At 48.7% G+C, this 126,786-nt stretch overlaps 3 protein-coding genes across 4 annotated transcripts; 2 read left to right on the top strand and 1 right to left on the bottom strand.

Moving 5' to 3' along the window:
* Positions 1 to 18,654: 18,654 nt before the first annotated feature.
* Positions 18,655 to 36,025, top strand: NCF4 (neutrophil cytosolic factor 4). The gene is made up of 10 exons (XM_033116731.1): positions 18,655 to 18,826; positions 23,298 to 23,382; positions 23,774 to 23,927; positions 26,176 to 26,246; positions 29,266 to 29,393; positions 30,523 to 30,580; positions 31,277 to 31,375; positions 33,410 to 33,540; positions 33,815 to 33,880; positions 35,132 to 36,025. Exons 1-10 carry the CDS (start codon positions 18,795 to 18,797, stop codon positions 35,325 to 35,327), a joined length of 1,020 nt encoding a protein of 339 aa, XP_032972622.1. The 5' UTR covers positions 18,655 to 18,794; the 3' UTR covers positions 35,328 to 36,025.
* Positions 36,026 to 67,119: 31,094 nt separating this feature from the next.
* On the top strand, positions 67,120 to 90,831 carry LOC117029211 (cytokine receptor common subunit beta-like). 2 transcript variants are annotated; one of them, XM_033118313.1, is made up of 14 exons: positions 67,120 to 67,232; positions 73,899 to 74,141; positions 75,172 to 75,234; positions 77,726 to 77,916; positions 80,916 to 81,067; positions 81,153 to 81,321; positions 81,859 to 81,997; positions 82,162 to 82,319; positions 83,386 to 83,525; positions 84,503 to 84,662; positions 85,755 to 85,845; positions 86,027 to 86,084; positions 86,876 to 86,979; positions 87,611 to 90,831. In XM_033118313.1, exons 2-14 carry the CDS (start codon positions 74,080 to 74,082, stop codon positions 88,731 to 88,733), a joined length of 2,610 nt encoding a protein of 869 aa, XP_032974204.1. In that variant the 5' UTR covers positions 67,120 to 67,232; positions 73,899 to 74,079; the 3' UTR covers positions 88,734 to 90,831. The 2 variants fall into 2 exon arrangements, with proteins under 2 accessions (XP_032974204.1, XP_032974203.1); XM_033118312.1 differs by having other exon boundaries at positions 75,111 to 75,234.
* A 2,682-nt stretch (positions 90,832 to 93,513) lies between these two features.
* Positions 93,514 to 111,822, bottom strand: LOC117028020 (cytokine receptor common subunit beta-like). Its single transcript, XM_033116141.1, is given in 16 exon segments — positions 93,514 to 95,630; positions 95,633 to 95,719; positions 95,722 to 96,485; positions 97,118 to 97,221; positions 98,014 to 98,071; positions 98,253 to 98,343; positions 99,435 to 99,594; positions 100,572 to 100,711; positions 101,600 to 101,757; positions 101,922 to 102,060; positions 102,610 to 102,778; positions 102,864 to 103,015; positions 103,535 to 103,725; positions 105,549 to 105,672; positions 106,642 to 106,831; positions 111,728 to 111,822. Coding segments are annotated over 15 exon segments (2,547 nt in total). The 5' UTR covers positions 106,718 to 106,831; positions 111,728 to 111,822; the 3' UTR covers positions 93,514 to 95,496.
* Between the last annotated feature and the right edge of the window lie 14,964 nt (positions 111,823 to 126,786).

Here is a 126,786-nt window from a genome sequence, read left to right as displayed (position 1 = left end):
GCAGCACATACAATGGAAAAGGGGCCAGTTGCTGCTGGTTTACAAAGAGCTCAGAATCAATGAGAAAATGATGAAGAATCCAGCAGCATAAAAGGATCCAGGGCATACACCAAGGGTAGAAGGAAAAGAAATACAAAGGGCCAATGAACGTATAAAACTGCTGAGCCCCTTTCACCATCAAGGAAACACAAAGCAAAATGAAACGCGTTTTGTTTTTACCAATCAGATGGGTAAAGATTTTAAAGTATGAGCCCATCCAGCGATGGCAATGAAAAGAGAAAATGTAAACTTCCCTTTTATGAGGGAAATTTGGTGATTTCTATGCAAATGAAAAATGCACAAGCTCTTTGGCCCAGAAATCTCACCACTAGGTAGTTACCCTATGGATACTTACCACTGTTTCCCCAAAGGAATGTTTATTTCAGAAGATTTGACAGCAAAAGATTTGACAGCAAAAAAAGTCAAACGATAATTTAATTTGCCATTTTTTTACCGTGTACCATGTACTGATGAATTCATTGTATGGCCTATGAATTGACCATACAATGAAATATACTGTGGGGTTTGTTTTGTTTTACCATGTACATAATTCATTTTTATTACAAATGGTAATGGAGATAATCTGAGTCTCAGAGAAGTCACTTGCCCAAAGTCACAATAAAAAACAGGAAGTATTCATCCCATTTAAACAAATGAAAACATTGAGGTTCCAAGAAATGAGATAACTTACCCAAAGTCTTCACACCTGGCAAAGCCATCATCAGATGCCACCTCCCACCGCATGTCTGGAACTGAGCTTGCGGAAACCAGCTGCAGGTTTTTCTAGCTGCTTTTCTATTGCATGTAATTAGGTTTTTTTAAGTCAGCAAATAAAAATGGGTTAATCATCCTGTGACCCAGATTATCCCCATTACCATTTTTAATAAAAATAAATTATGTACATGGTAAAAAAACACAAACTCCACAGAATATTTCATTGTATGACTAACTCATAGGTGTCTCCCACTGATGGCAAATTAAATTGTTTATCGTTTATTTTTGCTGTTACCCAAATCTTCCGAAATAAACATTCCTTTGGAAGAACAGTGGTAAGTATCCATAGGGTAACTACCTAGTGGTGAGATTTCTGAGCCAAAGGGCTTGTGCGTTTTTCATTTGCATAGAAATCACCAAATTTCCCTCAGAAAAGGGAAGTTTACATTTCCTCTTTTCATTGCCATTGCTGGATGGGATCATACTTTAAAATCTTTGCCCATCTGACAGGTGAAAAAAAACCCGTTTCATTTTCCTTTGTGTTTCCTTGATGGTGAAAGGGGCTCAGCAGTTTTATAGGTTCATTGGCCGTTTGTATTTCTTTTCCTTCTACCCTCGGTGTATGCCCTGGATCCTTTTATGCTGCTGGATTCTTCATCATTTTCTCATTGATTCTGAGCTCTTTGTAAACCAGCAGCAACTGGCCCCTTTTCCACTGTATGCGCTGCAAATATTTTTCTTCCCATTTTATTGTTCAGTTTTGACTTTGTCAATGACATTTCTTGCCTCGCATAGAGAATAATATTACTTGCTTTTATAGGATTGTTGTGAAGAGTAAATAAAATAATGCATGTAAAGCATTTAACCCAGCATCTAAGTAGGAGGGGACCAATAAATGGTGACGACGACGATGATGATGATGATGATGGTAGAAGAAAAGGACAAAAAGGAAGACCAGGAGCAGAGGTCTTTGATGAGGTGAATGAAAAAGATGGGGAAAAAAGGAAGGGCCAACTGGAGGCTACTGTGTGCCCGACCCTTGACATTCCTTAGCTCATGCAATTGTGGTAATTATGTCATGAGGTCTACACATAAGGTGACCACCTCACCTGTATCTTATGATCGAGAAAATAGAGGTCAAAACTGTGACTCATTTGAGGTCACCCAGCAAGCTACAGTACAGCCAGCATTTGCCTTGTAATTTTTTTTCTTAATAAAGAGCCAGCATTTGAACACTCAACTCTGAAGACATTTCTGGTTCCAAGTCCCCCGCCAGGGCCCAGCACAGTGCTTGACATATAGCAGATGACCAATAAGTGTCAGCTAAATCTGAATTTCTTTCTTTCTTCTTTTTTTTTTTTTTTATTGGGGAGGGGGAACAGGGCTTTATTGGGGAACAGTGTGTACTTCCAGGATGTTTTCCAAGTCAAGTTGTTGTCCTTTCAGTCTTAGCTGTGGAGGGCGCAGCTCAGCTCCAGGTCCAGTTGCCGTTTTTAGTTGCAGGGGGCGCAGCCCACCATCTCTTGCAGGAGTCGAACCGGCAACCTTGTGGTTGAGAGGACGCACTCCAACCAACTGAGCCATCCGGGAGCTCAGCAGCAGCTCAGCTCAAGGTGCCGTGTTCAATCTTAGTTGCAGGGGGTGGAGCCCACCATCCCTTGCGGGAGTCGAAGAGTCGAACCAGCAACCTTGTGGTTGAGAGCCCACTGGCCCATGTGGGAATCGAACTGGCAGCCTTCGGTGTTAGGAGCACAGAGCTCCAACCACCTGAGCCACTGGCCAGCCCCAGAATTCTTTCTAAAAGAGTTTTTGTGCCTCTAAATTGTGCTTTGGGAGTTGCACCAAGGCCTGTGGTCTACTGCTTTGTGAGTCTCCAGTGGTAAAGACAGTTTTCCTTCCTGAATGTGCTGGTGATTAAGCTATTAGCTCAGCTACAAACTCACCCTTTTCTACCTTCCACTCTGTGGTGCTCGGGCAGAGACCCTGCAAACCCGTTTTCACACTGCCAGCTGCTTCCTGTTAGGCTCTGCACTCGTGGGTGCGGGAGGGAGACTGCAAGGCTGGAGGGTGGCGGAGAGCCTTGGCTCTCCTTTCTGCTTGCTGTTCTGCTGGGTGTCACCCAGCCCCACTTCTTCACCCTAGCAATGGCCCTGCATCTTAGTGGCAGCACTTGGTTATCATCTCCAGGCTTTTCCAGCACCCCAAAACCAGACCCGTTACACTCCCTCAAGACCCCAGAGTCAACTGGGTAATGTCCCTTCTCAGTGGTCCGAGTCCCAGCTCTATGTTGTCCCTTTGAGCTTCTACATTCTCAAGCCTGTCTAAACAATGCTCTATAGTAAATTCTCTGCGTTAAAATAACTGGTATGCTTTCTCCTTTTTGGCTGGACCCCGGCTGATGCACAAGGTAAATTTGATTTGGGGCAGTAACCGTTCTTCAGACCTTAGTCTTAGAAAGAAGAAGAAGTAGGAGAAGGAGAAGGAGGAGGAGGGGAGGAGAGGGACTGGATTGGGCCATCTAGCACCATTTTCCATCAGAAATAAAGCTTGACCATGAAGACATGAGATGGATCTTCTCATATGACGTTCTGAGCTCTCTCTCTCCTTTTGGTTTTGGTTTTTCACTCTGATAACCCCGACAGGCAAGGGCATGAGCGTAATGAAATAAAGGTGGAGCTCAGAGAGTCCAATGTCCCATAGTCAGTGGACGTGACCTTCCCTAAACTCTGGATTTGACGCCTTCCAACACCTCCACTCTGGCCTCAAGGTCTGGGAAGGGGACGCTGTTATCCTTTTAATGTTTCCAACCAGGGCCACAAACTCCTTCCTACGTTTATCCTTAGAATGGTGGACTCAGTCCGAAATTGTCAAAAGACTTTCCTAAACCCTAAAGGAGGATAGCTGAGAAGTAAACGCAAAGAAGGCCTGAATTTGGAGCCAGTCCCGCTCAGCTCGCCGCCCAGTCTAGAACCTGCTTGTGATCTGCCCCTCGACAGAAGGCAGAGAGATTGCTTTCTTGGATCCCTCACTAATTAGCTCTTGGCCCACTTCCCTGGGCCCAGTGCCGTTTGCCACCCACCCCCAGGGGTGTGATGGGGATGCAGATAATGCAGAGTAAATTCACTATTAACTCATTTAACCACCCTATGAGATACACACTATTCTTAGCCCCATTTTACAGGTGAAAAAACTGAGTCCCATGGGGCTAAGTGAAATTCCCAAAGTCACTCTGCTGATAACTAGTATGCTGGGATTTGAACCCAATTAGTCTGGATCCAGACTCTCCCTTCTATCCAAACCTCCTTCTCAGCGACGGCCCTCTCCTCCAGGTGGTTCACCCTGCAGGGGCATGACCTCACCCCGGCATACTGCTGTTGACCAGAAGCTTACTGCTTCACAAGGTAGCCTGGATTGTTCAAACATTCTTTATACTGAGCTGCATTTCCTTCTAGTTGCTACTACCCTGGTGCCCTAAAGACACACAGAACGAATTTAAGTTTCTTCAAAACCAGCATGAGTCTCTTTCTGAATTTTCTCCTCCTCCTGCATTGCCTGGGTTTGTCTGGATCCACTGCCTCCTAGCAACGTGACCTTTGACCACTTACACACTCTTTGCCTCGGTTTCTTCATCTGTAAAATGGGAATGATAGGCACGTACAGGCCATTGGGTACTTTACCTGTAAAGCCCCTGGAGCAATGCTGAGCATGCAGTAAGCACTCAGCAGAGGTGGGTTACCTTTCTTGTTCTGGTGCCCTAACATTCCCCGTCTTTCAAATGGGATGATATGGAACCTTGCTCAGTCCGCAGTGTGGCCCTGTGGAAGCAGCCAGGGATTCTGTGATCCTGCTTTCTAACTGTCCATCTCTACTGCCCCTCTCCTCAGACCCTATCAACCTTCCCCTGGGTACGCACTCAGCCCACTGTCCACTCAACCAGCTTCTAGTCTTGCCCTGTCCAAACCCATCTTCCCCTTGGCATCCATGGTGTTCTCCATAAAACACAAATCAGACCTGGCCCCTCCCCCATGCAGATTTCTCCCTGGCTGCTCCTGGGCTGCCAGATAAAGTTCAGACTCGTTAGTTTGACTTATAAGGCCCTCTGTCCCCTGTCCCCTGCTGATCTCTCTGCCTCTCCTCTCCTCTTTCTCCCCTCCTGCTCCATTTTTAGCCAAACGAACAAACTCCAGGTGTCTGGGTCTCGCCTGACTTTGGGCTATACCTGCCTTCTGCCAGATTCCCCAGGTCTAGCGCAGGTGTGCAGCAGGAGCTCTGTAAACCTTGGTCCATGTATGAGCTGGTGGGAGAATGCACGGACTGAATGCTCTAAGCCAGCGTGTGGCATCCAGGTCAGTTAATGTCATTCTTTTAATAGGGGTCATAGTCAAAATCTGTAACCACATTTGTCTGGTCGTCAGCCTCCCCACCTGCCAGGCATTATTAACCCTTCAGTTGCCAGGTTGTGAGGATTTTCTGGGGGTCCAGGGGAAAATTAGGCGGCACAGGGATCTTGGGGCAGTGCTTTTTTAAGGGGCTGGTGTAGAAGCATCTCAATATTTGAACAATGGATAGCTGTGCCTGCTACCCCAGAAAGCTCCTTTCCCATGCCTGGTTCTGCTCCTTTCCCTCCCCCAGTGTCCCCAGCCCTTGTCTGTGCCCTGCCAGCTACCTCCAGCCCATTACTATTTGGAGGCTTTTATTTTGAAGTCTGCACAGGGTTTGGGTGACCTGTTTTTCCTTCTGAGTTTGTCCACAGGGCTTGGAAAGCCTTCCTCCCCACATGGCACTGTGGACACCCATCTGGCCTGGTTCTTCAGCCTAAAGGTCCGTGTCCTCCCCCCACCCCCCACCCCCCAAACTCAGGATGAGGATGGGGAGCCCCCAGCCTGCACGTCTCATCTTTCTCCAGCAAACGCTAAATAAACAGCAGGGGCAGCATGCAAAATTAATAATTCACCACCTGAGACATTCATTCAAATAGGTTTGCAAATTGGGTTAGCCTTTGAGACAACAGTTTAGTAACCACATTAAAAATGAAGAGTATGGTCCCTCAGGTGGCAGGTGGTGAGAATTGAGAGTTCTTGGGCTGATGGAAGCCGGGTGACTGTCCCCCAGGTACTCAGCCTCTCCAGGCCACAGGGTCCCCACCAGTCATGGAGGACGATGGCTTTAAAGGGAAAACCCTCTCCTAAGCGTCTGTTGCTTCATGTTTTCAATGGCGTCTCATGGGTTAGCTTAATGGATGGCTGTGGGATCCATTGGGAAACCATCTTTGAATTTGTGACAAAGAAATGTCCATAAGGGAATAAGTAGGAAATGGCGAGGTCAGCTTTATGTGACGGGAGCTGTCCTATGAAGATGTGTACTGCGTCATTTGGCAGTTTAGAATCTCAGTTTCTTTGTGTAGAAATGGGGGCTGCTGTGGCCACCAATGCGGAATGAGCCAGGTAAAGCATCTGGCCAGCCCATGGCCCCCGCACCTGAGTTCTCCATAGAGTGGTGCTCTGGACCCCAGGCCATGTCGTGTAGGGAAAGCAGGCAGCACTCTGAAATAAGAAGAATGAAACTCAAGTTCCAGCTCTGTGACCGTGACCGGTTTATTCCTCTTTTCAGGCTGGTTTCCTCATCTATGAAATGAGAGCAATAGTGTAAAGAAAATCACATTGCCAATTTAAAAAATAAATAAAGAAAGAAATGCCTGTGTGCTTCATTCCTGGAGGATGATGACTTTTTAGCTCAGAAAAATGCCTAGATTAATTTTTGTGTTGTAAGAAAGGGAGACCTCCTAAGCACATTATTTTCACACACACACAAAATAATAAATCACTTTGTAGAAAAAAAGTAGTGCAGTTGGTTTCTCTCCCCCCGCCCCCAGCACTCGCTGCCATTACAGAAAAAAATATGTAAAATGGATAATCCCACAAGCACAAAGGGAATAGAAAGTGGCATCCACAGATGAGATATTGAACATATTTCGGAAGAGGAATTTGTGTGGAAAGCTGGTAACATATTTAGAAAGACGCAAGAAGCAAGAACATTCAAGGGGGATACATGTGAGAAGAAAACAAATGAGCCTTCAGAATCCCGACGAGGCCCATGGCTTCAGGGGACGATGGGGGATGTTGAAAGCCAAGGCCTTACCCTTGAGCCTCCTGCAGGAAGTTTACCTTCTCAGGACACCAGGGCCACCAACAGGACCGAGGACAGGGATGAGACACAGGTCTGAAAATGGTATGAATTAGAAGTCTGCCTTCTAAACGGTCCGAATAACCTCCTGAACTTCCCACTGCAACCACACTTGCCGTAACTACATTCCAAGCATAGAATGTCAGCTGCCAGACGAGTGACTGGAAATTTTACTAAAGAAAAAGCCTTATGCATGATGTCCTTTGTGGGGCTTCCCAACAACTCAGCTGCCGCCCTGCCCCGACCCCCAAATGGACACCTCTCAACCCACAGGCCCTCACCCACACTCGCAGAACTTCTGATCAGCGTTATTAGTACATTTGTCTTAAATAGAAATGAACAGTCAAAGAGGAAAGCCCTCAATATGAAAAAGAAACACCAAACTAAAAAGATAAAAGTGGAACCTGGAAGAAACACTGTCCCCCTCGAGTGGACTCAGGAATGAGTCACTTGGATTAGAAAGATTCCAGTCAAGCCACAGATCCACGAACAAAAATAAATGGCTTACCGTGGCATGCCACTGAGAATTTTATTGGTGTTATACAGAAAACGTTGAATGATACGATCCATAAAACAAGAACAGGGCATGGGCTTTTTGATACTCTTCTTCCTTCTTGTGAACTAAGTAAGTGCCTGTGTCTTTTATTCAAACATTGACAAGGCAATGAAAAGAAATGACGGGTACAAGCAGAGCCACTGGGTAGAGACCAGAGTTGGAAGGGTCGTACGTGGGAAAAGTGATTCCATGGGCCGTGCGTGGGAACACAGACAGTGAGGAGTTTCCTACAGCTGGAGTGTGTGGAGCCCCGCACCCCTCTGGTCGTGCCTATACCTTCCACCCTCCCATGTGAGCCTGTAAATGCGGTTTGGGGGGATGAGGAGCAAGGCCATTCCCATATGGGACATAAGGGGCCCAGGGAGGCCACGAGTGTGGGTGGAAGGGCGTGGCTGCTGAGACTACAAGGCCCGTCTTCCCCCTCTTACGAGAAGAAGGGGACTCTGGGAAAAAGTTGGGGTAGAGGGCTGGAGAAAGTCTAGATCCTATCGCTACACTGGTGACACCTTTCCAGTGGATGGTATGTAGTCTTTCAGGAGAAATCGAAGTTGTTCAAGCAGAGAAGGTGTGGGTGGGCATGACTGGGGACCAACCTGCCACGTGGGTTTGAGTTGGGTGAGAAGAGGAATGAGGCAAGAGGCAGGCTGGAGCCTGGCTTAACTGAGAAGAATCTGGACTCATCTCGGAATAGCCTGGAGACTTGGAAACCTGAGAGTTAGTTATATTTAGGGAAGGCCTCCCCGGAGACAGTGAGAATGACAGACAGCTCGGCTGAGACTGGACCAGAAGAGGAGTTAGACAGTTGCTGGTAGAGCTCAGGCAAGAGAAGAGGGAAGTCCGAATTGAGACCAGGCTGCAGAGATGGAGAGAGGGGGTTGTGTGGGGACCTTTGGAGGTAAAAGACATTTCTGATGGACTGGCTATAACAGCTAATGGAGGACGGGGAGGCCTGGGTAGCCCCCAGGTTTCCGGCTTCAGTGACTGCTGGAGACAGAATGCACAGGGAGGAGCTGCTAGGATGGGAGTGGGGCTGCCAGCTTTGAAGAGCTGGGGACATCCAGTGGAGGCAGCTGGTTACATGGGCCTGGTGCTCTGGGGAGAGACTGGGAAACCACTAGTGTGCAGACGGTGATGGAGGCATGGGAGTGGACGAAGCTCACAGGCACAGGTCATGTGGTGGTGAAAAGGGGCTGAGGAAGCAGATGAAGGAGTAGGAGGAGGTGGCAGAGCACGTGGTTCGGGGGACCCAGGGAGCATCGTGGGCAGTCAGCAGAGGGCAGGGCTGGAGAAGGGGCCCCCTGTGAGGGCTGGGGCAGGGTGGACTGAGGGCAGCATCAGGAGGCCGCTGGCGACCCGGGAAGGAGGTCTCATGGCCTTGGGGGTGGGAGCAGATTGCCAAAGGATGAGGTGATGGAACGGCAGTTACAGAATGTCCAGGACCTCCTATTGCAAAGCTGCCCGGTTCCTGGGTGTGCAATTTCGGGGTGGTGGGGCACCCCAGGCAGTTATTGCACTTTGTGGGCTGAGAGAGAGGAAGCTCCACCCTCATACGGAGGGCAAAGGCCATGGGAAGAGGAAACACATGATCTCAGTTACCAAGAGCCAGCCTGGCCAAGGGAGGTCGGAGTGCCTGGGACTGGAAGCCCCTCACCTCTGTGCCCCCTTTTTCACATTCTCCCTTCACCTCTACCTTCATCCTTCCCTCCCTCCCACAACCTCTTGTTGGTCTTGTTTTGGACACTGGAGATTCATAGATGAATGTAACACAGTGTTTGACCTAAATGTGCCTGTGGCACATAATCCTTAGAAGGAAGAAGTCGAAAATTCTAGAAGATGCTCTGATAGAGCCTGGAAGATACTCTGAGACTCCCAACTCATAAAAGCTAGAGAGAGAGGTCGAGGAAAGTCTTTACCTAGCTTTGAATCTTAGGTGATGCAGAGAATTAATCGGATGAGGAAAAGCCATTGAATCGGGGAGGAGGGAGGACAGTGAGAATGGTTGGAGAGAGGCCAAGTTGGTCTAAAGGATAAAGAACAGGCAGGGAGGGGAGGAAGACAGGCCCTGGGGGCTGGGGCTGGACTGTGAAGACAGAGGAGGAGGGGGGCTCACGGGAAGGGAAGGCTGGCCTTCCTTTTTAGTTACCATTTGCAGGTGGCACTGGATTTTGAATAGAGCCCAGTGCAGACACTGGACAGCCGGGAGCCACAGCTTTTCTGGTGGTTATATTTCCCCTCATTTAGCGCCTTTAAGAAAGTCAAGTTCCAACAGGTCCAGACTGCAAACTGCAGCTAGAGGACCCCTCCTTTCCAGGGGCAGAGTTTTCAAGGTGGTGGCATTGTAGTAGCACCAAGAAACGGAGGCAGACCCCCAGGGAGGAGGTGACACTTGGGTGCAGACACGGCCAAGCCCTTGGGCAGCTGCTCTGCCTCATCCCCAAGGATTCACTTTCCTGAGCTCTTCTTACCCAGAATCTCTGTGAACTATGACCAGGGAGATTCTTGGCTCTAAACGGTTGCAGGGGTCTGCAAACTATGGCCGAGGGCCACATCTGCTGCCTAGGTTTGTAAATAAAATTTTCTTGGGAGATGAGCACACCCATTCAATGATTTACTGCTTGTGGCTGCTTTCGTGCTCAGACAACAGAATCCAGTAATTGTGACAAAGAACAATACCTTGTAAAGCTTAAAATATTGACTCTCTGGCCCTTTACAGAAAATGTTAGCTAACCCCGGCTCTAGTGCATGAAATCGGACACAGTTTCAGCTGCTGTAACAAAGATCAAAATCTCAGTGTCTTGAACACAATCGAGATTTCTTTCTTTCTCATGAACAGTCTGAATGTAAGCCATCTGAGACCCAAGCTCTCTCTACTTTGTTACTCAAATGTCTTCCGTCTTTAGCATCTCCAGCCAGCAGAAAGGGGAGAAGGGACAGGGAGGACACATTTTCTGTCCCTTTGAGGGCACAGCTGGGAAATTGCGCCCAGAGCTTTCCCTCCCACCCCACTTGCCAGCACTTGGACACATTGGGAAATGTTACCTTTAGCTGGGTGGTCACGAGTCCAGCTACAACTCAGGGACTTTATCACCAAAGGAAGAAGGAGAACATGGATTCTATAGGATTTTAGCAGTCCCTAGTCAAGAACAAGAGCACAGAGTGTGTGTGTGGGGGGGAATCTTATAGAGCATCAGAGTAAAATTTGTAACATGCCCAACCAGATTGAGCAGGTTCAGTAACTAATATAAAATGCCTCCTGCTCCCACTTCCTTCCTCAAATATTTATTGAGCCCTCAATGATATCAGACTCTAGCTGGGTGCCCTTTACAAATAAAGAAACTGACGGTCAGAGTGTTTGGGTGAGTCATGCAAGGGCCCATCCTTCTGCTTCTAGCGCAAGGCTCCTCCTGTCTGGTCATCCTGATTCCCTCCCGACATTCTAGCTGGGAGCTAGACTTGGACTTGGGGCCTGGCTGGCTGAGGGTTGGGAAAACAGAAAGCACACAAATGATTTTTTAACACTGACATATATCCATACAATAGAGTACTACTTGACAATAAAAAGAACAAATTACTGATGTACACATCAACATTGATGAATTTCAACAGCCTTACCACTATGTGAAAAAAGCCGGTCACAAAAGATCACATGCGCCATGATTTCATTTGTGTGACATTTCAGGAATGACAGAACAGAATGCTAGAAGCACAGAAGTGGCTGCCAGAGCCTGGGGTAGGGACGGGAGGAGATTGAGTGCAAAAGGGCATGAAGGAACTTTTGGGAATAATGGAAATGTCCTATATTGTGATGTGGTGGTTACATAATTGTCAAAACCCATGGACTTTGTACGCTTTCAGTTGGTGAGTTTTATTGTATGTAAATGATGTCTCAATAAAGCTTATTTTAAAAATTGAGTTAGAATGCTGTTGGAATGGGACACTTAGTCTACTTATTTCCAGTGCCACCTCCTGTGAACCACCTTCTAAGCAGCCAAAGTATCTTTTAAAAACGTTAATCAGATTACATCTCTCTTTATTTAAACACGCTCATGGATTCTCTTTCCTCTTTGAATGACATCCAGAAGATTACTGTGGCTTACAAGTCCCTCTGCCCCGCTTACTGACCCCAACACTGGCAAGGACTGGGGCAATCATACAAATGGAGGCCTGTGTACATGTCTAAATATGCAAAGCTATAGATCAAGCCAACAAACTGCTAATAAGACAAGTCCTATCCTCCTTCCTCAGCAAGTATGACTTCATGACGAGCTGGAAGGCCAGGTTCAAATTTAGAATTCTTGGAGTCCTTGGTGTTCTTTGCCAGAAGGAGATGGCACAGACAGACAGACCCTAAGCCACAGCCTACCCGCCCTTGCCTTTCCACCTCAGCTCCATCTGAAAAGGTGAGGATACCTGCTAGGCCCTTGGAGACAACCCCCCCGGGGTTGAGACAGTACTGGGATGGAATCAGGGAAAGTGGATTGTTAATACATATCTCCTGCTTTCTCCCTGAGTTGTACTTTGTTCTGTATGTGTGCATGTGTGTATGTGTGCATGTGTACATGCATGCATGTATGTGCGTATGTGTGCATGTGTATGTGTGCATGTGTGTATGTGGGCATGTGTGTATGTGGGCATGTGTGTATGTGTGCACGTTCATGTGTATGCATACCTGTATGTATGCCTATGTAAGTATGTGCATGTATGCATGCATTCATGTGTATTTCTATGCATGTGTGCATGTATATATATGCACCATGTGGGTGCGTGTTTGTTTATATGCATGTGCACACATGCATTCATGTGCCTGCATACATGTGTGCACGCCCTGTGTATGCATGTCTGTGTATATGTATGGTGTATGCACACATACATTCATGTGCATGCATACATGTGTACACGCCATGTGTATGCATGTCTGTGTATATCTATGGTGTATGCACACATACATTCATGTGCATGCATACATGTGTGCACGCCATGTGTATGCATGTCTGTGTATATCTACGGTGTATGCACACATACATTCATGTGCATGCATACATGTGTGCACGCCCTGTGTATGCATGTCTGTGTATATGTATGGTGTATGCACACATACATTCATGTGCATGCATACATGTGTACACGCCATGTGTATGCATGTCTGTGTATATCTATGGTGTATGCACACATACATTCATGTGCATGCATACATGTGTGCACGCCATGTGTATGCATGTCTGTGTATATCTACGGTGTATGCACACATACATTCATGTGCATGCATACATGTGTGCACGCCCTGTGTATGCATGTCTGTGTATATGTATGGCATATGCACACACACAGGCATGTTTATATGTGTACTTCAACAGGAGCATGAGCACCTTGAGGGCAGCAACTGGGCCAGATTCATCTCTGTATCTTTTATACCTCTGCAGAGTGGGTGCTAAATGAATGCTTGTGGAATGAATAGATGCATGAAGGGGGCCAGTGTAGCAGTTATTAGCAGTGTGGGTTTTGGAGTCAGCCAAATTCGAAGTCAAAATCTTATTTTGCCGCTCATTCACTAAATCATCTTGGTTCAGTCTCCCAACCCCCTCCCCTTTCTTCATCTCCAGGGATAAAAATATGACTAGGGATAAAAAATATGACCTATTTTATAGGGGCTGGTGTGAGGGTTAAGTAGCAGTAATCAGAGTCAATATGTACTAAGAGCTTTGCAAATGCTAACTCATTTACTCTTGTAATTTTATGGTGGAGGAGTGCCTCAACCATAAACTCAATGCATCTTGGCTGTTACCATATTTATGATTAATGAAGAGGAGAGTCAGGATCCGTAGCATCTGGGAGCATCTTGCTCAGATTCTGTCTGATCAGATGCTGACTGATGGGGCCTATCTGGAGACGACAGTGCTATCCAGCAGGATGCACTCTGCCTGGCTCCCTTACGATTTGACCCTCTAGTTGGACTGGTCCTTCTGTTGATGCTATGACATTCGTTCTCTAGGTGGCGCTGCAGAGTGGAAACGGGCTGTTGAGTCGTGGCGCCCCCTGGTGGTTTGTTCCCGTCAGCATTTTGATTAAGGGCAGAGCTGTTTGCCACACAACTCAAGTGCCCTTAGAGTGGACGACAAATAAGGGGCGGGAATTAGAATTTAATGTGATAAGTTTTAAGACAGAGAGGAACCAGGTGTTCAGAGGGAGATAGACCAAGAAGGGCCCAAAGAAATTATCATCAATAATAATAACATTGACATCTATAATTTATTGACCGCCTTCTGTGTGCCACGCATTGTACTAAGCACTTGGCATTCATCATCTTACTTAACACACCTCCAGAAGGTGTGTATCACAAGAAAAACGACTTTCATTTGGAACCAGGCACACAGTAGGTGTTTGGCACATAGTAGGCGCTCAATATATTTTGAACAAATGAATAATGCAGTAATCCTATGAAGCAAATATTATCATTTCCATTTAGCAAACGAACAAAGAAACTGGTGGTCAGAGAGGATACACAGCTAGCACGTGCCAGAGCCAGAGGAACCTAATTCCAGACGAGCTCTGCTGGGTGCTGGGGTGTCACAGAGACGGGCAGGGCGCTCTGCCTTCAGGGAGCTTGCTGTCTAATTAGCCTCATCCACACCCTTCCTGTCTTCAAATACTTCTCCCCAGAGGCCTGCCAAGGGTGGCTATTTGTGGCTCAGGGAGGCAGTCCAGTGAAGTGCCCTTCATAAATTATGAAGGGAGACACATGTAGGTCAGGATTGGGGAATTCAGTGGGCGAGGGATCTTCTGGAATCTTGCTAGTCTAATCTGGGATTTTCCTTCTTTTCCCTAGGAGAGTCGCTGACTCAGGCAGCAGGCATTTGCTGAGCTTCCATAATGAGCTCCCGGGGGCGTCCCCTGTTCCTGCAGAAGACGCTCACCTGTTCCCGAATGTCACCAAGCGCCACTTCCCTGTCACCAAGCTCCACTTGCCGCAGCAGGGGCTCTTGGCCTGACCACTGGCTTCTTGGAGGTGGGTTTCCTCGTCTCTAAACTGAGGGCCGTGCTTCAGCATTTGGTGACTTAGATCCAGTCCTCATTCAGGCTCTAGGAACCCTTCAGGTATGGGCTAAGTGTCTTGAACTTCTTCCTGCAGAGGTGGTTGTGAATGGACGTTAGTGAACTTTCACAATGCAGCGATGCCCCTTTTCTGAATGGCCCCTGGTATTTGTTTTTGAGTTCTTGAGCCTATTTTTTTTCAGCCTTCCATCCTTTGTCATCGTCAGAATGTCACTTAACTGTCATTTGCTTCTGACTGCCTCTAGCAGTAGTCTTCTTCCTAAGTCACGGCTTAAAATCTCTGGGTTGATAGGTTTGGTGTTCTCTCAAATAACCTGGAAGGAAGGGAGGACCGGAGGTGCTTCTTCTATGAAAAAAAAAAATATATATATATACAAGCTTTCATGTCTGGACAGGGGCTATCCATTTGGACTGTTCAATGACTGTTTACTCACAAGCTGTGGAAACTGGAGGTTACGTTCTCCATATGCGAGAAGTCACTTCAGCCATTTCTTGTACCCACCGTGAAAACTCGATAAATACTTGCTTAATGGAATGAGCGAAGAGTTTGGCTCCTCTTCCAGGCTATTCCCCTGCCTCTGCTCCCCACTGCTCCCCTTCACCCCCACACCACAGTCGCAGGAGACCAATGGTGGGGGTGGGGGTCAAGATACCAGAGAGCAGCAGGATGGGAGCCCACTGCTGACAGAGTGTCTGGCCTCAAATTACACTGTATCAGAGCTCAGGCATAAAATTAGCAGCGCTGTTCTGTGTGTGAGGAGCTAGAGAAATACCCACATTCAGCAGAACCACAGCAGGGACAGAAGAAAGGGAGAGAGGGCGTTGGGAAGAGCTGGCCCTGGGCGCATCCCTGGAAACCCCACCCCCACACTGCGAAGAGGAGGAGGAAGAGGAGGAGGAGGAGGAGGAAGGGCAGCTGAGTTAGGGCCGTGGGAGGCTTCTTGGGGTTGAAGGGGCAGAGGATAGGAAGGCAAGACCTTGAGAAACCTGGGAAGTTGAACTATCCAAAATACACACACACACACACACACACACACACACTGAAGATTATAAAACAATAAGAAATTCTCAGGTATCTAGGCAGTTTTCATGCATTTTTCTCACTAATTTATACTATAACCCCATTCAGCAAGCCTGTTTTACAGATGAGTAAAGAAAGAACCAGAAAGGACGCGTGAACTTGCCCAAATTCACATGGTGGAAATGCTCAAGCTCACCATGCGCCCACTGAGATTCAAGCATCTAAATATATCCTCTCCTACTCACAGTGTCACAAGTATCCACGTTGCAGGCTCTTGTGTAAGACACAACAGAAACACACTCACACTTGCCTACGCAGTTCTTATGTTTATACACAACAATGTATTTTCGGCTGTAAACATATGACGATATACACAATCACGTGCCAGGGCTGGATCGTACTTATTTACAATTGTTTTCACTTCCTGTCTTCCTAACCAGCTCTCGGCCAGCGTCCTCCTGTCCCCAGCCATGGTAAGGTACTTACCTGCCACACCTGCCACACGTACGCCTATTCCTGCTCCCTGAATGGTTTCATCCTCCGACTGGAAGCCTCGAGACACCAGGGACTGGGTCGGAGCCATTGTTTGCATTATTTCTTGCTCTTCAGGTGTGAATTCTTCAGCGAGTTGAGTCAATAAACTGTCTTTCACAGCGTAGGGGTTCTTTAGATGATTTGTAATTTGGGGCTGTGAGCTCACAGGGCAGTTTTCTTGTTGCCCCTGCAGGTTCATGGACTCCAGACTACTTTGATGTAATGCCTCAGCTTGGGAGTTCTACACCGAGTGGGTAGCTTAGATCTGGGCCTCACCCCAGAGCATGTTTCAGGCTTAAGGCTCTGATCTGGTGTCCCTATTCCTTGAGTCACCCATGGCCTGGGAGCGTATCTCAATTCCTGCAGCGACCCATGCTGATAGCTGAGAAATTCTGTTCCTCTAATCAGTTCTGACACCCATTCACCGTGGGAGCTCCACTTGATTTCCTGCCAACAGCAGGACTGATAGCCAGATTAGCATTAAAATCTCAGCTCCAACAACCTATCTGCCCTTGGTTTTCCTATGGGGTATGGGACACCAGCCTCTCTCACTGGTATAGGTTCCTCTCTCGTAGAACCTGAAAATTCTTGCTTTTGAGCTGGGCTCTGTATGTTTAAAATACTTAAAAATATACTATCCAGCATTTTTTATGTGCCTGGAGGAGGATGGGAAATTTCAACTGGCATTCGCCTTGCCATCTTCATTTATCTCTGTATTCCAAATGCCTCGTTCAAAACATGGTTGTTGTTTGAGTATCTCTGTCCCTTTTTCTCCTTTCCGTCCTCTCCTCTGTCTTTCTCCAGCTCTGGCCCTGACTCCCGGAAGGTCCATAAGGCATCTTGGTTTCAGAAGAGCCCTTGGCCCTGGCCTGGATGGATGACGAGGGGGGCATCTTCCTGGCTCAGGGCTGCAGGGCTAGGCCTAGAGCATGTTCTCTTCTGGGGACTCTGCTTCACCCTGAACTCTATTTGGGGCAGAAGGTCCCTTGGGGCAGCTGGGAGAAGCAGAGACCAGGCTCAGAGGAAGGAATGCCAGTTGCTGGGCATTCTTGGAGCCAGACAGCCCTCGGGATCCTGAGGATGTCTCCTGTCCCCAGTCTTTTAGTCTGGGAAGTGACAAAGGGACTGCAGTGGGAGACCCTGCTCCAGGCTCCACCCAGCTGGCTCTGTCCTCACAGATACCTGTCCCAGTCTTGCGATTTCCTAAGATAGCATGGGTTTGGGGCAGAGGGAGTCAGAAGGGCCCATTCTATGATTCATGGACCCCAAGGCATGGCTGCATCCTCATCTATGTCCCTTCTCTGCTGTCTTTCTGCTTCGTGTCTGTAATGCACGAGTGGGTGCGAATGTGAGTGTATGAGTGTGTGAGTGTGACCAGCTGGGGTTACTGGCTGTGGCTGTAGACTTCTCAGAGAGCTCCCTTCAGAATCCAGTAGCCATACATGTCAGAGGAGCCACAGAATCACCAACAAGAAGCATTCCATTCACTCCCTGAATATGGATGGAGTACTGGCAATGTGCCAGGCACTGTGCTAGCTGGGAAGGCCGTCGTTAAACATATAAATACGCAGACAAAAACGAAATGACAGTAGTTCCAAATGCTCTGAAGTAAAAGCACAGGGATCTAGGAGAGAATATCATAGGGAGGGGCTTCATTCAGGGTGAGGGGTCAGGGCAGGCCTCACTAAAGAAGTGACTTCTCAGCCAAGCCCTAAAGGAGGCAGGAGAGAGCATCCCAACAGGGGAACAGCGTGCACGAAGGCCCTGAGGAGCAGACAGCTTGGAGCACTCCAGAAATGGCATGGAGGCCAGTGTGGGATGGAGAGAGCCTGGAAGAGGGGCCTGGGGACGCTAGTTTTTCCTTTAGAGCTTTGCAGGGAGGCAGGCAGACCTAGAAGTTTGGACTTTCTCCTAGGTGCAGGGTGAGCAGTTGAGTTTCAGCAGGGCCAAGTGTGGTTAGGTTTGTAATATGCAGCTAACTCTGGCTGGCAGCCCTGTAGAGAGGAAAGTATAATCTAGAGCTCCAGAGGAAGGGGAAGATGGAAGCAAAAACAAACCTTCACACTCTAATAGGAGGAGCCTGTGAGCAGTCACTCTGTTGGGGGAACCAGGGAGGCTTCTTGGAGGAGGTGCCATTTGAGCTGGGCTCCAGGGATAGCAGGCATGGTAGAGGCCAGCCCTCCAGGTCTAGGGAATCCCGTGGGCAAAGTCCCACTGAGGGTGTTCGGGTTGGGTTTGATGAGCTAGAGGACAAGGGGTGACTCCTCAAGGTCACAAGGCAGGCCCCTTGGTGGCTGAGCCAGCACTTGGGACACTGTCTTTGATGGAGTGGAGCTCTCTGATGCCCAGCTGAGGCCTGGCACCAAGAACTATCATCGAGGAAGTCCCCAAAGCCCCCAAATCAGTGGACTCTTGCAAACCCAGCGTCTGAGGGTAGGCACTTACTTCCCCAATTGCAGTGCAGCTGGGAGGTGGTTGGGAGGAAGTGCAGAGCACCAGCAAAATCTAGAGAACCTGGAGGAGGGGCCTCTTCTACAGTTGAGAGAAGCAGGGGTGGGGCCTCCCCATAGGCTGCTTTTGAGGCTCCTGGGACCACAGCCCAGACGCAGGGTGGCTGGAAGGAAGTGAGAGGAGAACTCAGCCTGGGCCAGTTGGGTGAGACCCTCCGTCATCCACTCCCCTGGACCACTGACGGCCATGGCCGTGGCCCAGCAACTGCGGGCTGAGAGGTGAGTGCACGGTGCAGCCCTCCTTGAGCCTCCTCGCTGTTCCCAGCAGGCCTTGGGGGATGGAGGTAGGCCCTCCTGCAGCCCCTTATCAATGTCAAAAGTTGAGAGGCTGGAATTGAGTCAGAGACTGAATACTCAGAAATGCAGACTCTTAGAACTGTTTTAAGGAAACTGCGTTGCGGTTCACCTCCCTCAGGCACAGATGAAGACACGAGGCTCAGAGAGTGGGAGTGACTTGCCCAGAGTCACACAGGAGTGGGTGGCAGAGTCTGGACAGGAACTCAGATGGTCTGGGTCCCAGGCTGGGTTCACTGCTCTGCATTGTGGTTAGTAATGGCCTTTCATCTTCTGTTCAACCATAATCACAGAACCTGGCTTGTTTTCCCTCTTTATTTAGGGTTTGGCTCAAATGTCACCTCCTCCGAGAAGCCTTCCATGACTGCCCCCTCAGTTCTCTATGACCTCCTTTTTTCTGTACAGTCCTTATATTACTGGCATAATATTCTAGACTCATTTATTTGTTTTCTTCATCACTGGCTTACCATTAGAAGAAAGTCTAATGAACGTACTGTATTTGTCTCTTTTGATCATGCTGTATCCCTAGGATGTAGCACAATGCTGGTACAGACTAAGTCCTCAGTAAATGCTGCTGACTGAATGAATGAGGGAGGATCTTTGAGCTGAAAAATGTCCTTAGATCCTTCTAGTCCAATCCTATCATTGTACAGGTGAGAAAACTGAGGCCCGAGGAAGGTAATGTACTTTCTTGGGGCAGAGGGAGTGAGTGGCAAGGCTGGGGCTTGGAGTAGTGCCTCACCAGGACCTAGCCTCATCTCTAGCAGCATTTTCTGAATGTTTCCTCGGTAGCTGGGCCTGTGCTCTAAGCTGTGGGGACCCTGAGAACACAAGGCTTGCTTCCTGCCTTCTGGAATTGGAACAGCAGGTGACATCAGAAAAAGCGTGTGCTAATCGTGTGTAGGTGACTCAGAGGATCATGGGAGATGGGTCAGACTGGTTTGGGCTGAAGTGGGCAACAAAGGGCCCACGGCGGAATTGGGCTAGAAATGGAACTTCTAGCCCAATCTGGGATTTCCAAAGTTTGGATGTAGGAAGGGAGGCTTGTCAGCGGCCATGTGGATTGAGAGGCTGCAGAAGCCGATGTTTACAGAGCGGATCAAGAACAGCCACAGAGGGTGGTGCCGGAGGCCTGTGTGGGGGTGGTCCCATCAGATTCCAGGACCTCATCCCTGCAAGTTCTCTGGGCCTGACTCGTGGACTCAAACATTCAGGAAACAGCTGCCGTTGGAGGCTTGTGGCACTTCCTGTTTCCCGGGGTACGTGGATCCGAGAGATGACGCCAGGAGCTGGCCAGCAGGACTCCATGCTGCCTCCCTCCCTCCCACTGCCTGTCCCTTATCAGCCCCCGTTGCCTCCCAAAGGAGGATGGCTGCCTCTTCCAGCCTTCGTGGGGCCGTGGATCCAGGCCCTGGGGTCACTGGCCTTCCCTGTGCCTCAGAGGCCTTATTTGAAAGTGGGCCTTACGCGTGTCCTGCTTGAGACCAAGGACCCAGTGGGAGGGCCACAGAGTCCCCACAGCAGGCCTTTCTAAGATCTAAGCTGCCTAAAGATGGAAAAGACTGTGTTTGGTTCCAACAAACATGTTTTGAGCACCTACTGTGGGCAGGAGCCACAAAACCTGAACCTGCTGCCCCCCAAGTGTCTTCCCCACCTTCGGTCTCTCTTGTCTGGGCTCTCAAGTGGACTTTTCATGAACAACATGAGTGTGTGTGAGCCTTGAGCAGTCGTGCCGAAGGGGCCCATGAGTTGACTTCAGTTCTGAGGGGTCCTGGCTGAGGTTTCTAGGGGAGCAGCTATTCTAGGGGGACATCCAGTCAGGGTTGCTGTACCCCTGCCCCCACCCCAGTGCAGCAGCTTCCTGGATTGGCTGCACAGGCAGCCAGGTCAGTCCCACGCTGCCCACCAGAGGACTTGCTAAAACACAGACACAGGGAGTAGCCCTTATTGAGCACCTACTGTGTGACCAGTGCTGTTCTGGGCACTAGGGATGCAGAGTGGGCAAGGTCCCTGCTCTCGTGGGGGTTCTCGGGCTGTGCTGGTTACACTGGGACTTCTTCACCCTCCCGGGATGTACATACTTCTTTGGTCCCCATTTTACAGAGGAGGCAGGAGTCAGAGCTCAGAGAAGAGTGTTCCCAAGGTCCCTTCTGGCAACAGCAGAGTGGGGTTTCAGATCTTCATCTTCCTCCTGTGCCCTCCCGACAACCCCTTCTTGCCACCCCCAGCCCAGGGCAAGGCACAAGGGCTGTCTTGCTGGCTCCGTCTCTCATTACCTTCTCCTTCTCTTTCTGTGCTCCAGACATACTCAGACACCCCACCACCACCCCACAGTTCCTAGAACCTGCCCCTCTTGCATGCCTAGGGCCTCTGGCACTGACTGTTTCCCTTGCCTGTCGTCCTGTGGCTGGCTCCGCATGGCTTCTCCCTGCTGACCCAGTGCTGCTGCTTCTGGGAAGCCCTCCCTGACCACCCTCGGTCTGAGCGAGCCTGGCCGTCATATAAGCACAACATCCCTGCTTTTCTCTCTGACGGACATAACCCCCATCTTAGCAGTGCCAAGCTCTCTTGCCTGTTGCATACTGATTCTCGGAGGGAGAATAGTAATGGCCAGACTCCTGCTGCAGCTCCAAACACCGTGTGCTTTCCTTCATAGCATCTATCACCATTGAAATTATGTAATTCTTTGTTTAGTGACCACTCAGCCATGAGACCCAGGCAGGTATAGACCAGGTCCTAATGTGCTCAGAACAAGTGTCTGAGCTACCGTGGGTGCTAACAACGGTTTGCTATTATTACGTCAGATGGGGGAAATGACGGCTAGGATTTATCTAAGTTCATGCTTCAAACTAGGAGCAGCCCACCCTCTCGACTTACGTGGGCAAGTTTGTTAACCTCTCTGTGCCTCAGTTTCCTTGTCTGTAACAAGGTGACCCTGTCTTAGAAGAGCATCTGGTGTACACTCAGGAAATAGTTAGCTGTAGCTATAATTACCCAACCTGCCCCGCGCCCTGTGCAAAGCCACTTCTACCCCTCTGGTTCCTTCCTGCCCCACCCCCGTCATATTACAGATGAAATACCTATGAAATGTGCAGCCTCAGGGGAGAAAGTGAATGAGGAAGCGTCCCAAGGCTGTCACCATAGAGGCATTCGTGGAAAGTGAGTGCGGACGTTGCCAGTGACCACTAAGTTGTGCTGGGAACGGTGGGGATTTCCTCTGCCCGCCCACAGCCCCCCTGAGTCACCCCCCGATGGCAGCCTCCTGCATCCCGAGGTAGCCTGAGGTCCCAAGCAGTCCGGGTCACGTGAGGACCAGCAGGGGCTGGGACTAGGAGTGTAGACCTGAAACGGCTTTCTCCTGAGGTCCTGGCCAGCTCCGAGGCCCCTGATGTGGCAACGCCGCCCCTCCCCCACCTCTCTCCCTGTTTCCCAACTGCTACAACCATAGAATCGTAATTGCTTCGTGTTTCCTCAACTGTTTGCAAATGGCTAGACTCGGTGACCTCTTCCGTTTTCTTGGCTGTGTGTCTTCCTCCATCTGCCCCTCTCAGCCCTCTCCTCTGCTCACTGCTCCTCTCTGGGTGTCTTACCCACAAGTCATAGACACATAGTTCTTACCTCTCCCTCTGCAGCCGAGATGCCCCCCGCCCCTTAGCTCCAGCGCCACCCACCAGCTCTTCCTGGACCTCCAGGTGAGCAAGAGGCCTCTCAAATTAGCGTGCCTGAAACCGCTTCCATCCTGGTCAGAATACGGGTGACATGCGGATGTCACTCTTGACACTGCCTTTTCTTTCACCTCCACGTCCAAACAGTCCCCAATCCCTGTTGGTCATGACTCAAGAATGACTGGCGAGTTGGTAGTGTGTCCACTGGAAATGCCTAAGGCTGCAGGGAACCGAGGACCTGACAGTGGCTTAAACAAACAGGGTGTTTTTCTTGTTTGTTTGTTCGTTTTCATATAACAACGAGTGCAGAGGTTCACAGCTGATTCCGCAGCTCAGTGACTTGAGGACGAGCGTTCCAGCCATTCCTTTGGTCTTCCTCATGTTTTTTCCTCAAGGATGCAATGTGGCAATTGCAGGTCCAGATGTCACATGTGCTTTCAAGACAGGCAGACGGGGGACGGGGCAGAGACCACGCTGGCCTTGTCCATCCCTCTGGATCAGGAATGCACTGGTCCTAGATGGATATTGCTAGACTATACCATGGCTGTTGCCGTCCGGTCCCATCTCCCGACGCCTGCACTCGGGAGGTCTGGCCTGGGTCCTGGCCTGGCTTGCAAAGGGGTGTGGAATGAGGAATGCCGAATGCACCTGGGTCCACTTTGCTCACACCCCGTGGGCCCACCGGACACGCCAGGGTGATGACCAGGCTCTTTTCCTCCGACTTCCCTCAGCGACTTTGAACAGCTTCCCGACGACGTCGCCATCTCAGCCAACATCGCCGACATCGAGGAGAAGAGGGGCTTCAGCAGCCACTTTGTAAGAGAGACCCCTGAACCTTCACCCTCTGACTCTGAAACTCTAACGATCTGACCTCTGAACCTTTACCCTCTGACCTCTGAACCTTCACCTCTCTCATCTCGTCACTTCTATCCCAGTGGTTCTCAGCAGGGTGATTTTGCCCTCCAGGGGACATCTGGCAGTTAATATCTCGAGGCATTTTTCATTATTACAACTTGGGGTGGGGCTGCTACTGGCATCTAGTGAGTGGAGCCCAGGGACGCTACCCAATACCCTACAGCAAAGGATTATCTGGGCCCAAATGTCATATCGAGGCTGAGCAACCCTGCTCTGACCTTAGGACCTCTGAACCTCCCCCTCTGTTGCCCCGGGCTTCTGAGGCCCTACCCCTGGCCTCTGTCTTCCCTAGGTTTTCGTCATCGAAGTGAAGACGAAAGGGGGATCCAAGTACCTCATCTATCGCCGCTACCGCCAGTTCTATGCCTTGCAGAGCAAGCTGGAGGAGCGGTACGGGCCAGAGAACAAGGCCAGCCCCTTCACCTGCATCCTTCCCACCCTCCCAGGTAGGCCGGCTGCTCTCAGTCCTGCTTCCCCCTGGGCCTCCTTCCCCTGGTGGGAGCTGCGTCCGTCGGCTAGCCTGCTATGCCGACGCTATTCGGTTATTCTATTTTTGCCCACGTTAAACTCATTCGTTGAGTCCATGGCCCCTTCCTGGCATCACAGGCTGCCACCTCTAGCTCTCTGGCCTCACAGCCTTTGACCTGCTGTGCTCCAATGACCTTCACGGCTCTAGCCATCCACCAGTGACAGAGGCCATGGTTTGGAGCATGTGAGCACCGAACTCTACCCGCCAAGTCAGGCGTTCTGTGTCTCCCTAGCCGAACACACAGACTCATTTTCCAGCACTCCTTCCGGCCCTTCCATAAGACCTGCCCTCTCCCCTTGCAGTCCCAGCTTCTGCCAATCCCTGCGACTCCCCCTCTTTCTCTGCTCTGCTGAGATGCTGTGGGCGTCACCCCTCTGCTTTTGGACAGACCCTTCACCCCTTGCCTCCTGGCCTTCCTCCCCGACTCGGTCCTCACTTGCACCTTGGACGGGCCCAAGGCTCCGACTTATTCGCGCCTGCCCTCCTGAGCCCTGCAGCAGAAATCCCCACCTGTGTGGTCTCCGAGTGCCCTCCATGCCCTGCAGGCAACATAGGAGCACCCTTCCCCCAGACAACAGCGACAGTTCCTGCCCTGTCCTTCTTAGAGATCAAACCCCACCTCCGCTGGCTCTTACTTTGTCTCAGCAAATGCCCTGGTTCCTTCGCTTCCTGCCCCACAAGGAACTGAAGCTGAAAAGGGAGCTCCTGGCTTCTCTTTTCCTCCTTTGAAGCTGGTTCTGCTTACATCTGCCCCTTCCCCTTCTCTGGGCTGCAGGGGAAGTGGGGGTCTCTCCTGCTCTCAGCTGACTTCTCCTCTCTTTTGGTGCTTTCCACTGGCAGCCAGTCCAATGTGTTTCCTATGCTCACCTCCTCCATTATGTCTTGACTCTGACAAGATTCTACCCAGTCTCAGCTCTCTTCTGTCTTTAAACAAACATGTGCCATCAGTAAGCACTCTTGCAACAAGCCTCCTTGAGCCCCAAGAACCCTCAAAAACCTCCTTTTCTTCCTTTTACAATAAATCTTCACTTACCGTCTCACCTTCTCACTCCCACCAGCTGCTCAGCCCACAGGCTTGGTTTCAGCTCTCACTGCTCCCCTGAATTCCCCTTGGGATGGCGGCCTGTGACCTGTGAACTCTGACTTCCATGGCCACATCTCCGGCCTCGTCTTCATTGTCCTGCTTCCTCCTCCAGGAAACTCTCTCCAACCTTCCATGGAGCCAGCATCTCCCAGTTTCCTTCCTACCTCACCGGTTGCTCCTCCAGTGTCTCCTTATAGAAGCGGCCTCTGCTGCTTCTTGGAAGGTGGCACTCTCTGTACCTTTGCCTTCTCACTCCCAAAACCCCTACCCTCACCCCCAGGCAATCTGAGCCCTTGCCAGTGACTTTAATTGTCCTGTTCTGGCTACTAACTCTCAACTGTCATCTCTACCGCAGACCTCAGACAATACCCTCCTGCCACTTGCCAGACACCAGCCCTGCCTGCCTCAAGGGCAGTACAGCCAGTCAGGGCTCACATTCTGTCAGGGTGGGTGGTTCCACTGGCGCTCCTGCTTATGGGTCCTGGAGAGGCCATTTGTCTCTGCTCAGCCATTGTCTGTTTCTGTCCCCCCAAACACTTGGGCCTTGCTTGAGCAATAATTCATTCATCCACTCAACAAATATTTATTGATGTGGGCAACATTCTAGACCCACGGTTCTTCACGTTAGCAGCGTATGGAAGTCACTTGAGACTTAAAGAACCCCAATGCCTAAGTCCCACACCTAGAAATTCTGATTTTATTGCTCTGGAGTGAGCACCACACAATATTTTTAATCCGCCTCGGGTGACTTGAATGTCCAGCCAGGATAAGGACCTAGGTGATGGGGACATAGCTGTGAGCGAAGCAGAGATCCGGTTCTCTTAGAGCTAAGAATCGTGTGAGTGTGTGTGTGTGTGTGTGTGTGTGTGGTGAGGGGTGGATAAGCAACACATAAACAATTAAAACGAGAAAAATATCAGCTCTCAATAGTGCAACTCACAGAATGCCAGTTGGATGGGATGGTCCACAGTGGCCACTTCAGTGCCATGGAAAGGTGAGGGGGAAGAGCCCCGACCAGAGGGGAAGACCCCAGACCATGTTCTTGGCTGGGCCCCCAGAACAGTTCTTTGCCTCTCCTCAGCCAAAGTCTACATGGGTGTGAAACAGGAGATCGCTGAGATGCGGATACCTGCCCTCAATGCCTACATGAAGGTAACGGCAGGGCCATGCCACCCTGGCACCTGGGAGGTCACAGGGTATTGGGAGGTGTGGATAGCCTAGGTACCATCTCTGGGCATGGCTTTGGGAACTGGGGCTGGTTCTCCCACTCCAATAGCCTGCAAATGCAGTCCTTGAAGGCCTGGCCTAGGGAGAGAAACAGGATGTGTCTCAGGGTTCCGGCGGTTGTGGAAGAGGTGGTGCAGGAGCTGTGAAGATACAAGGAGCCAAGCTTTGAATGGACAAATCTAATATCTGTGCTGGGCGTTCTGATACAGAGGTGAATGGGATCTGGTGCCTGCCCCCGAGGTACCCACTGCCCAGTGGAATACGGTCAGCTGGGTCATGAAGTCACAAAGAGGCTTGGCCTATAGAACGGGGCCGTGATGGACAGGGCGCCAGCTCTCTCACATAGCCCCTTTGTGCGAACTAGAGAAAGGGCCCCTTGCCAGGGCACAGGCTGGATGTCAGTTGCATTCATGAGCCATGGCTGGGTGCCCTTGTATATTCCCCAACCTATAAATTGTCTGCATCCCTAGGAGATGGGAGCATAGAGTTAGGAGCATCTTAAAGACAGAGACCAGGCTGGCCAGGACAGGCCTCCCACCAAACAGAGCTATGCAAGAAAGGGACACTGTTCCTCATGAGGTAGTGAGCACCCCATCACTAGAGGCATGCAAACCATGGCTTGATGGCAACTTCAGGAAACTGGAGGAGGAAGACCTCCTCTTAGCGCAGAGGCATCCTCACAGCCATGAGGTCTCCCCTTCCTCTTCTACTTTCACTGCTAAAGAACACTGAGCTAGGAGTCTCTTTCATTTTTGCTCTGATGTTAACTGTTTGGGTGACTTGGGGCGAGTTTTCCATGCGCTCTGTTTCTTGGTTCTCTTATGAAATGGGGCAGTGCCTCCAGCTCTCTGGTCTCACAGGAGTGACGCTGGGATCGATTGAGAAAAGGACAGGAAAGTGCTTTGTAAACTGTGAACCTGCTTCCTGAATTTGAGATCGTGATTCCTAGTGGAGATGGCCAGCCTGCCCTCTTTGGTGGCTGAGGGGATCCTGGGCTCTGAGCCAAAAGAGAGAGGAAGGGAAGCCCTGTGAGCTGCAGCACTGGAGGTGTCTCTCCTCAAGGGGGTGCTGTGATAGCTGCTCCTTCGGGGTGGCTGGAAGTTCCACCCTTCTCTCCAAGGTCTGGAGAGGAGAGTGCTCTGGTGGGAGGGAGAACAGGCTGCAGAGCTGGGATTCTTCATCCTACACTTGGTCTTAGTAACCGGCAGCCTAGAGGATCCCATTTCTGCCTATCTGTATCCGATTTGATTCCTTGAAGCCCAGAGGTCAACCAGTGCAGGAATCTCTGCTATGGCAACCCCAATCTGTGCTTGCACACCTACAGAGATGGGGAGCTCTCTACCACTCTCCCCTGCCCCAGTCTGCTTGTCCCACTGTTGGATAGCTGTTAGAAAAGCTTGAGTCCGTATAATTTCCACCCACTGGACTTACCTCTGTCCTCATGAAGAGTATGGGTCATGTGGTAACAATGGCCTGGATCTACTCGGTATGCATGTGGTGGATAAATGAATAGGTTTATTTCATTCCCTCAATAACTTACGAGTTAGATACTATTATCCCAATTGAAAATGAGGAAAGGAGGCACAGAGAAGTACAGTGTCAGTGTCACAGAGCAGTTAGGTAGGAAGAACGGGATTCGAACTCACATCTCTGAGACTCTAGGGTTGTGCTCTTCCCCACTGTGCTATGTAGTAATGAAAATAACGGCCACCATGGTAATACCTAACTTTGATGGGCCGCTTGCTAGGTGCCCGGTGCTCTTCTAAGTGTTGTGCATATACTCACTTATTCAATCCTTACACAGTCCCACGAGGGAGATGCTATTACCGTCCCCATATTACTAATGAACATCCAGAGGCACGCTGGTCCAAGGTCGCCCAGCTGGTGGATAGTGGAGCTGGGACTCGATACCGGGCATAGCCTGGCTCAGTGTCTGTGCCCTTAGACCCAACTCTGGGCTGCCTGCCAGTCTGCCCTATGGCAGCCGTGTCTTTCTTAGGCTTTGCGTTCCTAGTGCCTCTGGGATGGAGTCCCCAGCCCCTCCCATCCTGCTGCCTCTGTGGGATTCTCCAGGGGGTCTGGGTTCTGGGTGCCTGTAGGACTACAGCACCCGGAGCCAACCACGGGGTTCCTGGTGGCCTGTGCAGGATGTGGTTGAGGAGTGGGGACCTGTCCCGTGTGTGGCTTGGGGGTGACCTTGCCAGGTTCTGGGTCCTCACAGCCTCAGGGTCTTTGCATCGTGGTGATATAACCAGCCTCAGATCGAGTGAGAGTCCCGACCCCACCACTTCCTAGCTCTGCCAACTGGACCAGGCACTTTCCCTTTCCGAGCTTCAGTTTCCCTGTGATACGAGATAAAGTATCAGGAAGTGTTTGTTAGGTCATAATATCACCAACTGTTGTTAATTTGGATTATTTGGGGAATCCGCCTTTCCCCCTCCACCCCCACCCACCCCCGCCGACAGTTGTCCCATTTTGAGCTAAGGAATGGGCCATGATGGCAGATGGCTCTGGATGCCCCAGCTTTGTCACTTGCTAGGCTGTGTGGCCTTGGGCAGGTCTCCTCACGTCTCTGACTCTTTCAGGTTACAATGAATGGAGGGAGGGCACACGGTGTGGCATTCAGTGCACTGCCTGGACAGTCACCATTATGTCACATTACCTGGCATTGCCTTTATTGTTGTGTCTGGAGGCCTTTTGGTCTTTTCCAAATGACCTCTTGTCACGTCAGCCCCCTCCTCACCTTGAACCCAGGAACAAAGCTTGTGAAATGTTACCTCAGCCTGAAAATGTTAAAATAGATCCTGTTTCTGTTACCGGGCAGAGAACCAACTGGTAGAGAGAAGGGTCCAGTGTGGGGGCGGAGGATGGAGCCGCTGGGCTGGGATGTCCAGACCTTTCTGCTGACCACCTCACCCTGTCCTTCCCTCTCGCCCAAACTCAGAGCCTGCTCAGCCTGCCCATATGGGTGCTGATGGACGAGGATGTCCGGATCTTCTTCTACCAGTCGCCCTACGACTCAGAGCAGGTGCCCCAGGCGCTGCGCCGGCTCCGCCCACGCACCCGGAAAGTGTAAGCCACCGGTCCCTGCCCTCGGAGGGTCCGGGCCCCAGGCCTCTTCACCCTAACCAGGCACTCTGTCCCCGTCTTCCCTGGAGGAAGGGAAGGAACGGAGATCAGTTCTATTCCTGAGCACTCTAGGATGTTCGGCTTATTAGAGGAGCTTGGAAAATTAAGCACAGGGCTGGAGGGACAGAAAGTGTGCGCGTTTTGATGTGTGTGACAGTAAGGACAGGGGCTGGGCCATTGATGGGAAAGGTTTGGTGCCACAGCCACCACTGGGGATGGCCCGAGGACCCTGGGTGCTGGACAGAGTGGGGAGCCAGGAGAGGAAGGAGGAGCTGCGCCATCTGCAAACACTCTGAGCATTTGCGGGCTGTGGGGAGCCTTGTCTCTGGTTGCATTTAGTTCCCTGGGGCCAACTTTGGCCCCACGCTGACCTCCAGGGAGGCTGCCGCTTGCTTCCTTATTCCAAAGAGCCCACCACTCCCTTCCAGCCCCCTCCTAAGCAGGAAATGATCGTTGAAAATCCAAGCCACTGAAATAGTGCTGGGTTTCCAAAGGCAAGGGTGCTGCTTCTGTTCCAGGACAGTGCTCCCGAGTCCTGAGCCCCCACCCCAGCTCCTCCCTCCTTCCTGCAGCCGGTATCTCTGAGTGTCCTCCCGCTGGGTGGCCATTGCCCCTGTACACCCGTGCAGGCAAAGGCTGAATTCCAGCTACGCCACACAGCAGCCCTGGGCCCTGGAGCAGGGCATATCCCTTCTCCAAACCTGCATCCTCGGCTGAAACGTTAGAATAATAACATGACTTCAGAGGTTGGGTGTGGGGAGTAGAAGAAAACAAATGTGAAATGTTTGGCAAGTTACGGCACTAAACGGATGTGTCCTCCTTACCTCCTTTCTCATCCCCTGCTTCCTGGTGTACAAAGGGGGTACAGTCTCCCCTTCAGGGGCAGGCAGAACTGGGGGAGAGGGGGGAGTGTGATGGCCCATAGGAGCAACTGTAGCTGCATTTTTAACATCTGCTCCTCCCAATCCCCATAACTTTCCTGCCTCTGGTGAGGGTCTCCTCTGGTACAGGAGCAGGGAGCCTCTACCGGAGAGAACCCCAAGGGCTGACAGCCCCTCTTCTCTCTCCATAGCAAGAGCGAGTCCCCACGAGATGCTGGCTTAGACCGCATGGCAGCTCCACGAGCAGAGGTACCCCGCGGGCCAGGCCCCCACACCCCACCTCTCGGCAGCAACCTTGCTCCACCCTCAGCCTCTGAGCCTCTCCTGCTGGGTGTCCACTTGTGCCTAGGATGGGGTTGGGTGCTGCGGGGAGGCAGGGCCACAGCCTCAGCCTTGGACACTGTGGACCCCAGCCCAGCTGAGAGGAGGGAACGTGACACACACACAGAGGCAGAAGAATATTGTGCCTTCATCATTCACTCACCAAGCTTTTCTGGGACCGTCGGGGCCAGCCCCGCTGGGGGACTGAAGCCTCAGTGATGACTCACACAGACCCTGTCTTCAAGGAACTCACAACTCCCTGGGGACACACACATCAAAACGTGCATTTCAGAACCAGTGTGGTCAGTGCCTGGGGGCTTATGGGAGTGCTGGAGCCCACACTGAGGCGTGGGGGGCTGGGGAAGGTGCTGGATCCAGGGAGACTGGCTCCTGTCTCCATGCTCATCACACCAGGTCTGAAAGGAGCACCCACTCTGGGGTCAGGAAGACCTGGGTTCTAATCCTAGCTCCTCCACTAACTAGGGGAGTGGTTTCAGACAAGTCCCTCATCCTCCCTGAACCCCAGTCTCTTCACCTGTTAAATGGGACACCTAAGTATGTCAGCACGTAGTAGGAACTCGGCGAATGCTTCCTCCCTGCTCCTCACTCCTGTCGTCTCCCCAGGCGCTGTTTGACTTCACTGGGAACAGCAAACTGGAGCTGAACTTCAAAGCTGGAGATGTGATCTTCCTTCTCAGTCGGATAAACAAGGACTGGCTGGAGGTGAGGGTGGAGGCAAGGGTGGAGATGAAGATGGAGATGAGGGTGGATGTTGAGTGGAGGTTGGGTGGAGGTGAAGGTGGAGGTGAGAGTGGAATGAAAACTGAGGTGACAATGAAGATGAGATTTGATGCTTTGTGTCCGGTGGGGGCATCAGAGAATGAGGGGGGTCCGGGAAGGTCCCAGGGAGAAGACGCAGTCTGAGGATCATTCTGGAGACCTGGGCAGGTGAGTAGGAGGAGCCTGAGCGCACACAGCCACTGGGGAGACAGGTGTGTGGCTGGACAGAAGATTCTGGAGCCCACACTTGCCTTTAGTTCTGACCCCAAGAAACAGTTCCTTCAAGCAAGTCAGTTAACTGAGTTTAATTTCTTGGACTATCACAGGGTTTTTCAGCCTCGGCACTACTGACATTCGGGACCAGACAGTTCTTTGTTGTGAGGCTGTCCTGTGCATTGTAGGGTCTTTAGCTGCATCCTTGGTTTCTACCAACAAGTAGATGCCAGTCGCACCCTTCTAGATGCAACAATCAAATCTTCAGACATTTGGCCCTGGGGGCAAATCATCCCCCGTTGAAATCTGTACCCTGGGATAACATTACTGACCTTGCAGGCAGCATGAAAAGATAACTGTGAAAGGCTTGAGCTCTAGTGTCAGCCTGTCTGGTGTCACGTCCTAGCTCTGTTTTAAACTATCTTTGTGACCTTGGGAAACTTGCTCAACCATGTGGTTTCCTTTTCTGTAAATTGAGGCAACGCTGGCAATTTCTTCATAGGGTTCCTGAAAGGGTTAAAGGAGGTGTAGCTGTTCAGGGCTTGGCCCATAGAAAGCCTGGGTGCATGCGTGGTGTGTGGCCAGTGCCAGGGCTGTTGAGAGAGTTAAATGAGACTCTGGAGCCAGAGCCTGTCTTGGTCATTGCTTTGTCCCCACCTGCAGCCAGCGTGGCCTATGCAAGGGCTCGCGATGACTCGTTGAGTGGAGATGGGAGGTCACAGAGTGGGAGGGCCTGGCCTCACGCCTGCCTTTTGGGTTCGGTCCTATTGCTCTTAATCAAGATTCCCTTCTCTCGGAGCTCCTGGGAGGCAGTGTCTGAAGGAGGTTGTAGGACAGGTCCCAGGGGGGCCATTGAGGGTGGGGGAGGGTTCCTGGTGTCCAGAGCTGGAGAGGAGCCAGGCCCACCAGTCCTGCTGACTTGGCAGTTTTGATTTCACCCCAGTCCTGGAGCTCTGTCTTAGGTACTCATCAGCTCTGACAGCTGCGTGAGGGGTATCGCTGGGTCATTCTCCAGAAATAGGAAATATTTGTTGCCTTCCTGTTTTCTGGAAAGTTCTTTGTGATAGTGTCCTGGCCAACTTCTGGCCTCAGGTTGAGGGGAGGGTCAGGGGAGTACAACGTTGAGCCTCACTTTATATGTCTGTAAAATGGGACAGAAATGATAATGTCTTCCATAGGGTTGGGAAGACTGAGAATGTAGGTGCAAAGCACAGGCCGTGGCTGGGTCTTGGCCTGAAGTTTAGGACAGAGGCCTGGGCTGCAGAGAGAGATTTCTGGCTGTTTGGACTAAAGCAGGTGCTCAGTGTTATCTGTGGAATGAAGGAATGAGTGGGAACCGCCCTTCCCTCCCCCTCCCCAGTTCTATTTTCCTTTTTAGCACCTACTGCCATCTCACTCACCATGAGGTTCACCTATTTACCTGCACATTGTCACTCTCCATTATAGTGGAAGTTCCACGAGGGAGCGTGAGAACTTTCATCTATTCTGAGTGCCCAGGGCCGGCCACATAGCTGGTGCTCAAGAAGTCTTTGAATGACTCCATGATGGAGTGAATGAATGAAAGATCATAGCAGACCAGATAAATTCAGATCTTCCCCTATTCTAAAACAGAAATCTTTTGGGGATGAACAACTTGGTGACTTTGGTCACTTTTTCTCCTCCCTCTACGTGAGGGGACCCAGACCTCGTCTGCCTTTCCCCATCATCATATGGGGACTGGAGGCCCTGAGACGCAGACAGAGCGGCCCCCTTTTTCCTCCTCAGGGCACTGTTCGGGGAGCCACCGGCATCTTCCCACTGTCCTTCGTGAAGATCCTCAAGGACTTCCCCGAAGAGGACGACCCCACCAACTGGCTGCGCTGCTATTACTACGAGGACACCATCAGCACCATCAAGTTTGTGTCCTGATGGAGGGACCGTTCGCCCACCTTGCCCAGCCCCCTCCCCCCTCCATACCACACTCTGGGTTCTGAGACCTAAATCGGATCTCATGTGCCCCGCCCCATACACACACACTTAAAAATCTGCGGTGGCCCCCACTGTCCTCCAGATAAGCCTCCAGATAAGTGCCATAACAAGAGGCCAAGGTCCATTGTGGCTGAGCCAGCCTCATCCCCATGTCCCCCTTCTGGCCTGATGCCTCCTCACCAATGCCTGTTGTCCCCTTAGGGACATCGCGGTGGAGGAAGACCTCAGTAGCACTCCACTGTTCAAGGACCTGCTGGAGCTCATGAGGTGAGGGGTTGGGCTGGGAGGGCAGGAGGTGAGTGGGTCACATACCCTGGAGAAGAGATCCGGTGGAGAAATATAATGCAGGAAGGTATATAATGCATGAAATATCTGCGTCTAGTTTGCCTTCTTGTTTTACCCACAGCCCAGCCCTACAGGGTGACTATTAGCTCCCTATGTTGGGTGGCGGGAGAGGAGGGCTGCAGAGAGGTGAAGGGACTTGGATGAGGTCACAGTTTGTGAGTGTGGATTTGTAGCTGGAGCTAACATCTCTCGTTGGGTAAAAACGAACATGGATTCCCCACCATCAGGGATTTACCACCTCTCAAGATCCAGTTTAGTTATAGACAATTATTTTACAGGATGGAAATAGCATTGTTACCTTCCTGACTATAAAAGTAATACCTATTTATTATGAAAAAAAAAACAAGAATGTCAGAAATCCCAGAAAGGTATAAAGAACTGAAATCACCTCATGACTTTACTCCTCTCATTATCTGATGTACCTTCAGATTTCCTCAGTGCACACCCCCACCCCACCCCCACGTGACTATTACTTTAATTGGGCCACAGGGAGTCATTCTGGGCATGCACCAAAATTAATGTGGTCGTCCCATTTTGTTGGTTATTTAAGTTAACCTTCCATTTTCACTACTATAAGTAATGCTGTGATTTACGTGTTTGGTAACTTGCCTGATTATTTCTTTAGGATGATTTTCTAGAAGTGGAATTTGGGGATCAAAGTGTTTGCAAGTCTATTAGGCTTCTGAGCCATTTTGTCAGATTAGTCATGGAAAGATTGGATCACATTTTGTTGTTGTTGTTGGTTTTTTTTTTTTTTTTTTTGGCCAGCCAGATAGAAGAGTGTCCACCTACTTACACCTCACATTGGACAGTCCCAATCCTTAGAGAATTCTCAGTAGCTGCTCACAGGTCTTTCAGGGGCTTTATTCTGCTCCAGCCCGTGCACTCCTCTTCCCAGGACAGTTCTTACGTGTTCATTACATTTATACACAAGACTTTTTAGGCTGTGCCACTAATTTAGTATGAAAATCCCCCTGCTGCCCGCCGTAGGTCTCCGTTTCTCCACCTGCACAGTGGTAGGTTGGATCAGTCAGGTGATACGGCCTGTGTCAAGCTCTGACCTCCTCTGATTTTTAGGTCCAGACCCTAAAACTCTCTCTGCCCCACTCCCTCCCCCCATGCGTAGGCTTAAGGCTTCTGGAATTTTCATTCACCCTGAACTTTCCCACTTAGGCGGGAGTTCCAGAGGGAGGACATTGCCCTAAATTTCCGGGATGCTGATGGTGACCTGGTTCGGCTGCTCTCGGATGAAGACGTGCGGCTCATGGTGAGACAGGCCCAAGCTCTCCCCTCCCAGAAGCGCCTCTTCCCCTGGAAGCTGCACGTCACCCAGAAGGACGACTACAAGCTCTACAACACAGTCCCCTGAGCCACTGATGTTCCTGGGGCAGTGAAGGGACACCTGAAAAACATCCATTAAGAAAAATCAAACAGACCTTGCAACGTCTGTTTATAAAACATCCAATTGTTTGGCTTCTAACATGTAACCTGACCAGATATACCGAGGGGCTCGGCTGCCACAAAACGAATAGACCCCAGATAGGACACACTCTTCAAAGAATCATAAGACTCACAAAAGTGGTGGGGTTCTCCAGTGACCCTCCCACACCCCACACCATGATCAGAGCTGGGGCCGGAATCCATTTGGCCCCATTTTGGGGTTGTTCTGGAACGCAAAGGCAAACGTTGCTGTCAAAATGCTGAGCCCTGGGGAGGCCATGACGTGGGGGTTCTGGACCAGAGGCTCCAATGTTTAGTCAAAACCCTGAGGGTGAGGGGTGAGGTGGCTCTGGGAAAGTGGCATTCCTGGGTCCAAGCAGAAAAGTGTCCCTTTTAGAGTAGCATGTCCCCAGTTTTGGATGATGTGAGTCACTCAGATTAAGATGAAGCAAAGGGCTCATTGTCAAAAAGACCAAATCTCTGTGAGTGAGAATAGGCAGTGACAGCAAACAATAGCTTTAGAGCCCCAGGGATTGTTGATCTTTGAATTACATGACTGAAATGTTTAAAGAAATAAAGAATGAAATCATAACAATGAATGAGCTATAGGTAGGTTTGCAAAAGAATGATAGAATATATATATATATATATATATATATGTATATATGTATATATATATATATATAATATTTACATATACATATGTATAGGTGTGTGTGTGTGTGTGTGTGTAAATCTGTTGAAACAGAAAACTCGGTGGATAAGTTAGATAGTATATTACACAAAGGTGAAGAGAAAACTAGTGATTTGGAAGGTAAAACCAAAGAAATACCCAAAATATAGCACAGACAAGTAGTTGGAGAATATGAAAATGAAGTTAAGAGATATGAACAATAGAATGAGAGTTCTTTTAAAATAAAAATCTCAGAAAAAGAAAATATAGAGAACTGAAAAGAAGCAACATTAAAATAGATGGCAAAGACAAAAAACATTCCTCTTGCAATTGCAGCAAAAATAATAAAATACCTAGGAATAAACTTAATCAAGGATGTGAAGGACCTATGTGCTGAAAACTATAAGACATTTTTGAAAGAAATTGAAGAAGACACAAAGAAATGGAAAGATATTCCGTGCTCATGGATTGGAAGAATCAACATAGTTAAAATGGCCACATTACCCAAAGCATTATACAGATTTAATGCAATCCCCATCAAAATCCCAATGGCATTTTTTAAAGAAATAGAACAAAAAATCATCAGATTTGTTTGGAACCACAAAAGACCCTGAATAGCCAAAGCAATCTTAAGAAAAAAGAACAATATTGGAGGTATCACACTCCCTGACTTTAGCTTGTACTACAGGGCTACAATAATCGAAACAGCATGGTATTGGCAGAAAAACAGACACATAGACCAATGGAAGAGAATTGAGAACCCAGAAATAAAACCACATAAATATGGACAGATAATTTTTGACAAAGAAGCTAAAAACATACAGTGGAGAAAAGACAGCCTCTTCAATAAATGGTGCTGGGAGAATTGGATAGCCACGTGCAAAAGAATGAAACTGGACTGCTATCTGTCACCATGTACCAAAATTAATTCAAAATGGATCAAAGACTTAAGCATAAGACCTGACACAATAAACTGCATAGAAGAAAACATAGGTACTAAACTTATGGACCTTGGGTTCAAAGAGCATTTTATGAATTTGACTCCAAAGGCAAGGGAAGTAAAAGCTAAAATAAACGAATGGGACTATATGAAACTTAAAAGCTTCTGCACAGCAAAAGAAACCATCAACAAAATAAAGAGGCAACCAACTGAATGGGAGAAGATTTTTGCAAAACAGTGCCTCCGATAAGGGGCTAATATCCAAAATATACAAGGAACTCATGAAACTCAACAACAAAAAAACAAACAACCCAATTGAAAAATGGGCAGACGACCTGAAGAGACATTTCTCCAAAGAGGACATACAAATGGCAAATAGACATATGAAAAAATGCTCAACATCACTAATCATCAGAGAAATGCAAATAAAAACCACAATGAGATATCACCTCACCCCAGTCAGAATGGCTATCATCAACAAGACAAATAGTAACAAGTGTTGGAGAGGCTGTGGAGAAAAAGGAACCCTCATACACTGTAGGTGGGAATGCAGACTGGTGCAGCCACTATGGAAGGCAGTGTGGAGGTTCCTCTAAAAATTACCAATAGAGTTACCATATGACCCAGCAATCCCTCTCCTGGGTATCTACCCAAAAAATCTGAAAACATTTATACATAAAGACACGTGTGCTCCAATGTTCATTGCAGCTTTGTTTACGGTGGCCAAGACATGGAAACAGCCAAAATGTCCTTCGATAGATGAATGGATAAAGAAGTTGTGGTATATATACACAATGGAATACTATTCGGCGGTAAGAAAAGATGATATAGGAACGTTTGTGACAACATGGATGGATCTTGAGAGTATAATGCTAAACGAAATAAGTCAGACAGAAAAAGCAGAGAACCATATGATTTCACTGATATGTGGTATATAAACCAAAAACAACAAAAGAACAAGACAAACAAATGAGAAACAAAAACTCATAGACACAGACAATAGTTTACTAGTTACCTGACGGTAAGGGGGGTGGGGGTGGGAGATGAGGGTAAGGAGGATCAAATATATGGTGATGGAAGGAGAACTGACTCTGGGTGGTGAACACACAGTGGGATTTATAGATGATGTAATACAGAATTGTACACCTGAAATCTATGTAATTTTACTAACAATTGTCACCTCGATAAATTAAAAAAAAAAGAAATAGATGGCAGATGCCGTATTTCAAAAGTGGTGAAAAACTTATATCTATGGATACAAGAAGCATACCAGGGTAAGAAGGACAAATGAAAAGTGGTGCACAACTGGCTACAATAACCACAAAACACCAAAGTCAGAGAGAAAATCTTCAAAGCAGTCAGAGAGAGTTAAGATCCCTACAAAATAACAACAGTAAGAAAGGTAAGCAGATTTCTCAACAGCACCCATGGAAGCCAAAGTCAATATAATTATAGCTTCAATTTTTGAGACAAAATAACTTTCAATCAAGAATTATATACTCAGTAAAATCATCTTTCATTCGTGATAGTGAAATGAAGACATCTAAAGATAAAAACTGAGAATTTGCCACTAATGTACCTGAACTAAAAGTATCTTTAAAGTACATTCTTCAAGAAAGAGGAAAATGGTCCTTGAGGGATAGTCTCAGATGCAAGAACAAATGATAAACCAAGACGATGGTAAGCATTGTGGTGGATTTGCACTGTATTGACTTAGCTAAGCTGGAACTAGATTTCCAAGAACTTCCTTCCCTGTGTGGATTCACATTAGCATGGGTGCTTAGAGACATTTCATAACAGTTCTAGAAGGCAAATGTGAAGCAGCAACCACCTTCTTTTCAGTTCAGGTAAGATGTTATTCCAGCTCATGCACGTGGTTGCTTGTCTGCTGGTTCACATTCTGAAACTTCAGAACACAAAAGTTAAAGAGAAGACCTTCAGAGAAATCAGATAAAGTTTACATCACCACAAAAGAACAACACTTATATTGATAAGCAGACTTCTCAATAACACCCTCGATATCAGGTCCCAGCTCCTGTGGACTGTACTTCTCCTGGGCCAGGTGTGTGTTTAGCGCCACGACAAAGAACAGCAGTTTCTTCTGCAGGCCACCGTCATTGGAGTCTTGGAGGTGGTGAGGGACTGACTGGTTAGTCTGTCGTTGTGGTTCCAGCTCATACCTGCAGCTCCAGTTTGTCTGTGCTTCTCTCACTTCACATGCATCTTCTATTGGTGACTGCCTGCCTGGCCGACGTGACACAGATGCAACAGCATCCTGTAAATGGTTTAACCAGCTCCCACAATTGAGGAAAATTGAACCCTCACAACAAGTTTGTTGTTGTATGTTTCCTAGTGATTCTGCTTCTCTGAGGGAATCCTGACTGATACACATACATATGTATTCAAACAACCGTTCCGAATATAAAGCAATTATCGTGTCTAATTTGTCGGGTTAAAAAAGAACAGCACTAAAATACTGCATAATGAGAGTATTGCACTGGGAGAGATGGAATTAAAGTATTCCAAGCTGCTGATGCTATTCATAAACAGAATTAAAAATTGTTAACTGTTAGACTTTGCCAGATTAAATGAGCATGGGAAATTTTCAATGAAAATCATTCAAAGACTAGAGACAGAACATATGTTATTTCCCAATACATAGATCAAAATGGATAAGAAAAAAGGAAATCAAAAAGAGGCAAGAGAAAAGGAAAAAACAAGTAGTATTCAAAAGGCTAGCTGGTAGCAATAAGTCTAGATATATTAATAATTTTGATACTGTAAGCTTATGTGGACTCAATGCACCAATTAAAAGATTGTCGAGTTCCATTAAAAAAACAAGTCCGTGTAAGTGTCATACACATGAAAGACACATAAAAGCTAAAGACATAGAGACGTTGAAAGTAAAGGCATAGAAAAATATTCCTGGCAACTACTAAGCTAAAGACAGCTTGGTGCGGGTGGGGGAGAGTCTATACAGACTCCAAGTCTATTTTTGTGTAAACTTGGCACCAAAACACATTTAGTGGCAATTCTTGACCCTGAACTGAACAGTTATGCTTACCAGCCCCACTTGCCTGTCTGTTCTTCTGTATTTCGTTGCTTTGGGGGAACGATTTTTGACTTTATGTATAACCAAACAAAATGTCAACATTGGCGGTGAAAAAGCTTTAGCTGATAAGGAAACTGCTGAAAATTGCCTCTGTGGATTTGCTATGATATCATCTGATGAAAACTTTGATGTAATCAATTGACAGGAGGACTAAACCTGCTCTGCAGAATGGCTGATGAAGGCTCACCAGTTGGTTCCATCCTGTTGACTGTTCTTGGTGTGCCAAATGCTGCAGGTACATACAGGATGCATGTGCCGTCTTTAAAGGGTGTATGCAATTTCCTGTCCATTGTTATGCAAACAAGATGCATGAATAACCAGAGAAATGTTTTCTGACCCATTAATAACCACTTTCTATCACTGGTACAAACTTATCGCAGGTACTCAGGGCTGGAGAAAAAATTGTAAGATGTTATTATCATTCCTGGAAAACTGCTATGCACACCTCCTTCCGGAACTTTCTGTGAAAAACACTGTTTCAGCTTTTCTTTCTCCCCAGTGAGATATGTGTATTAAAGCCTGTATACAAAGAATTTTAGAGCAAGGGTATACACTTTTTTCAGACTGTGCATTTGCTTCTATCAGAGAGCCTACGATTCCGTGACTCTCCGAAAGAGTTCAGCCTTAAGAATGTCATTTACTCTGTTGCCAATGTTTGGAATGATGCTGATAAATCAACCTTCACAAGTGCTAGGCACACACTCTGTCTACAGTGATGTTTGAAAACTGCCCACAGGGCTTTGAAGAATTTTTTGTGACTGATGAAAAGATGATAATATAGAACTTCATTCTTGCACAAAAAGTTTATTAGCTGAAAGTGTAAATAAGTTAGAGGAGCTGATATCAAGGAAATGTTGATTCATCTATTGTTCATTCCTTGCATGACGGGAAAGTGCTGAAGTGGTTGTTAAATACAGATGAGAGTTGACTGGGAATCATGATAAGAGTTATGACCTAAGGAACACAGAGGAAAACATTCTCATTGATAAAATGGTGACTATTTGTGATCCGTTAATTAATGGCCTTGGACAATTTGCAATTAATAGTGACTGGAAGGTAATGGCAAATTACCTAATTGGAAATAGACTTTGTAAGTAGTAATCTAAGTTAATGGGATATACCCCTGGAAGAGGTCGTGAAAAAAAGAATCAATTGCAAAGCTGCTTCATTTGAGAACCCTGTTCCTGACCCATCATCCAATATAAAAACTGTGGCATTCTCGAATTAAGATAATTCAAGGAGGGTTTGATTTAATAAAGGAACTATTTATGAAGATGAAGGCGTGTAGGAAAACAACAAAGTATAATTCAATATCCCAGAGACAGGACTATGGACCTGTTACCTTCCTGGGTCCATAGGAATAAAGGGAGGAAGTGTTTACAAAATCTGGAAGGGGACAGTTGTATACAGAGGGCCACCTGGAGAGGACCAGTGACCTTTGCTTGATGGACATAGTTGACCCAAAGTAACCCTGCAAGGAGAGAACTAGAGAAATAAATATCCCATCCTCCTCCTCCTTCCTCCCTCTGACTCCCTAGGGAGCGGGAGAGTTTCCCCATTGCCAGACTTAAGCAGAAGCCAGAGACTGGTCTGCTGTAATCCACCCAGGTCGGCTTCCTAGGACAGAGAGCAGAGAGCAGAAGAATGTAGAGTAGATAGAATGGGCACATGACGACATCCGGCACAATCCTCCCCTTTTGCCCCTCACCATCCAGTTTTGTCCTTCATCCAAATGAAAATTCCATGTTCCCTAAACAGAGAACATGAGAAGTATACTCAGCTATAATATCGTTGTAAGGCACTATCAACCCAGACACACTCATAACTAAAACCTAAAATGTTAGCTGCCACGGGTATTCTTCCTACAAAATAGCAGGAGGGGCGATGGTTAAAATAATACACACACGTCTGGTACAGTCCCTGGATTGCCAGCTGGTCACAGGTCCTACATTGGGAGTTCAAATTATTTTCTCCCACAGCTCATTTCATGTTCTTGTACTCTCTGCCAGCATGGTGGCCAAATAGGGGTCCTTATTTGGTAGGATAACCCAAGACTTCATTTCTATGGGATCTGAATTCTTGGAAGTCTTATCTCGATTGGGTTGCCTCAGTATTCCACTGACCAGGACTAGTGGGTCAGGAAATAGTAAGAGGCACCCACATGACTCACTGTAGTTCCAGACACTGCTTCCTTTGTGCGGCAACAATTTAATCTTCCCCTTCCCTGACCTTCTGGTAACCAGCATCAACAGTCCCCCGAGTACAGTGACTCCTCTCTCTGCCTGCTGGCTCAGTGGCACAAGGAGCCCAAAATGGCTGCAATTTTTATAAATGTGACTGTGGGGACAGAGCCAGGAGTGCAGTTTCCAGGCTCTCGGCCTCCCGTGGAACGGTGCTCACTCAGGTAGTAAATGGCCATCAACTGTGATTGGATGGCCATCAGCTGGGGCTAGTTGGCCGTCAGCTGTAACCAGTGAGCCATTGGCCACTAATATAACTGCCTGTGGCTATGCTAACAGAAAATGGGGGCTAGCAAGAGGATGGTGGCTGAGCTAGCAAGAGCGGATTGCAGTTCGCACGGCGGGTTGCAGCTAGCAAGTGAGGTTGGTTGGCAGAGAAGTGGACGGCAGGTTGCGGATCGTGTGGCTCCTGCTTCCTGTGTCTCCAACCCAGCCGCCAGCGCGACTATAATGGTATGACTCCCGTATCTATGGCTCGTGCGTGTTCCTGTTTGGCCTCACCATCTCCTGCGTTCTTGTGTGGGGAGCGGGACCAGAGACCCCGCATGACGCCCTGCAGGACAGTGACTTTGCCATACCCCACAAGTTTTGATTGTCATTCAATCGTAAATGTCCTTTAAATTCAATTATGATCATATACATTGAACTATCAGTTACTTAGAAGCGTGTTTTTAAATTTCTAAATGTGTGAGGATTAAAAGAAAAACATTTTAATTGTCAAATATAACAATGCACAAAGTGCATAAAAAGAAAAATAGATGGAAATTAACAGATTGAGCTTCCAATAGCAGAAGTAAAGAAAAAAGGAACACTAGAATTACCTCAAGCAGAGTAGGAGGAAATAATAATAAAGATAAACACAGAACTCAATGTTAACAACAACAAATACAATAGAAAAAAGATGAACAAAGCCAAAAAATGGATTCTCCGGAAAGACTCTGGCAAGACTGATGAAGATAAAAAGAAGGAGGAGAAAAAATACAGAATCAGGAATGAAAAAGAAGCACAATTACAGATAAAACAGAGATTTAAAAGAAACTAAGAGAAAGCTATAAATGCTGTATGTTGTACAATATAAATTTTAGACAAAGGATTTAAAATGGTATAACTTAGTAAAACAAATCAAGAGAACTGGACACCTGAATATTTCTTTAACTGTTAAATAAATTAACGTAGAAGTATTGAGCCTCACCAGGCAAATTCTACCAAACATTCAAGGAACAGATCATGGTCACAAGACAAAAAAAACCTTCCAGAATGTAGAAGACAAAATGCTTCCCACCCATCTATGCAGCCAGAATAGTCCTGATGCCCAAACAAAGATAGTACAAACAATAAAAAATATAAGTCAATCACATGTATGGACATAGATAAACATTTTAGCAGATTCAATCTAGCAGGGTACAAAAAAGTCATACAAATGCCTACACTGTGTTTCAGCCAGGCATACAAGGGAGGTTTAGCATTTAAACATCTACAAGTATTCACCACTGCATCAGACATTAAAGGAGAAAAACTATATGGTCATCCCAATAGATGTGAGAAAAAAAGTTGATATAATTAGAGATCCATTCATGATTAAATCTCACACACACACACACACACACACACACACACACACCTCTTAGTATACTGGGAATAAGGAGACTTCCTCAACCTGACAAAGACTGTCTTCCAAAGAATCTACAGTGAACATCATTCTTAATAAGAAAATATTAGAATAGTAATAGCAAGAAGTAATAGTTTAAATCCTTTAAAAAAGCAGGAAGAAGTCAAGAATGCCCATTAGTGCCCATCTTTTCAAAACTGGAGGTCCTAGTGAGGCCGGTAAGGCAATAGAAAGACATTAAAGTATGAGGATTGGAAGGCAGAAGCACATCTGGTACTATTCACAGTTAATGTAATTATCTGCATGGACAACCCAATAGAAGGTACAGGCAAATTATTAGATGGGATAATAAAGTTTAGTTAGATAATGGAGTTTATATGACAGATTATATTAATACTAAAAGTTGATTGCCTTCCTATACACCAACAATAAACAATTTGAAACAATTTTACATCGATAAAATCTTTAAGATACTTGGAAATAAATCTACCTAAAAGTGTGCAAGAAGTGTATGTGTAAAATTATAAAATTCAACCGAAAGATTAAAAAAGACCAAAATAAATCGAAAAACAACCGATGTTTATGGATAGGAAGCTAATACATAAAGATGTCAGCTCTCTCCATTGACCCACAGATATCTATAGGTTTAATGCAATTAGAAAAAACACTCCAATAATTTTGGGGGTTTTTTGGCTTGTTTAGAGTTTCATAAACATATTCTAAAATGTATATAGAAGAGTAAAGGAATTGGACTAGCCAATGTACTCGTGAAGAAGAAAGAAGTGATGAAACACGCCCTCCAGATAGCAAGACTTATTATTATAAAGCTGTGAAAATGAAAACAGTGGGTTTTTGGCACAGGGATTGACAATTCTGCAACAGAGCAGAAGAGAGAGCCCAGAAATTCCATGAATATTTGATATGCATGGTATTTGTTATGATGGAGGTAGCTTTGCAGATCAGTGGGGAAAAGGAGGAACAAAATCAAAGAATGGTGTTTGGGCAAATTGCTTAACTGTATGGAACACAAAACAAATGAGACTAGATCCCTAATTCAAACCATTCCAAAAGGCAATTTAGATGTATTACGTCATAAGAAGGAAAAGCAATACTTTGAGAAGATATGTAGGCTACTATCTACCTAATACTGAGGTAGGGAAGGATTTCTTAAGACAAAAAATACACAAATATTAGTAAATTTGACTACATTAAACTTAAGAAGTTCTGTTCATGAAAAAATGCAAAGGAAAAGATGAGCCAAAAACTAGGAGATATTTGCAGGACATATAACTGACAAAAGACTAGTATCCAGAATATATAAAGAACTCCCACATATCAATAAGAAAAATACAGGCAATTATATTAAGCATGAGCAAAAAATATAAGCAAGTATCCCACTGAAGAGGAGAAAATAAATGGCCAATAAATATATGAAAAGATGCTCAATAATAATAAGAGGAAAGTAAATTAATTCAACCTTTTGGGAAAACCATTGGCCATTATTTTGTCAAGTTGAACACTCATGCACTTTATGATCCACCAAGGAACTCTTGCATGGGACCAGGGGACATAAGAGGGAATATTCATGGCAGCTCTTGTTGCAATAACCCCCCACTGATATAAACAATCCACTGTCCTCTTCAGGAGGACAGTGGGACTGCACGGGGAGGAAGACACTGGTAGATAGAAATGATTGGGAATATGTTCTAGTGGGTGTGAATGGTGGATTTATAGCTGGGTGTTACATTGTACTTTGTAGCTTACATATATGTTACACATATTCTTTTCTATGTTTTAAATATGACATTAAAGATATAATAAAGATTAAAAGTTTCAAAGTCCGTTTCCGTGGGAGATTCATATTTTCCAGTTTTCAGAACTTTGGCTTCATTTTGTGTGAATGAATTATTTTGACCTAGTATATAAAAGTGCATTCGCTCGCTCCCTGCCTTGGATCACTCTGCATGGTTTTGGATATGAAGTGACACCGATCAATTCTTTCTTTCCTGGCTCCAAAAGGGGCACAGCAGGAGCCAGGGGTGACATTGCCCTTCTCTGCAGATGATACTGGTATTTCTGAAAAGGAGTGACTTCTATTCTTTATGTGCCCAAGACTGCAACAGGCAGTCCGCGAATGTGACGGATGTGATGGAAGTGAGGCTTTCCTGAAATTAGGGCCGGATGAGGTTGTGGATCAGTAAGCCTGGCCTTGGAAAAGAAAGGCTGAAGCAGGAGTCTAGTCTGTCGTGAGGAAGGGACTTGGAGCTCTCTTCCCAGGCTGAAAACTTTGGGACTTTCCACTTTTGAAGTTCTGGTTAATGCTCCATTTCCCTGTACAAGCAAGTACAGTAAACCCTTAAAATAGCCTTGGTTTGGAAGCTTGTCATTAGGGCCCAGGGAGGAATGGGACTAAAGGAAGGAAAGGCGGGTATATGTAGCTGGGCTGGGCGTGGGAGGGTGGAGGGTGGAGAGGGGACTTCACGCTAAAAAGGAAAGGGAGGCAGCTGCCCATTTGGAAGCTGCTGTGAAGAGAGGGGAAGTCGGGGAGACTGTCTGGCCCTGTGGGTGAAAATCATCACTCCCTAGCTGGGTAACTGGGGTAAGAGACTCAGTTTCCTCATGTGTAAAATGGGCTAATAATACTACTACCTTCCTTTGTCATAGAGTTTTGTGAAAATGAAGAAATGCATCTTGCACATTGAGTGGCATACAGCACCCACTCAATAAATGCAGACTTATATGAAAAGAGGACCACTACAAAGAGGTCACTAAGCTTTCACAAGAAGCAGCATTTGAGCTGGGGAGCGTGGCATGGCAGGGGACCGGGGGCACAGGGAAGGTTGGCTGGAGTCTGGAGGGACGCAGACACCTGGATCATACTGTCCCACCACCTCCCTGCCCAACTTGTCCTGTAGCAATTCCTCGGGAGAAAGCTGCCTCCCTACCCCACCCCATGTACATTGAATCATCCAGGAACCGTGGTGTGTGATGCAGCCATTCCTGCTAAGTGGCCATTTGTAAGCTGTGTTCCTTTCCTCTCAAGCCTTACGAGAATTCATCAGGTTTCCTGTAAGGGCAGGATTGACTTCTTCACCCATTTGACATTTAAACAATGTACACTTGGACCCAAATAATACCAGTTGGGATGTTTGGTGATTTGGGTCCAGGGCTTATGTTCTTTCTGCCAAGAAAGTGAGGCCTTGGAATAACAACATTAGCTCTTACAGATCTGAAGGTCTTACAATCTCAGAAACCTGGGCAACCAGAGGTCTGCCCTCCACCTCTACGGGGTCCCTCCCTTCAAGTTCTAAATTGTTATAATTCCAAACTCTCCCCTCCTCCCCCAGCCCTAGGGCTGGCAGCTTCTTCCTACAGTTGCTTCCTCCATTACATCTTAACGTTCTCTTTCTCTCTCTCTCTTTAAATGTTTAGTTGCCTAGTTAGCATTATACTTAATTAGCAATTCTTTATGTAAAGTTCTCTCTGGACAAGTAACTGGTGTGATTTCTGTCTCTGGCTTAGACCGTGACTTGTACAATAAAGTATTATATGTATTCCATTGTCATTGTCTGGGACTGAAAAAGTCAGTGTTCCAGACCTGATTTCACCACCAGTTTATAAAGTAATCAAGTAAACGATTCCTTGGCTTGTCCTCTCCCCATGTGCCCATCCTCTTGGGTTATAAAGTTCCACCTGCTAGACTGCTCTTAGTTCCAGGATATGCTAATAGCAATGTTAGCACTAATACTAATAGATAAATACTGATCCTGATTTGTATATTAGTACAATATGCTAGTACTACTAGTGACACTAACGCTATCATTTGTTATAAATTTCTTACGTACGTCATAGTTCCTTATTTGTATTTTCTCATTTAGCCTTCAAAACAATTCCACAAAGTAGATACTAGTATTATCCTCACTTTATACACAAAAGACATTGATACCCAGAGAGGTTAGAAGACTTGCCCAAGGACTCAGAGCTCGAGGAGGCAGGACCAGAAATCAGCCCCAGGTAGGCTGACTCCAGGAGCTGTGTGCTTCACCTATTGGCTGTGGTGTTAGGGAAAGAAACAGGCTCTGGACCACAGCGTGGCCGCTAGTGCGATGAGTGACCAAGAGGCTGAGATATTGGATGTTCAATCGTGTGGAAGGACAGCCTAAGGAATGGAGGGAAGGAACCAGGGAGCCAGGTGTTCGAGCCATCGGGGAGTGATGGGGGTGGACTGTCGGTAGATGCCCCCAACACCGAAGGGAGTGGGGGTAGAGCCTGGCACTGTGGATTTCAAGAGCTGAGTTTTTTAAAAAGCAGGAATGGGAGAAAAGCATCGTCCACTGGCGAGAGATATGGAGGAAGCTGTGTCCTCCGGGGAGGGCAGGTGTGTGGGCAGAGCTAGAAAAGTGTCCCAGTTTCCTGGGGCTGCCTTAACCCAGTACCACCGACAGGCTGTTTAACCAGCCAAAATGTCCTGTCTCACTGCTGGATGGCAGAAGTCTAAAATCAAGGTGTTGGCAGGTTGGTTACTTCTGAGGGCTGTGAGCGAAGGGTCTGCAGGCCTCTGTCCTTGGCTTGTAGACAGTCATGCTCATGTTACATGGTGCTCTCTCCGTATGTGTGTCTGTCTCCAAATGTCCCCTGTTCATAAGGACACAGTTACATTGCCATAGGGGTCCATTTGGACCTCATTTGACCCATACTAACCTAATTTTCACTTGACTACCTCTGTAATGACTCTATCTCCAAATAAGAGCATATTCGAGGGAGTGAGGGTTAAGACTTAAACATGTGAATTTGGGGGTGGGGGTGCAATTCAACTCTTAACAATAATGACGGGAAGAGTCAGAGCAGAGACTAGAGAACGGGAAGGTCAGAAATCCCTTGAGTTCCCATGAGTACAGGGAAGGGTTTGGGCAGACGGAGGAATCGGACAAAGGGTCTGATTAAGAAACGTATAGGGTACTCTGGAATAAAGTTCGGGGTCATGGGGGAGGTGGCCCTTAGGAATTTGGACTCTGGCAGTGACTGGGGTGACCCAGGAAGTCAGTGTGCGAGACCTGGCCCTGATGGTCTCTTGGGGCAGGTGGTCACCAATTCCCGCTGGCCGGGAGCCGCTGGACAGCTGCCCTGTCTTGCCCTCTTGGGAGTTCAGTGCCTAGTGGGGAGTGAACAAAGGACTAAGGCCTCCTGCTCTCTCAGGCAGTGGTGAGGGTCACTCCTTTTAGAAATAAAAAGACAGGAGGCTCTCCGCTTCCACAGCCATCAGAGCGGAGTCAGCATCACTGAGCCCCGCTGAGCATCTGTGCAGAGTAAGGTGCACGGAGGTTCCAGAACCTTGGTGACTTCCCTCCCTTCACCAGATGGATTATTGCCGTCAAGTTTTATTTTGTAATAAGTAGGAAAAGAAAAATTCTAAGAGTGTCGAATGCCCTTAGGGCAATTTTGAGACCTTAACGGGTACTGAAGTATAAGAATCCCCGAGGCTGCAGAGGGAGTGGTCGCTGACGTGGAGAATTTGTGGAGCCTACAAGAGAATCCACTGCATCGAGGGCCACCCCGCTGGCCAAGCTGAAAGGAAGAAACAGTGCTGGGGGTCAAGTCTCTGGAGCAGAGCCCAGAGGGGAGAGGCCCTGATGGCCATGGACCCCAGGGCCGATGGGGACCCCAGGCACTCTGAATCTGCTTAGCTCTCCTCCCCAAAACCCAATCTCCCCCTGTGGCATCACCTGAGGCAGTATGGTGTGACAGACCCCATGTGTCCAGTCAACACCCCCACTCCCATCCTAATCACCCCAAGACACATGCTTACCACTTCCTCTGTGGTACTCAAACTATCAATTCAAAACAATCAAATTATGCAACAGAGAGACAGCAGTCTACAGATAGAGATCGGACTAAAACAACCGTCTAGAGAAGCAGGATCTGATGCAGTGCCTCAGGAAAGATAAGTTTGACGATAGGAACAGAGTCTGAGAGCTGCGTGAGTCCTGGACAGGTCTTGCCAATGGTGAGCGACTCCATATTGTCAAGATGTCAGTTCTTCCCAACTTGATCTATAGATTCAACACAATCCCGATCAAAATCCCGGGAAGTCATTTTATGGATATCAACAAACTGACTCTAAAGTTAACATGGAAAAGCAAAAGACCCAGAATAGCCAACACAATATTGAAGAACAAAGTTGGAAGACTGACACTGCCTGACGTGACTTACTATAAAGCTACAGCAATTAAGACAGTGTGGTAGTGGTCAAAGTATAGACAAACAGACCAATGGAACAGAATAGAGCCCAGAAATAGACTCACATAAGTCTGATCAACTGAACTGGGACAAAAGGGTAAAGACAATACAATGGAGTAAAGAAAGTGTTTTCAACAAATAGCGCTGGAACAACTGGACATCCACATGTGAAACAATCAATCTAGACACAGACCTTACGCTCCTCACAAAAATTAACTCAAAATAGATCATAGACCTAAATATAAAATGCACAACTATGAAACTCCTAGAAGATAACATAGGAGAAAACCTAGATGGCTTTGAGTATGACATGACTTTTTAGATACAACACCAAAGGCATAATCCATGAAAGAAACAATTGATAAGCTGGACTTCATTAAAATTAAAAACTTCTGCTCTATGAAAGATAATGCCAAGACACATCTGATAAAGGACTATCATCCAAAACATTCAGAAATACCACTACACACCTATTAGAATGGTCAAAATCCAGAACACTGAGAATACCTGGTGCTGGTGAGGACGTGAAGCAACAGGAACTCTCATTCATCGCTGGTGGGAATGAAAAATGGTGCAGCCACTGTGGAAGATAGTTTAGTGGTTTCTTCCAAAGAAGCCAAAAACTTAAGTCCACACGAAAAATCTTCACAGGGATGTTTATAGCAGCTTCATTTATGATTGGCAACTCTTGGAAGTCATCAAGATGTCCTTCAGTGGGCGAACAGATAAATAAACTGCCGTTCATCCAGACAATGGAATATTATGCAGTGCTAAAAAGAAATGAGCTATCAAGCTGTGAAAAGACACAGCAAAACCTTAACCACATGTTACTAAGTGAGAAAACCAGTCTGCAAAGGCTGCATACTGTATGATTTCAACTATATGACATTCTGGAAAGGGTAAAACTATGCAAACAGCAAACAGATCAGTGGTTGCCAGGGGTTAAGGGAGAGGGAGGGATGACTAGAGCACAGAAGATTTTTAGGGCAGTGAAACTATTCTGTATGACACTGTAATGGTGGACACACCTCATTCTACATTTGTCCAAACCAGAGAATGTACAACACTGAGAGTGAACCTTACTGTAATCTGTGGACCTTGGGTGATACTGAGGTGTCACTGTAGCTTCATCAGTTGTAACAAATGTACCCCTCTGGTGCCAGATGCCGACGGTGGGGGAGGGTACATGGGAAATCTCTGCACCTTCCTCTCGATTTTGTTGTGAACCTAGAATTTCTCTAAAAAAAAAAAAAAAATCAAGTCTTAAAAAATTTTTAAGCTCAAGAGGAAGGCCTGCCTTGTTCTGCTCCTCCCTAGCTGGCTTCCTCATCTTACATGTGGTGTTCCTGGGCCCCATCCAGCAGGAGTGTCACTAGCCTGACCCTCAGAACAAACCTGCTTTCCCTGTCACTGTAATCAGCCTGGGGAGGGGACACCCCTCTCCTTGAGCAATTGCTGCCTGACACTGAAGTCACTTGGCTCTGAACTCTCCTCCCTGGAGACCTGGTGAAACAGACCCAACTCTCAAGAGGGAGCGTTTTGTTGGGCAGGGATTTTCCTGTAACTCCTCACATGAGAACAGTTGCTTTATCTGTCTCTGCACAGATGAAATGCTGATAGGTTCTTATCTTCCTCATGACTCTAAACCACACACCGTTCGGTTCCTGGTATCGCCTTCACCACTTTGGCCCACCCTTGATAAACAACAGCAGGTAGTTTCGGGGCCTCCTTTATAGTTCTCCATTTTGGCTCAGGACACCCGTGCCAGTGAGAAGATGTGTGTTGGTCACTTTTCTGGCCTTGGAAGAGCTAGTGGTCCAGAGCAGAGCCACTGAGATGGTCCAGCGATGGCGGGGGTGTAGGGGGGTGGAATCCTGAGGGTTCAAAGCACAAATTCTCCAACTCCAGGAAGTCAGGCCAGCTCCCCAGGATCACAGGTTCCTTCCTGAAAGAACATTTTCAGTGTGCAGGGCAACTGCCCTTGAAGACCTCGTCTACCCCAGATCTGCTCTTGCCCTGAAGCACCTGGTGGCCACAAAGAAGCACCTGGTGGCCACCCCTCCCACCTCCATAGGGCGACATGATAATGTCATCGCCAGACCCTTTAAATATGTCTAGAATCTATTCGCTCTTTTCTACCTGCTGTCACAACCAAAGTCCCACCCAGCACCATCTTCCTTCTGGTGACTGCCCACTTAGCTGTGTCCCTGTCTTCAGTCTGTTCTCAGCATGGCAGCCTCAGCTGTCTGTTCAAAAAGCAAATCTGATCATATCACTCCTCTGCTTCAAATTCTCATAGCTTCTCCGAGGGAGAGAAAAGGCCAAGATGGAAGCCGCAGTGTCTTTTATGACCTAGTATCGGAAATGACATGCAATCTTCTGTCCGATTGGTCACACAGATCGACCCTGGCACAGCACAGCATGGGACAACATGGATGTGAATTCAGGAAATGGGACTCATTGGGGGTGATTTTGGAGACGGCTAACGAAACCCGTAGACAACAGACCTTGGCTGCCACATTGCGTGTCTGTTGAGTGGAACTGAGTTAAAATGAAGGACATGAGTTGACATTAAGTGTTCCTATTTTCAAGGTGAAGAGAAGGAACAGGATAAGAAAGCTTGCACTAATATCATGCTCACTATACACTAGCCATGTACATAGGCCATTTCATTGACTTTTCCCGACAGCACTATGAAAACGAGGTGGGGAAGTCTCCATTGTATAGATAAGAGCACCAGGGAGGCCAGACCTCGGCATGCAGTCCCGGCAGCCAACCCCTTCTAAAGCCGTCCTCATCTTTAGCTGGTTATCTGTCTGTGATACTTGGATTAGTTGAGTCTGCTTCTCGTCTGTGAACTTGAACAAAGGAGATTTGGTGAAAGAGTGAGGATTTGGTGGTGGGAACAGAAGCTGAGAACCACACTCTGGTGGACACTGATACATCACTGAGACTCCCCATCAATGAAAGACTTGTTACCCCAGGGGCTGGGCGTGCTGTTGGCTCAGCTGACAGCCTCTTCAGGGACAGCCTCAGCAACAGAGCTCCACCTTGCCCAAGGTCATGCCCTTTCCCGGGAGAGGTGCTGAGGGGGCATATGTAATCGCTAATGGATGCAGTATAAAGGCCTGGCCATCTTGGCCCAACTCAAGACAATTCTGAAGGGACATTCTGGCTATTGTGGGATCAGTCACGGCGGTTGTGAGTCTTAATCACAGTTTCACTTACCGCTCTTCTCCATCCTGCTCCCATCCCTTCCCTTCCAGTTTTTTATTCCAAGGGCTCTCCTTAGTGAAAACCCTACACACTAACCTGTCTCAGAGTCTACTTCCTGAGAAAGCTGACCTATGACAATTGGTAGCAGCAATGGTTCCAGAAAGCAAGATGAGGTTTTGGATCTGCCCAGTTGGCAGCGAGATCCAGCACTGGTGGTAGGCAGAGCATAAATCGCATGCAGCACAAAGTGTGAACACGTTCACCAGTAGCAAAGTGTGAACACTTTCACTAGTAGCAAATTGTGATGGCAGACATTAGTGTCACTCTTAAAGATCTAAAGGATGCAGGGGTGGCAGTCTCTATACATGGTATAGGGCCCTAGTAGAGACACATGATTGAGACACATGATTGTGACCACGTAGCCACAACCGGCCTGTGGTGATTTGGGTTCATCAAATACACCAAGTCATGATGTGGGACAGGCCCAGAGTATCATCAGGGGAAGTGGTGCCCCTGAGCTCAAGCATGAAAAGGCTCAGAGGGCATAAAATAAACAAGTTGCATGAACAGATTGTCCTGTCTGCATCTGTGTCTGTCCCTTAGCTCACAATTAGGCTGCATAGGGTCCCTTAGGACAAGCTGACAGAGGAGAAAAAGCTAAGCTTGATTCATATATGGGTCAGCTGGGTATGTGGGTCAGCAGGCAGGGCTTGGCAGCTGGACTGCAGCCCATCTAGGAGTGGTCTTGGAAGAGAGTGGCAAGGAAAAGTCCTCCCAGTGGGCAGAGCTTTGGGCAGGGCATCCGATCATTTACTTTCTGTGGAAAGAAAAGTGGACCAAGGTTAGAATAAATATAGACTTATGGGCCGAGGCTGTGGCTGGGCCTGCATCACAGCTCAGCTTCTGCTGCCTGTCCTGTTTCCTCTCCTTCTCTCTTATAGGTTTTGATCTCAAGGGCACATCTTAATAAACACCCTCAACACTCTAAACTCTATCTCAGAGTTTATCAAACAGGGATCCCCACCTGTGACATAGAGAGAGAAAGCAGGTGTCAGAGATCCTGAGATGGAAGAGCCCACCGGAACGATGAGTAGTGCCGGGATCAGGCTGAGGTGCTTAACAGCAGTGGCAGGAGGAACAGGGCAGAAATAGAGGGGAGTGGTCACCGTGGTGGCAGGTGCTGCTACGGAGCCCCTGACAATGTACTCAGTCCCCGGAGCTGGTTCAAATTCTCAGCCACCTGCAGCTCCCCAACTATTTTCTTGGTTCTGCAAAATTTGGCTCTGTTGTTTCCCAGGGATTTCTATTTTCCTGCATGGGGCAGACTGCCCATTGTCCCCCAGTTTCTGTGCTTCCCAACTTTCTAATAAAAGAATTTGTACTGGACACATAGTGTAGTGGGTTAATGGTGGTCCCCCCAAAATGTATGTCCACATCCTAACCTTCAAAACGTCTGGATGTGAGCTTATTTGGAAAAAGGGTCTTTGCAGATGTAATTAAGCTAAGGATCTTGAGATGAGATCATCTTGGATTGTCCAAGTTGGTCTTAAATCCAATGGCAAGTATCCTTGTAAGAAGAAGGCCACGGAGAGATGCAGGGAGAAGGTGGGAAGACTATGTGAAGACAGAGGCAGAGATTAGAGTTATGCAGCCACAAGCCACGGGACACAAGGAGCCACTAGAAGCTGGAAGATCTGAGAGGGTTTGTGGAGTGGACAGAGAAGGGCGTCATGAAGAAGAAAGAATATATAATACGGAAAAGGGTTCAACAGTGAGGGCCCTGTTCACTGCAAGCAACCAAAAACCACTGAAAGTGGCTGAGCAGTAAGACATGGAGCCTGGATGTGGGGCAGTACTGTCTGAGTCAGCCCAAGGTTTCAACCACATCGTGAACCCACATGCTTCCCTCCTTCTGCTCTGACAGTTAAAAATGCAGGTGATGATGGCTGAGGTGGCTCCAGGTGTCACAGGCAGAGGACAATGTCCAGAGGTAGGAAGGACATCTTTTCTCACAAGGAAAGGTTTCCCTTCAGATCTCATTGGCCAGATTGAATACACAAGTCCCTCCCCAAGCCAATGGCTGGAAAGAGGAGAATTACCATGGATAGTTCAGACTAATCATATTCTGCCTTCTTGGGACCGGGGACAGAGATATATCCACTATCTGAATATCTTTGGATCTTGGGGTCTATATCTATTGCTTATTGTTTCTGTTTACTCTCACCCATGGTGGTTTGTTTCCTTGTGCATTTAATGATTTTTAATTATGGGTTTTGTGGAAAGTCAACATGGTTTGGCCAAAAAAAAAAATATAGTGTCTTCTACAAACAGTTAACTAGAGCTTGGTGATTGAGAGGTATTTGGGGTCCAGCTGTCCTGCTGCTCCTCCTGGTGACTTTCTTCGTTTGTGTTTAAGGTAAGTCACATGGTTGCATGTCCACACTGTCACACATGCTCCCTCTATCATCACGGCTGCCTGGAGGGAAACCATAGAAAACAGGACTTCAAGACAGGCAGAGAAGGGTGCTCTCTCTCTTAACACCCTGTCCTGTTCAGGGCAAACTAGGCCTGCCCTTACCATGACTCCAGGATTGCGTGCACACAGAACAGGCTACCACCACCAAATAGGGCCAGTCCCGTTCCCAAGGAGTTCTCACTGGTGCTCTCTCTCTGTGGGCTTCACCTGTGGCCATATTTCCAGGGTCTTCACACCCCACCACTATGCCTTCTCCTATTCCTTCTCTTACCCCAGATCTCTGGCTGTAACCCAGAGTTTCCATTGTCTTCTTCCTGCTCTGCCCAGGGACTCTCCAGATTCCTGAAACTTAGTTAAGCAGAGAATGTTTCTGGCAGGAAAGCAGGGTCTTCACTTTTAATAAAATAAAATAAAATAAAAAGAAAAGCTTGCCGAACTCTCCGGAGGTCAGGGCTGAAATCGAGATTTGGGTTTCATAGCATGTGTGTGGATGGAACTCTCTAGGGGCAATGCAGCGTGAGACAAGCCGAGGGCATGGATGGGCCTTGGACACCCCATCACCACTTAAAGGATGGGCAGAAAAAGAAGAGATGACAAAGGAGAAATAGAAGAAAATCAGAACGTATGTTGTCCTGGAGGCCAAGGCACAAACATATGTCAAGCACTCAACGTTGAACAGCATGAAGTTCTAGCTTCCACGGTGCTGTAAGGTGATCCTGGCTTTGGCAAAATGGAGGGCCTTGTTGGACTTGTCAGAAGCAGCGTTCATGGATCAGATTTCCCTGGGCTGAGGAATAAGGGCTGAGGTGAGACGTGATGACAAGATGAATGTAGACAAGACTCTTTAGAAATGGCAAGGATCTCCTCTGCCTGAGGAGGTATCCCCTGACCGTTCCAGTTAATGCTGCAACCTGCTCTTCTCTCACCCACCCAGTCCCCTCAAATAGCTCTGCGTCTTTTATCTATAGCACATACCCCCTTCCCAAATACTCTATGCATCCCATTCTTTACTAAATTAGTATGCTCTTTGTAGACGTCATGTATCTCCTTTGTGGGACTTATAAGGGTCCCAAAGGCTCTTGTATCCCCAAAGGCTCCTGTATCCCCAAACAGATACTGTTTTGTTCACTGATAGATATATCCTCAGTGCCTAGAACAAGGGATTGGCAGCCAGTAAATGGTGAAACATATTGATTGGATGAATTAATGAATGAATGAGAAGGATGGGGCTTGAGAAGAATGTGGGGGAGGAGGGAAGGAGAGCTTTGTTTCTCAGGATGGCAGCAGCCTGTTTATGTTTATGGCTGAGGGAAACTCCTGGTTTAAAAACACAGGAGAGAGAAGTGGGACTTGATGACTCAAGGTCTTAGAAATTAGGAGTTTCAGAGCCTACTTGGAGAGAACAGCTTGGTTTGGGGAAGCTGGGAGAGGTAACACATAGGCAGCAGAGTAGGTTCATGGAGTCTTTTAAATAAAGTCTCTGACGGGCTCAGAGTTACTGGCCTGGGTAATGGAAATCCCAGGGTTGGTAGTCTCCTTGGAGCAAGGTAGTGACAGATCAATCTGGTGACTACCCGGGGTCATTGTGCTGCACAACTCAGGAGACACCATTCATAATCTGATAAAGCACCGTGTAAACGGCGCTCCCTGAAGTTGTGCAAATGGCAGCCCTGAGAGGAAGGGCTGGCGCCAACAGGGGTACAAGGCAGGACCATCCAATCAGAAGCTCGTGGGGACATAGCAAGACCTGACTAGGGGGCGGCAGAAGGAACAGGTAGAAAGGTACAGAAGCCTGAGTTTTTGCCAGGGGAAAATTAGCACAAATTCAGATCTAATAGCAGGTGGGAATGTAAGAGTGTCAGAAATACCGAATGTAAATTGCTCAGAGAAAGACCTTCAGCGCCGGGGTTGGCTGTGCTGCAGAGATAACGAACTGATGTTTTGGTCATTGCAGTTGCCCAAGAAAGAAAAAGGAAGTGCGCTTAGATACCATAACACTTAAAAAATATATATGGTTGTCGGTAAACGTAGTCAGGTAGACATGACTCACAAAATGAATTCATGACACATCCAAAAAAAGGACTATTAGAAGAGTCTGTGACTTTTAAGATCGATGGAGGGAGGCCACCTATGTCCTACTGAGGTCATCTTTGGTGCCTTTACATTCCTGTTTGATCCAATCCCATCCTGTCCGCTCTATTCAATTCAGTTACGTTCTAGTGCCTTCGACAGATGTTAACTGAGAATCCACAACTCCTTAGCATCAGAGATAAGAAATAAGTGGTGTGGTTTCTGCTCCTGACTGGTTGTCAGTCTAACAAGGGAGATAAAAATGCAAGAATCTACAACAGAACGTGGAAGACGCTAAAATGGAGGTTCTGCAGGTCACTGAGGGGGGCAGGAGAAGGCTGGGCGAATCAAGGCTCCCCCTCTTGCTGAGTTTCCTATGGAGATGAAGCAATGGTGAGCTTTCCTCAGTCGTCTTTCCACCCAAAGTCCCAGGCACCGGAGTGTGCCGAGGAAGGAAAAGGTACAGAAAGCTCAGGGTTTCATACTACTCCTGGGATCCCTTACTGTGCTCAAAGTCATAAGAAGTAGCGTTGGCCTCAAGTCAGCCACTAACTGGCAGTGACCGTAGGATGCTACTCACCGCCTGTGAGACGGGAAGTGGGGGTGTAGGCTGAGTCCTGTGTGGAGGCCCTTTTGACTGCCTGGTACCCTCCTTAGCTCGCCTGAGTAGATCTCAGGGGTGATGAGTCCAAGGGCAAAAGGCCTCTTTTCCAAGAAGGCTTTCCAGATAGCCCTTTTCCTCCGCTTGGCAAGAGCCTCCATAAACTCCAAGATCCAGCTCTGGGGGCGCCTCCTCAGGGGAGCCTCCCATGGCCTCCCAGGAGATGAGTCTCTGGCTTCCACCCCTTCCACTGCTAGTGGGGGCTTCTCACAGTGCCTTGGAGGGAGAGGCTTGCACATCACCCTCCCAGATTGTGAGTTCCATGTGATCAGGCACTGTTTACTCATCCTCGTGGTCCATTCCCTAGCACACAGCAGGTGCTCAATGCCTATTGGATGGACGAATACATGAATGAATGTCAAAATTTTATATCCTTTTTCACTACCCACAGCCAACGTCACTGCCCACAGCCAACGTCACTGCCCCTGGAAGCCTTGCCTTGCCTCCCTGGGTAGACATTATCGTCTCTCTTTTCCTCATACTCATCGGATGTTCTCTGAATATTGACTACAGAACGGGGTTGGCAAACATCCTCTGTAAAGGACCAGATAGTGAAAACGGCTTTGCAGGCCTTACGGTTTCAGTTCACTTTACTATTGTAGTGCAAAATCGTAGAGCAGCCATAGACCAAGCATGAATGAATGAACATGGCTGTGTTCCAATAAAAGTACTTATGGACATTGAAATTTCAATTTCATAGAATTTCCGTAGGTCACAAAATTTTCTTTTAATTTTTCCCAGCAATTTAAAAAATTTAAAACCAGTTTTAGTTCATAGGCTGAACAAAAACAAGCTATAATTCATATTTGGCCTGCAGGCCATTGTGTATCAACACTTGCTATAGGATTTATTAAGACCTGATTACTAATATGCTTATTTTGGTCTCTCCTATTATTCTATAAAAAGAGTATAATAATGAAGAACATGGAGAGAGATGGGTCTCTATTCAAATTCTGATTCCAGACTCCCTCCCCCATCCCTCCTTCCCTTCCCTTTCTGCCTTCCTTCCTCCCTCCCTTCCTTCTTCTTTCCCTCCCTCCCTCCCTCCCTCCTTCCTTCCCTCCCTCCCTCCCTTCTTTCCTTCCCAAAGTCCCAATGCAAGCCCCACCAGGCAGGACGGCAGCCAGGATTCGTGCAAGGAGGGTGTGTTCCTTTCCTGGGGCTGCCATAATAGACTATCAAAAACAGCGTGGCTCAAAACAAAAGAAGTTTATTTTCTCACAGTTCTGGACACTGAACGTCCAAAATCAAGGTGTCCGCAGGCCATGCTCTCTCGATGGATCCAGGGGGAAATTCTTCCTTGCCTCTTCTAGCTTCTGGTGTTTGCCAGTAATCCTTGATGTTTCTTGTCCTATAGATGCATCACTCAAGTCACATGGCTGTCTTCTCTCTCTGTGTCATCGCATCTTCCTCCCTCTTTGCATGTCTCTGTGTCCTCATTTCCCTTTAATAAAAGCACCAGTCATCTTGGATTAGGGCCCAGCCTCATGACCTCATTAAATTCAAATTCTGATTCCAGACTTCCTCCCCCATCCCTCCTTCACTTCCCTTTCTGCCTCCCTCCCTCCCTCCCTCCCTCCCTCCCTCCCTCCCTCCCTCCCTTCTTTCCTTCTCAAAGTCCCAATGCAAGCCCCACCAGGCAGGACGGCAGCCAGGATTCCTCATGACCTCACTTAAATCTCTGTAAAGACCCTATTTTCAAGTAAGGTCACATTCTGAAGTAGCGGGGGTTAGGACTTCAGCATATCTTTTGGGGGGGCACAATTCAACCCATAACATGTGTGTCCGAACAGGGTAGCAGCCCAGCAGGGAGGGGCCTACATGTGAGTGAATGGGTGAGCAATTAAGTAAACACCCTGAAGACAATATTCTGGTTTCTGTCAGCCAAGAGGAGAGGTACAGAGACATCTGGGAGAAAGCTGGAATGGACCTTGCACTGTTGAATTAGAATTGGGAGTATCACGTTCAAAATGATATAGAAATACATATAGCTGTAACTATGTGCGTTCATTCAATCATCATTCATTCATTCATTTCCTGGCTCTGTCCACTGAGAAGTTCTGAGGGCAGTGACACCCCAGCAGCAGTGAGCTCTGAGTGCCATTCTCTACTAAAAAGAAACAGAGTCCCTTGGAGAAATGCTCAAGTCCAAGGCTGGGGCAGGAGAAGTCCAAGATAAGATGAGAATATTTTATGACATTTGAACATCAGGAAAGCCTTAAGGAATGATGGGGTATGTCCAAAAAACACAGGAGCCAATTTGAAGGCGCTCTCACTGGCAAAACCTGGGATGATTAAAACATCTAAACAAATAATAATAGTAACTGATTGCAATCCATTTAATAAAATAGGAATCCATGAGTCCACATTGATTAAATAAGTGCATAAAGACCTGGGGAGGAAAGATCTTTCTTACAGCAGAATGCCAACTAATAAATGTAGAAGGAATGATGCCATTAAAAAAAATGGCAACCATCATGACAATATTTAATTTAGTTAAGGAACATCATTGAATACTAAATCAATGGGTGAAAGTGGGATGATGGATGGAATTTCACATCGTCTCAAAGTCTCTCTCAACCAAATACTTATTAATTACAAAACGGAGCAGAGTAACTTCACAATGGAGAAACTTGGTCGATGCACTCTTAATCAAATGGCCAGAGTGAACATCACCAATAATGGGACAAATTGAAAGTGAAACCTGAGAGGACACGTTGCAAAGAATCCAGCCTCAGCTCTATGTTATTCCGGCCAAAAATGCATAACCTGGGTCTCATCATGAGGAAACTTCAGACAAACCCCAATCTAGAGACGTTCCGCAAAATGGCTGTCCCACAGACTTCGAGATGTCAAGGAAACCTGATGCGACTCTTCCAGATTGAAGGAGACTGGAGAGGAGTGACAACTCAATGCAGTGGGTGGTCCTGCATTGGATCCTCTGCGATAAAAGACATTATTGAGACAGGTAATGAAGCTTGAATGGGGTTTTCACGTAAAGGGTATATTGGAGTTTTTTGGACAGCCCTTAACATTTTCTGTATTTTGAAATCATTTCAGAATAAAAGTAAAAAGAAAAAATGCGGTGTTACCACAGACTGGCTATGTTACTTTTGACAAATTATTTCACTTTTTATGCCTCAGTTTCTTCATCTGTAACATGAAAATTATAACAGGTACCTAAAGGGTACTGTGAGGAATAGAAGAAATCGTATGCATGAAGTATGGGGTCCAGTGTAAATGTTCAATCCGCGGTCATTATTAGTGTTATGTTTTTGTCAATATTTTACTATATTTCATAGAATCTAAGATATCATCCGTTGCAAGCTACATTATTATTTTATATGCCACTGGGAAAATAAAAACTGGGCCAACTAAGCCGACAGAGTGATTCTTCTCACTTAGAATTTTTAATGCTTATTGAGAGAGCTCTTTTAGACTTACTTAAATGTAGACTTTTTTTAATCCTATGTCACTCTAGTGATTACATAAAAAGGAAATTATAAGTAAAATGAATTGGTTGAAGTGTGCCTAAGTCCTCATTACGTTTGGAGCCTAGAGTTCCTGAATGGTTTGATTCAGACACTCCGTGTCTTTGCTTTTCCATCCGACAGCATTCCCTGAGCCATCGAGGGCATCTGCGATGCAGCATCTCTTACACGAATGCACCACTATTACCTCTGGAATTTTCTTTCCAGCCTCTAATACCCAGCACTCTGCATATAGTCAGAATTGTTATATGAGAAAAATGAAGGAAGGAAGAAAAGAGAGCAGGAAGGAGGTTAGGAGAGAGTGGCTACAAATTTTATCTGTCTTTCTTATGCATTTATTTTATAGCCAATATCTGATGATTCCAATATCTTTGTTTCTTGGGGTCTGTACCTATTGTTCATTGTTTCTGCTTCCTCTCTCCATGGTGGCTTGTTTTCTTGTGAGTTTGTGACTGGCTATTGTGAGCTTATAGATGGGAAATTGAGAATTCTTCCCCTAAAGAGATCTGCATTTGTTTCTACTGGAAGACGGGAACACCACTACCCTGGAATCGATTTTGGTCCCTCCAGGGCCCTGAGTTCAAGGTGAAAAATCTTAAGTTCAGCTGCCCGTTTTGTTAGGAGCCCAAGGCTTCCATTTCAGGTGGTCAGAACTGCTAATTCAGCATTTGCACTGAGAGCAAATTCAAGACCACATTTCCTGTTTGCTTAATACTCAAGTTTCAACTCATGATTTTGTTGATTTTAGTTTTTGTTTTTGTTTGAAAAGTGGGTGTGCCTTAGAGAAGTTCTTCACTTCTTGAGAGCCCAGCGAAATGCATTTGAAGATTAAGTTTATCCAGGATCTCAGGGTTTTGTAGTAAAGGATCCCTCGGCGTATCTAGGTCGTCACACCAATTGAAGTCATAGATCCTCCACTGTCTTAAGGCACTTGACTAACGGTGGAAAGTCACCATGGAGCAGCAGGAGCTGGACTAACTTTTTTTGATCCCATGCAGGTAGTATGCAGGGGACTTCCGGGCCTTTCCCCAGATTTTTGCTGGGTGTCTATTTCACCCCTTCAACCTGCTTTTGTCCACTTTGAGGGTATTCTGTCAGGATTTGATGACTCGCCCTCTTTCTCTGTACTCCTTCTGACTGAAGGGGCAGAAGATCAACCTGTGCTGGCCTGCCAGCTTCCTCTACGACTTTCACTTCCGCATCATAAAATTGAGAGCAGGTCACTGCCATGTCCTCGATTGGTTGCTTTGGTTGCTACTGGTACCTTTTTGTCTGAATTTCTTTACTAATTTTTTGTTCATTTTGATTAGTACCCAGGACATATAGTCTATGCTTTTGCTTTATTTCCTCATTTAATCTAGCAGTCTAAAATCTGCATTTTTAACAGCATCTCAGAAGTTGCAGGTGGTCTTGAACCATAATTTTGGTCAGATATGGGGTCACCTGTGCCGTAATAAAGTTGGAACGAATAAGCAGAACAGAGTAGGCTTGTGAATAATGTTGGTGTCAGAAAGTCTTTGCCTGTCAGTTTGTTTAATTGAAGCATTTAGGATGCAACCAAACATAAAGTGATTCCATACAAGTGAAGTTCAAAAACAGGCGCAGCAATTCAGTATAGGGTTTCCCAATATTACACAACCTAAGTACCATACGATCAGCACTCCCACTTTTGAGTATACACCCAAAAGAAGCAAAAGGAGGGACTTGAACAGATGTTTGCACACCTGTGTTCATACAGCATTATTCACAATAGACAAAAGGTGGAAACAACCCAAATGTCTATTGATAGATGAATGGATAAACAAATGTGGCATATCCATATAATGGCATATATGTCTTAAAAAATAGGAAATTCTGGCAAATGCAACAATGCGGATGAACCATGAAGACATCATGCTAAGTAAAATAAGCCAGACACAAAAAGTCAAATATTTATAATTCCACTTATATGAGGTACCAAGAAGAGTCAAATGCAGAGAGACAGAAAGGAGAATGGGGGGTGGCAGGGGGTTGAGGGAGGATAAATGGGAGTTAGCGCTTAATGGGGACAGAGTTTCAGTTGGAAATGATGACAAAATTCTGGAGATGGATAGTGGTGATGGTTGCACAGCACTGCGAATGTACTTAATGCCACTGAGCTGTACATTTACAAATGATGAAAATGGCAAATTTTATGTCAGGTATATTTTACCACAATTAAAAACAAAACAGGCACAACTAATTTTTAGAGAGAGAAATCAGAGTCGTGGTTACCTTTGAGAGAGAGTGACAGGGAGGGGGAGCAAAGAAGGCTTCTGAGGTCTGGAATGTTCTATGTTTGATCTAGAGGAGGTGACATGGGTGTTTATATAGATTAATAAATAGTCACTGTACTGTACACTTCAGATTTGTGCACTTTAGAATATAGGAATTTAAAAAAATTAAATGCAGATACAGTAGAGAACTATTTTTAAAAAACTTCTGTGAGCAAAACTGCCTAAGTCCCAGGCCGAGAGGAGCTGGGCTGCACACACTGAAGGCAGCTGTCCAGGAATCACGGAACTGAGAAAAGCGAGCCTCCTGTGAGCGAGGCGGGCCCACGCATTCCCCGCTCCTCTCAGCAGAACCACACTGAGTAAGCAGCACCCACCTCCCCAGGGGGATCTCGCACCCCTTCAAAGCCATCCCCATGAACACGATTAAGTTTTTCTTGTTTTATTTTTAGTTTTGCTTGACTTGTTTTTTACATCATTGGCCATTTTGTGTTTCAAAGTTGAACACTGTTAAATTCTGATATTTCATATTCAGGCCACCTCGCGGCTGTGCCCTCATCACGCAGGGAGCCCAGAAGCTGAGGTGCACCTCTGCCTACGGGGGAACGGTTTGACTCCTTGTCAGGAGCTGGGCCACGCTGGGAGAGGGAGCTGAGCTGCCAGGTGGGGGAGCGGCCCGTTAAAGCAACAAGCCCCGAACTGAAAGAGTTAAGCCTCGATCACTAACTGCAGTGGGATAAGCAAGAGTGGAAAGCCCAAGGGAGCCCTGACTCACCCTTCTTCCATTTTCCCCCATAGAACAGACGGAATGTCTGTGGAGGGTCAGAGGGATCCTCTCACTGTGGAAGGAGCCAGGACAAAAGGCTCCCTGGATGGAGTCAGAGGAGGGCGAGAGGAGAGGCTACAAGTGGAAAAGAGCTGGATGCTGAGAGTGGGGAAAACAGCTGTGTTTTCCCCAATAAGGCGGCCTCCTAGAGGTGCCTGAAGAAGACCTCTGCCCTTGGCCTCAGGTAAGAGGCCTGTGGATGAGCATGACTGACAGCCCTGCGCTGTGTGTGGGGAGCTGGTGTGGAGGGCAGATTCCCCAGGAGGCCTCCAGGGAAAGCTTTCGACTGCCTGTGGTCAGGCCTGGAAATCACACACAGGTGTGTAACTGGGAGCCGCACTCCTCACAGTGTGGGTCTCCTGCCCGCCCTTGAACTGCAGTGGGGGTTAGATCTTCCCTCTGGGCAACAAGGTGGAGCTCCCCAGCTGCAGAGATCCCTGGTAACCTGGCCAGCCCAGTGCCCCACTGATCTTCTCAGGCCCCAGTGCTCCGGGCCAGTGATGGGCCAAGGGGACAGTGGGAGAACACCACCCGCTTTGATCTCCAGAAGGGCCTTGCTCCCCTACACTGGGCTCCTGGTGACCAGGCCTGGTGTGGCCCCTTCTGGTGTCCCCAGCCCTCAGCACAGGGAGGACGAGCTGGGTCGGGGGCACCTAGGAGAGACGAAAGGCCCTGCACGTTACTTTAACTCCCTCCTCTATAGCCCTGGACACACCCCTGCATGACCTCTCCACGTCAGGAAGGGATTTCACACAAAAGTTCTGACAGGACTCAGGTCCTGCAGCCACCACTTGGCCCTCCGGCCTGGGCTTGCGCCCAGGCACACATTCTAAGCTATTCCTGGACAGGCCAACCCTTCCTGGCAGGAGGGAGGCTAGGGGTGCAGTGACTCTGTTACAAGTTCCCGGACCTCCTCACTCCTTAATCCCGCCCTGCCACTGAGCCCTGTTTCCTGGGAGGGCCTCGTCTTCACTCATTCTGTCTCTGCTCAGGAGAAGTGGCACTGCTTTTTCCTTCTGCCTCAGACTCCAATATGGCTCCGCAGGGCACTGTTCCAAGGCCTGTCTTTGTTTACAATTTCATGTTTTGTTCTTCGTGAATATCTTTGCATTAATTTTGAGTTTTTACAATATTACATTTAAATATTATTTCTCTTGATGAATAAGTGTTTGGGTGCCTGCTGAAATTTTGTAGCCAAGACGGTGCCTCATTCAGTTTGTCTTAACCCCAGCCCTGCTACGCTCAGGGAGTTATTCATTCATTCATTCATTCATTCATTCCACACACAGTCACTAAGGGGCCCCTCCGGGCCGGGGCATGTGCTGGGGAGAGAAATGTGAGCCACACACAAGTCAGTGTTGGGGACAGACAGACATGGACACCGAGGAGTGTGAGACAGTGTAAGAAAAATGGAGATGCAAGACAACAGGACATCAGGGGGAATCAAAATAATACCAGCTAACCCGGGGGTTATCGTGGCCGGTGTGAGCTAAGGTCTGGCCATGCAGCATCTCATTTCGTTCTCTCAATGAGCCTTTGGTGTTTTTAGATGCTTGTAAGTAACAGATGGGGGTCCTGAGACCTGGCGAAGTCAAACGCAGGTAATTTGCACAAGGTCACACTCTGAGCAGTAGAAGAGGTGGGGGTCCAGCCCAGGTCCACGTGGCTCCCGGCTCTCACCTGCTCTGGTTATTGCAGCCACCTCCCCCTGTACCCCCTGTAGCATCAGGGAAGGCTGCGTGGAGGAACTTTGCACTTGAGCTGACAGCGGATGTGTAGGAGTTTATAGGGAGACAAAGTGGGGTAGAAGTCCTTCTGGGAGAAGGAACATTTGCAAAATCATATCTTGGTGTCCACAGGTCTAAGAAGCTGGGTGATCTTGTGGAGTCACTTGTGCAGAAACAGGCCTGGGCATCACTTCCGCTTTCTGCTTCTCCATTTCCTAATGACATCAGCATACATAGGAAGCGCCAGAGGCTCACTGCTGCCTGGAGACTCCAGCAGAAGGTTCGTCTGTCCCACCACAAAGAGGTACGGCTTGGCTTTTGGGGGTAGGCTGACGGGTGGGGTGGGGAGCAGGAGAGTGTGGGGAGACTGGGACAGAAGGGACAGGGAAAGTCTGGGGGTGCTGAGTGGGCAGGTGTCCTCTGGGGACTTGGGGAGGTTAGGGCTTGGCCTCTTGGGAAGACCTGAGCCCAGACTCCTGGGGCAGCTGGTGGGTGAGGAGTCCATCAGGGGTGCCAACCTGCTTGGGTGCTATGTGAAGGGCTTGGGGGGAGGGCGGACCTCGCTGGTGGGATCCAACTGTCCTGGCAGCAGGAAGGCCACCCAGGGTGGTGGAGAGCTCAGGCCTGGGAGTCAGACTCCTGTGTACTGCCTGTCTTTGCTTTGTTTACTGAGGTGTCACTGACGTATTGGTGGCAGTGAGAACATTCTCCCCCTGCCCTGAGTTTCGTGTCCTCATCTTTGGAATGGGAAGAGCAATGATAGTCCCTGCCACCCTGAGGGGTTGGGGGGGGGGGAGAGTCCGAGAGACCAGAGGACGCAGGGATGTGGAGAGTCTGGGAGGCGGAGGGTGACTGAGACCTGGGACCCTGCTCTGCTCAGGCCTAGGGATGGGGTGGCTTGGGAAGATGAGAAAGGGCCAGTCCTTCGCCCACAGACATATTTTTCTTCCTCAGAGAATGTGTTCAGTGCCACACTCCACCCTAAACCACGTCACTTAGCTGGGTTTGGACCCAGGTGTGTGTGTTCTGCCCCTGAGTGTGTCGGTTGCTTGGATGGGCGTTTAGGGGTGTGTGCATGTGTGTGCAGGTACGTGCCGGTGTACGCATCGGTCTTGCGGGTGGAAGGAAAGATGTTTCAATGGGTTCGCACTAGGGTACGAGCCTGTGGAGCCTCCGGCAGACAGCCCCCAATGACCGGCCGTCTATGGGCAAGTTGCAGTCTTCAATGGCTATTACACTTTTGCATAACCAGATTCTAGTTCTTCCTCGCTTATTATCTTTCCTGTTTTCTAATAGTTTTATAACAAGTAACACATTTCCTAGTAGCTTTAGGTCACTTTTTTTTTATTCATCAGCGTTACTTATGTTGTACTGTATCTACACCAATACTACAGACTAGTTTGTGAGTCAATGGGTGTATTTAGCAGTCAACAAGTAAATGTATGGATACCGCTCTATGAAAAATTAGAATAATCCAGCTATGCAACATAAAAGGCCAAGTTCCAACCATCTCCATCCACTAGTCCCACGTCTCACCCTCTTCACTTTTTCAAAATATGCCTTCCAAAACATTTTCTAAGCATGCTGCCAGTACGTTGGTTTTCTTTGTACATAAATGGGATTATTATATACATACTGTTCTATGACTCATTTTTTCACCTCGTGTTATGTTTCAGCAACTTTGCACAATAATGCATATAGATGTCACTCATTTCTTAACCCTAAGAAGTATGTGGCATTTATTAGTATGGGCACACCACAATTTACGCAATCCCAGACACTTAGGTTATTTCCAATTTTTCCACACCTATGGAAGTGTTTCTATAACCCAGATTCCTAGAAGCAGAATTGCTCGGCAAGAGATTGTGTATTTAAAAATCGAATAGCTACTGTCAAAACATCCTCCAAATAGCAGAATTAACATATGTCTCCACAGTCGTGCATAAAAAGGCTGATTTCTTTTTAGGGAAAGGAACAATCTTTTAATTAATTGGGTCCAATATCACGGATGAAAATTATCTGGTATTTGCTTGGATTTTTCTTTCCCGGATTGTTGGTGAAGTGGTGCACCTTCCATAAGTTTATTAGCCATTTGGGTTCTTTTTATGTCGGCCATGGAAATGTCCTTTGTCCATTTTCTGATGGGTTCTGTCTTTCACATATTTCCTTTCCGAGTGAGTCATTCATTATATGTATTAATAACTTATTCAATATGTTGAAAATATACCTTTCCAGATTATCACTGGTCTTTTTTCTTCACCATGTTTAAGATATCTTGTTTCATGTAAAAAAAAAAAAAAAAGTGTTCATTGCTTCTAATTCAAATCTGTCATTATTTTTCACTTTATGCTTTCTGGATTTGGTGTCTTGTTCAACCCCTAAGATTAAAGAAATATTTGCGATGTTGTCATAATTTTTAGTTTTGACTTTTAGGTTTTTAATGTATCTAGTACTTTGAGGGATCAGTAATATAAAGTATGAATCTAGCTTTAAAAACCTATCAGCTAATTGTCTCAATATCATTTTTTGAGTATGCATTCCATCCTTGCCTCGGTGATTTGAGCGCCCAGTTTCCTACTGGGTTATTTTCCTTACTGTTTTCTGTCCCATCTGTCTACTCTGATATTCCTCATTATATGTATAGCTAAGAGAGCCATTCTCATCCTTGATTTGTTATAGTTTAGAATCAGTTTGTCAAGCCCATTGGAAATCCTTTTAAAAGATTTTTGGAATTTTGATTTAGCTTGCATTGAATTTAGAGTTTATCTGGGGGAGGACTGACAGCCGTGGGCAGCTCCTCCTATTTGTGCCTCTGAGGCGAAGGACACAAACATTTCCCCTTTGCCTCTGAGGTTGCTACAGGTTTCTAGTAGATGTCAGAAATGCCAACCTTCCCTTCAACTCTTCATTTGCTGAGATTTATTTGTTTAATCAGGAATGGCTTTTGTAACATGTAGGAGCGTGTGTCTAGATAAACATCCTTTTCTCCTTTAATCTGTTAATCTGTTTCTTTTTTTTTTTTTCATCTGTTTCTTTTGATCATGAATAGATTTCTTACTGGCTTTCTGTTCATTTCTGGAATAATCTCTACGTGGCCACGATACATTCTTCCTTTAAAAGCCTTTGTCAGATTGTTCTCTGAAATTGTTTTTGTCTGGAGTGAATTTGTGTTTTCCTTATTTTTTATTTTCATTTCCACTTTTTATTCCTACCATTGAATTGCTTCACGAGTTCGGGGATTTTCGTGTGCATGTTAAGTCTGAGTGAGAAGGTGTTGGATTGTCTCTTCTTCCTCTCCCTCTTCTCTCTATCATCCTCTTGCCCCTATGCTTATCCCTCACTCTTAGTGATTTTTAACGCTTGTGTTTTTAACATACATATTTAACTTCTATTTTCCATTAGCAAGTTGGTTTCATTAATGTATACATGCTCCTCCAAAACAAGACAAGATCTTGAGCAAACTTTCACGTGTCTGCTGTCCACGCTAACCTTACCACCAACTCCCACATTAAAATCACCTGAGCTTTACTTCAATATTGGTATCTTGTATTTATTTATCTTCACTCTGCACAGTAACAATTCTTCTTTACTTAATTGTAAGTCTGATTGGTTTATTTTCTCACCACTGATTCCAGTATCATATGCTTTCTTTCCTTCTTGGGCTTTTTTTTTTTTTTTTCTGAAATACATCTGGAGTCATTTTTTTTTCCAGAAAAGATCTGAAAAACTTTCTTTGTCCTTACATTTCCAAAATGTTGTGGGTTTTTTGCCCTTGAACTTCAAAGTAAGTTTGACTTTTTATGATGCTAGGTTTAAACATATTTTCTCTCCGTTATTTTCAAGACATCACTATTTGTTTAGAGTTCAGGGTCACTAACTTTTTGAGAAAATCTTGCCAACCTGACCCTTGCTGCACTGAAAATAACCTGTTTTTTTCTTTCCTTTGGGAAGTTTCTAGGCTTGCCCTTTTATTCATGGATGACTGAAAGTTCACCAACATGTGACTGAGTATAGCACTATTAAAAATTATTCTTGCTCTTCACTTAGTGAACTATTGCCTCCTTTAAAGCCCTGTGACATTTTCTTCTATTTCTAATTATATCTGTTTGGTTGTACATGGAAAATCCCCTGTGGCTTAACAATATAGTTTATTTTTTTTCCTTCACATAAAAGATGTCCAGAGTTAGGCAGTCACAAGCTGGTATGATTGCTCCACAGTGACAAGAGGGATCCAGGTTTCTTTCCTTTCTACTGCATATGGCTTTCATCCTCTAGATAAACTTTATGGTCCAAAATGGCTGCTGGAGCTCCAGCCATCACTTCCAAGTTGCAGGCTGGAAGAAGGAAAGGTAGGAGGGGAAAAAATCGACCCCTCCCACCTGAACCGCCTCCCTTTAAGCAGCCTTTTTTGGAAGGCACAGCTAACATTTCCATTCACATCTCCTTGGACAACGTTTAGTCACATGACCACACCTAGCTTAGAAAATATAATCTTTTATTCTGTGAAGCAAAAAGTACAGCTAAAATCTGAGCTTCTGTTACCAAGGAGGAAGGGGATAGCTAGTGGCTGACACTCTCTGCCATTGCTGCCCTCAATTCTTTCTGTCCTCTGCTTCTAGATGTTGGAACTCCTGGATTTCTTTTCTAGGTCTCAGTGTTTCTCTTAGACTTTCCATCTCTTTGCCCATTTGCCCTGTCTTCAATATGTACCTTTGTAACATGACTGTTGGTAGTGTTCACTCTGGAATTTGGCCCATGACTGAGGTTTTTGTGTGTGTTTTTTTTTAAATTATGGATCACATACCTAAGAAATGCTAAGATTTCTGTTTATTTGTTCTTTGCATAGCAATCTGTTCTTTTAAATGACTATTTCTCAAATCTCCCTGAGAATGCTAATTAAGACATTTTAAAGTTTTGTTTTGTTTTTGCTGTATTTGTGTGCGTGGGTAGACTCGTCTATTGGGTCAGTATACATCAGAATAGACACGTACAATACTGATGATTGGGAAATAACAACCACTATTGGCGTCGGGGTTAAAAGCATAAACTCTAGTTCCCACCTGCTGTGGCTTTCAGTCCCAGCAGGGCCCTTACTAGCTATGTGGCCGTGGACCCTCTATCTGTGTCCTCATCTACAAAGTGGGGACTTTAATAGAGAGAGGTAACCTTCACATGGATGTATTAACAGCTGTAAAGCCCTTTGAATAGTGCCTGGCTCACGGTCGGTATTTTATACTTAAAATTCACTAATATGAACTTTCTGTGTGTATGTGAATTTTATGCAGTGTTCTTTGATGACATTAATTTGTTTTAATGCTTTACGATGTAAAGATAGTAATCCTTTCTGCATAATTTTGCTGCAAACTTTTTTTGCACTTTGTCCTTTGCTATATGGTCTGGTTATTTTTATAAAATAGAGACATTTTTGCTTTTATGTACTTCTATGTTTCAGCCTTTGTCTTTCTAATTTCTTCCACTGCCTTTAAGCTTAAAAAGTTTAAAGGTGTTCACTTCTGTGGTTGGCAAGTTTAATATGATTTGACTTCTTACATTTAAATTTTAAATTGACCTGATTGATATTTGGGAACGGTGTGAGAGGAATTTAGGCTGATATGTTTTATGTTGTTATTTAATTATCTTAGCACTTTTTATTATTCAACCACTTCACGTTGATTCATGATTCCTTCTTCATCATATAGCACATTCTTGAGTAAAATAGCATTTGTCCAATGGTCAGTAGGTCCAGTTGATCTATTGCGAGCACGTGTGTGTGTGTGTGTGTGTGTGACAGCAACACACTGCGTTTTTGTTGAATCTTTCTACTAAATTTTGCTATTGGATAAAGCCTTCTTATCTTTAAATATCTCATGAACACCTCACATGTATTTTTTTCTCTTCTGAGTTCTTGGAAAAAAATCTTAGATTTTTGTGTTAAAGCTATAACTTATTTGGGGAAGTATTGCTCTCTTCACACATGTAGCATTTCTATCTGTAATAAGACCTCAAGAGAATCTCTGCGTTTTCAGGCTAGTCCCAGTAGGCAGACAAAGACGCACCAGCCCACACAGATGCCCACTTGCCCACCCTAGGGCATTGCTCTGTCTGCAGGAGCTTAAGTGGACAAACACTCCTTCAGCTCCAAACAAGCCTGCTCTTTTTGCTGAGCACTCTATAAGCATCATCGTGTTTGGTTCTCTTCGTGACACTTATGTGAGATATGTGTCCTTGTGCCCATTTTACAGATGTAGAGAGTGAGGTTCAGGGAACATGAGTGAGTTAGCCCAGGCCACCAGCAAGGGTGGGGCAGAGCCTGTGTTGAAGGTCAGGTCAGCTGTGTCCGGAGCCAGTGCTTTTCCCAGCAAGACAGCTGCCAATGTGTGTGTGTGCTGCTTGAGTGAAGTTTCAGACTATTTTACAGGGAGAAGAGGAGACACAGCTACTGTTCTACTCTTATGGGTACTTCCCAGGGACTGACTAAATGAAAAGAGGAAATCCCCAGCCTCCTGCTAAGAAAAGGGAACTGGCATTCAGAGAGTGGTGTGGGAGGAGTGCCAGTAAATGGGGCAGGGCAGGGAGAGCATCAGGCTCCAAGTGTGTGAGTGAGTGTGTGTGTGATTGCAGCCAGCATAGAGCCCTAGGACCCAACAACCAGTGACCCCCCAAAGCAGATGTCCATCACCAGCTCACAGGGAGCTCAGGGAAATACCAGGCCTCTCGCTCAGGTTTTCTGCACAGAGATCCGCGATGCATGACCCAGTGGGGACCCACTTCTTCAGACGTCATTTGTACATTTCCGTCATGAAGACACTGAGGCTAATGGGAAATGGGTGGTCCGGGTGTCAGGCTGAGGCCGCAGTGGGGGCTAGAGCCATGCATCAAGGCCATTGCTGGCTTTACCCCAAAGGTGGGCCAAGTCGCTGGGGCTGCAGGGTGAGGAGGGCGCAGATCCCAGGTGCCTTCTCCTCCACAGGCCTGGAGCAGGCAGAGTCCTGCAGGGGGGATGCACAAGAGCAGATGACATGGATGTGGCCTTGCCACCTGCTATGGAGGAACACGTGAGTCCAGGCCAGTAGAGACTGGGACGCTGGGCAGACCTGGACCTACTGTGCCAGCCCTGCTCATCCAGCTGACCTGGACATGGCGCTGCCCGCATGGCTGCCCCCCGTAGCCCTGCTGGCCCTGTGCTGGGGGCCCAGTGTGGCAGGGGCCCAAGGTGAGCCCGACTGCTCTCTCCCCTTTCCTCCCCTTCCCTACCCACTCCTTACTGCTGGGCCCCTTGGGCCAGGCCACCCCATCCCCAAAATACCCCCCAGGAAGCTCCCAGACCCCGGCAGCTCTGGCCTTGCCTCCCTCCCTTCCCTTCCCTCATTTCTTCTCTCTCCCTGCTCTTTCCTGGCACCCCCATCCCTCCTCCCACACTCCTGCTCATCTTCTCAGGCCTCCTATAAAGCCCTTGTCCTCTGTGTCCCTTCCTGTCCACATTTCTCAGTGTGGCATCCAAAGCCTTTGACCTCCAGGCCGGCCCTTCCAGCCTTTTCTCTGCCCCTCCTTCTCCCTCAGACGCTGCTCCTCTGACACTGGCCGTGACCAGTTCCCACCTCCCTGGGGCCCTTGGCCTGGGAGTCTCTCCCCGCTTCAGCCCCAGCAACACCTTCGTGCTTGGAGGCCCAGCTGGGATGGTCCTGAGGCCCACGAACCCCCTCCCCAAGCGCTCCTAGAGAACGTGACTTCTCTGATCACCATGGGAACCATGGTGATGGTTCCCTTTTCCAACCATCAGGCCTGGCAGCTGACCAAGGACCAGGGTGGGAAGGTCCCAGAGCACAGCTCTGCCCACCGACTCTTAGGGGTACATTGGTGCCTCTCCTCCCAGGCTGCACCTGGGGGTCCAGGGCAGGGCCTGTGCCTGGGGCACATCCCTGTCCTGGGGTGGCAGGGCCCTGTTCCAGGAGCGGGGCACGGCAGGGGCTCAGGGAACATACTGTGAATCAGCTAGAACAATGTGTGCCTCTCCAGACAGGAGGGTCCACAGCCAGCACCCTCACGCCCTCAGGCCCCTGGCCCGCCGGGAGCCTCTGAAGGATTCTGGGAGATTCCTCCCCAGTGCCAGGCACCCAGGGGTGGTGACAAGGGACACCTGGAGGGGAGAGGTGTGACCCCCTTCCTGCCTCTCCCGGGTCAGGGACTGTCCCGATGCAGACCCTGCGCTGCCACAACGACTACACCAGCCACATCACCTGTAGGTGGGCGGCCACCCAGGATGCCCAGCGGCTCATCAATGTGACCCTCCACCGCAGGCTCAATGAGTGAGTGACCCCGGGGCCGGGGCCGGGGGCGGGGGCTTTGCTGTGTGGGGCGGTGCCGGCTGGGGCTGCTTGGAGGGCGGAGGAGGGCGACCCTGCCAAGGGGCTCCTGCTCCGTCAGGTGACCTGCCAGGCCCGGGTGCTACTCTGTTTCCCTGAAAATGGGACCGAGCCGGAAAATCAGCTCTAATGCGTCTTTTGGAGCAAAAATTAATATAAGACCCGGTGTTATGTTGTTATGTTATGTTATGTTACGTTATGTTATATAAGACCCGGTCTTACATTATAGTAAAATAAGACCAAGTCTTATAGTAATTTTTGCTCCAAAAGACGCGTTAGAGCTGATGGTCCTCCCAGATCTGATTTTCGGGGAAACATAGCGGCGTCTGATGCCGGGGCTTCCGGGAAAGCATGTGGGTTAATGTTGATGATGGTCATAATCTCCCCTGACTTTGTCACAACTTCACAAATCGCCCCACACAAGTCCATCTCAGGTCATCCTCACGGAGAGGTGGGCAGGGAGGGGCTAAGATGCCCAGTTCACAGATGAGGAAACCGAGACCTTGGAGCTGAGCTCCTTCCCCGGCCACACGGTGGCTAGCGTCCTGGGTGTGGCCTGCAGGCCTGGGCTCCAGCCCTCCCCGAGGCCCTGCCACCTCCGGAGAGAGGGGTTTGTCTGTGCTCCCTGCATGGTCTCTGGGACATACGCCATTTGGGCAGGTGCCTCACACCATGCTGGCGTCTTGTGCGAATGTAACTCACAGTAATAGAAATAATTACACAGCTGGTGTCACCAGGTTTGGGGAGCCCTCTCAGGGGCTGCCCTAGGGAGGAGCCAGCTGTCACACCCACAGCACGGCCATTCAGTGCCGTCCTGCTCTCTGGGAGCCTCCGTCTGCCCTTCAGCCTCCTCACCACCAGCCCACCTCCTACCCTTGGCTGTGACCTGCTTTCTCCTGCACTGGGACCCCAGACTCCCCGGAAGAGAAGGCCCAGCCCCCTGCACGCTCTCCCTGCAGGCGCCCGAGTCTGCAGCCTCCCTGGATCTGCCTGCAGGGATTTCCTGTCCCGTCCTGTCTGAGGCCGCAGCCGGGATCCCATCTGGTCTTGCTGCTCAAGGACATCGCTGCCACCACGGTCCCCACTCACCCCTGTGCCATCGATGGGCCCTCTGCAGGATCATTCTCAGTCACTGAACCACGGGGCCCAACCCCCACTTACTTACAGAGGCCAAGCAGGGCTGCAGCTCGTGGTGCCTCCTGCCCTGTCTCCTCCTCCTGGGGCCCATCCTCTGCCTCCTTTTGTGGTGACACTCCTCTAAGGAGTTGTCTAGACCTGCTATCCAATGTCTTTCCGGTTATTCTCTCCTGAACCCACTCTCCCAAGATTCTGCTGCCCCCACCAGGCCGCCCGTAGTGCTCCTGCTGACGCCACAAAGCCCTCCTGGGTGCTAAATCTAAGTCTCAGCCTTCTCTCTCCTTGACCTGTGGGCACACTTGACTCTGACCGACCTCAGCGTCCTCCTGAAACCCCTCCGTCTCCTGACTTAGGCCACCACACTCCCCACTTCCCTTTGTGTCTTCCTGGCCCACATTTTTCTGACTCCTTGTCTGCTCCCTTCTTTTGTCTTGAACTTGAAGGGTGAAGTGCCCCAGGGCTCAGTTCTTGGACCTCCACTATTTTAGGTTGAGATCCAGCCTCAGGCTCTGGACTAATGACTCTCACTGCTCTCCCCAGCCCAGAGCCCCCCCTAAGCTCCAAACCAATAGGCACACTGGCCTCTCTATATTGTCCCTTAGAAAATAGATGTCTTCAATCCCTAATGTCCTAAACCAAATTCCTGCTTCGCTCTCAAATGACAGCTCCTGCTCCAGTCTTGACGTCTCACTTCACTAAATGGGGGCCCCTAATGGTTCAAGCCAAACAACTGTGGGGTCTTTATTGTTGTTTAAATATCTTTACCACTTTTCCTTCCCCATCAGAGCATCTCATCCATCAGCAAATGCTGTCAACTTTATCTTTAAATTGAAATGAATCTAGCTAATGCGAATACCACCATTCTGGTTCAAACAACTTCCTATTAGTTGGCATATTCTAGAAGCCTCCTAACTGGTCCTTATGCATCTACTATTGCCATTGCCCCTCACCCCAATCTACCCACAACCCTGCAACTAGAGGAATCCTTTCAAAGCATACGTCAGAACATGTCACTCCTTTCTTTGCTCGTAACTCTCTAAATTTTCTCCACTTGCGTGAAATCCAATTTCCTGAAATTCCTGTTAAGTGTTGGCCTCCTGTTACCTCTCTCAGTTATTTCCTAGACCTCCCATTCTCACATACTCCACTCAGTGCACAATGTTTAAGTGCCTAGGCATACAACACTATAAACCCGAGCCTGCCCCAGGGCCTTTGCACTTACTGTTCCATTTACTTGAAACCCCCTTTCCCCAGTATTCTTCTTCACTCTGGACTAACCCATATCCTCTCCTGGCAGGGACCCCCCGAAGCCAGTGTCCTGTGACCTCAATGACAACATGCCCTTGTCAGACTGCCCTTTTCCCCACTGTGTGCCTAGAAGATGTATCATTCCCTACAATCTTTTCGTCATTGCCGACAGCGACTACTTCTCATTCCAACCAGACAGGCCTCTGGACACCCAGCTCACCGTTATTCTGACCCAGCATGGTGAGACCTGGGGTCCCTGGCCAGGGGTGGTCCCCATTGTGGACAGTGGGTCCCAGTGGTGGCCAGACTGCAGAGGGTGGGCTTGGGAGGAAATGAGAGTCTCCAAGGGGTGGAGACACTGGTTTGGGGTTGGGTTTGGTTTTTTGAGGGAAGAGGATATGGTCTCCTATGATGGAGACATTGGAATAGGTACAATGCGAGGAGCCCCTGGCCATAGTACCCCACCTCCCTGGCAGTTCCACCACCTGCCTTCCAGCACTGAAGGCTTGCCTTCTTGAAGAACCATTCTTATGATTTGCATAAAAACTTCTCAGTTTATCAGACTCATCCAATCTTTCTTACAGATGAGGAACTCGAGACTCAGAGAGGTTTTGTAAATTTTCCCAAGTGTCACCACTGAGCAGAAGTGACAGTGAAGGGTCAGACTTGCCACGTGCTTCCTGCATGTTAGATGGAGCTCACCACCTTACTGCCCTCTCTGAGTGGCCCCCAGTGTCACACCATGGCCCAAGAAAGTCAAGGGTCTTGGGTGGGTCAATAGTTTTATTTAGTTAGGTTTTATTTGACTACATATTAAAAGAAATATAACCAACTCTTCCAATTCAGGCAGTCAAGGAAATTATTGCTCAGAATAAAGCTAAATGAAAAATGGGGAGCTGTAGTTTGCATTGACATGGCAAACCCATGCATGTCCCAGGCTGTCAGAGACATTGCTGCTTCTTATTTAACTCTGAAAACAAAATCAAAATTGATACTGTTTATACTGCTATTTCACCAGTGATGAAACAGACAGAAGCAAGTGAATGCTCACGGCCTCTCAACAGCTGGTGGCAGAGCTGAGACTCAGTCCCAGGAACTTGAACTCTGAGCCACCCCATGAGGCTCCTTGCAGGTGTCAGGTGGGCGGGGACGTGGCCTTTGCCTCCTCCCTCTGTCTATCGTACCAGCACAAAGCTGTTGTCTGGAAGAAAGGGTGGGTAGGCCACACTGAATTCATTTCAAACAGTGTGATCACTTACTAAAGGTGGGTGTGTGCCACAGGTGAGGGGCAGTGGGCAAGGAGTCCCTGGGAGGTGGGGACAGGCTTCTCAGAGGACAGGGCTTTGCAGGGAGCTATGAAGGGTGGGAGGGAGGAGAGCGCAGGAAGAGAAGAACAGCGTGTGCAAAAGCTAGGAGACCAGGCAGGTTGGAAAACCTGTTCATAATTATGTCCTGGACACCAGCTTCAAGAGGGCTGGACAGTGGTAGGAAGGAGGGGGAAGTGAGGGCAGGGGCCTGACCCAGAGAGACTTCTGTGCCCGGCAAGGGACTTTTCAGGTCAACGTCTAGGCAATGAGGAGTCATTGAAGGGACATGACATGATCAGACCTGGGTGTGATATACAGGGTAGATGGCAGGAAATAGGAAGTGGCAGGAGGTCGGAGGTGAGAATGCAACCGAAGGCATTCATCTCAGGGAGAAATGATGAGGATTCAACTCGGGTATGGCCAGGGGGTGGGAACATGGACGATACAAATCAAAGTTAGGATATACGTGCAATTCATTCCTGAATCTGTTCCTTCACGGAGCACTGTATATACCAGGAGAGCAGTAAATAAGCCTGGCAGGATACCTGCCCCTGCGAAGCTTATGCCCTAGAAATAGGGAAGGTATCATGGTGGAGACAGGGACATCGTAGAAATGGAAAGGGGAGGGGGGGTTTTCCTTCTGGAACACGTTAGTCAGCAAGTCAGCTCTACCCCAACCATTTTGGCAATGAATCAGAGGTCATGAGGTGCTGGGCAGGAGAGAGCTATGCATCTGATCTGCTCAAGCCTCCCACATTTGGAGATCTGGAAGTTTTATTTCCTTGATCAGTTTCTCCACCTGTGGAATGGGCTGGTAGACTCAAATCTCTCAGGTTGGATTAATAGGTTTTTCATTGGGCTCCAAGTCATTTCAATTGGTGGCTGCTTCCCAGAGCTCCTTGCTGACAAGGAGTCCCACTCCATGAAGGCTCAGGGGCTGGGAGTGCAACGATTGATTAGTGATGCCTGCCATAGCTGTGGGTGGGAAGGAGGTGCCCTGCACCAGCCATTAGGGCTGAAGACTTTTTGAAAGCTCCAGTTCTCACATGCTCTAACGTGTCATGTTCCACGTCCAGCATAAAACATTTACATCTTGTCTGGGCTCCTATTGAATTCTTTGTATTTGAAAGTCATCCCCAGAAGGCAGGAGCTATGCCATTCGTTAAGGAATCTGCCAGCCCACCTCTGTAGGTCCCAACAGATGTATGCTTACTGTTTGTTGATGGAATGATTTCGTGAAAATTTGAAGGTTGCCTACATGTATTTAGTCATTTCTTCATTCACTTAACACCCCAAATTCATTGAACCACTACATTTCAGGCTCAGGGGAGAAGGTAAGGGGTCAACAACTACACTCTGCCAACCCCAAGCTTCTCAACCACTTGGGGAGACAGACGTGGAAACACAAACCCACCATGGTAAGGACCATACAATGGCTATGGTGGCACAGAAAAAAAGCAGGGATTCAGCCTGGAGAAGATTCTAGAAGAAGAGACTTTAATGCTGAGCGCTGACAAGAGCAGGACTCTAGGCAGGTGGAAAACAGAAGGAGGAGGGTGGAGAGCACAGAGGGCGTAACATGAGCCACAGGGCCCTCTGCTGGGCAGGAGGCCACGCAGGCTGCATCCTGGCCAGTGGGGACATGGGGACAGGGAGGCTGCATTTAGAGTTTAATTGCCACCACATACAGCTTAGGCTACATGTGCACAGCTACCTGTGCAGCCTTACTCCCGGTCACACCGAATCCCCATGATTTGGCAGATGAAGGGCCTAAGGTCTCTAGAGGAGTGGGGTCTTGTCCAAGGTCACTCAGCTGGTCAGGGCACCGCTGGGCCTGGAACCCAAGAACGTCCACACAGAGGCCTCGCAGGCTCTTAACCAGGCCCACGGTTGTCCAGCCCCTCATGGGCACGTGACTTCCTCTCCCTGCAGTGCAGCCCCCCGCACCCCAGGACCTCCACGTCAGTGCTGCCGGGGACCAATTCCTGCTGACATGGAGTGTGGCCCTCGGGGCCTCCCAGAGCCAGTGGCTGTCAAACCTGCAGTTTGAGGTGGTCTACAGGAGGCTTCAGGACTCCTGGGAGGTAGGGACCTCAGCCCGCTCGGCCCAGAGCCCACAGGGACCTGGCCCAGCGGACACCTGCTCCAGCGATCACTCTCTCCCAACAGGACGCCCTCACCGTCTCCTCCACGTCTCCAAATGTCACCCTGGGGCGAAAGCAACTCCTGCCCAGCAGCACCTATGTGGCCCGAGTGCGCACCTGGCTGGTCCCGGGCTCGGGGCTCTCGGGACGGCCCAGCCAGTGGAGCCCAGAGGTTCTCTGGGACTCCCCACCGGGTAATGGATCCAGTGGGCTGCTGGCCCTCTGTGGGGGGGGCAGCTCATTACAGCCTGGACAGAAGGGGTTCAGGGGCCCACATGCAGATTCCTACACCCTTCTGTGCCACGTGTTTACAGTCGACTCCCTGGGCCCATCCCACCCCCACCCCCACCCCCACCCCACGGTGACTCTGCAGAGGCAGCGGCAGCATCTTGCTCAGCCTGGGGCCCCAGGGCCTGTACACTTTCTGGAATAATTACAACGACCATCACAATGGTGGTACGAGCAGCTGTGTTTTCATGAGAGCTGTACTATGTGCAGACAAACCATCATTCTTGTGTTAAGTCCCCCAACACTGAAACTAGATGCAGATTCGTTTTACGTGGGGGTATGACATTCCACAGATTCCACTCTCTGACCTGTGGTCACAGAGCAGGCAGGGGCAGGCGATAGTTTAACCCCTGGTCTTTGGGGCCCCAAAGCCCATCTCATGCTGAGCAGCCACTGAGAGCTAGGGAACGAATGAAGGAGGGAATGACTGTCTCCATTTCCAGGGGACGAGGCCCTGCCCCAGAATCTCCAGTGCTTATTCGACGGGGGCACCGTGCTCAGCTGCTCCTGGGAAGTGAGGTCTGAGGTGACCAGCTCGATCTCCTTCACCCTCTTCTACAAGTCCAGCCCCAACGCTGAAGGGTGAGTGTCCCCTCTTCTGTGCCTCCCCTCCCCTAGGCACTGCCCTCTCCAGGACACCTGTGCCTCTGGGACCCCCATCCCCAGGTAGCTACAGCTCATCCTGAGGTCTCATCCCTCCTGTCGTCCCTGCCTCCCCCTGCCCTCACCTCTGCCGTGATCCTCAGGGAGCAAGAATGTTCCCCAGTGCTGATGGAGAAGGCGAGTGGCCCTTACGTCCGGCACCGATGCCAGATCCCCGTGCACGACCCCTGGAACCACAGCCTGTACGTCGTCTCAGTTCGGCCAAAGGAGGAGGAGAAATTTATAAAGAGCTCAGACAACAGTGAGTTTGCCCCCAGCCTTCTAAGGGGGATGCGGTCTCAGGAGGGCAGTGTTTCACTGTGTAACCCGTATAACTCAGGGTTCCCTATGGCTCATGCTCACGTTTGTCACGTTCAGCAAAACGCAGTCCAGTGAACAAAGTGAACAAACATAATTAGAATCTCTTCTTGAAGTTCTCAAGAAGCAATACTGCAACAACGACCGTGGCAAATAATATGAAGGAATGCGGAATTGATATCCCCAGGATCACGTCCTTAACACAGTTTCCTCCATTCTTCTGGCTGCGCTTTCCTGTCCAGCTCTGCAACTTCTTCGCTAGAGCTCCTGCTGCCGGCCAGGCCATCCTGGAACTCCCACCAAATTCTCCTTCTATTCCCTGATTGGGGTTTTCTCATTCCAGTTTCTAAAGTCCTCTTCTAATGCAGCTTTTCAGTCTTTAACAATTGACCCATGATTTCCTTCATCAGCTGGGGACAAGGGTGTGTGAAAACAAGCTGCGGTTCCTTGCAGGGTAATAACCCTGGTCCCTGTTATGCAGCCAGGGCCCCGTGCAAAGGATCCCCCACTTGGTCAGGATGACCAAGTTCTCCCACCGAGTCTTTGGTGTGTGTCACAGGCAGCCAGCTTGGTGTCCTCAGCAAGGGACTTCATGGTTCTGGTTCAGGTTCTCCGTCTGTAAAATGTGACAAGCGGATAGCACCTACCGCGTAGGGTTGTTAGAATTCAGTGAACTAACCCATGCAGACTGACGTGGCTAGCAGAGCCTAGGAGACTCCCTACTCCGGGATAGAGTCCATTATGGTGATTTTGTCTTCACGTAAATACTAGCAGTAACCCATCCTGTGGGTTGCAAGACTACAAAACAGGTGTAACTCAGTGTCAACCAAGAACAGGGCTGCTCAGGTCACAATGGAAGACATAATAAAATGGGCTTAAGTCCCCGAGATGGGCGGGACCTGGGGCCCACGGCCAGGGGAGACAGCACCTGTGACCAGCATGGAACACAAGAAATGTTCCACAGGAGGGATGTTAGGAACAATGTTCCCTGAAAGTTTCGCTTCCTGCAGTCCAGCTGGCTCCCCCGACACTCAACGTGACCAAAGGCAGAGACGGCTACAGCCTGAGCTGGGAGGTACAGGCAATGCTCTTCTCGCACATAAAGCACACCTTCGAGGTCCAGTACAAGCAGGACGCAGCCTCATGGGAGGTGAGGGGTGTGGCCTGGCGGGGCTTGGGCGTGAGGGGTGTGAGACTATATGTAGGGGGACACAGCCTGCCAGGTGCCTGGCTTCACAGGTGACGAGTCAGGGACGCCACTGGGACTTGGTGATCACGACCTGTGTGGTCAGCAGGTCACTGTCCCTTCCCTTGGTGAAGGAACCGAGGCTCAGCGGGGTAATGTGACTCAGCCAAAAGGAACACGAGTAACTCAGAATTGCAAAGGGATCACAGATGGATGTCAGGGCAGGGAGGGCCGAGATGCCGGCTGAAGGGTTTTCAAAAGTCATAAAGGGGACATTACTTCGGAGGAATCTAATCCGGAATACAACCGTGCAGCCGCTAAGAGCAAAGCGGCTCCTGGTGAAACAGGCAGGGCTCCAGCGTGGGGCTCGGTCTCTGGATCCCACCCCTGGTCGTCCTCCGATCTGTGTGCAGGACCTCAGGCTCTACAGAAATCAGACCAGAAACGGTGGAGCCAGCCCCTGACCCTCAGGCTGGAAATGGGGAAACTGAAGCCAGGAGGGGGTGGGGCAGTGGTGAAGCTGGGATTGGGCCCCCTGCGTCCTGAAGCCTTGTCTCAGAGTCTAGAGTCAGTCACCCTGCACCACATTCCTGGGAAGGTCAGCATTGGGGTCCAGGCGGCCCCAAGGCGCTGGGAGGTGGAGGGGATCAAGGTGCAGGTGGAACATAGTGACCCCGTCAGGGCTCCTGGGCCTCAGTGTTGTCACAGGGGTGCTTGCAAGAGGTGTGATACCCGGTTCCATCCGAACTGCTCCCTGGTGTACGCCTAGGGAGGGTCCTCCATGGTGGGGCTGCTCCTGTCTCAGACCTGGGGTCCAAGCGTAATCTGGGGCTGATGGGTAACAGACCTGCGTTTGCGGGGGAAGGGTTGCAGCTGTGCTGACATGCGCCCTGAAAGTTGCCTCAGCCTCAGCATGCCTGCTGATACCCCTGCACCCACAGGAGAGCAAGACAGAGTCCCTCGAGAACACACATATCATGTCGTTGCCACCTCTGGAGCCCTCCACCACGTACCAGGCGAGAGTGAGGGTCAGGACCCTCGATGGCTACAATGGGATCTGGAGCGAGTGGAGTGAAGAGTGCTCCTGGGACACTGAGTGGGGTATGTCTCCCCGATCTCCACCCAACCCTCTTGCTATAGCCCAGCTGGGAAGAGACAGGGGTGATGTGGGCACAGAGATGTGGCCCCACCCAGCACAGCATCCTTCCCTCCCACGTGTCACTAGTGACACCGGGTGTGCAACACAGACCTAAGGTGAGGTCTTGAGAGAGCAGAGAAGAGCAGGTCTCATCAGCCGTCCTTCCTCAGACTGGACCTTAGCCCTCTATTAATATGACCATGGTTTCATAGCCTTTGTGGCAGCCACTACCCAGTGACCATCAGCCCAAATTTCCAGTTACCATGGCAGCAAACATCAGGAGCTACAGACAGAGGTCTGAGATGGGAAGGTTTTGGTTCGATTCTTAAACTTCCTCATTTCCCTGCACTTGCTCCTTCCATTTGTCCCTCACTTTTCACCACCAGGAGTGGCCACTGGGAGACAGTACAAGACTGGGCAGGGAGGTAGTTGCAGAGAGAGAAGGGAGGAGGTGTTGGCAGCGGGCGCCCCAGTCCAGGCAGCCTTACCAGGGCAGGAGCCCCAGGGAGATGGGCATGATGAAGCAGAAGGAAGAGCTGGCCTGCTAGGCCCAAGGGAAGAACACCAGTGCCTCTTGGAGGGGCCCAGCCTCTGAGGGGTCCAGGCTGCCCAGCAGGAAGGGTGGAGGCCCTGAGAGACCTTGGCACCAGCTGCTTCCTCCGCCAGCATGGTTTTGCCCATCTCTGTCTCTCCAATCCTCTCTGTTGCTCCAGGCCGAGCTTATATGCTGCCTCCTTCAGGAAGTCCCCCTAGTTTCCATGGGCTGCAGTCACTGTCTCCCCCAGGCACCTCCTGCTCCTGGAAAGGATGTACCCCACTGTTTCCTCTCCACACTCAAACATTGTGTGTGTGGTACAGACCATGCCCTCTTCTTCAGGCCCATGTCTGGCCCCTCTGTACCCTCCGAGGCAGTGAGCTACTGGAGCACTGCACGTGCACAGAGCAGGCTGGGCTGGGGGACACCTACCAGGTGGCACCCGCCCCCATCTCCTGAGTCTCCAGCCTGTCCCTCCCCAGATGCTAATGCTCGTGTTTCCTTCCTGGCTTCCCGGAAGTGCTGCCCATGTGGGTCCTGGCGATCATCTTGGTGGCCACCACCCTCGCCTTACTCCTGGCCCTCCGCCTCTGTGGCATGTATGGGTACAGGTAAGGGGACCTCATGATGGGTGGGAGGACCCAGGACCCCAGGTGCTGCTCCCTCTGCCACCCAGTTGTGGGGGTTCTTGGAAATCCTGCTCTCTCCCTGGGCCTCAGTTTCCCCCATGTACACGAGCATGGACAGCTGCCCTGAGGTCTGGCAGTTCTCAGCTCCCTGCTGTCTTTCCAGGCTGAACCGGAAGTGGGAGGAGAAAATCCCCAACCCCAGTAAGAGCCAACTGTTCCAGGTAGGATCTGGCTGTGAGGGTGGCTGGGTGGTACGGGCTCCTGTGCTCCTGCACCCATGTCCCCGTGCCCTGTCCTCTTCCCCTTCTTGGGGACTTTGAGTTGCAGTAACGGTGGCCAGAATGGGCTGGGAAGCTCTAAGAGTAGGGCCAGCACCTGCAAGTTCAGCCCTGTAGACCCAGGGCCCCACAGATGCACAGGCGCCCTGGCTGTCAGGGCCCACGTGGAGCAGGGGAGAGACTTGAGGAGGGTGGGGAGGTCGGAGGCACATTGGTTCCCTGAGGACAGGACAGCAGAGCTGAGCTTTGAGGGATCAGGGTGGTGTCAGGCGGGAAAGGTCACTGCGGGCAGAAGGCATGTGTGGGGGGAGACACGACCCCTCATGAAGGGAACGGAACAGGTGGGCAATGAGGCTGGGGGCACGGCACGGGCGCTGAGATGGCCACAGAGGGAAGGGAGCCCTTTGGTCAGGCAGGACTAGCTCCCCCTATGGAGGGTCCCAAGGCCAGTGTGGGACTAGCAGGGGCCGAGCATGAAGGCAGCAACAACCCAGATGACAGGCTCACCGGGACAGGCTCCCTGTCCTCAGATGCTGGAGTGGAGGATCCCAGGGAAGCCCTGGCCCTCTCTGGCGACCCCTTCCTGGTGTCACGAGGCTGCGGCCTGTCCTGAGCAGGCTGAGATTCCTCCCATGTCTGGGGCCTCACTGATGCCCTGTCAGCCCCACAGCCCCCACCCGACCATCACCGTCCCAGGCCCCACACTCAGGGGCACAAATGCCCTTCTCTTCCAGAACGGGAGTGCGGGGCTCTGGCTCCCAGACAGCATGGCGGCCCTCACCAGCAGGAGGCCCTCACACAAGGGACCGTGGGGCAGCGGCTTCCCTGGGCTGGAGGGGTGAGTGTCTGGGCCTGGCTCCCTGGGAGCTGGGAGGGTGGCTCGGTGGAGGTGGCCTCTGGCCTGTGACTCAGTACGAAGGGATCCATGAGGTGGCTCGCCCTAAAGCAGGGGGCTCCCATCTGGACATGGGGAGACCTTCCTGATTCCCAGGTGAGCGAGGGCCATCGCTCAGATTTGAGCAGAGGCAGGAGACTGGAGCTGAGGACCTCTCGGGCCCTGCTGCCTCAGGGTGGCTGCGGGGCTGCACACTCTCAAGGTTAGCGCCTGTGCCACCAGCTCACCACGAGCCCTCAGAAGAGGGGACTGTGTCCTGGGGGACTCGGGGAACGAGGGAATGACTGAGCATGCACAGGCTGGCACATGTGAAGGAGCAGAGGCTGAGCGGGCATACTGGGCAGAGGAAGACCTTGAACAAGACCGTGGGGGCTGGAAGGCAGCCCCACAGGGAGACAGAAGGAAAGTGCGGGTGTCTGCTCCGGGCCTGCACACCACCGTGCCCTGCTCTGTGCTCCCTGGGAGCTGCTGGGCCCAGGCGCCTGCACAGGCCCCTGCTCCACAGCCCCTGGTGCATGAGCTGAGTTATCTGCCCAGGGTGGTGCCAACATCTCTGTACCTATTCTCCCCACAGGGTGTCCCATGTAGACTACGGGCGTTGCGAGGTGTCCCCTCTCACCACGGAGGACCCGAAATGTGCCCCTGACTCACCATCGGAGCCTGACCCAGCACTGGCTGCCTCGGACCTCCCCACGGAGCCGCCCCCCAGCCCCCAGCCCTGCCTATCAGCTCCGTCAAGCAGGCCTGAGAGCCAGGTTTCTGGCTTCGACTTCAATGGCCCCTACCTGGGGCCACCCCACAGCCTCTCCCTGCCTGACCTCGTGGGCCAGGAGGCTCCCGCACAGATGGGCATGAGTCCGAAGCCGCTGCCTCCAGGGTCCCTAGAGTACATGTTCCTGCCTGCAGCTGGGCAGGTGCAGCTGGTCCCACTAGCCCAGGTGATGAAACAAGGCCAGGCTGCCGGTGTGGAGAGGAAGCCCTGCCCAGAGGCTAAGGGCAGCCCTTCCCTGGAGTCAGGGGCAGGCCCTGCCCCTCCTGCTCCTGGGCCGATGGTGGGTGGTCAGGACCGGGACAGCCTCGTAGCTCTGCCCTCGGCCTCTGGGGGCCCTGAGGACAGCATCGTGGCATCTGGTTACGTCACCACTGCAGACCTGGCACTCATTCCACCCAAAGGGGCATCGTCTGCTTCTCGGGTTTCCCCTCTGGGCCTCCTCTCAGTCCAGCACCAAAGTATCAGTGCTGGGCTGGCCTGTGGGCTCCCTGCAGCCCCAGCTCCCATGAAGCCAGAGTTTCAGGATTATGTGGAGCTTCCTCCGTCCATGGGCAAATCCCCTAAGTCCCCTCTAGGCAGTCCTGCCCCTCTTGCAGCCAGCAGCCCAGTCCTGAGCCCAACAGAGCCCCAGGGAGATGTTACCCCGGTCTCCCCACACCCTGAGGGGCTCCTGGTCCTGCAGCAGGTGGGGGATTATTGCTTCCTTCCTGGTGTGGGCTCTAGTCCTCTCTCACCCCAGAGTAAGTCTTCTTCTCTGGGACCCTGTCCCGAGATCAGGGACCTGGACCAGGTGCTCCAGGCCAAGAAGCCCCCATGCCAGGCTGTTTCCCAGGTGCCAGCCATTCAGCTCTTTAAAGCCCTAAAGCAGCAGGACTATCTGTTGCTGCCCCCCTGGGATGTCAGCAGGCCTGGGGAAGTGTGTTGAGACCCTGTGGACCCTGGGCAAGGCAAGTGAAAGGACAGGATCTGGCTTCCTTCCTGCCCTGCTCTTCTCCCACCAGCCTCTGGTCCCTTCCACACATTTCTACAATGACTCAAGGAAAATGAGTCAGCCACCTACCGTCTACCATCTCCTTTGACCTTCAGCAAAATCAAGCTTCTCTTCTCTCTCTCTCTCTTTCCCCCTCTCCATCTCCCCCTCCCTCCCTCTTTCTCTGTCTCTCTCTCCCTGCCTCTTTATCTCACAGACACACCCACACACATACCCCCTCCACACTTTTCTTTCAAGTTCACATATTTTTAGGTTCTGAATTTTTAGAATGCTCCGTACGTACTCATTCCATTTGCCCTCAAGTTTCTTTTTTACCAGGTTTCCTTGCTTTTGCTATTGTCTTCTTTTTCTTTTCACTGATTTTGTATTAGAGTGAGTTTGAGGTCTGAGCTAAGCCTGTTCTGAGATGTCATGTCTCAATCAGAGCCTATTCTGATGCTGACGTGTCTGGTTGTGTTGGAGGACCTGTGTCTGTGACCTGTCCCTAGCAGGAACAACCACAAGATTCCAGCCCAGGTGCAGGAGGCAGGAGGCACCAGGGAGGGGGCCTTGGGGACTTAAGACTTGGAAAAGTAGTAAAGGACTGGACCTGCTTTTGTCAGGCACTGCAGCCCCAGAGGTGGTGACAAACCACCAGTCTCAATTGTCACTCTAAGAAACGGGCGTGGTAAGGGTGTGTGCAAGGGAAGAACTGTTGTTCTGAGCTCAGGGGGAGCCCTTCTGATCTCACCAAGGTTACTGGGGAGTCTCAGGGGGCCTCAGGACCTACACCCATGGACTGGCCACCTGTGTGCAGTGCTGGTTCCTGGCTGAAGTGATCTCTTCCTACACCCAGGCTGCTAAAGCTTGGAAAATTCAAGAGGAGAGGGCAGTCCAGAATCCAAGTCTACTGTAGAAAGTTTGGAAAGAACTGTTCAATAAAGGAAAAAAGCAAAATGATCAAAGGGCACATACACCTTAGAGTTTACAGTCCAAATCGCCTGGCTGCCCTCTCTCCAGAAAGACCTTACAACTCCAGATGCCACCAGCCACGTAGGAGGGGCTTTTGGTCTATGTCTAGACCTCATATGGGATTATGGTTCTTTTACACCTTTGCCTTCCTCCTATGCAAAAAAGTAGCATTACATTGTTTTCGTTTGCATTATTTGGTAACTGTCAAGTTTGCACGTATTTTCATATTTTGTGAGCATTGGTATTTTTTTTACTGGGCTAAGCCCATCAAGGACTTTGTTCTGTTGGGTGTTTATCTTTTTCTGATGAAGTTTTTAAAACTATTTATGTATGGTCTTTCATGCATGGTGCCAATTTTATTGTTCTAGTTTGTGGTTTGATTTTTAATTTTGTATAAGAGGTTTGTGGGCGTATACAAGGCCGACTTTTCTGTGTCGTCAAGAGATCTCCCGGGGAACGACTTCACAGCCCCACTTTTGGTTCAAATTTACAAAGGCCTTCCCCACTTCAAAACGGCATTTGTCCTAATTTATTTTTTTTCTAGTTCTTTTTGTGTTTCAAGCTTTTCGTGTAAAATTTTAATGATTTTGGAATGTACACATGTGAGATGAAGAGCTAGCTTCATGTTTCCCCCCAACGAGCGGCCCAGGTGTTCTTGCATCGTTTGTAGAATCGCCTGTTCTTTGTCCATGTCTCTGAAATGCCACTTTTATGATATAGAAAGTCCCCGTATACGCTTAGTCAGTTTCTAGCCTTTCAATTTTATTACACTCTTCTCTCAATGGCGCCCCACTGTTTCGTTGTTCTAGCTTTATATGTTTTCGTACATGGCAGAGCAAATGTTCTGTTGTTCACATTCATTATGGCAGTGTTTGTGGTCAAAGAAAATGATCAACAACTTAAATATTCACCAATAGTGAGATGAGTAACAACATTTTCTTACATTCTAAAGTAGAAGCCTGTGTTAACAATGAATGATGTGGACCTAGATGTATCAGAAAGAAGTCCAAGATTTTAATTCCAAAATGTTCAGACGTTGTTAATGAAAAAAAAATGCAATAAAATATATTTTATTATGAAACCAAACCAAACCATAAGCTTCTATAGATGTGTTGGAGTACTTGGGGAAGGATGCTATTTGAAACCTCAGTTGCATTAAGAGGGATGAATTCTGTTAAACAGAAGGGACTTTGGTCTTTGAGGGATGAGTGTGAGTTTAGGGATGGTTTAAATGAGAACAGAAATGCTGTGTTTATGAGTGAGCAGCAGGGGGCGTTCCTGGGACCAGCCAGAAGGCAGGGAGTGAAGAAGAAAGACGGTGGTGGTGGGGGTGCTGGGGGAGGGGGGAGTATAAAGGACATACTCATGGTAAAAAAATTATTTGTTGTTTTCTGAAGTTCATATTTAACTGGGCATCCTGTATTTGCTCTCTAATGAGAGTGGAGAGCTAAGTAAGAGACTGAATTCCCCATCAAAATAGCTGAGGATTATTGAGAGCTTATTCCTGGCAGGCCCTGCTTAATTGCTGTAGGGGGAATCAGCTCATTTACTGTTCACAACCTTCTGAGACAGATGGTACTATCTTTATCATACCCTTTTTGTAAGTGAGGAAGTAGAGAGGTCACATCACGTGTTCTGGGTCAACCAGCCAGTAGGTGGCAGTCAGGATTCGAACACTGGTCTTGTGGTTCAGAGCCTACCCTCAAAAGCAAGGTCTCTCACCTGGATGCGAGATGATTCGCATTGCTTGGCAAAGCAGAAAAATCCATAAACCAAGCTGATTCGAGGAAGTGGGGAGGCCGTGACAGAAGTGACCATGAAAAATGTTTGTATTTGCCTGGAAGCTCAATAATAACGGTGCACATTCTCGTTCACTGAAGTCCTAAGAGACCTTGCGTGGAGGACGATGTCTCCCTCACCTGTCTGCCCCTGAGGACTGTGCATGTAGCAGGTGATGACTAAGGAATCGTGATGGCTTGAGGCCTCCAGCAAGTTGTCCCTGAGATGGAGGTACACGTGCACATGCTGGGCTGGGGATGAAAGGAAAGGGGACGAAGCGATGCTAGGCAGGAGGGGCTGATGAAAGATCTGCCAACCCACAGAGAACTCGGGAGCAAAACGTGCCTTTTCGAAGGGCCCCACACTGGGCAGAAATGGCCAGGTCCTGGGGCCTTTGTGTCAGTCATCACCTAGGGGCACCCTGAGAAGAAGGAAGGAGTCACAGCTGGAGGCTATCAGCAGCTGGGCCGTTGGGCTTTCCTGAGTGGGGAGCTGAGCGGTGTCTGAGTCTTTCATATCTGTTTACCTACTGAAGGACATCTGGGTGGCTTCTAGGTTTTAGCACTCGTGAATAAAGCTGCCATAAACATGGGTGTGCAGGTTTTTGTGTGGACAAAAGTTTTCAGCTCTTTTGGGTCAATACCGAGGAACATGATTGCTGGACCATATGGTAAGAGTATGTTTAGTTTGTAAGAAACTGTCGAGCTGTCTTCCAAAGTGTCTGCACCATGTTTCAGTCCCACCAGCAATGAATGAGAGTTCCTGTTGCTCCACTTCCTCGCCAGCATTTGGTGGTGTCAGTCTTCTGGATTTGGGCCATTCTAATAGGTGTGTCGTGGCATCTCATTGTTTTTACTTGTAATTCCCTAGTGACATAGGATGTGGAACAGTTTTTCATATGCTTATTTGCGACCTGTATATCTTTTTGAGTGAGGTGTGTCTGTTCAGGTCTTTTGTCCATTTTTTCAATAGGGTTATTTATTTTCTTATTGCGGAGTTTTAAGAGTTCTCTGAACTGAAAAAGCAGAGAACCATATGATTTCACCGATATGTGGTATATAAACCAAAAACAACAAAAGAACAAGACAAACAAATGAGAAACAAAAACTCATAGACACAGATGATAGTTTAGTGGTTATCAGAGGGTAAGGGGGGAGGGGGGTGGGAGATGAGGGTAAGGGGGATCAAATATATGGTGATGAAAGGAGAGCTGACTCTGGGTGGTGAACACACAATGGGATTTATAGATGATGTAATACAGAACTGTACACCTGAAATCTATGTAACTTACTACCAATTGTCAACCCAATAAACTTTAATTTTTAAAAAAAGTGTTCTTTGAAAATTTTGAATAATAATTTTTTTTATCAGATGTGTCTTTTTCAAATATTTTCTCCCATACTGTGGCTTGCCTTTTCATTCTCTTGACCAGGTACTCCTATACGATTTTAGTGATAAGTAGTTTATTAGACAATATCAAGCAAAATGAAAAATGCATAACTTTTGACCTTGCAATTTTGTTTGTAAAAATATTTGGGATACACACCCAAAAATATAGGTGCATAGATGTTTATAACAGTATTGTCTGCCTTCCAGAAAGAGAAACCATAGGAAGAACAATAGTATAGTCCCTTAACTACTGCCTCGGATAGGAAGAGATGTGTATGAAGCTTGTGGAATATCATGTAGCCAATGAAAAGAAAGAATATTATTGGAAAGCGCTCCAAGACACATTAATTTTAAAAAGTAAGGCCTGGAACAGTCTTTTGAGTAGATCACATGTTGTAGAGGGCTGGAGGGAAGTAATCAAACTAAGCTCCAGTTTATAAATGTAAACGGAAAACCTTTCAAAAACATGCAACAACCCACAAGAGGGGTTTTTCCGTCTAGTAAGGGGAAGAATTGGGACATTTTTAGTCTCCATACTTTCAAACTGACTTTTTTATGTTTATGTGCTACTTCTGTAAAATAAAGCCAATATTTTAAAAAGTATGTTAATGTATCGGAAGCAATGAAAATGAAAAAGAAGAAACAAAAGCAAATATCTATTTATTATCACAATAAAAGCAAACCGAGCCACTAAGACAAGGATTCTCAGATCTGATCAAATAGTTTTTAATGCAACTCTAGTCTGTTTTCAAGACACACACCTGTCATGCGGGGTCTCTGGTCCCGCTCTCTGCTCAAGAACGCAGGATATCACGAGGCCAAAATGGAACACCAGTGGAGCCATGGATGGGAGTTCATACTACTATAGTCTCATTGGTGGCTGGGTTGGAGACACAGGAAGCAGGATCCACACGATCTGCAATCTACCGTCCACTTCTCTGCTAACAAACCAACTAACTCCCTAGTGTAGCCATAGCAGTTATATTAGTGGCTAATGGCTAACCAGTAACAGCTGATGGCCACCCAGCTACAGCTGATGGCCATCTAATAACCGAGCCAGCACCTTTCCATGTGAGGCCGAGAGCCTGGAAACTGCTCTCCGGGACTTTGTCCCCCCAACACCCCAAACAAAGGACTTGAAAGTTGAAAATAATGGGATGGAAAAGGCATATTAGGCAAATGCTAATAATGATAACACCACAGTGCAGGGAGCACGATTAATACCAGATTAAACAACATTTAGGGCCAAGAGTATTAAATAGGACAAAGAAGGATATTTACAACCACAACAAAATAACAATCCTTGAAGATGTAATGATCACAAACCTTTTAAAACTGAACAGCATAGGACAATCCATCAGGCAAATCCTTATAAATATGAGAGAATTTGATAAAACTGAAACCCCAGTTGGAAAATTTCATGCATTTGTTTTATACTCGTATTTGGAAAATCATATAAATAAAATAAATGTATAAGGATGCAAGGGGCGAGGCCAAGTACAAGGCACACAGCAGACATTCAATAAATGTGTGAATGAATGAGAGGAATTATATGAGCTGACACTTAAATAGCATATAAATATATGCCAGGCACTTTACTCTCCTAGTTCTCCTGGCCACTTTACAAGATAGGCACGATTATCATCCCATTTTGCAGATGAGAAAACAGAGACACAGAGGGGTTGGGAATTTCCCTAACGATAGGGAACCCACACACTCTAGCTACAGAATTGGAGATATTACTCTCTTCACTCTACTGCCTCTGGAAAGAACTTACATGGAAACAGTAATTAACAAGTGAGTTATATAGGTGAATATGTATATTTGCAAGTGTATAACATATAATACAATATATGTAAAACATATAAATAGAGATTATACTTTCTTCTCTTAGTCTTAGGGAACACATATGTAAATATTGATCTACTTAGCCACAGGAAAATTTTAAAGAAATTCCAGAAGGCAGGAATTTTACAGGTTACATTTTCTGCCACAAGACAGTGAAACTAAACTTCAGTAATGAAAAGATAACAAAGCGGGGGGAAATCTTGAATAATGGCTCGTAATTCATCTTAATTACGAGCCATTCCTTCCCAGTATGCAATAAATAGACAACGCAGATGTGGAAAATGAACGACGATCACATCCAAATAATTGAAGACACACACAAAGACACAGAATGAGTGAGGGGTCCGTGTCCACACTTTCTTCTACCGCAGGGGTCTTTAAAGTGAGGTCCCAGGCCAACAGCCTCAGCACCACCTGGGAACTCGAATACAAACCCACAGGTCTCACCCCAGACCTACTGAACCAAAAACTATGTTGTAACAAGCTCTGCAGTTGACTCTGGAGCATGATGAAGTTTGAGAATCACCCCTTTGCCACACAGTGGCCTCCTCTGGACGTACAGAAAGAGCCAGGGAAGGAGCCAGGGGATGGATCAAAGCGAGAACGCAAATTCCAGAGATTCAGCTGAGCCAGGGGGAGTGGCCTCACCTGTCCAGGCCTGTTGTCATTCCTGGGTGGTGCTGGTCCTACAGTGGCTTCCTTGCTTAAAAGCAGAGTTGTACCTGCTCCTTTACATTGGACCGGCAAGGGCACTTGGCCAGGGTAATGTAGTCAGAGCACCACCTTCCAGGAGTGAGAGCATGTCCTGGAGAGGGAGCTGGCATGTTCCCAAACTGGAGAGCAGACAATAATCACCCCCCTGCCAAGGACCAGGAGCCCCTCAGGGTATCAGGAGGATGGGGTCACATCTCCTTGGGGCACCCCTGGGTTCAGGCAGCAAGCCTGCCCAGAGAGGAGTTGGGGGACTGGCCTGTGCGTTGAGGGAGATCCACACGTCCCTCAAACACTGATTTCACGGGGGCTGGGACATCAGGGTGGGCATCTGTGACTCCAGGAGGGAGGCGGTGATTCTGGACTGAAGGGAGGCCCAGAGGGGAAACCCGCGAAGCAGACGATGCCCCTTTGGGTGGAATGAGTGCCAGGTCTGCAGTGGTGATGTAACCAGATGCCACGATGCTGTCCTCAGGGCCCCCAGAGGCCGTGGGCAGAGCTATGGGGCTGTCCCGGTCCTGACCACCCACCATCGGCTCAGGAGCAGGAGGGGCAGGGCCTGCCCCTGACTCCAGGGAAGGGCTGCCCTTGGCCTCTGGGCAGGGCTTCCTCTCCACACCTGTGGCCTGGCCTTGTTTCATCACCTGGGCTAGTGGGACCAGCTGCACCTGCCCAGCTGCAGGCAGAAACATGTACTCTAGGGACCCTGGAGGCAGCGGCTTCGGACTCATGCCCATCTGTGCGGGAGCCTCCTGACCCACGAGGTCAGGCAGGCAGAGGCTGTGGGGTGGCCCCAGGTAGGGGCCATTGAAGTCGAAGCCAGAAACCTTCCTCTCAGGTCTGCTTGACGGAGCTGACAGGCAGGGCTGGGGGCTGGGGGGCGGCTCCGTGGGGAGGTCCGAGGCAGCCAGTGCTGGGTCAGGCTCCGATGGTGAGTCAGGGGCACATTTCAGGTCCTCCGTGGTGAGAGGGGACACCTCGCAATGCCCGTAGTCTACATGGGACACCCTGTGGGGAATATAGGTACAGAGATGCTGGCACCGCCCTGGGCAGATAACTCAGCTCATGCACCAGGGGCTGTGGAGCAGGGACCTGTGCAGGCGCCTGGGCCCAGCAGCTCCCAGGGAGCACAGAGCAGGGCACGGTGGTGTGCAGGCCCGGAGCAGACACCCGCACTTTCCTTCTGTCTCCCTGTGGGGCTGCCTTCCAGCCCCCACGGTCTTGTTCAAGGTCTTCCTCTGCCCAGTATGCCCGCTCAGCCTCTGCTCCTTCACATGTGCCCAGCCTGTGCATGCTCAGTCATTCCCTCGTTCCCCGAGTCCCCCAGGACACAGTCCCCTCTTCTGAGGGCTCGTGGTGAGCCGGTGGCACAGGCGCTAACCGTGAGAGTGTGCAGCCCCGCAGCCACCCTGAGGCAGCAGGGCCCGAGAGGTCCTCAGCTCCAGTCTCCTGCCTCTGCTCAAATTTGAGTGATGGCCCTCGCTCACCTGGGAATCAGGAAGGTCTCCCCATGTCCAGATGGGAGCCCCCTGCTTTAGGGCGAGCCACCTCATGGATCCCTTCGTACTGAGTCACAGGCCAGAGGCCACCTCCACCGAGCCACCCTCCCAGCTCCCAGGGAGCCAGGCCCAGACACTCACCCCTCCAGCCCAGGGAAGCCGCTGCCCCACGGTCCCTTGTGTGAGGGCCTCCTGCTGGTGAGGGCCGCCATGCTGTCTGGGAGCCAGAGCCCCGCACTCCCGTTCTGGAAGAGAAGGGCATTTGTGCCCGTGAGTGTGGGGCCTGGGACGGTGATGGTCGGGTGGGGGCTGTGGGGCTGACAGGGCATCAGTGAGGCCCCAGACATGGGAGGAATCTCAGCCTGCTCAGGACAGGCCGCAGCCTCGTGACACCAGGAAGGGGTCGCCAGAGAGGGCCAGGGCTTCCCTGGGATCCTCCACTCCAGCATCTGAGGACAGGGAGCCTGTCCCGGTGAGCCTGTCATCTAGGTTGTTGCTGCCTTCATGCTCGGCCCCTGCTCGGCCCACACTGGCCTTGGGACCCTCCACAGGGGGAGCTAGTCCTGCCTGACCAAAGGGCTCCCTTCCCTCTGTGGCCATCTCAGCGCCCGTGCCGTGCCCCCAGCCTCATTGCCCACCTGCTCCGTTCCCTTCATGAGGGGTCGTGTCTCCCCCCACACATGCCTTCTGCCCGCAGTGACCTTTCCCGCCTGACACCACCCTGATCCCTCAAAGCTCAGCTCTGCTGTCCTGTCCTCAGGGAACCAATGTGCCTCCGACCTCCCCACCCTCCTCAAGTCTCTCCCCTGCTCCACGTGGGCCCTGACAGCCAGGGCGCCTGTGCATCTGTGGGGCCCCGGGGTCTACAGGGCTGAACTTGCAGGTGCTGGCCCTACTCTTAGAGCTTCCCGGCCCATCCTGGCCACCGTTGCTGCAACTCAAAGCCCCCAAGAAGGGGAAGAGGACAGGGCACGGGGACATGGGTGCAGGAGCACAGGAGCCCGTACCACCCAGCCACCCTCACAGCCAGATCCTACCTGGAACAGTTGGCTCTTACTGGGGTTGGGGATTTTCTCCTCCCACTTCCGGTTCAGCCTGGAGAGACAGCAGGGAGCTGAGAACTGCCAGACCTCAGGGCAGCTGTCCATGCTCGTGTACATGGGGGAAACTGAGGCCCAGGGAGAGAGCAGGATTTCCAAGAACCCCCACAACTGGGTGGCAGAGGGAGCAGCACCTGGGGTCCTGGGTACTCCCACCCATCATGAGGTCCCCTTACCTGTACCCGTACATGCCACAGAGGCGGAGGGCCAGGAGTAAGGCGAGGGTGGTGGCCACCAGGATGAGCGCCAGGACCCACATGGGCAGCACTTCCGGGCAGCCAGGAAGGAAACACGAGCGTTAGCATCTGGGGAGGCACAGGCTGGAGGCTCAGGAGATGGGGGCGGGTGCGGCCTGGTAGGTGTCCCCCAGCCCAGCCTGCTCTGTGCACGTGCAGTGCTCCAGAAGCTCACTGCCTCGGAGGGTACAGAGGGGCCAGACATGGGCCTGAAGAAGAGGGCATGGTCTGTACCCCACACACAATGTTTGAGTGTGGAGAGGAAACAGTGGGGTACATCCTTTCCAGGAGCAGGAGGTGCCTGGGGGAGACAGTGACTGCAGCCCATGGAAACTAGGGGGACTTCCTGAAGGAGGCAGCATATAAGCTCGGCCTGGAGCAACAGAGAGGATTGGAGAGGCAGAGATGGGCAAACCATGCTGGCGGAGGAAGCAGCTGGTGCCAAGGTCTCTCAGGGCCTCCACCCTTCCTGCTGGGCAGCCTGGACCCCTCAGAGGCTGGGCCCCTCCAAGAGGCCCTGGTGTTCTTCCCTTGGGCCCAGCAGGCCAGCTCTTCCTTCTGCTTCATCACGCCCATCTCGCTGGGGCTCCTGCCCTGGTAAGGCTGCCTGGACTGGGGCGCCCGCTGCCAACACCTCCTCCCTTCTCTCTCTGCAACTACCTCCCGGCCCAGTCTTGTACTGTCTCCCAGTGGCCACTCCTGGTGGTGAAAAGTGAGGGACAAATGGAAGGAGCAAGTGCAGGGAAATGAGGAAGATTAAGAATCGAACCAAAACCTTCCCATCTCAGACCTCTGTCTGTAGCTCCTGATGTTTGCTGCCATGGTAACTGGAAATTTGGGCTGATGGTCACTGGGTAGTGGCTGCCACAAAGGCTATGAAACCTTGGTCATATTAATAGAGGGCTAAGGTCCAGTCTGAGGAAGGACGGCTGATGAGACCTGCTCTTCTCTGCTCTCTCAAGACCTCACCTTAGGTCTGTGTTGCACACCCGGTGTCACTAGTGACACGTGGGTGGGAAGGATGCTGTGCTGGGTGGGGCCACATCTCTGTGCCCACATCACCCCTGTCCCTTCCCAGCTGGGCTATAGCAAGAGGGTTGGGTGGAGATCGGGGAGACATACCCCACTCAGTGTCCCAGGAGCGCTCTTCACTCCACTCGCTCCAGATCCCATTGTAGCGATGGTACGGCTTGACCCTCACTCTCGCCTGGTACGTGGTGGAGGGCTCCAGAGGTGGCAACGACAGGATACGTGTGTTCTTGAGGGACTCTGTCTTGCTCTCCTGTGGGTGCAGGGGTATCAGCAGGCATGCTGAGGCTGAGGCAACTTTCAGGGCGCATGTCAGCACAGCTGCAACCCTTCCCCCGCAAACGCAGGTCTGTTACCCATCAGCCCCAGATTACGCTTGGACCCCAGGTCTGAGACAGGAGCAGCCGCACCGTGGAGGACCCTCCCTAGGCGTAAACCAGGGAGCAGTCCGGATGGAACCGGACATCACACCTCTTGCAAGCACCCCTGTGACAACACTGAGGCCCAGGAGCCCTGACGGGGTCACTATGTCCCACCTGCTCCTTGATCCCCTCCACCTCCCAGTGTCTTGGGGCCGCCTGGACCCCAATTTTGACCTTCCCAGGAATGCGGTGCAGGGTGACTGACTCTAGACTCTGAGACAAGGCTTCAGGAGGCAGGGGGCCCAATCTCAGCGTCAGCACTGCCCCACCCGCTCCTGGCCTCAGTTTCCCCATTTCCAGCCTGAGGGTCAGGGGCTGGCTCCACCGTTTCTGGTCTGATTTCTGTAGAGCCTGAGGTCCTGCACACAGATCGGAGGACGACCAGGGGTGGGATCCAGAGACCGAGCCCCGCGCTGGAGCCCTGCCTGTTTCACCAGGAGCCGCTCTGCTCTTAGCGGCTGCACAGTTGTATTCCGGATTAGATTCCTCCGAAGTAATGTCCCCTTTATGACTTTTGAAAACCCTTCAGCCGGCATCGCAGCCCTCCCTGCCCTGACATCCATCTGTGATCCCTTTGCAATTCTGAGTTACTCGTGTTCCTTTTGGCTAAGTCACATTACCCCGCTGAGCCTCGGTTCCTTCACCAAGGGAAGGGACAGTGACCTGCTGACCACACAGGACGTGATCACCAAGTCCCAGTGGCGTCCCTGACTCGTCACCTGTGACGCCAGGCATCTGGCAGGCTGTGTCCCCCTGCATATAGTCTCACACCCCTCACGCCCAAGCCCCGCCAGGCCACACCCCTCACCTCCCATGAGTCTGCGTCCTGCTTGTACTGGACCTCGAAGGTGTGCTTTATGTGCGGGAAGAGCATTGCCTGTACCTCCCAGCTCAGGCTGTAGCCGTCTCTGCCCTTGGTCACGTTGAGTGTCGGGGGAGCCAGCTGGACTGAAGGAAGTGAAACTTTCAGGGAACATTGTTCCTAACATCCCTCCTGTGGAACATTCCTTGTGTTCCATGCTGGTCACAGGTGCTGTCTCCCCTGGCCGTGGGCCCCAGGTCCCGCCCATCTCGGGGACTTAAGCCCATTTTATTATGTCTTCCATTGTGACCTGAGCAGCCCTGTTCTCGGTTGACACTGAGTTACACCTGTTTTGTAGTCTTGCAACCCACAGGATGGGTTACTGCTAGTATTTACGTGATGACAAAATCACCATAATGGACTCTATCCCGGAGTAGTGAGTCTCCTAGGCTCTGCTAGCCACGTCAGTCTGCATGGGTTAGTTCACTGAATTCTAACTGCATAACAGGGACCAGGGTTATTACCCTGCAAGGAACCGCAGCTTGTTTTCACACACCCTTGTCCCCAGCTGATGAAGGAAATCATGGGTCAATTGTTAAAGACTGAAAAGCTTCATTAGAAGAGGACTTTAGAAACTGGAATGAGAAAACCCCAATCAGGGAATAGAAGGAGAATTTGGTGGGAGTTCCAGGATGGCCTGGCCGGCAGCAGGAGCTCTAGCGAAGAAGTTGCAGAGCTGGACAGGAAAGCGCAGCGAGAAGAATGGAGGAAACTGTGTTAAGGACGTGATCCTGGGGATATCAATTCCGCATTCTTTCATATTATTTGCCACGGTCGTTGTTGCAGTATTGCTTCTTGAGAACTTCAAGAAGAGATTCTAATTATGTTTGTTCACTTTGTTCACTAGACTGCGTTTTGCTGAACGTGACAAACGTGAGCATGAGCCATAGGGAACCCTGAGTTATACGGGTTACACAGTGAAACACTGCCCTCCTGAGACCGCATCCCCCTTAGAAGGCTGGGGGCAAACTCACTGTTGTCTGAGCTCTTTATAAATTTCTCCTCCTCCTTTGGCCGAACTGAGACGATGTACAGGCTGTGGTTCCAGGGGTCGTGCACGGGGATCTGGCATCGGTGCCGGACGTAAGGACCACTCGCCTTCTCCATCAGCACTGGGGAACATTCTTGCTCCCTGAGGATCACGGCAGAGATGAGGGCAGGGGGAGGCAGGGACGACAGGAGGAATGAGACCTCAGGATGAGCTGTAGCTACCTGGGGATGGGGGTCCCAGAGGCACTGGTGGCCTGGAGAGGGCAGTGCCTAGGGGAGGGGAGGCACAAAAGAGGGGACACTCACCCTTCAGCGTTGGGGCTGGACTTGTAGAAGAGGGTGAAGGAGATCGAGCTGGTCACCTCAGACCTCACTTCCCAGGAGCAGCTGAGCACGGTGCCCCCGTCGAATAAGCACTGGAGATTCTGGGGCAGGGCCTCGTCCCCTGGAAATGGAGACAGTCCCTCACTCATTCCCTCCTTCATTCGTTCCCTAGCTCTCAGTGGCTGCCCAGCATGAGATGGGCTTTGGGGCCCCAAAGACCAGGGGTTAAACTATCGCCTGCCCCTGCCCGCTCTGTGACCACAGGTCAGAGAGTGGAATCTGTGGACTGTCATACCCCCACGTAAAACGAATCAGCATCTAGTTTCAGTGTTGGGGGACTTAACACAAGAATGGTGGTTTGTCTGCACGTAGTACAGCTCTCATGAAAACACAGCTGCTCGTACCACCATTGTGATGGTCGTTGTAATTATTTCAGGCCAGAAAGTGTACAGGCCCTGGGGCCCCAGGCTGAGCAAGGTGCTGCCGCTGCCTCTGCAGAGTCACCGTGGGGTGGGGTGGGGGTGGGGGTGGGATGGGCCCAGGGAGGCGACTGTAAACACGTGGCACAGAAGGGTGTAGGAATCTGCATGTGGGCCCCTGAACCCCTTCTGTCCAGGCTGTAATGAGCTGCCCTCCCCACAGAGGGCCAGCAGCCCACTGGATCCATTACCCGGTGGGGAGTCCCAGAGAACCTCTGGGCTCCACTGGCTGGGCCGTCCAGAGAGCCCCGAGCCCGGGACCAGCCAGGTGCGCACTCGGGCCACATAGGTGCTGCTGGGCAGGAGTTGCTTTCGCCCCAGGGTGGCATTTGGAGACATGGAGGAGACGGTGGGGGCGTCCTGTTGGGAGAGAGTGATCGCTGGAGCAGGTGTCCGCTGGGCCAGGTCCCTGTGGGCTCTGGGCCGAGCGGGCTGAGGTCCCTACCTCCCAGGAGTCCTGAAGCCGCCTGTAGACCACCTCAAACTGCAGGTTTGACAGCCACTGGCTCTGGGAGGCGCCGAGGGCCACACTCCAGGTCAGCAGGAATTGGTCCCCGGCAGCACTGACGTGGAGGTCCTGGGGTGCGGGGGGCTGCACTGCAGGGAGAGGAAGTCACGTGCCCATGAGGGGCTGGACAACCGTGGGCCTGGTTAAGAGCCTGCGAGGCCTCTGTGTGGACGTTCTTGGGTTCCAGGCCCAGCGGTGCCCTGACCAGCTGAGTGACCTTGGACAAGACCCCACTCCTCTAGAGACCTTAGGCCCTTCATCTGCCAAATCGTGGGGATTCAGTGTGACCGGGAGTAAGGCTGCACAGGTAGCTGTGCACATATAGCCTAAGCTGTATGTGGTGGCAATTAAACTCTAAATGCAGCCTCCCTGTCCCCATGTCCCCACTGGCCAGGATGCAGCCTGCGTGGCCTCCTGCCCAGCAGAGGGCCCTGTGGCTCATGTTACGCCCTCTGTGCTCTCCACCCTCCTCCTTCTGTTTTCCACCTGCCCAGAGTCCGGCACCTCTCAGTGCGCAGCACAAAAAGATCTCCTCCCTACAGTCTCTGGCCTCCCCGGGGCCCACTGTCCACACGGGGACCACCCTGGCCAGGGACCCCAGGCCTCACCGTGCTGGGTTGGAATAACGGTGAGATCGGTGTCCAGAGGCCTGTCTGGTCGGAATGAGAAGTTATCTCTGTCCGTATTTGTAAAAAGCTTTTGGGGAATGACGCATTTTCTGGGCACACAGGGGAGAGAAGGGCAGTCTGACCAGAGCATGTTGTCACTGAGGTCACAGGACACTGGTTTCCGGGGGCCCCTGCCGGGAGAGGACATGGTTTAGTCCGGAGTGAAGAAGAATCACGCATTTATAACATTAGTGGGTTGTTCCTTTGTGTGAGGCTTGGTCTGGGGTCAGTGGACCTGGCTGTGAACAAAACACACACAGTGCAGAGCCAACAGCCTGACAGAGGGAGACACACATGAAACAACTGAATAACATAGGTCGTGTGTCAAACGGAGGCAACTTTATGTAGACAAGTACACAGGGAAAAGGGACATGGAGTACCACTAGACATGGGTGTCCAGGGAAGGCAATGTGGGCAGTTGACATTTGCCCTGAGGCAGTGTGAGACCAAAGAGGCACACGTGGGAGTGACTGTCCTGGAGGTCATGTGGGAACGGCGGTCACCGGCGCCAGGTAAGGCCAACGAATCAGGTAAAGAAGGCTGAAGATTGAACTTTAGGTTTAGCAACATGAGGTCACAGGTGAACTTGACTGGTAGGGGTGAAACTCTTATCAGAGTGGGTTTAAGGGGGTAGATGGAAAAAGGTAGAGGAGTGTCACCACAAAAGGAGGCGGAGGATGGGCCCCAGGAGGAGGAGACAGGGCAGGAGGCACCACGAGCTGCAGCCCTGCTTAGTCTCTGTAAGTGGGGGTTGGGCCCCGTGGTTCAGTGACTGGGAATGATCCTGCAGAGGGCCCATCGATGGCACAGGGGTGAGTGGGGACCGTGGTGGCAGCGATGTCCTTAAGCAGTAAGACCAGATGGGACCCCGGCTGTGGCCTCAGACAGGACGGGACAGGAAATCCCTGCAGGCAGATCCAGGGAGGCTGCAGACTCGGGCGCCTGCAGGGAGAGCGTGCAGGGGGCTGGGCCTTCTCTTCCGGGGAGTCTGGGGTCCCAGTGCAGGAGAAAGCAGGTCACAGCCAAGGGTAGGAGGTGGGCTGGTGGTGAGGAGGCTGAAGGGAAGACGGAGGCTCCCAGAGAGCAGGACAGCGCTCAATGGCCGTGCTGTGGGTGTGACAGCTGGCTCCTCCCTAGGGCAGCCCCTGAGAGGGCTCCCCAAACCTGGTGACACCAGCCGTGTAATTATTTCTATTACTGTGAGTTACATTCGCACAAGACGCCAGCATGGTGTGAGGCACCTGCCCAAATGGCGTATGTCCCAGAGACCATGCAGGGAGCACAGACAAACCCCTCTCTCCGGAGGTGGCAGGGCCTCGGGGAGGGCTGGAGCCCAGGCCTGCAGGCCACACACAGGACACTAGCCACCGTGTGGCCGGGGAAGGAGCTCAGCTCCAAGGTCTCGGTTTCCTCATCTGTGAACTGGGCATCTTAGTGCTCCCTGCCCACCTCTCCGTGAGGATGACCTGAGATGGACTTGTGTGGGGCGATTTGTGAAGTTGTGACAAAGTCAGGGGAGATTATGACCATCAACATTAACCCACATGCTTTCCCGGAAGCCCCGGCATCAGACGCCGCTGTGTTTCCCCGAAAATCAGACCTGGGAGGACCATCAGCTCTAACGCGTCTTTTGGAGCAAAAATTACTATAAGACCCGGTCTTATTTTACTATAATGTAAGACCGGGTCTTATATAACATAACGTAACATAACATAACATAACAACATAATACCGGTCTTATATTAATTTTTGCTCCAAAAGACGCATTAGAGCTGATTTTCCGGCTCGGTCCCATTTTCAGGGAAACAGAGTAGCACCCGGGCCTGGCAGGTCACCTGACGGAGCAGGAGCCCCTTGGCAGGGTCGCCCTCCTCCGCCCTCCAAGCAGCCCCAGCCGGCACCGCCCCACACAGCAAAGCCCCCCGCCCCCGGCCCCGGCCCCGGGGTCACTCACTCATTGAGCCTGCGGTGGAGGGTCACATTGATGAGCCGCTGGGCATCCTGGGTGGCCGCCCACCTACAGGTGATGTGGCTGGTGTAGTCGTTGTGGCAGCGCAGGGTCTGCATCGGGACAGTCCCTGACCCGGGAGAGGCAGGAAGGGGGTCACACCTCTCCCCTCCAGGTGTCCCTTGTCACCACCCCTGGGTGCCTGGCACTGGGGAGGAATCTCCCAGAATCCTTTAGAGGCTCCCGGCGGGCCAGGGGCCTGAGGGCGTGAGGGTGCTGGCTGTGGACCCTCCTGTCTGGAGAGGCACACATTGTTCTAGCTGATTCGCAGTATGTTCCCTGAGCCCCTGCCGTGCCCTGCTCCTGGAACAGGGCCCTGCCACCCCAGGACAGGGATGTGCCCCAGGCACAGGCCCTGCCCTGGACCCCCAGGTGCAGCCTGGGAGGAGAGGCACCAATGTACCCCTAAGAGTCGGTGGGCAGAGCTGTGCTCTGGGACCTTCCCACCCTGGTCCTTGGTCAGCTGCCAGGCCTGATGGTTGGAAAAGGGAACCATCACCATGGTTCCCATGGTGATCAGAGAAGTCACGTTCTCTGGGAGCCCTTGGGGAGGGGGGTTCGTGGGCCTCAGGACCATCCCAGCTGGGCCTCCAAGCACGAAGGTGTTGCTGGGGCTGAAGCGGGGAGAGACTCCCAGGCCAAGGGCCCAGGGAGGTGGGAACTGGTCACGGCCAGTGTCAGAGGAGCAGCGTCTGAGGGAGAAGGAGGGGCAGAGAAAAGGCTGGAAGGGCCGGCCTGGAGGTCAAAGGCTTTGGATGCCACACTGAGAAATGTGGACAGGAAGGGACACAGAGGACAAGGGCTTTATAGGAGGCCTGAGAAGATGAGCAGGAGTGTGGGAGGAGGGATGGGGGTGCCGGGAAAGAGCAGGGAGAGAGAAGAAATGAGGGAAGGGAAGGGAGGGAGGCAAGGCCAGAGCTGCCGGGGTCTGGGAGCTTCCTGGGGGGTATTTTGGGGATGGGGTGGCCTGGCCCAAGGGGCCCAGCAGTAAGGAGTGGGTAGGGAAGGGGAGGAAAGGGGAGAGAGCAGTCGGGCTCACCTTGGGCCCCTGCCACACTGGGTCCCCAGCACAGGGCCAGCAGGGCTACGGGGAGCAGCCATGCGGGCAGCGCCATGTCCAGGTCAGCTGGATGAGCAGGGCCGGCAGAGGGTTCTGGCTGTGGGCCAGGGGCCAGGCCTATCTCACCAGCCCTTGTGGTCTTCGCCCACTGCTGTTCCTTCTTCAATGCCTGAGGGGGGAGATATGGAAAAGGGTCAGGCCACCCACCTTTCTCTCCATGCCCATGGGCACAGCCAGTGGTGAGGGAGTGAAGGCTCTGATGCCAGAGAGGCAGGAGGCCTGTGCTCCAGTCCCTGCTGTGTCCTCAGCTGGGACCTCGGGTTAGCGCCTTCTCCTCCAGGCCTGGGAGGGTCTCCTCACTTGCAGTTTTATAGCGGTCACCAGGGTGTTGGAGTGAATTCTGCGTACTCACAAATTCTGCTATGGGGATGATGTCCGTGTGCTTTGCATAAAGCTCTTTAAGTGTTTCTGGTGGATAAGTTTTGGGGAACTACCTGCAACAGATGGAGACTTTCATCTCCCTGGTCTTAAGGATGTGCGCGTGCACACACACACACACACACATGCGCACACGTATGCACACACGTGCACACACTGGGACACACTCAACGAACACCATGGACTGCATGTCTCCTGCCCATTTCGTCCTGTCTCTTCCCTTTTCTCTGCAGGAGGCTGAGACTTTTGCCTTCCCTGATATGCTATGAAAAGAGAAGTCAGGTGTCTTGGCTTCTTTTCTTCCTCAAAATTTCTGAAACCTACAAAACACATAAACACATCCCCACACAGAGGTGCTCGGACCCCCGCACGAGAACTAAGTGCTCCACAAGATCTCTTACAAACCTGGGGGATGCTAGAGCTGGTCCCTGACCCAGGGATGACTCTGCTTCTCCTGGGAGCTTCTTCCCAACAGAAGGAGTCCAGTCCTTCCCTGATCAGCTAGGTGTGTGGTTGCCTGTCAGTTTTCCAGACTTAGATTAATAACATCTTGTTTAGCAATACATGGTAAACCTTTAAGGAAAAACTAGGGAACGATTAATATAGAATTCGGTGTAAAAGTTATCTCCTACCTCAGGAAGAGGGTAGGAAGGAGGACCCGTTGAGACAGAGTTTGCCAGGGGGCAGGGTGTAGGTACAGACAATGGTTCTTTTTGTACACCATCAGCATCCATCCTCGACTCTCTCCCCCTTTCTCTCCATCTAGGCACACCTGCAATCTTGACTGACTCTAACTCTTCCCCAGCTGCCCCTGCACAGCTGAACCAAACCACTCCAACCAGTCTCACTGTAAGTTCCTGGTTATGACCCAGAACTGCTACCAAACCCCACATGACATTTCCCCAGGCCATTGGCTCTCTCCATTCCCCTTCTCCTAGGAGGTGATTTCACACCTTCTCTATTCCCTTTATACCTAAAATCCCACAGTACCTGTTCCTACTCTCAGCCTCCACCTGCTTTCTCCCTCACTGGGAAAATTGATCAGGAAAAAACAGAAGATCCGGCCCCACCGATTCCCATCATGAGCCCCTGTACCTATCCACTTCCCTTACCTCCTGCCGTCAATGCACGCTCCATACTGCTTTCCAAAGCCGCCACCCCACCCCACCTTCCCCCGCTAATGCACAGGATCCATCCAGGTTTGCCGACTCAATGCCATGGCTCCACAAATTCTCCCTCCTCTGTCTCTCCTAGAGCTTCAGTTTGCGCCTCACTATTGGATTACTGCCATGAGCTACCACACGCTGTAATTTCTTCCTTCTTCAAAAGAACACTTTTTCTTGGTCCCACTTCCTCCTACCATCTTCCATCTTATTTCTCTTGTCTTCTTTGCAGTAAAACGCCTTCAGATTTTTTTGCACTCAGCACCCCCCTTTCTCTCCATCCATTCTGCCTTTATGCCTACTCGTATTAGGATTTTGCCCACTCCAGCAACCACTTCTTACCACCCTCAGTGCCAACACGGTGGCCCAAGTCACCATCATATCTCATCTAGCATTGTGAGAAAGCCTCCTCAGATTTCCCTGTTTCCATCCTCGCCTCCCCTCATCTTCTATTCATGGAAGCCATAAGCAGATGCCAATAAAAACTAGCCCATGGTTCCCCTGTTACAGTTAGAGTAAAAGCAAAGTCCTTCCAGTGGCTTATAAAATCTAGCCCCCTATTGCCTCTTTGATCTCCTTTCCTACTACTCCCCTCCTAAGTCACTGTGCTCTAGCCCCACTGGCCTTCTGGGTATTCCTCAAACACTCCAGGCATGCTCTTTCCTCAGAGTCTTTGCACTGGCTGTTCCCCCTGAATGGAATGTTGTTCCTTTAGATAGCCACATGCCTAATCGCCTTGCCTCTTTCAAGTCTCTGCTCAAACAGCACCTCCTCAATGAAACACGCCTTGACCCACTTCCACCTTCCTCCAAATTCTGGTGTCCCTTACACCTTAGAGTTCATATTTTTGTCTAACACACTATACAATATACTTTTTCTTTTTTTTTTTTTTTGCATTTGTTGTTTCTTCCTCCCCACTAGCTCCCTTTCTTTCCATCACCTTCCTCTCCTCCACATGTTCTGTGAGGGCCAAGACTGTTTTATCTTCTCTTTTCACTGATACATCTCAAGTACCTAGAGCAATGCTCAATACATATTTGTGAGATAAATACATTTCTTAATACGAGTGATATTTCCTAATGCTAAAGGGGTCAATTCACCAAGAAAACATAACGATACCAAAATAAGTACGCTCTTCATTAGAAAACTTTAAATACACGAAGGAAAAACTGACAGAACTGAAATAAGAAACAGACAAATCTACAATGATAGTTGGAGGTTTCGACACTTCTCTCAATAATTAATAAAACAATGAGTTAAAATATATAAGACTAAAACAATGCTATCAACAAACTGGATCTAATTGACATTTACTAAATACTCCACCCAACGAGAAAAGAATAAATGTTTTTCTCAAGTCATTCACCAAGATGTATTATATTCTATATCAAAAAACTAAACCTAATAAACTTGAAAGAGTTAGAATCATACATAGTGTCTTCTAATCAAATCAGAGGTCAATAATAATTAGAGATAAATACCTGGAAAATCCCCAAATATTTAGAAATTAGACTTTCCTAAATAACCCTTGGGTCAAAGAAAGCATCACAAGGGAAATCAGAAATATTTTTAACTGAATGAAAGTGAAAGGCAATATATCAACATGTGTAAGATGCAGTTAAAGCAACATTTAGAGGGAAACATGGCTTTAAATAATTATGTCACAGAAGAAGAAAGATAAAATCAGTGATCTAGACTTCCAACTTAAGAAGCAAGAAAAAAAGAGCAAATTACACACCAATAAGGAAAAGGTGGAAATAAGAGCAGAAATCAGTGAAATAGAAGAATAATTAGAGAAAATTATTTTCTCTAATAATTTGCTGTTTTCAATCAATAAAGTTTATAAACGTCTAATTAGGCTAAAAGAAAAAAGAGAGAGAGAGAAAAAAGACACAAATTACCACTATTAGGAAAGAAACAGAGGCATCACTACAGATTAAAAGAATAATAAGAGAATATAATGAGCAACTTTAAGCCATTATTTTTGTCAACTTAGATAAAGTGGAAAATATTCTTAAAAGACACAAATTACCAAAACTAAATCAAGAATTATAAAATTTGTATAAGCCTATATCTATTTAAAATGTTGGATTTATAATTCAAAACACTGTCACAAAGAAAATGCCAGGCCCAGATAGTTTCACTGGTGAGTTCTAATAAATAATGTCAATTCTACACAAACTTGGAGGAGGAAGTACTTCCCAACTCATTTTATAAAGTCATCAATACCCTTTTAGCAAAACCAGATAAAGATACTACAAGAAAATAAAATTACAGACCAATACTTCTTATCAACACAGACACAAAAATCCTTAACAGAATATTATCAAGTTGAATTTGACAATATATAAGGAAGATAATACACCATGACGACATGGGGTTTATACCAGATATGCAAGGTTGATTTGTCATTTGAAAAGCAGCCAATGTAATTTACTACATTAACAGATTAAAGGAGAAAAATTACATGATCTCAACACGCACAAAGAAAGCATTTGACAAAATTCAATACCCATACATGCTACAAAAAGAAAAACAAAAAAGCCTGCCAGCAAAGTAGGATTACAAAATAATTTCATCAACCTGATAAAGGGCCTCTATGAAAAGGCTACAATTTCTCCCCCTAAGATCAGTAACAAGGCAAGAATGTCCACTCTCACCACTGCTATTAAACATTTTGCTGGAGATCTTAGCCAATGCAATAAATCAAGAAAAATAAGTAAAATGGATACACCTTAATAAGGAAAAAGTGAAACTATCTTTATTCACAGATGATACGTATGTACACAGATAATTTTAAGGAATCTACAAAAAATAAAAAATAACAAGCTATGACAACCAAGTGAACTTAGCAAAAGTAGAGGATACAAGGTCAATATACTACATTTGGGAGAAAGGGCTGGGTGGTAGTCAAAGAGCGTCAGTGCCCTTATACAATCCTGGGCAAGGGATGACCTTCCCCTCCTCCTAAATGGAGCTCATGAAGCCACATTGAGCTTTGAGCCTAAACAGAACGTATCTCAAAATTCCACCTTCTGCATCCCTCTTCTCTGTTCCCCACCCCCCAGTAAACACAGATACCTCCATACACACAAACACACACTTCTAAATCTATGTGTCAGAGCTGGAAAGGATCTCAGAGATTGTCACCTCCAATGCTTCTATTCTAAAGATGGAGAGACAGAAGCCTAAAGTTAAGAGGGACTATTTTCCCTGTCAGCAACACCTTAGTGGCAAAGCAAGGGACAGAACACAAATATCTGACTCCTGAGCTCTCTCCTCCAACCTCTCATTCCAATACCTGACTGAGAGGCCAAGCCCTAACCTCCCCAAGTCCCCAGAACACACCTGCCCACTCAGCACCCCCAGACTCTCCCTGTCCCTTCCGTCCCAGTCTTCCCACATTCTCCTGCTCCCCATCTCACCCATCAGCCTGTCCCCAAAAGCCAGGCACACAGACCAACCTTCTGCTGGAGTCTCCAGATGGCAGCGAGTTTCTCATGCTTTTTGTTTATGTTTCTGTAGGAAATGGAGAAACAGAAAGCGGAAGTGATGCCCAGGCCTGTTTCTGCACAAGTGACAACACAAGATCACCCAGCTTCTTAGAATTGTGGACACCAAGATATGATTTTGCAAATGTTCCTTCTCCCAGAAGTACTTCTACCCACTTTGTCTCCCTGTAAACGCCTACGTATCTGCTGTCAGCTCAGGTGCAAAGTTCCTGCACGCAGCCTTCCCTGATGCCACAGGGGGTGCAGGGGGTGGTGGCTGCAATAAGCAGAGCAGGTGAGAGCTGGGAGCCACGTGGACCTGGGCTGGACCCCCATCTCCTCTACTGCTCACAGTCACATGTGAGTGTGGCTATAAACTGAATCATGACCCCAAAAATTTATATGGTGAAACTCTAACCCTCAATGCAACGGTATTGAGGATAGGGCCTTCTGAGATAATTAAAGTTAAGTGAGGTCATAAAGGTGGCGTCCTCATCCCATAGGATCAGCGTCTTTATAAGAAAAGGCAATATTCTCTCTCTCTCTCTCTCTCTCTCTCTCTCTCTCTCTCTCTCTCTCTCTCTCTCTCTCTCTCTCTCGTTTCTTCCCCGCTTCCTTCCTTTCTCCCTCCTCCTACCCTTCTGTCCACTACATGAGGACACAAGGAAAAGGTGGCCGTCTACAAGCCAGAAAGAGATCTCACCAGGACCTGAATCGGCCAGCGCCTTCATCTGGGACTTGTAAACTCCAGGACTACGAGAAAATGAATTTCTACTGTTTTAGCCACACAGTCCAGGGTATTTTGTTATGTCAGCCCGAGCAAACTCAGACGGTGAGTTTACACAAACTGCCTGCATGTTGCTTCTCCAAGCCTCAAGCTCCTCACGTGTTACTTGGAGATGGTCACCTACAAACCTCAGAAAGGTTTTGAAGGAATCCGATGAGTGATGCCTGCCACGTGATAACCCGCAATCAGGGTTAGCTGAAATTACGTTTGTTCCTGTTAGTTCCTCTTTTGCCCTGCACCTTCCCACACTGTCCTCAGTTTTCATGTCCACCCCCAACCTGTTAATATCTCTTTCTTTGGTTGTCTACACATGACCTGGCACTGAGATGGTACTCAGGACTGTGTGGAATGAATGGATGGATGGATGGATGGATGGATGGATGGATGGATGGATGGATGGATGAACAAATGAGTCACTCCTTGAGGACAGAGACTCTAGAGCCCACACCCCCTCCTTTCTCTCTCAGGTTCTATCCAGCCAGGCCCAGGACTGTGCACACAAATTGGGGACCCTCACCTGGTGCTATATGGAGCTCAGTGTAGTGTGTAGACCACAAGGACGGGCACCCTGAGTCCGGCTGCTCCGAATTTAGACATTGGTACCTGCCTTTTTCTGTGCCTTTTTCCTGGTGGGAAGAAGGGCATGGAGGAGGAGAGGGAAAGAGTGGGTAACTGTTGGCATTCTCTCCTGATGGTTCTTTGATTACTTCTTGCCAGTCAGGGCACACCTGGCCAGGAAGAGTGTACAATACTTCTTTCCTTGGTGGGGAAAGTCCTCGCTCAAGGACAGGACTGGGGATCAGCCTTTGGTGGGGGCACACTGAATGAAGCCCCCCTTGGGGTCCTGCATTTTCTCTGGCACTCCTGCATGTGTGTGATCACTGTTCTGCATGGAGAGAACATTCAGGGGTCCAGCACCAGACATTATTCAGGGTCTAAGCTGAATCCTGTCCCCAGCCTTCTTCCTCTCCTGCTTGCTCCTACTCAGCTGTTCGGGACCCCCTTGTTGAGTTCAGGACACAGGACAGCACTAGACACAGGGTTGTCCCAGAGGAACTCAGGTGTGTAGCTCAGTCTGGAGGGAGGTAGAGCAGAGGTAGAAAGATGAGCCTCAAAGGATGGCTGTTCCTCCATGTAGCTTTTACCACTGAAGGCACTGGTGGGTCTCCCAGGTGGTATATGGAAGGCCCCACTTCTCCGTGTTGTCCACTCACCGCCACACCTGAAACCTCAGGGTTGGGAAGACTGATACGGGCGCAAGGTCTGCTGGGGGTGTCTGCTGCCTAGTTGCTCAGGAAGCTCCACGCTACCCCCATCACCCACCAGGAAAGTGCCAAGAAACGCACACTGCCCGGATGGGTGAAGGTCCATCTCAGCCTCCTGGCTCCCTGAAAGATAAGAGCTGAGTCCCCTAGCCAGGCTGCAATGAAGTGGTAAATGGAAAATGGAACAGAAGACACTGTCAAAGCAAAACTTCTTATAGACTCTGTAATAACTACAAATTTTAAAATATTATCTTTTTAATAAACATATTACAATTTGAAATAATGAAATGTCTAACAATTAAACAATGATAAGGGAGCCTTGTGGGAAGTCCTGGGCCTGGCTATGAGAATCAAACATAAGGGTAAACTGGGGGCAATCATTTCCTGCCACACAATTCTGGGGAGGTGGTATCAAGAGAAACAATGTTCTGTAACGAATAGTGAACTTCATACCGTATTTCCCCGAAAACAAGACCTATCCCGAAGATAAGCCCCAGTTAGGATCTCAGCCAGATGGACGCATTTAGTACGTTATGACGATATTCCAGAAGAAGATGACATGACTGTATTTGAATAAATGTAGATTGTTCTACATGAAAAAAATAAGACATCCCCTGAAAATAAGCCTTAATGGAGCAAAAATTAATATAAGACCCAGTCTTATTTTTGGGGAAACACAGTAGTTGGAGCTGGCCTATCTCAATTCAAATCTCAGCTCTGTCACTTGCTAGCTGTGTAACCTTGGGCAACTTACTTAACCTCTCTGTGCCTCTGTTTTCTGTTGTATAGAATTGGACGAAAGTTATTATAAAAATACAATAGGGTTATTATAAGGATTTATTAGTAGGTACATATAAAGCTCTTGGAACATAGCATGGCATATAGGCGTTCACTCTACTTGTATATGACTTAGCTTTTACCACTGAAGGCACTGGTGGGTCTCCCAGGTGGTATATGGAAGGCCCCACTTCTCAATCCCTGGACAACAGTCCTCTCAGTTTGGGCCACAGCTATGCTTCCTCATTTCATCCACATGTTTTGAGTAAATAAGTCTCCAAGACAAGGCCTCCTGTCCCGAGAATTGTTCTAAGCCGGCCCTAAGAGGAGCAACTCCCTTGCTATTTACCATAATAAACTCTGTGAGGTGGATTTGAGATGGAGCCCAGTCCCCCTCTGGAGTGGATGACTCTCTAACCACCCCCCATTACCCTCCCATTTGTCTTGTTGACTTTCTAAGTTTCTACCCATTCCTTTCTCATAAACTGCAAGTCCTGTTTTAGTCAGATTGGGATCAGAAAGGGAATTGTCCAGAGGCTGAGAGGGTAGCAGGACGTGAAGGACCTGGGTGGAATATGAACCATCAGGGAGGGGAACTGGATATAAAGAGGACTGTGTGTTTGAACACTTGGGCTTAAGATAGAGACATAGCAGTTCTACCTAGGAAAGTCAACTTGGAGTCTCCTTTTGGGCAGGTGTGTGGAAGTGAGTTCAGGTAGAAACTAAAATGAGGAGATTCCGGTGGGTTCACAGAGCTCATAACAGAAATGCTGAGCCCAAAGAAGGATGGTTGGAAACAGCTGGGACCTAAGAAATCACAGGGAGGAGCGTGTTCTCTTCCCTGGGTCCCAGGGCTGGAGAGTGAGCTTGGGCCGCTGGGTGCCACGGGTCGCTCAGGCTGCTGCCACTGTTCCAGGAAACCCTTACGGGATCGGGACTGAGATTAGAGCTTCAGTCTTGATGTGGCCTCCAGCTGGCTGTCACCTTGGACGTGCCACTTTCTGTCTCTAAGCCTCACTTTGAGGTCTCCTCATCTGTGAAGTGTGGATATCAGATGGCATTTGCCAGTCTGTGACCCAGACCTAGCCCCTGCAGGCCTGGGGGCCCTCCAGCCTTCTCTGGTCTGCTGATACCCCCACTAGCAGAGCCCAGGGTCCTGAGGAGGCCCAAGGCAGCCATCACCATCCTGGAACAAACTTCTGTGATCCAAGAACAAATCTGAAACGTTATCCACCAGAAATGGAACTGTTAATTGGACAAAAATAATCTTTTAAATAGTTCATCAGAAAGAGGGTTTATTTGGGGGAAGAAATAAAAAAACAACCACAGCAGTGTGGGAACACACACCTTCCCGCTGGCCGTCCATGTGCAAAAAAAGAATGATCTCTCAAGAGAGCTCCCTTATATATACCTAATGTCCTATGTGTCACACACACGCACACACACAGGATGTTAGAAACATAAAATTTAACAGGAAGTCAGGACTACAGAATAACAGGAAGCCCAGCTCCAGCCATAGACTGCCCAACTCCCCCCGGTCAATTTCCTTAAAATGCCAGTTTGCTTTTATCAGAACGTTACTACAGTTTTATGATGATAAATGTGAATCTCCAAACTTTACATGCTGACGTTTTTCTGGTAGTAATAACAGTTTCTCAGCACTATCAACACCAGATGGCTCCTGGTTTCCTCTCCTACACTTCTGTGATGCTTAGTAAACAGCCCGTCGGATAATCCCCCTAATCTTTCCGAGCACAGTCAAACATCATTCTGGTCAAAGTTTTGGGCAATGTGTTTCTAGAAGAAACTCTGTACTCAGGATTAACGGCCTAGGCAGAGCCCCAAAGCCTTCATCTTCAACTTCTGAAAAGGACTGGCAGTCTACAGCAGTCTTTTCTATCAGCATTTTGTTCAAATTTTAGCCTCCAAAGACTCAAACTCTGAGGAATAGCCTTCCTGAGGCGTTCTTCTAAAGCCAGTTGTTTTGATTTGAGGCCTGAATAATAAGAACAAAATGTGTTTGGGGTGCCTTGTTTGTCTGTAATATTGTCTTCCTTTCTTCATTCTCTTCGTTGTCTGTGTCATGTCTGCCTCGAAAATAATTTCTCATGGATAGTCAACTAATTTTGAACTTCTTTATCTTTGTGAAATTTGGACATGGCAAAGTTGACATTTTGCTTCTAATTGATTCTCACAAGATGTGAACAACTCTCAAACGAGATCTTTGCCTGAAGGATCTATGGCCTAAACGAAAGGAAACCACTGAAAAATGAAATAAAATTCTTAGAGGGATTCTGTTCTGCATAAGGAATGCTAGTACTCTAAAATTTCTACAGACATGAGGATTGTAATATAATTAAACCTTTGTTTTCTGCCTTTTATTCTTACTTAAATTTTATAAGCTCAAACCATCTATCGTGTTCTTCCTGAAATTATCAGCAAATACACTCTCTCTTAATATTTACATTAACCATCAATCTATTTCTTGATTTAACTATTCAAAGTCTTAATTATTGTTTCTCTTCATCAGATTAGCAGCGTTCACAATCATTAATTAGTGTAGCATTTTACTCTTGAAATAATAAATAGTGCTTATACTTCAACTAATTCAATTTCAGCATAAGAAGTACATCAGCAAACACATTACAAGAAGAAAAAAGAGAAGTCGATAGGTATCCCTAGGTTTAAAAAGGCAAAACTCTGGAATGGTGTTCAGAGATGCACACGGGATGATAAAACAATAAAGAAAGTGAGGAAGTGATGGCTGTTGTCGTAAAAGTCAGGATACTGGTTTGGGGGCCCCAGAGTTTGTTTGACACAGCACGCGGAGGGCTCTGGCGGCCCGCTAGGTTCTATCTCCTGTACTGGGAAGGCAGTTACAAGGGTAGTCACCTTATCATAATTTATTAAGCTAAACATGTTTCAGGTGGTTTGGGGTACTTGTTAATAATGAAACAGATTTTTACTTTGAGCGGTAAATGCACAGTGCAATATATATATAGATGACGTATTATAGAATTGTACACTTGAAACCTATATAATTTTACTAACGAAGGTCACCCCAATGAATTTAATTTTAAAAAACTAGTTATTTAAAAAAGGATAAAATTCCAATCTGGAAATAAGAAAATCAAAAATCTGGGGCACGTTACGTGACATCAAAGGCCTTTCTTTGATAAATTCCTTTTTTCATCTGCCTGCATTTGTTCCTATTCTGCCCTTCCCTTTCTGCCCTTGGTGTACCCCTGTTTGTGTCTCAACCCTCTATTCAAGGTCACCATGTATGTGAGAAACTTGTTCCATCCCTCCTCCCGTCTCCCCCTCCTGTCCCTTCCCACCACGGGCGACCCGAGGCCTCCCCTGTATCCCTTTGGTTGAAATTCTCTTTTCATTTGCCTGTCTCTCTTATTCCTCTGTAAGCAGCTTGAGAGTAGGAGCCCAGCACACCCACAGACATATAGTAGACACCCAATAAATTAGGTTTAACCTTAACATCCCTTTCTGTTCCAATATCTCAGGTTCCACTTAATGATTTTCAATGATTATTGAAGGAAGGTAATATATCTTTTAAGAATTGTCAGAAAAGGGGTTTCTGGCTGAAGGTATTACAGGTTGAATTGTCAGTCCAAACATCTACAAAATTATACATCTCCTGTGCATTTTCCTTAGGGAATGAGATTTCAGGCAACTTCCATTTTCTCTTTTGATGAAAATTATTTTGTCATTTTACCACACTAAACGAACATTTATATAATAAAAGAATAATAAAATATAAGGTTCATTTAATATGATTTTCTTTCAATTAATTTGCATTCGCTGAACAGCTAAAAAAAAACATGAGATATTTTCACCGAAAATTATCTCTCACATGCTTGCCTATGTTTGAAAACAAATGTTCAGTTATCATACTGACTCGTGAGACATGCTGTAGGCATTTATTTTCAGAGGGCAGACAGTCCCTCCAACCCGGCACGCCCATCTGTGCTGTGACTTTGCAGCTTCTCCTGCTAACCGGTGGGATCATTTTCTCCTCCCCTTGGATCTGAACTAGCTGGGGACTTACGTCAGCCAGTGGAATGCAGTGGGAGTGAAGCTGTATAACCTCTGGGACTTTTGAGGCTTTTCTGTTCCTTTTTTTCCTTCAGAAGTCAGCCAGTGTATAAAATAGCCCAGGCTCTCCAGGTGTAGAACCCTTTTAGAGAGATGGGAGGACATGAGGAGGGGAGTCAGATGTCCCAGTTCACAGCCCGTGAGCCCATCCCTCCCGCTCCAGCTCTCGCCAAGCTCCCAGCTAAATACTGCCACGTGGGTGAGCCCTCCTACTTCCAGGAGCAGGACAACCACCCAGCTGAGCCCAGCCGACCTACAAAATGGCGACAACTAAGAAGTGCTTTCTGTTTTCATCCACCAAGTTTGGGGTGGTTTCTTCCACAGCCATAGATTGTTTTGTTTGTTTTCCAGACAGACTTTGGCTTTCTGGATAGACTTGGTGTAACCTCTGGGATCACACGGTTGGTCACATAGCCGCAAAGCCAGAGACATCTCCAAAGGCAGACATTTGGCCATTTGGCCTTTCCAGGCCCAACTTCAGAGCACCCTTATTCCCCAGTCCCCGTCTCCCTCTTCCCAATGCTGTGCCAGGTACAAGCTGGAGTCCACCCTCCCGTGTCCCTCAGCACGTTAATTGATCTCCTTCTTGTCTTGTAGCTCATACATTGCTGGTACATGCCTCAGACCTGAAAACATAATCAACTATCATCTTTAAAAACATGCCCTGCCCCCTCACCCACACCGAGTATCCATGTTAAGTTTCCATGCCACCTCTTTCCTCCCTTGCCAGCTAAGCTTTTCCAAAGAGCTGTCTTCATTTCCCTCTTCCTATTCGCTACTAGCTGGCTTCCACCCCCACCCTGCCCCAGAACTGTCTCACCAGTGTCCCCTAGGAGCTTCTGATCGCCTTCTCCGATGGACTCTCCTCCATCTTGACACCGTCGTCCACACTGTTGCCACTCCTAGTGCCTGAAACACCTCTCCCTTTTTGTGCCTCTCCCTTCCACCACGGTCTCCGTTTCCCACCTTCCTCTCTGACTCTCCCTTCTCTGTCTCTTCCTTCAGCACCAGTGCCCCCCCAGGTTTAGTGCTCCATTTCTCATGCGACTCCGCATGAACGACCCGCATGAACGAATCTGAAGATCCGTCTGCCTTCAGGTTCTCAGGCTCTCTCAGGTTTTTCCCTGTGTGTTGCTTCAGGCCAGTTCTCTCCTCCAAGCCTGAGAGCTACAAATCCAACTACATGCAGGACACCTCCCCTTAGATGTTCCAGAAACACCTCGAATTCAACACGCCTAATCATGACCCTTCAGCCCCCGCGACCTCTCCTTTTATAAGTGGCCCTGCTCTGGGCCATGGGTTCTGCTAAGGCCAGAGAAATGCCGACAGACACCTGTTTCCTCATGGGCTAGGGTGGCTTTAGCCAAAATGGGAACTAGAGAGCCCTCGGTTCCCCTCCTCCCACGCCACATGCCTTTTATCAAGGGTGGGTCTTGGAGACAAAGGAGATACCCCGAAATAAACTGTGGTCATAAGAAGATAAAACCTCGTCAACATGTGTTCTACCCAAAGAGTATAAGAAACTGCAACCATGTGAGAACAGAGGGAAGAGCCCGGGGCTGAGAAGCACGGCAGCCTTCCTTTGCAATGATGGGCTACGCTTATGAAAACCTCACAATGGCAACTCTTAGCCAAGAAATTCAGGACTAGATTCGCAGCCTGGAGCTGTGAAAGGAGTTCTGGCTTCGCGGTCACACGGGTGTTGGAAACTGCTCTGTCACTAAGCCGTGTGACTCTGAACAAGTTCCTCATCTTTCTGAGTAACGTAAGAAAGGAAGACAGCCCATGAGATGAAGTGAAAGCTAAGCTATGGCACACTGACACATCTGGCTTACGAATAATGGGCGTAGTACAATTTATTTCTTGCCACTGGCTTTCTAGAAACTCTACATCAGCTTTAACCAGAAACTTTAAATAAAATTCCTCTTTGTATCTTAAGGAAGTTTGGGATATGCAGAAAAGATTTCTGGATGTCCCCAAAGGAAAATTACACGTTGCTTAGAGCACACTCGCGGTGCGGGGAGGGAAGATCCCATTCTAACCTTTTATTGCCTTTGAGCAATTTCACAATTCGGTAAATTGTATGTAACGGATAGAAATGCTAAATAATCTTTGTCAAAAGTCATGCAAATCAATTCTGTTCAGTGGAGGGACACACACACGCAAGTCATTTCAATATTCCTAACCTGTAAATGGAGATGTGTCTGTTCTTCGGACTTTCCTTTGAACTGGGGGTAGCATTTGCTTGGTTTCCTCACTAATAATGAATTAAATGACATTTTTAACATGTGTTAATTTTATATCTGCATGATTTTATCCTCTTTTCAGATTTATCATCATTCAATAGAGGACCAGACCGAGAAAAAAAGTGATGTGGTCTGTGGTATTGAGGCAAAGTTGATCCCCCAGGGAAGTGGTCCCAGAGTCAGACCAGCTTTTACCATGACTGAGGGTCCAGGATGCCAGCTGCAGCCCCCAACTTGGAGCGCCTCCTCCCTTGAAGAACCTTGAGGAGACCTGGCAGGGGGAAGTGACTTTGGGCTTTTCCATCAAGAAAGTAATAGTAGGGGTGATGGGTATGCCCATTACTTTGATTGTGGGGCTGGGGCAGTGCTGTCAACATGGGGCCCCAGGACCTGATGGTCCCCTGCAGCCTGGATCGACTCAACCACCCCAATATCCAAACCCCCACTGCTTATTTTCCTGGGTCCTTTCTGGTGTGAATCAGCCCTATATCTAAGCAAAACCTCCATCTTAATCTCTCAACGCACATGCTTACCACTTCCTCTGCCTCATTGAACACTATTAATTCAAAAGAATCAAATTATACCATGGAGAGGGAGCAATTGATAGGTCTGGACTAACCGCAGTCCAGGGAAAGGCAGGTTCTCACGCTGGCCCTCAAGGTCTGTGTGTTTGAAGCTGAGAACTTGGGATGCAGAGGCTGGGCGTCCCGTGAGACCTGGACCGTCCTCAGCAGTGGTGGTGATTGGGGTGATTCTCAGGACAGGGAAGGAACCCTCACCGGCCTCAAGCTTCCTTCCACCTGTCTGCCAGCTTCCCCAACCACAGCCAACACCCCAGGCTCCCCATGGTTGTGCAGGGCCCCGGCCCCGCCTGCCCTCTCTAAGCCCAACACTCCAGATCCACCTCTTTGGGCCGCTGCATTGGCAACTCTGCCCACTGGCCTTCGACCAGAGGCAGCTCCATGCCTTGAGCATCTCACAGAATCTGTCCAGGCCTCCCTTGTGCTCACAGGTGACCTGCCTGCCTCCTGCTCCTGGATCTTCCTCGCCCCTTGACTGTTGACTGTCCCTGTGCCCCTTCCCCACTGCCTAGCTGGAGGCCGAGATCCATCCTCAGCCCTGTGATCAGCCCTGGGCTTAGGCAGGAGGGAGACACAGGGCTGGAGTGGCTCCCAACTCCTGTCAGCCTCTGCTCTCATCCCTTGGTTCAATCTTATTCCTGAGAGCTGGGGCCACCTTGTGCCAGCCTCTGGTGCCTAAATTCCCACCTTCTTCCCCATGCTGGAGTCTCTCTTCTGTAAGACTCCAGAGAGAGACCTGCTATGTTCTGCCCTCCCCAGCTTCCTGTGTCCTAGAGGTGGGAACCCTTCCTACTGGAAGCCTCCTCTCAAAGCCCCAGATTAACAAGTGGGGACATCCTTTCCCTCTATTGCTGCTCATTTCCTCTCAGCCTCCAACCTCTGCATGTGTGGTTTCCAGACTTCCTTCTCATTGATATTGATAAGTAAAATTTAAAAACAAAACAAAACAAAAAAACTGGGAAGAGTACCAACTTTTTATTTGTAAATCAAGAACAATTTAAAAGAAACTATCATTTACTATCAACATCCTTTTATATTTTTTAAAAGGACATGTTAATAAAAAGGAAGTAGAAAGAATTCGAATCCCAGATGACAGGATGGTCCCTTTTAATAGAAGGCAGGCAGTCCCTTACATTTCCCTCATTTTCTGTGGTTTCTTGTTCCACCAAAGGACAGTGAAAACTTTATCCTGGACTAATCCTGGTCTCCACAGTGATTTTGGGGACCTATCTTGGCCACGGTGTTCTGCCTGTTATCCTGACAAGTGTGACCGAGAGATACACAACCACTCTCTCTGGAGTGACAAACGGAAACTTTTATGTCATTCCCAAGAGGTCTTACAGGATGGCATTTATCTGGGTCACTTCACAGGCATGATCCACGTCTGGCTTCTGGCCTCCCAGGCCCAGAACATCCGTTTCCGGGGTCTCCGAGCTGACTGGACCCTAGCTCCAATGTACAAAACTCAGAGAAACACGATCATTTATCATGAGCAATCCAACAGGGGAGCTGGACAGCGTGCCGAGCTGGCACCCAGCACACCCCATCCCATGGGAAATCTTGCTGGGCAGCCACTTGATAGCAGTAGGAGGTCACTCAGCCTTGAGCAGAGAGGGCTGGGGGCCAAGGTGGACAGCCTCTGCTGTCCTGTGCGCCACGGGGCCACCCATGGTGGGAACCCCTGTCCTCTCTGGATTTTGATTCCTTTTGATCCCCGTGAAATGGCAGCAGTCGCGCCACACCAAGAGACTGGGAGGGGTCAAAGATGTCCCTCCTTCAGCGTGAGCTTCCGTGGGCTGCTGTGTGCTGCTGCGGGCTACCATGTGCTGCCACGAGCAGCCGGTGGCCAGCGTGAGTGGCCGGCAGCCAGCGTGAGCGGCCGTGAGCGGCTGTGAGCGGCCGACCAATTGCCTCGGCCGGAGGTGCGGGGGAGCGCAAGGCTCATCACACCAGCCTGGGCCAGGGAGCTGTGTCCTACACCACTAGACTGAGAAACAACGGCTTGAACCGGAGTGTGGGGGGAGGCGAGAAAAAGGGGGGGAATATATATATATTTTTTATTTTATTTTTATTTTTTTAAAAAAAGAATATCACTCTTTGTTTCCTATTGGTTGCATTGCCAGGCACAACCCACTGTTGCCAGTCCTCTGCTTGAAGGTGGGGTTCCTCCACCTATGGGTAGATTTAGAATTTTTCTTTATACCAGTTCTCCTGTGGACGTGGCAACACCAGTGGGATTTGCCCCAGCCTGAAACCCACTGTAACGGCCAGATGGAGAGGTTACCAGGGCCCATGTGACATTCAATCACAAGTTCCTTTTATCTCACTTGAGATAATGATGCAATCATTTTCATTTTTAAGAAAAGCATATACATATATAAACAGCAAGTGAGCAAAATTCCAACCACAGAGGGTTGTTTTTTAAAAAAACATAATTTCGAGAAGGCAACTTAGAACAAAGAACTTGCAGACATATGTAATTTCTTCTCAGTATAAATAAGCAAGCTTCCCTTAAAATGACATGAAGACTGTGGCATAACCTACTGAAGTAAAACACACCGCAGTTAATGAGAAAGAAAGAGAGAGAGACAGAGAGAGAGAGAGAGAAACAAGGGAGGGAGGAAGAGAAGGAAGGAAGGGAGGAAGGGAGAAAGGGAGGAAGGGAGGAAAGGGAGAGGGGCGGGGGGAGAGGGAGAGGGGTGGGGGAGAGGGAGAGAGGGAAGAAGGAAAGAAGGAAGGAAAGAAAGAAAATAATAATAATCTCTCTCTTTTTACCAGAAGAAGAAAGTCCTGATCAATGTTTTGGTATCAAGAGGTCTCAGGTTCCATGTGTAGCAATAGAAAACTAAGACAATTTTCTTTGTCCTGCAGAAATATTACTCTGTTCCCATGGTTACATTTTACTTTACAATGGCCGTAACTTGATGGTGTGCTTTGATATTTGGTATCCTCACTCATATTCTTTTTTTCAACAATGGATATTATTGAATATAATCATGCCATTATTCTTCCAGATTTAGAATCAATTATCAAGTCTTTAAAAAAAATCCTCTCAGAATTTTTATTGGAATTGCATCAAATTTAATTCTTAATTTGGAAAGGCCTGACAGCTTTGACAATTTTGTAATACGAGATCTTTCCATCCTATGGGTCTATGGATCTCCATTTATTTGGGAATTTTACTTCAGCAAATTTTAAAGTTTTCTTCCTTGGTTTTTGTTAGATTCATCTCCAGGTTTTTAAGATATTTCAGGGTTTGCCTTCTTTCCTTCTTTTTCTATTTTGTGGCTAATATCTCCCAACCTCTTATATTCCAATTGGTTATTATTAGTATAAAGGAAAACCATTGATACTTGTTTGAGATTATACGCAGCCCCTTCTTGAGTCTTATTTGTTGAATAATTCCTTTTGAAATCTTACAGATTTTCTAGAAATATAATCATAGCTTCTCCAAATGATAATAGTTTATATCTCATTTTTAATACTATTTTGCCTATGGTTCCTGTCCAGTTGCATTAGCTAGAAAGTTCCAAACTATGATGAATGATACGTGGTAGTGTATATATATGCTCATCGTCAGTGGGATTACACAGGGATGACTCATGCTTCACCTTTCCACAAGAGGCTACCTTGATTTCTGAAGAATACTCTTTGTCCTGTTTGTGAAGGAGGCCCTACTAAAAGTATTTTACACATGACAGAAGGCACTCGCCTCTCAGCAGCTGTGTGTCCAAGAACATGTCGCTGCCCCCACCTCCAATCAGCCATGTGAGGTGTTTTAATAAAATGAGCATCAGATTGAGATCACACCAGAGGGTTCCTGTAGGTGGACACCAGGCAGGTGACAGGGAGCTGTGACCAAGACAACCTTATATTCCTCTCAGCGTGACTAAACCTTAGACTAGCTTTTTCTTGACTCTAGGCTCTGCCCTCCCTTTTCTTAGACCATTTTCTTTAGAAAACTTGTAAGTTCCTTCTCTGTCCCTTGGAGATATATAAAAATCTTTTTTGAAAGCCTCTTTCCAGTTTTATGACCCAGAACTGTCTTTCTCAAGGGCCTCGGAGCCATCCCTTTGAAGTGTTATCATCAAGAAGCTGGTGTCTTTATCTCCCAGTCTCTGCGGGTGGCAAGGAACCTGACCTCAGTGGGTTTTAAGTTCCCTCCTATCATAAGACAGGACAAAGTTTACTTTTCCTTTGGGTAAAGTCAATTAGCAAACACAGATGGCCCAGGATCTCTCTCTCACACGAGCACTTATAAGCCCTCCCACCCTTGTATTTCAGTGGAGTTGAGTTCAGACTTGGTTCTAGTCTCTCTCCCCTATTGCAATAGCCTTGAATAAAGTCTTCCTTTCTATTTAACTTTGACTGCTACAATTTCTGCTTTGGCAATTCTTAGCTTTGTGACATGGAAGCCACCGTGGTGGGACACTCTTTTGGAACCCCAAACCCACGAGGGTTATGGGGAGACTTCTAATGTCATGGGTTGACTTTAGGGTCTCCCCTTTAATTTATTGTGCGGATTGATTTCCTAAGTTTGCACTGTCACTGCATGGTTGGAGTAAATTCTGCTCAGACAGATATTCCTTTAAAACACTGCTGGATTTGATTTGCCAATATTTTAGCTACGATTTTGTGTCTGCATTTATAAGTAAGGTTAATTTGTAGATCTCTTTTTGGGCTAACTTTATCAGATTTGGGGAACATGGAAGAAAAAGGTAAAAATATAATAACAAAAAAGTATTGGTTTTAAGGATAAAAAAGCTGTCACATAGCATGTATTTAAAAATTCTCTTACAGTAAAAAGGGAAGAGAAAGATGTCTCTTAATGCTGCAATCTTCCACTGAGGCTTCATACTCTCTGAGATTTGCTAAGCTTGCTATTGAATCATTTACACATATACAGACATAATTTTTGAGCCATCATCAGTTTTCATGAATTATATAATTTAGCCTAAGCAACGCTGCACAAGCATGTAAAACAACTGAATTATGCTGAGAGTCTTAATAGGAATAATAAAGAGTAAATGAACATGTTTCTCAGCATCAGAGGAACTCAGTTTTTCTGGAAGACAGCAGTTTGAGTTCAAGTAAAGCAAAAATACATTTGTTTTGAGGCTTTTTCCTTAGTTTTATACTGCAGCCTGCAAGCCCATTTCAGATTAGCTGCTAGCCTACTTCCAATCTAAAAAGGACCTCATCTTCCTGATCTTCGGTTTTCTTTATAAAGAAGGGCTTATGTGCTTTCTCCCACATTTAAGGAATG

Source organism: Rhinolophus ferrumequinum, chromosome 10 (assembly GCF_004115265.2).
Source record: "Rhinolophus ferrumequinum isolate MPI-CBG mRhiFer1 chromosome 10, mRhiFer1_v1.p, whole genome shotgun sequence".
Classification (NCBI taxonomy): Eukaryota; Metazoa; Chordata; class Mammalia; order Chiroptera; family Rhinolophidae; genus Rhinolophus; species Rhinolophus ferrumequinum.
Note: the sequence above shows the minus strand (reverse complement) of the source record. Positions and strands in the feature narration are given on the sequence as shown.

What these genes read in the sequence shown, in the direction of transcription:
- NCF4 (XM_033116731.1), top strand. Translation starts at nt 18,795, where the DNA reads ATGGCCGTGGCCCAGCAACTGCGGGCTGAGAG. An exon ending in GGGGCTTCAGCAGCCACTTT is followed by an intron (nt 23,383 to 23,773) that starts GTAAGAGAGACC and finishes TGTCTTCCCTAG; the next exon opens with GTTTTCGTCATCGAAGTGAA. An exon ending in CCCTCAATGCCTACATGAAG is followed by an intron (nt 26,247 to 29,265) that starts GTAACGGCAGGG and finishes GCCCAAACTCAG; the next exon opens with AGCCTGCTCAGCCTGCCCAT.
- LOC117029211 (XM_033118312.1), top strand. Translation starts at nt 74,066, where the DNA reads ATGGCGCTGCCCGCATGGCTGCCCCCCGTAGCCCTGCTGGCCCTGTGC. An exon ending in TCTCTGGGACTCCCCACCGG is followed by an intron (nt 81,322 to 81,858) that starts GTAATGGATCCA and finishes CTCCATTTCCAG; the next exon opens with GGGACGAGGCCCTGCCCCAG. An exon ending in GGCTTCCCTGGGCTGGAGGG is followed by an intron (nt 86,980 to 87,610) that starts GTGAGTGTCTGG and finishes TTCTCCCCACAG; the next exon opens with GGTGTCCCATGTAGACTACG.